General features: G+C 41.7%; 3 protein-coding genes across 6 annotated transcripts; 2 read left to right on the top strand and 1 right to left on the bottom strand.

Moving 5' to 3' along the window:
* Positions 1-541: 541 nt before the first annotated feature.
* Positions 542-30,213, top strand: NFRKB (nuclear factor related to kappaB binding protein). Of its 2 annotated transcripts, none has more exons than XM_063311548.1 (27): positions 542-718; positions 2,213-2,307; positions 3,179-3,334; positions 4,370-4,571; positions 5,545-5,672; positions 5,854-6,028; positions 6,832-6,933; positions 7,972-8,045; positions 8,689-8,773; positions 9,607-9,808; positions 10,462-10,570; positions 11,153-11,279; positions 12,117-12,182; positions 12,846-12,925; positions 13,010-13,053; positions 16,368-16,425; positions 17,289-17,463; positions 18,484-18,590; positions 19,089-19,212; positions 19,879-19,958; positions 20,892-21,112; positions 21,604-21,883; positions 26,114-26,377; positions 26,858-27,646; positions 28,065-28,171; positions 28,957-29,092; positions 29,337-30,213. In XM_063311548.1, the coding sequence occupies exons 3-27, from the start codon at positions 3,200-3,202 to the stop codon at positions 29,460-29,462; spliced, it is 3,996 nt and encodes a 1,331-aa protein (XP_063167618.1). In that variant the 5' UTR covers positions 542-718; positions 2,213-2,307; positions 3,179-3,199; the 3' UTR covers positions 29,463-30,213. The 2 variants fall into 2 exon arrangements, with proteins under 2 accessions (XP_063167618.1, XP_063167617.1); XM_063311547.1 differs by having other exon boundaries at positions 16,365-16,425.
* A 4,974-nt stretch (positions 30,214-35,187) lies between these two features.
* ST14 (ST14 transmembrane serine protease matriptase) lies at positions 35,188-72,597 on the top strand. Its single transcript, XM_063311601.1, has 19 exons — positions 35,188-35,297; positions 49,318-49,477; positions 51,679-51,806; positions 53,040-53,110; positions 53,677-53,837; positions 55,905-55,940; positions 57,993-58,230; positions 58,470-58,609; positions 59,332-59,429; positions 61,026-61,135; positions 61,637-61,767; positions 62,832-62,936; positions 63,078-63,185; positions 63,805-63,918; positions 65,148-65,270; positions 65,915-66,101; positions 67,129-67,403; positions 68,766-68,902; positions 69,305-72,597. Exons 1-19 carry the CDS (start codon positions 35,220-35,222, stop codon positions 69,464-69,466), a joined length of 2,562 nt encoding a protein of 853 aa, XP_063167671.1. The 5' UTR covers positions 35,188-35,219; the 3' UTR covers positions 69,467-72,597.
* Positions 72,598-101,578: 28,981 nt separating this feature from the next.
* On the bottom strand, positions 101,579-126,985 carry ZBTB44 (zinc finger and BTB domain containing 44). Of its 3 annotated transcripts, none has more exons than XM_063311441.1 (5): positions 126,629-126,985; positions 110,668-110,752; positions 109,270-109,433; positions 107,802-108,102; positions 101,579-106,711 (listed from the first exon to the last, which is right to left on the bottom strand). In XM_063311441.1, the coding sequence occupies exons 3-5, from the start codon at positions 109,283-109,285 to the stop codon at positions 106,429-106,431; spliced, it is 600 nt and encodes a 199-aa protein (XP_063167511.1). In that variant the 5' UTR covers positions 109,286-109,433; positions 110,668-110,752; positions 126,629-126,985; the 3' UTR covers positions 101,579-106,428. The 3 variants fall into 3 exon arrangements, with proteins under 3 accessions (XP_063167511.1, XP_063167508.1, XP_063167509.1); XM_063311438.1 differs by lacking the exon at positions 126,629-126,985 and adding an exon at positions 116,493-117,806; XM_063311439.1 differs by lacking the exon at positions 126,629-126,985 and adding an exon at positions 116,493-117,642 and having other exon boundaries at positions 106,595-106,711; positions 108,019-108,102.
* Between the last annotated feature and the right edge of the window lie 17,194 nt (positions 126,986-144,179).

Below are 144,179 nucleotides of genomic sequence, written 5' to 3'. Positions count from 1 at the left end.
CTACTGAACCAGAGGGATTCTCGCAGCGGTGCAGTAATAAGCATTTCACCCCAAATGACCAGATAGCTCTGGTCGTTTAGTAAGGTCAGGTCAAGACCCAAGAGACGCATTCGCACAACCTGCAGGGCTTGGATAGTGTTGCCCTTAGTTATGCCAGCCCGTTTCATTCATTTTTCAGCTCCGGGCATGTCCTGCGAGTAGCCAGAAAATGGATTAATTCAGGAAGCCCGTTAAGAGGCAGTTAGGAAGACTCCTGCACGGGACTCCCACTGCAGCGCGCGACCGTCGCTTTCTGCCGCACGGCTCCGCCCGCGCCCGCGCAGAGGGACACAGGCACCCGCGGGAGCGAGGCGGAGCCGGCGCACGAGGAAGCCGCCGCCGAGCATTCGGCATGCCGCGCGTGCGCGGACTCCTCTGCGGCCCTCGCGAGGAGAGGGAGAAGGAGAAGGAGGCGTTCCCGGACCAGGGCGCGTCCCCGACTTGAAGGCCCCCGAGGCGGGAGCGCGCGTGGAGGGAGGGCGGCCTAGTGGCACGCATGCGCGTTCCGCTCCCTGTCCACGCCGCCCCCAATCCGCGCGAGGCCGCCGGTGCCGCAGCCGTCGCCGCGTGTGCCGCGGCGACCTGGAAGCGGAATGCCGGAGGCGGGCGCGGGGGGCAGGCGGAGCCGGCGGGGAGGGCGAGCGGAGGAAGGCCGCGCAGCCGCCGGCAGGCTGCTGAGGTAACCCCGGGCGCAGGAGGGGTGGGATTTGGGGAGGGGGAGATCCGGGCGCGGGGAGTTGTGGGGAAGGGGGGCTGAGCGGGGCGAGGGACTCCTCCCCCGATCCCCGCCCCTCCCTCTCCTCTCCCGCTTGCAGAAGGTCCCCCGATGGCCAGCTGGGACCTCTGTTCGTACCATTACCTTTGCCATTGCTGTTCCTGTTCCTGTTCCTGAAGTGTCTTCGTTTAACCTCGCCAGTGGATGAAGGGTACTGTAGTTAGTCGTTGCTTGGACGCCTGGCTTCCTGCACGAAGGCCCATCCTCGTCCTGAGTTTTGGTGGGTTGACCCAGTGGGCCCAAGAGGATGTTGATGATGATGATGATGATGATGATAGAAAGAAGAAGATAGGAGGAGGAGGAGGAGGAGAAAGCAAAAAACAAGAGGAAGTGGAAGAAGCAGATGAGGAGGAGGAGGGGTCTGCTGGGACTCTGCCCTTGCAGGAGAGCAAGGCGGGATGGACAGCGAAGAAGGACCCCCTGCCCCATTCTGCTTCTTCCAGCCAGGGCCCTCATCTGGCTTGGACAGCCCCCCTCTGTTGCTGCTCTACTGATTACTCTCCCAAAGGCTGGCTGGATGGTTGGCTGTTCTCTAGATCAGCCCTTCTCAACTTCTTCATCCTGGAGGAACCCTTGAAATGATACTCACCTGTCGGGGAACCCATGCATCGAAATTAAAAACATGACAACTTCACAGTACAACTCACATCTAACCTACATCAATCACGTTAATTTAAATCAGTTGTTTACAACAACTGCAAAGCGGCTGTTCCCACCTCTGGGTGCACTAGCATTGCACGGTGCGCAGAGTTCGAAAAACAAATTATTTTTCAGTTGGGGTCTCTTGTGGAAGCTAAGTTGAGAAAGGCCGATCTAGATTAATAAGCAACAGAAGATAAGAGAGCTGCAGCAAATGGGCAGATTGGTAACATTGGGGTGTCCTGAGGTAGTGCAAGGATAGGTGCTTCCCACTTGTCCATTGTGAAGCCCTAATGTGCAGAATTGGGCCTCTTTTTTTAAGAAGACACATCCTCTCTTTTAACTAATGTTAGCTTAGAAGAGAGATGTTCTTGCATACAAGAGGAATGCCTCTTCTGTGGTAACATTTGTTGCATGCTTCTTAAAAAGTATTTGTACTAAAAAAAAAGAGCAGTCAAAGAATAATCTTTCTTTGAGACTAGTGGGATTTTTCTCATGCAAGGTGGCTTATCATAAAACTCACTGAACTATGGTCATTGATGGAACACTTACTTTTACAATAATTTCTTCTAGGAGTCAAGTTGTAGAGAGCTCATTCTTAAGTGCCTGATTTTGTTTTTCAGAATCAAGTGAATTCTTGTTTTGGCCAATGAATATTTTTGCAAGAAGTACTTAAAATTATATTGACACGATTCAATCAATAAAATAAAAAGCTTTAGAGGAGAATGTTGCTATTGAACAATAATTTTATTTTCCCAGGATCAACATATTTTGCCAAGGCAGCTATGAGCCTGTTTTGTCTCTCTTTAACTGATGTTTATGGGTTCTAGTTTACATCAAATAAAAGTTCCAAGGTAAGAGATCTGTTTTCAGTAATTATTTGTGTATTTCTGTTTCAAATAAGCACTGCAGATCTGATACTAAATTTATTAAGCATGCACAAAATTAACTTTTGAATATATATTCTATTCTAAATAGTTATGTTCATTTACTTAATCTCAGATCAGTCTTGTAAAAATGTCACAACTGTGGGTATTTTGTATTTTACTGTTTTCTCTTTTTTCTTCCTCCCCAATGGGGAAGAGAACAGAGATACTGGAAAACCCACAGAGACATGTTTGCTGTTTGCTTTTCCATTCTTATTTAACACATTTTTATCCTGCTTTGGGGAAAAGTCTTAGCTCTTACGGAAGTTCAAATCATCATCTCATCTAAAAAGATGAGATATGCAAGGGTTGGGGAGTATCAAGAAAAGGCAAGGGAGAAGATCAGTTCTTTAAGTCCAGAAAGAAAGGGTAAACAGTATGTAGTTCAGGCTAATTTGATTTTCCCTGCCTTGGCTAGCAACTCTGGGTTCTTGTTTGTTAGACAGACGGAGCAAGAATTGTCACAGTCCTTGAGATGTTCAGTCCCAGGGTAGCTGAGAACTGAAATTTTAATCTGGCAGGGAAGATAGAAGAAAACAATTACTCATTCTCTGGCTCATATAAGGATCCAGATTAGCTTTTTCTGTGGCATGATCTTCTTCCTAGGGGCATGGAATAAAGGCTCATAAGGAAAAGTAGGTATTAATGCCACACAAAACTTGGCAAAAAGAGGTGGGCAAAGAACTGAATGTATGTAATGCACTGCAGCAAGGAATGTGCAGTGTATTTTCCCCCCTGTTCTGATAAATTGGATTGCAAAAATAGCTTTTGAATTATAATACGTTTCTTTTTGTTCAAGTGGTTCATTGGTGTATGAACAATGGACTCTCTGGATCATATGCTCACTGATCCACTGGAACTGGGGCCAACCGGGGAAGGAAATGGCACCCAAATTATGGAGGACTGCATGCTGGGATCCATACGCATTAGCCTTCCTGAAGATCTTTTGGAAGATGTGAGTAGACATCCAAGTAACAAAACAAAAATATGAACTGAACAATTATAATAGTTAACTTCAGAAAGATTAAATCAGAAATGGTAGTCATGAAATATCCCGTAATTTAATCAGGAACTATTCAGACATTTTTGTGAATCAATAACTGGATCAGGATCATTTATTGAATCAGAATCACTTTCTCTCCCGTCTCTAAATTGTGTTGTGTTCTTCTTAGAATCACGTGCAAATTCAGGGAAATGGACCAGACATTAGAATAACTGCTTGGGTAAAAACAGACCAAGTGCCTATTTCTTTAGTATATTTGTAATATATGACTGTTACTGGTGGCTCTTCTGGTACCTCTAAAAAAACTCAAGCAGGATACAAATGGAAAGCTGTCCTTTGTCATCTGTGCACAGCACCCAGAATGCAAGTATACTGCTGAATATGGATGGTGATATAAAGTCTTTTGCACTTCATTAGAATAGAATTGATCATTCAAAAAAGTAATGGCTTTTTGATAGCTTTTTCTTTTATTTGTTCAAAAATGAATAACTGTGCTTCTAAAACTTCTTTAGAAAGTCCTCTGAGTTTTACAAGAGGACTTAACTGAGCATTTGGCTTGTATCTGGACTTTGTATAGTACCTTTCCCTCTGCCAGAATTAGAGGACCAAGCTAATGACCAGATCTCCTCCTGTACAGCTCATCCTACATTCTGAAGGAGCCAGTGGGACACATCTTTTGTGTCCTGCCACAGATACGTTGGACATCAAGGATCAATTCTGCTTTCTCCATTATGGGGCTTATATTATGGAAAAAAATGCACCGAAGCAAGCCTCTCCTAACTACTGCTTAGGAATGAGCTCAAAACAGATTTATTCACTCATATTTCTACCAGTCCTGTTTTAGTTTATCTTTGTCGTGTTTTCATGGATATTTTAATTGCATCTTTGCAAGCTGCTCAGAGCTGCTAAGGGAATAGGCAGCATATAATTTTTTAAAATGAGAAAAAAATCCTTTTCTGATATTTTATTCTGTTATATTTTCTGTAGCCTGAGATCTTCTTTGAAGTTGTCAGTCTTTCAACCTGGCAGGAAGTGTTGATGGATTCACAACGAGAACATTTGAAAAAATTTTTGCCCCGCTTCCCAGAAAACAACCCTGAATACCAGAATAATCTTATCTTGTCCCTGTTTAATGGAGAGAACTTCCGGTTTGGAAACCCACTTCATATTGCCCAGAAACTCTTCCGGGGTCAGTGACAGTTTATCACATATTTTTAGAACTCAACTTCATGTTTAGCATTAAAGGCTTGCCTTGTTTTATATTGTACTTTAAAATGACACTTGCTTATGAACAATAAATAAATCTAGTTTTGAAACCATTACAGATGTAAGATGATGAGTTGCTCTTAACTCAAATGGAAAAATACAACTTTTCTATAATAAGATTTGTATGAACTGCTGCATAAGGTTGACATAGTGCTTAATGTTTAAAGTGTTCCCCTGTGCTCTAAGTGCAGATGATAAATGCTGTTTGTTACTACCTTCATTTATATCCCACCTTTATTCTGAGAGCTCAAGATGGCTTACATGAGAGCTCTCGCTTAATTTTATTCCCACAACAAACACTTGTGACACATAAAAAACAGCTGGAGCATCAATCACATTGTCACTGTCACTTTTTGGACACCCCTGTCTGTGAGGGAGGTGTCTGAAGACACCTTGGCTGAAGAAGTGTGTGGACTTAAACTTGGAGCTTTCCAATCCCACACATTCACTCTTACACTGACAGTGAGCAGTCATGTGTGTCCCTAAAGTCATCTTGCAAAAATGTGATGATAAAATGTCCAAATTTCAGCAGCAGAATGTTTGACACATTCCTTGGAATTTGGGATGACATTTAGGATGGGAATGGGAGCCCTTTGCTCTTACGTCCCTCCTTAAAACCCAATGAAACAAGGCAGTGCCCCAGATGGCCAAGTCCCTTCCAGTAACATCAGTGCTGCTGATTCTGCCTCTCCTAAAGGATGGGAGATCTGACTTGGAGAAACATCAAGTCATTTCTGTCCTTATTTGTATGCAGAAATCACGCAATATGTTTGGGATCCTTAAAAATGCCTGTTTTCTTTGTAACACAGTCCTTCCTTCACCTGTTGCTAGGATTAAGCCAAACCAAAAAAATGAAACAAAAAACCCCAGTAACAACATTAGTGTTCTTGTTATAGATGGACATTTCAATCCTGAAGTGGTGAAATACAGACAGCTGTGCTTCAAGTCCCAGTATAAGCGCTACCTCAGTTCCCAGCAGCAGTACTTTTATCGACTGCTGAAACAGATTCTTGCCTCCCGGAATGTAAGTATTAGAAGACGCAATTATAGGGTATGGAATGTAGATCTTAAACCCTGTATTTGTAGTTAGGATTGGTCACCTGTTACCTCATAGAATTCTAGATCTCGAGAACAGTGAAACCAGATCTGCAGACTTAATGGGGCTGTCACATCTGAAGTTGCCTTTTTCAATGTGTCTATTTCAGCATCTGTTAGAACTGGCTAGGAAAGGAGGCCCAGATTTGGCTGTGAAGAGAAAATACTCAGCAGCTGCTTATGCTGCTGAAGAACGAGATAGACGAACACATCGGCGATACCTTAAAATCCTGAGGGAGGTTAAAGAAGAGTGTGGAGACACCACCCTATCCTCTGATGAAGAAGGTACTAGTGTGGATTCTTGGGATTAATTGAAACCTTCAGATAGAGAATAATTTAGGAACTTCTTGCTATGAGAGTATCCACTGAAAATATAGACTGATAAAAGAACATGGAAGTGGAAATTTGTAATATATGCTATTACATTATTAATCAGCAGGGGTATTTGGACTTCAAATCCCATAATTTCAGCCAGCAGAGTTAAAGATTGGAAACTGCGTCCCAGCATATCTGGAAGGTACCAAGTTGAGATAAGGATTACTGTGTGCCATCTTAAACTTGCTGTTCTAGCAAGATTTTAAGATTGGATTGTCAGCAGCATTTGATATATTCAGCGCTAAGATAAGTAATTCTAAGTGTCTTTGCTGAAGTTGTCTTCACATGGTGTTTTTTGATCAGGGTTCTTCACATGTTTGTGCCCTGCAGTACTGCCTGCTTAAATTCTGTTCTGCTTAGGAAATGTGCCCGGATCTTACTGTAGGCTTTTTCTCTCAACATGTCTTTCAACCAAAGCTATGGTTATAGAACATTACTTATTTTGAAGAATGTTGTTATTTTCAGTGTTGCAATCAACTTACTAAAATGACACAGTTTCCTTAGAATTACAGTTAGAAATAGATTTAACTTAACAGTTCTTGTTTCCTTGTGGTTTTTTAAAGGTACCTATATTGTTCTAACCTTCCTGATTAAAATTAAAGTGAAATTGCTGAGTTACTTAGATAGATGATTTTGTCTGCTGTCTGGAAAAACAATTGGGCACTCAGGTTTGTTCAGTATCTCTCTAGAAACCTGACTGTTCTGTGTTTCAGATTTGAGTTCCTGGATTCCAACTTCTCCAGCCCACTGTTCAAGTCCTGCTGTTCCTCTCAGAGTGATACCCACGTTATCAACCCAAGACATGAAAACAGCAGGTTTCGTATTCTAAGCCATCTGGAAAATTTTCTGCACAGTAAAATTGCACAAGATACTTACTTTCATTGTAATTGTGAAAACTAGTTTTTTATTTTAGTTTTGCTTTTTTAAAAAAAAAGCTGTTTCTTTTGCAAAAGCATTTTTTTCCTTATTCTGTGAGGGACAATGGACAATTTTAATAGAAATATGAAGGTTAATGTTATTTCTACCAATCAGGCTGTTGTGTGCCTGCCAAAAAAATAAACATAATTTTACATTTTTTTACACACAACAGTGTAATATTCTACGCCTCTCTGAGATGGATTTTTGCTTAGAAAAGTGAAATGTCAGTACTTATGTGGTAAAGTCTTGTTCCACATGAACTTGGCTCCTAGTGACTTCATGTCCATTTCATTTCCCTGGCAGCAGTATGGCAGTAGTTTGTCCGTGCCTTCTTCTAGGAGATAGGTTTGGACTTCTCAGTCCAGCCTCCTGCTGTGGTATTTCTTGCTGCTTTCCCATCCAAGGTCTAATCATGCCTGACTCTGCATAGCCTTCCAGAGTTAACGAGTTGCTGCTGCCTAGCATGGCCAGAACTATTTATGTATGTGAAGTCTCTGGGTTGACTTTGACTTCTGGTGATTCTAGGCAACAGTACTGAAGTGTTTCTCCAGGATATTTTTCCGTTTCTCAGTCTAGGCTACAGCCTTGGTGGTCTTCCATCCAAGTACTAGCCAGGTCTGACCCTCTTTAGCTTTTCTGGATCAGCCAAGGTTGGCTAGGTGCTGTCAATAAATTAATCCATCTGGCAAGGCTATTTTATCTTGGTAGGTTGTATAACCCACTAGATTTTTGTTGTCAGAAGGCAATAATTATGAGCAATGCCTTTTGAAGAACAGTTGAAGAAGGTAGAGGTGTAATATAACAATATAAATAATTACTATTATACATTTAATGTAATATGTATATTATATGTATATTATAATATGTATTGTAATATAATTTTATGTAAATATTCACAGCATCATTTTAATAATATTGGGCTTGTTTGCTACCAGATAAATTGGATTTCGGTGAGAATAGCTTGAAGATGATGCTGAAGAAGCACCATGAAAAACGCAAGCGCCAACCTGTAAGTTAATCACACCGAGGCTGCTGTTCTTTAATATTTAGTTATTAGCCCCATTTAAAATAGCAAAGGAGGACACTGATAGGCCTGCCTTCCTTTCTCTCTCACTAATACGTATTCAAACATCTTACTGTGTTGAATGAGGCTTCTTTTTTTTTTAATCCATTCAGTCATGTCCAATTCTTGGAGACTGCCTGGACTAGTTCCTGCAGGTTTCTTGGCAAGGTTTTTCGGACGTGGGTTGCCATTGCCTTCTTCCTAGGGCCAAGAGAGAGTGACTAGCCTAAGGTCACCCATCTGGCTTTGTGCCTAAGGCAGGCCTAGAATTCACCGTCTCCCAGTTTCTAGCCTGGTGCCTTAACCACTACACCAAACTGGCTCTCAAATGAGGCTTACTCCCACATAAACATATATAGGGTTCCAGCCTAAATTTGGTGTGAGGAGCAAAACTCAGCCTGTACCCTTTTCTGTGGAGTATAGACCTAAGATCCCAGGTCTTTGTGTGGCCCGTGCAAGGGTTGGACATTTGTTTCATCTCATCCAAGGTTGCTAGCAAAATAGAACAAAAATAGGGTGTTTCTTCTTGCTGGTTTCTTTTTTGCTGTAAACCTGATTTTTGTTTGCTCTCTCCCTTTCTTCTGCATAGAATCACCCTGATCTCATGACAGGGGACCTGACTCTGAATGACATCATGACACGTGTGAATGCTGGCAGGAAGGGATCTTTGGCAGGTCAGTGAATCAGATGCAGCAAACTTGTGCCTTATTAGTAATTGACATGGAGACTTTTTACATTTCTCCAAAAAGATCCATGAGAATTAAAGGCTATATCTCTTCATGCAAAAACCAGAAGGCTGCCTTGAGTGTATGTAATCTCTTTAGTTTATTATCCCAATTTCTTGGAACTTTCAACTATAAGGTCTGTGAGGTAGCATTAGCAGCACTAAAAACATTTGTCTTTAAACTCTTAGATCTGCCTGGTATAGTCTTTGATGCAAGCACTGCCTTGCAGCAGGATATGCACATTGTTTCAAGTTATGTCATGAAGAGAGAAGATGACGACAAGAAGCTTGTCTGAATGGAGCAGCAGTATTTGTTACACTTTTGGCATTTCCAGTTTTGTAGAGGATAGATTGTGATGCAGAGAAGACATTTCCATGTGCCCGGTTGACCTTTCAGTTTGTGTTGTGATATGAACAACTAATTTTCTGAACTCTTGCTGGTTTTAAACGATGGGTCATTTGTTACGTGGTTGTTTAACAATTTCTAAAATTGCAATATGTTTGCAACCATGTAAATTTGTACAATCACAGCTGTTATGTACAGTTACAGCTGCAGCTATTTTCATGTTTATTTGGGGATAAGTGCCACTGAACTTGGACTCTGCTCCCAAATAAGCATGCATAGTGTAAAGGTACATGATTAATGTAAAGGGTTTTTTAATTCTTGATGGAGAAAAGAATGTAGTAATAATGTTTCTATATAATTTTATCATTAAAGACTGTTTTTAAAAACTGCTGTGTAGCTAAGTAAATCTTTTTTCTTTCTTGTTGTTTTTTAAAAAGCCTTGTTTGACCTTGCTGTCCTCAAAAAGAAGGTGAAGGAAAAGGAGGAGAAAAAGAAAAAGAAGTTAAAAGTGATTAAATCTGAAGCTGAAGATTTCTCTGAATCTCTTGGCAACCCTGATGGGATCCCTCCTGTTTCTCAAGATCCCTCCCCCATTCCTCCCTTGTGGGATCCCCCATCCCTCCCATCTGTTAAAGAAGAGTAAGTTGTTTCCAAAGGGAATGGCATTGTATATGTAACTCCCCAAAACGTAAGATAAATTATAGTTATAACGAAGCCAGTTCTAGACGCATTGAGATTAATCAGAACAACAGGCTTTTTGCTTGCACTAGCAAAGTTTCAAACTCAATATGCCATGCATCAATTAACTTGCTGTAAGTTGCGACATCGTCAAATAAAAATTATGACTTACAGTGTAAGGCACAGATATAAGGTTAAGTCAGCCTACAATACATATTGTGACATCAGGTCCAATAACAGAGGAGAGAATTATTTGTAAGTACATCTGTACATTGACTTCAGATGAGGAAGCATAACACAGATTTCTCTTGTTTTAAAGCTGCAGATCGTAGCTGAAAAAGCACCTAAGCATGCTGGTGAAAAGTTTGGGTCAGTAAGGGAAGCAGGAGGGGAAGAATATTCAGCTACCTTATTGGCTCAGTCACTGATTTGCTAGGTAACCTCTTAGGTTTAACAGCTCCCCTAAACTGCAATATTGAGACACCTCATACTTGGATATCTGAAATAATGCATGTGGAAGTGCTTTGAACACAGAATGATCTATCTAAGTATTATGCTTGTCATGGTAGCTGAATAGTTTAATTACATTAAAATAAATCTGTCCTCTTCCCAAGGCCTCTTGAAGACATCAAGCCATGTCTTGGAGTCAATGAAATCTCCTCCAGCTTCTTTTCTCTGCTTCTCGAGATCCTGCTGTTAGAGGGGCCTGCTAGTCTCTCAGTGGTAAGCGTCTGCGTTTTCACATCTCCTCAGGATGCCTTTCTAGAACTGGAATGATTCAGGGTAGAATTCTATAAGGCCAGCCTTCCATCTTTATTAATTTATTAGTAGACTCATTTTGTGTTGGTTGCCTTTCCTCTTCTCTTCCCTTCCCCCAATGAACAGTTTTCAACCTTGTAGCTTCCGCTTAGCCAATTGGAGTCAGGCAGCTTAAAAAAAGCTAAATTAATAAATAATAAACATCCCTACCTGTGGGTATAAGAGTCTCTTACTTTATTTGCTCTGTGGTGATTTGAATGAACTATATTTACTTTAGATATTTAAAGTACTTAAATAGTCGGTACTGCTAATATGGCTTGGATGATTTATTTATTTTTCATGATTATTGCTGCACACTTGCACGCTCCTGCAATGTACTAGTCAACTAGTACTTCGGGAGGGAACAAAGTGTGTAACTATTTGAGAGGCAGTCGTAGCTTGGCAGTTAAGTTAGCCACGTGTGACTCTCCGCTTCACATTGAATGTCAGGCCATTGACAGTTTTTGCAAGCCATATAAATTCCAACTGTCGCCCCCTTTTGTTCAGCTTGAAGATAAAGTCATGGACTGGCAGTCTTCTCCTGCCAGCACATTAAACAGCTGGTTCTCCTTTGCCCCCAACTGGTCAGAACTGGTTTTACCTGCCTTGCAGTATCTCACTGGAGTCAGCAGAGGTGAGACACTTTTTTTTTTCTGGATACCATGCAAAACAAATGATTCCGTTAAAGCTAAAAGGTGTGCAGTTGCCAGCATTTAGAAGTTTGCTTTCTTGACATTCACCAAGAATTTAAGGAAGTAGGCTTTTATTGTGGCTTACAAAGATGTGTTGCTTATGCAATTGGGTCGGCAGCTGCTTATATCTAATCTGTCCTTGTTATTTGACTTTTTGATACAAGCCATTTAATGTCAAAGGGTAGCTGTTCTCAGAGTATATACCTTGCCGATATTGTACTGTTCTCTCTCTCAGATTCATTCAGTTAAAACAGCTTTTTGTTCCTGGAGAACTTTCTTCAAAAACTTTAATCCACGTGATAAAAAATAGTCAACAATATTTTTTTAATCTGTGTGTTTTATGTTGTCAAATCTGTTGGCCTTAGATACTGTTGTTTGGATCTAAAGGAAATCTTTCAGAAATAAAACATTTTCTATGCACGTAACAGTTGTGCTACACATGTTTCCAATTTCGTGTTGTACTAAAATTCATAGTTTTTCATTTTCATGCCAGACTTTAAATAGACATTTTTCTTGTGGATTGCTTTGCAATGGAAAATACAGACTTCCCAAGTACAGTCAGGCATCTGGCTATAGTTCATACCAGGATAGAGATCCCTAGATTCAATTACCAAGACTTTGGCTAGGGCGTGCATGACAATTTATAGAAGAATGGTAGCGAGCATTGATTGGACCTCACATTTTCCATAGGTTGAGCTTTAATCCAGTGCTACAGTCTGAATTATAGAAAAAATGTATTACGGCCATATCTAAACATCGTAAAAATGCTTTTGTTACAGATGCTTCTTCCAGCTTTTCTCCTTTTGTTGAATTCAAGGAAAAAACTCAGCAGTGGAAACTGATAGGTAAAGTAGCTAAGCTGCCTTCTCCACCCTCCTTATTAAACCTTGTCATCTAGACTAATGAGCCATTTAGATTCCAGTTAGAGAAGGTATAGCTGTTCCACTGTTCTTACAGCTGTATGTTCCTGCCCCAACGTGTCTAGAAGAAAAGATGTGTTTCTTGTGCGCATATGTTATCCTGAGATAGATATCGCAGGATCAGCATCTTGTACTGGCAGACTTAGTCCAGGAAGCTTCTTCTCCAGTTCAGTCCTGCTTTATTTGTTGCAGGTGGGGTGTGTTGTTGTTTTTGCACAGGGCAGAACCACTTTTCTCTGCACCTTTTGAGGGGGTTTTTTTGCACCAGTATCCCCTCTGAGAATCCTTGGTTAATCTTTTGATTTTCCCATCTCATTAGCTCCCCCCTCTAAAAAAATCACCATTGTTTGACTCCTTCCTTTCCTTTTTGTTTATCCCCAGTACCCAGCATGTGTTTTGCATACATTTACTTCGTTATCCTTCCTAGCTTCTGTTGTGATGGAAATAAACGCTAATTTCACTTTTCCATTCTCTATAGTAGAAGAATCAGGTGATGGAGGGCGGGGTACCCTGGCATCACAGTGCTGTTGTTAATCGTGCAGGTATTCGTGGTGGATGGTCATCTGTATGGCTCTTTTTCTTCTCTAGGCTCTTCCCAAGACCACGAGAAGGAGCTGGCAGCGCTCTTCCAACTTTGGCTGGAGACGAAGGACCAGGCTTTTTTCAAGGTGCGATTAAGTATTCCTTTCAACCTGGCGCAAGGCCAGCTGGCTTACCCGCTGTGTTTCACAGTCTTTCTTTCTCTTTGTCAGGACAATGAAGACAGTTCAGATGCTACCACGCCAATTCCCCGAGTGTGAGTATAGACTTCCATAGATTTCAGGAATCACTTCAAAAATCAAACTTGCCTAAGCTTTAAAATCCATCTTAATGTGCTAAATACAGTCCAAGAATGTTCATACTTCTACTGTTACTAATTATTAATTCTTAGATACATTTTGTGTGTGAAGGTAAAAATATTTTTTTTAAAAAAGAGCTAGAAGAATATTATTAGTGGTTATCTTTTCTGTTTGTTGATTAACGATTTTCTAAAATGATGTTAATTCACAAACCCAGCACACATAGAACATAGATGTCCAGTAATTTATTTAAGAATAATTTAGAATTACATACTTTGTATTCATTAATTATCATGTATCCAAATGAACGTTTCCCTCTTATCAGAGGTGCTTAAAAGTATGATAGGCACTCCTGTGTTCATAACGCTCAAAATGGTTTCTAGCTTTCCTAAAATTGGTTTGCATATATTTCAAGTTATTTTCTCTGACTGGCACTAACTTTTTTGATTGGTAATAGTTTTAATGAGCCAGCCAGCATGGCAGCAAAAAAAAAAAAAAGAAAAGAAAGAAAAGAAAAGAGAGAGCTGTCCATTATCATTAATGTTAATTTATTTCTTACTGTAAAATGTTGGCTAACAATTATATTAAAGACAGAAGGAATTTGGCCAGATTTCCAATAATAACTTACGTTGTCATGGTAGGATACTGGATGTCTTTCATTTTCAAAACCTCAGTTGCTATTTAAAGTAGTTGCTTCTGATTAAAAAGCTTCTTGGCTTGATACATGCAAGTAAGGAATATAACGTCATCCTGTTTACAGAGAATATGCTGGTGTGGTCCACTCTCCCTTGATTTACTTTCTCTTGATTGGTTGGAAGCTACTACTCTTGATTAAAATGCTGTATGGAAAAAATCTCAGTACAGGTTAGATTATTCGGGCTGCTACATCTGTTAACTGAAATCTGTATTCAAAAATGGGTGAAGCAGAGTTGTTTTCTGGTTGCTTTACTATTTAACATTTATCTGAAAGCTTTATGACTGAATTTGACTAAAGTGCAATTTCACTCCCTGAAGCCAAGTGAGACCTACAGCAGTGCTCTTAATTCCAGTGATGTGGTTATTCTCTCTGCAACATACTGTGGTTTGTGAAGTCTTCATGCCCTAACAATACTGCAGTAAGGGAAAGCTAAATAAAAATTACTCAAAAATCAAGATCATTTTTTCCAAAAAAAGCCAGTATGCCATAAACATTGATGACAGATAAATGGAAAGGTCATAGAGTTGGTTAGACCTTTAAAGGTCTTTTTAAAGTTCATATTTCAGCTTTTAGGAGTTTGGAAGGAACAGACTGGATCATTGGGATATAAGGTATAGCCAAGTGATGGAGCCATTCTAGGTTTTTTCAAGTAAAGGAGATAAAGATTTGACCCTCTTAAGATCTTTAAAACAAAGAGAATTAGCCAGATGTAGCCAAATGTGTTTGTATAAAAACTCACCTGCTGGAGTTTTTTCTGTCCATACTCCAGGTTTTAAAATGCATTTCAGTGAATCCTTGTATTTTGTAAAAGGGAAGACCTCTTTAGATATACAGCTTCAGATACAGAAATTCACTCTATGGTTTAGGCTCTTTCTCACTGCTGACCATTTACCTGTTTTGACTTTCCAAGGTAATTACATTGTAGCCTGGGGGAAATCCAGAAAGCACTTCAACACTGTGGTTTTTCATCCATTTTTGTCAGATTGACAAGGCAGGAACAGAAATCAAATAGTGAGAATGTGTTCTCAAAATGGGAAAACCTCAGATTTTATACAGTGGGGATTAGCAGGAAGCTCTTCCCTCATGCACGCTGCTTGTGGGATCTTACTTATTTGCTCCCCTGAAGAGTTTTGTCTTTGGTTTTGTTCAGTTGCCATGCCCGTAACATTTTTGGTTGGGAAACGTGACAGTGGCTCCAAATTGGAATGGATCTGTCTTTGCAGAGTCAGAGAAACTGAGTCAGCAAAACAGGTGCTCTTGTGTTCCAGTCCTTGGACTGACCTCATAATTCTTCTCCTAAAAAGATGCCTAGGTGAACAGGGAGGAATTATATCTTCCTTCTGCTCTCAGACTAGGGCTCCAAGATCATAAAGAAGGTTGCATTTTTTTTCCTTTTCCTCATCACTATCATTGCTATGTCTCAAATTACTGGAAATGCCAGTTGAGCAACAGCAAATTAGTGTGTTTCTGGGGAGTGCTGTGTCCTAGGACTTGCTGATACCGTTCCCTATAGAAAGGGAACAATAGGAAAAAATAAGTGCAAAAATGAGAGGGTGATTTGTTTGTTAAGGGTGTCTAGAAAGGTGTTTGGCAGAATCCTCACTGAAAGGTTACGAGAGGTGGCAGTGAGCAGAATTCGGGAAGAACAGTGCAGCTTAATGGCGTGTGTGTGCGCAGACGAGATTTTTGCTCTTCTCCATATTGAGAAATATATCAATGTGAGAAAGAAAGTTTACTGTATGTTTATTGATTTTGAAAAAGCATATGATGAACTGAATAGGAGTGAATTATGGAATGTCCTGTGCGGAATATAGATTTGAAGATTAGTTGCTTAATGTGATAAGACAGCACGGGATGGAAATAAAGCATGGGGGCAGATAAATGGAATGTTCAGTGAGTGTTAAGATTGAAAGGGAGTAAGAAGAGGCAAGTATGTGTTGCCCCCTTGCTTGTTTAATGTGTATATGCATTTATTAGTTTATATATTTAATTTCCCATTTTTCCCACTTGCGTGGCCTTTTTGTTTGAAAGATTGCTAAGGTAATCCTGAGGAAGATTAACGTATTTCTCTCAAAATATTGCAAACATGAGAAAGAGTTTGGTGTATCGGTGAAGGGACTGGGCTAAAAACTGGGAGACCGTGAGTTCTAGTCCCACCTTAGGCACAAAGCCAGCTCAGTGACCTTGGGCCAGTCACTTTCTCTCAGCCCTAGGAAGGAGGCAATGACAAACCACTTCTGAAAAACCCTGCCAAGAAAACTGCAGGGACTTGTCCAGGCAGTCTTGGAGAATTGGACACAATTGAACGGATTAAAAAAAAAATAAAAAAATAACAAACATACAGTAGCAGAACTTGTGAGATAACCTTGGTTTCTAGATATTCTCTCTCTCTCTCTCTTTGTTAGGGAGGAACATGGGCAGCAATTTGAAGACCCAACCATTAAATGTGTGAAGGTTTAATATAAGTTTTCCACCCACATTTGTTACCTATCAGAATATTCCAGGAGCTTGTTCTGAGCTTCTCTGCAGTCATATTACGTTCACTGAGTCTCACGCTGTTGTCTGTTTCAGAAGGACTGACTACGTAGTCCGGCCTAGCACTGGAGAAGAGAAACGTGTTTTCCAGGAACAGGTAAGGAAAGTGAGGATTCAGCCTCAGATACATCTGAAAAAAGCTTCAGTCAGCAGGGGCCATTGCAGTGGTTCTTAAATGGTTTGGCCCAATTACCCCTTTTCCCAGTCTCAAATAATGTCATTACCCCCACAAAAGAACCCAACTCTGTTGTTTTACACGAGCATCTTGGTAGCAACAGTCCCAAACTTGTCCTTGAGTCACAAACAAGCAATTATAAATTGCTCCATTACCCCCAGGATATGCCCAAATTACCCTCTTGGGGGCAATTACCCCCAGTTTAAGAACCACTGCACCATTGCTCTGCCTCAGTTCAATTTTCCTCTGATTAATGGCATCAACATTTTGAGCATTCCTTGTTCATCAGCTACATTGCGTGTACCGCCTATGGAAATGTTAAAAGCACGTGATTAAATCCTGCTGATCCCTGTAAGCAAAGTCCTGGAATTTCAAATGAAAACAGGATATTTTCGCCTGAGCACTTCAGGTAAAATAGTTAAGATTGTATAATTTTTTTGGTCAACTATGAGATAATGCTAGGAGTTCAGAAGCAAAATGTCATACTGCCAAGTACTTATTGCTCTCTTATACAGTACTTGAATTTTCCCTTTACTCTTTATCCATGATTCATTACGTTTATCAAGCAACATTAAACCTGGAAGTGCTCCAAATCCAGCTGCATATGCCTCCATTTGTATTATTTAAATATGACCAATTATCCTTCTTGATCTCTGTCTTCATCTGAGCATTGTCTTGACTAAAGCCAAAGACAAGAGTTAACCATGGACGTTTACCCATCTTGCTCTGCTGTCCTCTTGCGTGAATCTCTCACTTGTGTGTCCTTCATTCTTTTATGTCTGCAGGAGCGTTATCGATACAGCCAACCTCACAAAGCTTTTACCTTCTGCATGCATGGCTTTGAGTCAGTGGTGGGCCCCGTGAAAGGAGTGTTTGATAAGGAAACCTCTTTAAACAAACCCCGGGAACATTCTCTGTTGCGGTCAGACAGACCTGCATATGTCACCATATTGTCTCTTGGTAGGTTGTCATCTGCACTGTGTGTGTGTGTGAGAGAGAGAGAGAGAGAGAGAGAGACAGACAGACAGGGAATTTCCATATGTGCCCATTCATGGGAGGAAATTGGCAGTATTGTATCAGGGTAGAATTTAATTCATTTCTAGTTTTAAACTATGCTGTAAAACCATCTTGAAAATTGTCTGTTGAAAGGTGGGATAAAAAGGTCCTCAATTCATTATGATTCCAGGTTTAATTTTTGAAATCAAATAGAAGAACTTGGCTACCCAGTAACCACATGCTGAGAGGAGATAGTGAGATGAACGTGTAGTTTGACAATGCAGAGTAGCCTGATAGCTTTAAGAAGGTTCCAGGGGAAAGCCAGATGCGTAATGCTGCTTCATAGAGAGAGAGACAGACTATTTGTACATACGGCTTAGCATTATCTGCTCTGTCTGTTTGTAGCTCTTCTGTACTTAGACAAAGGTCTTTCCCAACACGGCCTTTTGGAACTGGAAATACCAGGAATGAAGCCTTGCTCTCTGCTGTAGAAAGCGTAATCCAGAAATCATTTTGTCTGCCAGGATTCACCAGTCCTGAGTAACAGGTAGCAAAAGGAGGACATGAAGAGACTCATCGTCTTATGGCACATTAGTATAGCCTTAGAAGGCTTGAAAGCAGGAAATCACTTCTTGGCCCCCAAATAGGCAGGAAGATTTCAGCCTTTTCACAGGAAACAGAACCGGTCATATATTTGCATTTGAAGGAATGGAGAAGTATATTTTGTCATGTAGAGAAGGACGCTATAGAAGTTGAGATCATAATCGAAGATGAAAGGGAAGCAATTATAGATGAATTCAGGGTTATTCTTGGAATCTGGATTGTCTGCATAACGGGATAGCTGCCTGGAAAATTTCTTTAGGGGGGAGGAGAAAAGCTAAATCCCAAGCTGAATAAATGGGATATGAATAGTTCAAGAATTACTACTTCAGTGCTGAATTCAGCAGGGACCTTGACTGTGCTTGATCTTCCTTGCTGTCTCAGTTCGGGATGCTGCAGCCCGCCTTCCAAATGGAGAGGGAACTCGTGCTGAAATCTGTGAGCTTCTGAAGGACTCCCAGTTTCTTGCTCCTGACGTCACCAGTGCTCAGGTAAGCTGGATATGTTCAAACCACATTACTGGTGTCTCAGAATTCCTCTAAATATACACATTTGTTCCACCTGAATTTAGCAATGCATTGTGATATTCTTTAAAAGATACAGTTTAGTAGAATGTGAGCAGAGCTGCAGATTAGCTAATGGAGTTGTAAAATGCGCTTTCATGGATTTTGAATATTGTACCAGGTAACATGCAGGGATAGGATATGCTACTGCAGCTGGGGTTATCTTAGAACTGAAGCATTCATAAAAGGCGTAGAGCTTAACAAGGGAAGTTTTCTGTAGATCTGAATATCCAGAGAGCTTCATGTGTCTTTTTTGTCCATCTTGCCTCTCGGTTTGAAATGGTTTAGGTACCCAGTTGCTTCTCGTGGGGCGTATTTCTCACGCCACGCACACATTCTTTCCCGCCCTTCTACAAGTTGCTGATAGGTTGCTTCTAAATTAAAAGTCTTTTGCACCCCTTATTTCATGGTGAATCCTTTTCTCAGGTTAACACTGTGGTGAGTGGTGCTTTAGATCGATTGCACTATGAGAAAGATCCCTGTGTAAAATACGATACTGGTCGCAAACTGTGGATATATCTCCACCGAGACAGGAGTGAAGAGGAGTTTGGTAGGTATTGCCTGGAGGGCCCTAACAACATTCAATTCACTGTAACGTCGTGAATTTGTCGTAAACATGAAGAAGAGTCAGCGCTGCATGACTGTCCTGTTATGTAAAACGCATCGCATTATAGAAATGAAGGGGGGGGAAAACCCTGGCTGCTGCACTTTACCATAGAGAAAGTCTCTGACTCCCCAGATGGAACTATTTGGATGTAAATATAGAGTCAATTCATGTTGTAGGGTGCCCCACCTATAAACAGTGTATTAAAACTAGATTCCTTCCTTCCTTCCATCCATCCATCCATTTTTAACCAAAACCTAGACTACTAGTAACAACATGTTGTGCCCTGTTTACTATAAATTCTGCCATTACTGAGAGGGAACATATAATTTTCCTCTTGTTCTCCTGAATAGCTGTTGCTTTCTCATATTCATAATTTAAAGACATAAAAGCTGCCTGTAGGAACAGGCTTCCAAAGGAGCTCATAAAAGTGCCTTTAGAACATTAATCATTTTCATGTATGACGTGCCTGTCCCAGGCTGGCAGATTATCTCCCTCGGCAGAGTGGGAATTCTTGGGATCACATGTGTGTTTTTAAGGAAAGGGCTGTGTAGGTGTGCATGTCTTTTTGTTCGTGTCTGTCTGAGAACAGCTGCTGATTCTCCCTTCCAGAGCGGATTCATCAGGCCCAGGCAGCTGCAGCGAAGGCCAAGAAGGCTCTTCAGCAGAAACCGAAGCCTCCTGCAAAGGCAGTAAGTTGTCTGGTGTAGTATTTGGGGCAAAGATTTTCAGATGAATCATTTACTGTCCTGCCCTGAAGGCTTGGACAGGAGTTGGTGTTTTTTCTGCCATATTCTGTTCTAAACCTGACTGCAGATAGGCAATTTGTATTCTTAAAATGAAATATGTTGGGCCAATTCTAAGTTTGGGAAGGTGAGTCTCCAAGAGAAGAGAATTCCGAGGAGACTCGTATATCTGCATTCTCTCACAGACTTGATTTGACATGTAGATGATGTCATAGAAAAACATTCCCATCGTTATCAGTTTCAACCTCAGTTCCTGGTCCAAGACGCTACACTTAAATAAAAGTAAAAGCCAGCCTTTCTGAGTTACTCCTGAGCTACATAGGATATGGGGTGGGCAATAAAAATGGAAGCTACAGATTGTTCACTCAAGGGTACAGATGGGTAGGACACAAGTAAGGATTAATGCATCTTTCTTCTCTCCTGAATGTTGTGGTGAGTTGCAGCTTAATATTATGTGCCAATACAGCCAGTGAAAAAACATTCTGCATACGATAAACAATAGGCTAAGGACAGAAAGTTGTGGTTGCTTTCAGGAATTGTTGCCTTTTCACTACATAGAGAGTAGCTATTTGTTTTTTATTCTCCCTCTTAAATCTGTCCAGTGAGTGCACAGGCAGCTCACAGAGACAGCTTAGTGATCCATTTAGTGGAGTTCTACCTGCAACGATTAGCAGCAGTTTTCTTGGTCTTCCCAATCCTATCTGAAATTGTCAGGAGTTGCATGATGGGCGTTTTAAATGCAAAGTGTTTGCTGCATTACTGAAATGCAGCCTATTTTTAGAAGTTATGGTTTTCTTCACTCTCGTGAACTTGTCCAGATTGTCAGAGGTGAATGCAGGGTGTGTTCCATGGAAATAAGCTCCTTATTTGACGTTGTAGAAATCCAGCATCAAGGAGGGTTCGGTGAAAGTAGTGACCACTGGCACCTCTGAGCCTGGCCAGCTGAGCGTCAGTGATTCCAGCATGCCACCGACCCCTGTAACGCCAGTGACACCTGCCGCACTTCCTTTGCCAACAATGCCTATTTCGCCCCCTCCTGTCTCTGTGGTTAGCAAGAGTTTGTCTTGTGTTGCAACAGAGCAAGCAAAATCCAACCAAAGGTAACTCTCTTGTTCATCTTAATAAAAAGTAGGAATGGGTTAGAAATATCCACGGGTAGGATAAGCAGGGGCAGGCGATTAATAGGCTGCTAAACAATGTATACTACAAAACAGGGGGAAAAGCATAGCCAACTGTGCCAGATTTCTAAGTTATAATCTTCCACAGGGGATTCCTCCCTAGCTTAGCAGGTGGCAACAGAATAGGGACTGTTTGGAAAACATTGTTGGCTCAGGTGGTCTGCTTTGTTTGAGGATTACAGAAATATTGGCAGGCTTTCCAAGTAATTTGGGGAAATGTCTTTAAGTCTTTCAGATGATAAAGTATTTGTTCATTGAATCATTGTTTTTCTGAGAAAATAATGACCTGTGTTATGTCACCCTGCTTTAAACACTTCATCCAGTTGAAACTCTTGATTGAAAGAGTGTTGTAGCAGAAAGGTTCTATATTTTTGTACATTCATCAGGATTTTTTTGTTTCATTTGTTGCATAGCATCCTTTTGGTATCTTCTCCCACCATGCCACAGCTTGGGACGTTGCTCTCTACCCCACAGAGCACGCAGGCACAGCCTGGATCTCAGCTACCCACCTCGCGGACAGCTACCCACACCACTTCCTCGGGCCTCCCACAAGTCCGAGTGGTTACAGCTCCATCTAGCCTCCCCCCTCCGGCTCAGCCAGCCCCAGCGGTAGCACAACAGCAGCCCTCTCTGGCATCTGTACCTCAGATTCGGGTTCCTTCCACTTCTGCGCCCAGCAAAGTGTTCCCTCAGGTGAGTAGCAGGTGTGAATGAGGGTGGGTGTTAGTAATCTTCCTCCCCAGTGATCTCTCCACCAATAAGGAACAGAGAATCACCTCTGTATTTTACATCCTTGAGTAACAATTGTCCACAGCATAATTCAGTGCATTGAAACTAAGGTATCTGCATAAATTACTCACCCCTTTACTTGTGCCAGCAGAAAAGGGGAACAAGCGTAGGTGCTTCCCATGTAAATACCTAGCTCCCTAAATCACTGCTTAACACAGAGTATTCTGTTGTCATGAAATCTTTTGCGGATCTTCTTGCTTTTTGTTGTTGTTTATTCGTTTAGTCGCTTCCGACTCTTCGTGACTTCATGGACCAGCCCACGCCAGAGCTTCCTGTCGGTCGTCAACACCCCCAGCTCCCCCAGGGACAAGTCCGTCACCTCTAGAATATCATCCATCCATCTTGCCCTTGGTTGGCCCCTCTTCCTTTTGCCCTCTACTCTCCCTAGCATCAGCATCTTCTCCAGGGTGTCCTGTCTTCTCATTATGTGGCCAAAGTATTTCAGTTTTGCCTTTAATATCATTCCCTCAAGTGAGCAGTCTGGCTTTATTTCCTGGAGGATGGACTGGTTTGATCTTCTTGCAGTCCAAGGCACTCTCAGAATTTTCCTCCAACACCACAGTTCAAAAGCATCGATCTTCCTTCTCTCAGCCTTCCTTATGGTCCAGCTCTCGCAGCCATATGTTACTACGGGGAACACCATTGCTTTAACTATGCGGGCCTTTGTTGTCAGTGTGATGTCTCTGCTCTTAACTATTTTATCAAGAATTGTCATTGCTCTTCTCCCAAGGATTAAGCGTCTTCTGATTTCCTGACTGCAGTCAGCATCCGCAGTAATCTTCGCACCTAGAAATACAAAGTCTTTCACTGCTTCTACATTTTCTCCCTCTATTTGCCAGTTATCAATCAAGCTGGTTGCCATAATCTTGGTTTTTTTGAGGTTTAGCTGCAAACCAGCTTTTGCACTTTCTTCTTTCACCTTCATCATAAGGCTCCTCAGTTCCTCTCCGCTTTCAGCCATCAAAGTGGTATCATCTGCATATCTGAGATTGTTAATGTTTCTTCCAGTGATTTTAACTCCAGCCTTGGATTCCTCAAGCCCAGCATGTCGCATGATGTGTTCTGTGTACAAGTTGAATAGGTAGGGTGAGAGTATACAGCCCTGCCGTACTCCTTTCCCAATCTTAAACCAGTCCGTTGTTCCGTGGTCTGTTCTTACTGTTGCTACTTGGTCGTTATACAGATTCTTCAGGAGGCAGACAAGATGACTTGGTATCCCCATACCACTAAGAACTTGCCACAATTTGTTATGGTCCACACAGTCAAAGGCTTTAGAATAGTCAATAAAACAGAAATAGGTGTTTTTCTGAAACTCCCTGGCTTTTTCCATTATCCAGCGGATATTGGCAATTTGGTCCCTAGTTCCTCTGCCTTTTCTAAACCCAGCTTGTACATCTGGCAATTCTCGCTCCATGAATTGCTGAAGTCTACCTTGCAGGATCTTGAGCATTACCTTACTGGCAGGTGAAATGAGTGCCACTGTTCGATAGTTTGAACATTCTTTAGTGTCTCCCTTTTTTGGTATGGGGATATAAGTTGATTTTTTCCAATCTGATGGCCATTCTTGTGTTTTCCAAATTTGCTGGCATATAGCATGCATTACCTTGACAGCATCATCTTGCAAGATTTTGAACAGTTCAGCTGGGATGCCGTCGCCTCCTGCTGCCTTGTTATTAGCAATGCTTCTTAAGGCCCACTCAACCTCACTCTTCAGGATGTCTGGCTCTAGCTCACTGACCACACTGTCAAAGCTATCCCTGATATTGTTATCCTTCCTATACAGGTCTTCTGTACATTCTTGCCACCTTTTCTTGATCTCTTCTTCTTCTGTTAGGTCCTTGCCATCTTTGTTCTTGATCATACCCATTTTGGCCTGGAATTTACCTCCAATGTTTCTAATTTTCTGGAAGAGGTCTCTTGTCCTTCCTATTCTATTGTCTTCTTCCACTTCTGTGCATTGCTTGTTTAAAAATAATTCCTTATCTCTTCTGGCTAACCTCTGGAATTTTGCATTTAATTGGGCATAACTCCCCCTATCACTGTTGCCTTTTGCTTTCCTTCTTTCTTGGGCTACTTCTAGTGTCTCAGCAGACAGCCATTTTGCCTTCTTGGTTTTCTCTTTCTTTGGGATGTATTTTGTTGCCGCCTCCTGCACAATGTTCCGAACTTCTGTCCAGAGTTCTTCCAGGACCCTATCTACTAAGTCCAGTCCCTTAAATCTATTCTTCACCTCCGCTGCATATTCCTTAGGAATATTAGTGAGCTCATATCTAGCTGATCTGTGGGTCTTCCCTAATCTCTTTAGTCTGATCCTAAATTGTGCAAGAAGAAGTTCGTGATCTGAACTACAGTCAGCTCCAGGTCTTGTTTTTACCGACTGTATAGATGTCCGCCACATTTGGCTGCAAAGGATGTAGTCAATCTGATTTCGGTGTTGTCCATCTGGGGAAGTCCATGTATAAAGCCGTCTCTTAGGTTGTTGGAAGAGAGTGTTTGTTATGCAGAGTGAGTTGTCTTGGCAAAATTCTATCAGCCTATGCCCTGCTTTGTTTTGTTCTCCCAGGCCATGCTTACCTGTAATTCCAGGTGTCATTTGACTGCCCACCTTAGCATTCCAGTCTCCTGTGATGAAAATAACGTCTCTTTTAGGCGTATTGTCCAGTAGGTGCTGCAGATCCTCATAGAACTGCTCTACTTCAGCTTCTTCAGCATCTGTGGTTGGGGCGTATATTTGGATCACTGTGATGTTAGATGGTTTGCCCTGAATTCGAATTGAGATCATTCTGTCGTTTTTTGGATTGTATCCAAGCACTGGTTTAGCCCCTTCACTATTAATTATGAAGGCTACTCCATTTCTTCTGTGGTCCTCTTGTCCACAGTAGTAGATCTGGTGGTCATTTGATGTGAAGTGGCCCATTCCAGTCCATTTCAGTTCATTGACGCCCAAAATGTCTATCTTTAATCTTGACATCTCACCAATAACCACATCCAATTTGCCCTGGCTCATAGATCTTACATTCCAGGTTCCAATGGTGTGTTGATCCTTAGAACATCGGATTCGCCATTCACCACCAGCACCATCGGCCGTTAGCCGTCCTTTCGGCTTTGAGCTAGCTGCGTCGTCACGTCTGGGGCTAGTTGAGCTCATCCTCTGTTCCTCCCCAGTAGCATTTTGACCATCTTCCGACCTGGGGGTCTCATCTTCCGATGGTATACCGACATATCTCTGGTTGTACTGATCTATTTAGTTTTCACGGCAAGAATACTGGGGTGGGTTGCCATTACCTTCCCCAGGGATCGCATTTAGTCTGACCTCTCTGTCATGACCTTCCCGTCTTGGGTGGCCCTTCACGGTTTAGCTCATGGCATCACTGAGGTGCTCAAGCTCCAGCACCACGACAAGGTAACGATCCTTTGCTGAAGATGTTCTTGCTTAGAAAAGCAAAATACCCTGGGACTAGCAAGTTCTTTGGAGACAGGATTTGGAGGGTTCTTAACTTCTGTTGGAAGGAATCCTGTCTCATTTTTAGCCCTTTTTTTTTTTTAACCTACGTTCTTCATGGATAGTTTTCTCTTTCCATTCCCTTTGTTTTTTGAATGTCTAGATCATCCATGGGGGAGTTCTAGAGAGAGGGAGAGCTTCGGCCTCTGAACCAGCTATGTTTGACTGTTGTTACCAGCAAATAGATTCCCAAAAGCAGAGCTCTGCTGTTAGGAACAACTTCCTCTGTAGAATGTGAGCAGTTTGTGTTTTCTGTGCTGCATCATCTGCAGTGCTAAAAAAGAATACTGAGTTTGTGTAGGTGTATCTGTCTGAATTCAGCTGAATTAGCTGAATTGGAGGGGAAAAAATGATGGAAGTGAGCCACAGACTCTAGGCATCTCTTAGATGTGCTACTTGTTTCTTCAAGTTCGTAAATCACGAAACAGAATTGTTCCATGTGCCCACGATGTATCATTGGACTAGAAAGGAGCCCTGGCAAGAATGCCTAGACACGTATTCCCAAGAGTGATTCTGGAGAGTGAGTGATGGCTGCCTTGAAATTTTTGGTCATGTGAGGCAGCCTAAAACAGAATGGAGTGGCGCTTAGATACTATGCAGACATTATGATGGTGACTTTTTCCCCCTATCAGGCTGTCATGACTGTGCCAGTAAAAGCTCAGACCAGCCCAGTCCAAGTGCAGAGGACAACCATTGCTGTAACTGGCGCAGCTGGTGTCACTGGGACAGGCATTCCTGCAGCGCCCACTCCCGCCCCCAGGCCAGCCAGTAGTTCGCCGAGCAGTGCAGCACCCAATCCTTCCACTGCTGCTTTGTCCTCCTCCTCCTCTTCATCATCTTCCTCTTCATCCACCGCTGTCCTCCAGAATGTTGCTGGCCAAAATATCATCAAACAGGTGAGGATCTGCACGCTGCTAAGAAAGTACTGCAGGTAGATTACTGCTAACCATGGGCCCCTGGGAAACTCACCATGCCTGATTTATTAAGTTCTTAAATTCATTCTGATGCTAAGCAAATAAAATACAACTCCACGTCCTTCTTATAGACGCAACTTGAAAGGGAGGAGATGGTAGAATGGAAGTGGAAATTCAGGCTTCTGACAGCCGCATTACAAACTGTAGGAAATAGACATCAGACAAACGAAAGGAGGCTACAGAGGCTGGTTGTGATGGGCCTGTTGCCCATTAATTTGTCTGTTTTTTAAGACCTCTCAGCAAAGGCTCTAATCGCTGAAAGACACTTTTCTTATGAACTCTTATGACCAGTTTGACCTTCCTATCTGCTTTGCTTAGCTGGGGTGGCTAGACACTATATGAACAGCATTAGTTGGTATTTCTTAAAGAGAGGTTCAGAACAATGCCTGTTTTGCTTTGCAGGTGGCTATTACTGGACAGCTAGGCATGAAAAGCCAGGCTGGGAGCAGCCTCCCGCTTACAACGTCCAACTTCCGTATTCAAGGCAAGGATGTTCTGCGTTTGCCTCCGTCGTCCATCACCACAGATGCCAAGGGGCAGACGGTTCTTCGCATCACCCCAGACATGATGGCTACCCTGGCCAAATCTCAAGTCACCACTGTGAAACTGACCCAAGACCTCTTCAGCACTGCTACTGCCGCTGGAAGCACTACTGCAGGGAAGGGCATCTGCGCCACCTTGCGTGTCACGTCAAGCCCCATCCAGTCCTCGGACTCTCCCGCCAAGACCAGTACGCCTACCTCTGCTTCACCCAGTTCTGCTGGACCCACAGTGGTCAAAGTGACACCGGACTTGAAAACAGTGGAGTCTGCCAGTTCAGCCTTCAGACTGATGCCTGCTCTAGGCATGTCCGTGGCAGACCAGAAGGGCAAAGCCATGACCACCATGGCCTCCTCGGAAGCCAAGCCAGCGGCCACCATAAGGATTGTGCAGGGGATGGGGGTGATGCCTCCCAAACCTGGCCAGACAATTACAGTTGCCACTCATGCCAAACAGATGCCCTCTTCTTCAGTGAGCATGCCTGGCACTGTCCATACCTCAGCCGTTTCTCTGCCCACCATGACAGCTTCGGTCTCCAAGGCGGTCGCTGTAGTGTCAGGCGCGGCAGGAACGCCCATAAGTATAGGAACAGGAACCTCCACCGTGCGACAGGTCCCTGTGAGCACCACTGTGGTATCCACCTCCCAGCCGGTAGGTAACGTAGGTTCTCCAGAGCAGGGTTTCTCAACCTTGGCAGCTTGAAGGTGGGTGGATTTCAACTCCCAGAATTCCCCAGCCAGCATCCTGGGTGAGTTGAAGTCCACCCATCTTCAAGCTGCCAAGGCCTGCCACTACTCCAGAGACTACATGAGATGGGAAGGCGTCAGCATTAAAGATAATGTGTTGTTTTGTTATTCTTCTGTTTTCCTTCTGCCACTAGGAATTGCTGTAAGTGCTGTGTGCAGGGGTTAAATGTATTGCGATGGTCTGTTTCTGCAGAAAGAGAAATGGGGGGGGGGTTTGCAAGGGGAGGGGGTATCATTTCCCTTTGGGTATTCATAGGGCAGATGGAATGGTACAAATAATTTCTGCATATTGATTTCTGCGTATTATTTATTTATTTGCCTAGGGGAAGCTGCCTGCCCGAATCACCGTGCCCCTCTCGGTCATAAGCCAGCCTGTGAAAGGCAAGAACGTTGTGACTGCTCCCATCATCAAGGGCAACCTTGGGGCCAAGTGAGTAATGCAGGGGGAATTGGGAGTCTTCAGAAATGAATTTCTATGGGCTGTAATTAGGCCACTGGAAATCCAGTAAAAGGAGGATTGAAAGTACTGAAATATGCTAATTCCTTCAGCCTCTGAAAACTTCATAGAGCAAAATCTCTGTCTGTAGAATGTTTTAAGTAGTGTTCAGTTTGATTTTTTTTTAAAAGCCCCCTGGGTGATAGTGAATGATCCATAATGTCCTGGCATCCTTATTTTATTTGGCTATCCCCCCGTTTTCCCTTTAAACTTGTCAACTTCCCACCTGCTCCTTAGCTGTTGAACCGTAATCCTTAGTTAGTCAGAACATACAAGTTTCAGAGTGAACAATTAACTAGTGATTATTTTTTCACAGGTCTGGCTGCTTTTTAAAGGACGGGGGGATTATCTGCCCATCCCCTTGGCCGTGTGGCACTGTGTTTCCCCATAAACTTTGTAGTGAAATGTGCAGAGTTCAGCTGTCTGAGATCCTGAACGCACAGGGTTTTATGTGGAGGCTCTCCTAGGGTGGAAATGATGTTTCTTCCTGAAGCAGATGAGCAGTGGCTTCTTCCCTTAAAAATGCTACTAATTCGGCAAAATGAAGTAAAACTTGGGAGCTATCAGTGTTAAATGGAAAGCTTCCTGGCATTCTTGTAAAGTACTGAGAACCTGAAGGCCGCAGTAACCAATGTGAAAAGGCCAGCTTAATGCAAAAAGAGCCCACCTCCCCCTGCCTGCAATATCCCCCTGACTTCTGGATGACTTTCTTTCCACAGCATTAGCGGGTTGGGGCGAAATATCATCCTCACCACAATGCCAGCCGGAACAAAACTGATTGCTGGGAACAAGCCAGTGAGCTTCCTGACTGCCCAGCAATTGCAACAGCTGCAGCAACAAGGCCAAGCTGCCCAGGTAAGGGCCCCCCTTCACTCACTTTTGTCATCACTAGCTTGGCTTTGAAATGCCGCAATCACCTGATAATTGCAATTACTTTTTTGCGTCCTTTATTTACTTGTGCATTTAGACAGTGCTTCAGTCAGACAGTTGAGGATTTGAGGGGGAAGAGGGAGAGGCAAGCTTTCGGTAAGAAATTTTGTTTAATGACAGAGGTTTTCTGTGGTGGTGGGGATTTCGAATCTCGTTCTGCTTTGTACAGGTGCGGATTCAGACAGTCCCAGCCTCCCATCTCCAGCAGGGAACAGTGTCTGGCTCTACAAAAGCAGTATCCACTGTAGTGGTGACAGCGGCCCCATCTCCAAAGCGGCCCCAGGATCAGCCGTGAAAGTCTCAGCAGAATTATATTTTTTTCAAGAATTGCTCTAGTTCTCTCGTACTGTTTCCACCTGAGGGATGTCTTGTTTGTCTTGGACTTGGCACTGTGCAAGTTGGTTCGCAATAAACTAGAAGCAGCTCTGGTGGTCCCTTGGGTTCTGAGCAGGCACAGCCATCCATACAAGCACAGCTAGTGTAGCATTTTAATGACATCTGCATTGAGTTGAACGATCAGGAGTCCCTTTCAGTTCTTGGCTCGTGCTGGAGGGAATGTATGTTTCTACAAGGGATTCTGAGTAAGACAAAAAAGAAGAAAGGGAGTGCCGGAAGTAGTGGATACTGGATTAGGCTGGACTTCAATTTTATTCTTTTTGCAATCTGGATTTTTAATATTTGTTCCCCGTGCTTTTGTCTGTTCTGTGTATTTTTATCTGTTTTTTTAGAACTGGGACCGTTTCTGGCTGATGGACTTTCTTCATCTGTGCAGATGCTTCTCTAGCCTGCACCAAATTGCACGAGAGCATCTCATCATACATAGATGAGCTAGCTGTGAATAAAGCCAAGAGTCAAATTCCTCTTTAGCTCCCTCTACCCAGTTTTGAAAATGTTGGTGGCCTTAATAGGACAGGAAAATCACTTCTTGAAATGACAGGTGACGCCAGCCTCAATCACTACTTGCCTGCTCATTTTAGTGGAGATTGAGCCTAACTATTGACTTTTATTGCTTTTTTGAATAAAGATTACCAAACTTTATGAACAAACTTCTGACAGCTCAGCTATATTATCTGAAAAATTTTATTATATGTTTAGCTAGATTTTTTAAAAACGATATTAAGTGCAGAAATGGAGATTACTGTATCTATTTCATCTGTATTTATGGTAAGAGAAAAATGTCACATCTGTGAACTGTGATAGTTACTGCATAACATGCTCATAGTTTTGCACTGTCTTGTCTTTAAAGTGAGATAGCTGCTGGCAGACAATGTTAAGCAGCTTTATTGTATTTTATTGCTAGAAATTAGGAAACAAGCTAGCTTCACTTTGGGGTGCAACTGATCTGGCATCAGAAGAGTAAAACATAGTAAATAATATACTGGGGTTTGAAAATGGCACAGTATTTGATAACTAGTAATGAGAATCATTGGATTTTGCACACATCTGCCATTTTAAGCACATTTATTCAAACAATATAGCAGAACGCACGTAATTCAGAACGAGTATTCTGGATCTCACGGGAATGCAGAACAGTCTGGCGGGCCTGCTTGTCTTTGATCCTGCTTCTGCAAGACCCAGGAAAAAAAAGATGCCACTGTTTTCCTGAATTGAATCATTAACATACTTTGCTTGAGGCAGCTCTTAAAGCATCCTTTGCCCAGAAGCGTGAAAACGTACGTGTGCATTGTTTCACGAGCAGCAGAGTGGTGCTGTGCTCATGCAAGGCCCAAAGCACCCCTTTGAAAAAAATTTCAAAGCATGAGAGCCCTAATAAACATTAGAAAAATGCAGAACCAGTGAAATAAAGGGATGAGCAGACATTTGTTGCCCTTTAACTGACCATCTCACTTCACCATGTGCATGCACCCCATATGGTGCACACATCAGGGTATCTTAAGGTCCGTGAAAGGTAAACCAGTTTGCAGCCGTTGGGATCTCACTTGCTTGATGCACAGAGAAGGGCTCCAGAGCACTTCCTGGGAGTTCTGCTCTGATGGCCACGATGGTCAACTTCTCTTCATAGTCTCCCCTGTGCAAAGTTTTTTAGGCCACTAACTGTTTTGTCTGGTTGACTGGCGTGCTTTTCTACTCATCGATTAGCATTTCCTTCCTTTCTCTTGGCTGGACATTTTTCTGACTTTGATTTTAAACCCTCCAGGCAGCAACATACACTTGTGTAATGAATGCTTGGGATGATCTGAAGACAGCGTAAGAGATCCTGATGGACTCACTAGACAGTTCGCAGTAAATAGACATGGGCATTGACTCTGTAACTTTGCCAGGAAACGCAATCCTCTGCTGTGACTGACTTTCCATTAATTACGCCTCTTGATGCTGAAGTTCCTCCTTGTATATTCATTTGATTGATATATCTTGCTTTTCATTCAGGAACTCAAGGCAATGCATGTTGTGCACACACTCCTATTTTTCCCCACAGTCTGTGAGGTAGATTGGCCTGAGAGAGTATGTGGCCCAAATCCAATTAAGTCACAAAAGCTTCTAAAATATCAGATCAGCTTGTTGAATTTCCAAGACAGTTGGGAAAATGTTTAAAATCCATACGACAAAAAAAGAAGGGGTACCTTTAAAAACTAAATCTGCAGTGAATTTCAGCAATATGAATTGATATTTTAATTTCCTTTTCCTAAAGAAACACAACAATATATATCTTAGATTGTTTGCTGAGTATGCTAGTTATTTTCTTTCCAGAAATATGGTTAAGTATTTGGCAGAAGTTGGTCAACTTTGCCTGTCTGAATATTTTGCATTACTGGCTATTTTACATTTGAGCTCTGGCCTTGTGTCTGTTTTCTGCTGGACACTGCTAAATAAGCCTTTGTTTTCTGGTGGAGAGCAAAGTCTATCCCATAAATCAGGTGAAAGGTCCCCTGTGCAAGCACCAAGTCATGTCTGACCTTCTGGGGGGACGCCGCTTTCGTGATGTTTTGGCAGACTACAGAGCGGGGTGGTTTGCCATTGCCTTCCCCAGCAAGCCGGGTACTCATTTTACCAACCTCGGAAGGAAGGATGGGAGGCTGAGTCGACCTGAGCCAGCTGCCTGAGAATCCAGCTTCTGCTGGGATCGAACTCGGGTTGTGGGGAGAGTTTTGGTGGCAATACTGCCGCCTACCCCTCTGCGCCACTTGAGGCTACAGATTTGATATCTATACAAATACAAAACGGACAATACCCAAACCTTGGTTTGTTCAACCAAATGTATTAAACTACAGTTGTTAAGGTAGCTAAGAACTGAATGTCTTTTGCAGGTTGCCCTCTTATATAAAAGGCTTTAAAGGTGGGGGGGGGGGGTAGATAAAGTCACCCAAGTCTATTGGGGCTAAGTCTAAGCATTACCTCCAGCTTGGCTCCAACTTCCAGTGTCAGGGGAATAATAGCAGAGATAGCTGGGAGCTCCCCAGAGGCATCTGGTTGGCCATTAAGAAAAACCGAATGCTGGATTAAAATAGGCCTTGGGTTTGTTCCTCCTTGTATCAATGCTGTTTGTTGGGAGGGGCTCAAATCTTCAAGTAAAGTTTGGGGTTTGCCCAGATTGAAAGGAAGCAGTAGCATCTTCCAAATTGTGGGACCACAACTCCTAAGCTCCTCCTCTGGCTATGCTGGCTTGGGGAATCACAGATCTGCAACATCTGGATTGGTGTTTCTCAACCTTGGCAGCTTTAAGACCTGTGGACTTCAACTCCCAGAATTCCCCAGCTAGCATATCACTCAGTGACTGCCTTGGTTTTTGACCCTCTTTTTGTTACCCACACACCTTTGTGACTTACTCTCCCTGATGGGGTTTTCACAGATCCTGCTCCTCCCAGTGAATCACCTTTGTTTGTTCAATTTGAATAAATAATTTTAACAGTAGAAAACTTGTTCAAAGGGGCACTGCAGAGTTGTCTGTCCCTCCCCAAAATGCTGGGATTACAACAACGCAAATTCTCCACCCCACCCCCCACCCCCAGACTGAATTGATACATACATTTGTTCTCCTGTTTTATTCTAGAAGCCAGTCATTTTGGAAAGAGCACCCATTTCCTGCCCATCCAAGGTGTTGTCTGAATCACAGTTCAAGGCTGCAACCTTTTGCCATACTAAGGCCAGCGCTTTAAACCACCTGTGCTTTTTCTGCCCATCTATTTCCCTATCATTTCCCACTGGAAGCTCACCACTTTGGCCTATTCCAATGGTCACAGGGACTTAATTTGCATAACTTCGTTTCACCACAGTTTACCAAATAAACAATAGTTGGCTAGAGTCACACATGCCAAGGCACAGGCCATATTACTGGTCAGTTTTAGGGTTCATCCAACAGACCAAGCCACAACCCAATCCCATTATAGTTTACTTTGATGTGTGAATCCATCTGAGGAAGTTCACTTCCAAAAGGACACACACAGGCATGTGCTTTAGATGGGCTGCTCCTTGCAAACCACTGCCACCTCAAAGAAATAAATATCTATACTAGTAATGTGTGATTCCTCCCAAGACAACTATCATGGTTTGTACACCATGACGTATCATTCCATTAGCTTATTTCTAAAATGACCTACAGGTAGTCCTTGCTTAACAACTGTTTAGTGACAGTTCGGACTTACAATGGTGCTGAAAAAAACGACTTATGATCGGTCCTCATGCTTATGACTGTTGTAGCATCCCCCTTGGTCACACAATCATGATTTGGGTGCTTGGCATTTACAACCATTGAACCGTTGCAGCATCCTGCAGTCACGTGATTGCCATTTTGGACCTTCCTGTGCGACTTCTGGCAAGCAAAATCAATGGGGAACAGGCTGATTTGCTTAATAATCACATGGTTCACTTAATAACCGCAGAGATTTGCTTAATGACCACAAAAAGGTCGTAAAATTGGGTCAGATTTGCTTAATGACTGCTTCACTTAGCAACCAAAATTCCAGTCCCAATTGTGGTTGTTAAGTGAGGACTATCTTTTCCAAATGCTATGCTTTAATTCACCTTGTGACTCTGAATTCCACCCTTTGTGGTTTATTCAAACCACCATCAAATCATGTGACCCCAGCTCCCCCAGTAGCTTATGCCTTGGGGCAAACCCCAGAGGGAAAAACTTGCTTCTTGGGTTGTACACGGAAGAACTGAAAAGCCAAGGAAGACACACACAACCTGGGGTTGAGGCCAAGCTACAGAGCCCGCGGTCCCCTCGCCCGAACCTGCCACGGCCAGGGCTCCTCCGCTCCGGGCCCAGCGGGGCTCCTCGGTCTAGGGCTCGCCTCCCCGGAGCACCTCTCCTTGGCAGCCCAGCAAGCCCATCCTGCAAGAGGGCGCCCGGGGCCGGCGTCCCGGTCCTGCGAGCCCCGCGCCTGGTCCCGCAGCGCCCCATCAGGCACGGGCGCAGGCTGCGTGGCGAGGAGCCCCCCCCCACCCTCCGGGTCCGCCTTCCTCTCCCCCCCTCGGGGGTCTCGCCTTCAGCTACCCCGCCGCCCGGGCCAGGGGAAAGGGCCGCTGCCTGCCACTCGCGAGCGCCCGCCCCCTCCGGCTCCCCGCCCCTCACCTGCCGGCGGGAGGGCGCCGCGGGCCCAGGTAGCTCCCGCGAGCGGGCGGCGAGGCTCTGGCCCCGCCCCGCCCCGCCGCGAGTCACCTGTGGGCGCAAAGGGCGACCCAGGAAGCCGCGGAGGGCCGGGCGAGCGCGCGCGCCCCGCTTCAGGAAGGCGGGCGGGGAGCGGGGCGGGGGACGCATTCATTCTCGGAGTCGCCGCGCGAGGACCGGATGTGTGTGGATCAATCCCCGTCTGGGTTTTCTCCCCTTCCTCTTTAGAGCGAAAGTTGCGCCTGGAAGCGAGCGGGAGCGACCGCGGCTTCTGCTGGAAACGCCGCCTCGCTCGCCCCGGCGACCCCCCGCTCCTCCTCCGAGCAAGAAAAAGTTGGGGGAACTTGAAGCCCGTCGCGGGCTCGGTTCTTCTTTTTTTTTGGCTTGCTGGCTCTCCCCTCCCGCATCGCACCCCCCCCCCCCCATCGCCATCCCTGGAGAGAACAATTAATCGATACATGAAGGCTCCCTAACCAGAGGAAGATGAACATTTATCGCCCACCTTCGGGGGCCAAAGCGAAGGTCTCTCATTCGGGCCTGAAATACAGCAGCAAGACAGAGGTGAGTACTTGAGTACTTCCTGGTTGTTGGGTGGGGGCGGAGGGATGTTGAAAACGAACTTTTTAACGCGCGAGGGGTCCCCTTAGAGTTAGGAGGCGAATGCGGCGATTCCGGAGGGATTAAATCGCGATGAATCCCACCCACCGTTGATCAGCCAGTTTTCCTTCCGGCTCTTTGTTGGGCAGGAGAGACCTTGGGCTGAGCGGGGTCTCCAAAGGAGAATCCGAGAATGGAACGAATCTCGGTGAATCACAGCCCCGTGCAGGCTTGGCCTCGTCCTCCGTTGCTGATCTTGAGCCCCTGCAGTTTGGAGGGACTTGATTCCAGAGAAACTAAGCGAGTTGTTTTAGGTGTTGGAGCCTTTGGGTGGAAGAGAAGGAGGAAAAGGAAATGCAGTCAAGGAAGCTGTCCTGCTAAGGTGTTCAGCTGGCCTGCTATGGCAGAAAGGTGTGCAAAGGTGAAATGCATCATATGATTCTTTGAGAAGACTGGTAGGAAAATTGACAGCAGTATCTGGATATAGGTTGCTGGAGACACGGTTGTGGCCTGCATCTGCTGAGGCTGGATTTGGGGGTGGGGAGCTGCTGCTTGTGGATTTTTCAAGGTATTCGGTCTAGAATCAAGCGAAAGTGGTCATAGTGACCTAAAATACCTTGAAATTGAGCAATGGTGGTGGTAAGGACAGTTGCTGGTGGTTGAAGTCTCAGGTACAGGTAGTCCTCGCACAATTGGGACTGGAATTTTGGTTGCTAAGCAAAGTGGTCATTAAGTGAATCCAACCCAATTTTACAACCTTTTTGCAGAGGTTGTTAAGTGAATCAGCTGGTTCCCCATTGATTTTGCTTGCCAAAAGCCGGCTGGGAAGGTCAAAAGTGGCCTTCGGGACGCTGCCATGGTAAAAAATGTGACGCAGTTGCCAAGTGCCCAAATCATGATCACGTGTCTGTGGGGATGCTGCAACAGCCGTAAGAGTGGGGACCATTCATAGGTCATTTTTCCCAGCACTGTCGTAAGTCTGAACTGTCACTAAATGAATGGTTGTTAAGTGAGGACACCTGTACAACTACAGCACAGGGTAAAAAGGCATCCTGAAATGGTAAAGAAGTCTGAGCTCTGGAATTTGTTTTGGAAATTAGGGCTATATTACAGTATGGTTGGTATGAAGGATGCCTACTTTTGGGATATTTTCAGGGTTGTTTCATTTAGGGGTGGGGTTGTTCTGTCATTAAAGAGTGGGGAACCGTTGGAGATTGGCTACAGATTATTTAGATTTCCTGTCAGGGGATGCAGAGTTCTCATGCTGACAATGCAATATTTCTAATAGGCCACCTTCTTACTCCTGTTTTAACCCATCAGTGGAGAAAGATTTTAGGACTGTTGTATGTGTTCCAAAACAGAGACGATCATGTGTACTAGGGTTTTGTTTGTCGGTTGGTTGAAGTGGGTAAACCTCAACTTTGGAGTTTCCTTTTTCTAGAGGTTTGCCAAAAGGCAAGCCTACGTGTCTTCTGCTGGAAGTGATGTAAAACACTTTTCTTAAAAAAAAAAAAAAAACTCCAAAACCTGGGTTTTACTTACCAGAGTTAGAATAAATTAATATATGGTTTGCCTTGAGTCCTCAGGATGGGGCAGACTACATGTCCACTTATATAAATAAAGCTGATGACGTTACAAAGGATTTGGGATGCAATTCATGATCTCAGATCTTTCTCCAGCATCATTTGTGATGTTGCTGTCCATTCTTTTCTGATCTGTTGACTGAAGAGTATAGGATTTGAGGTCTTACCTATCTGGCAGAAAGGTTGTTATAAATAGTTCTAAGGGCCTGTTTTGATTGGATCAGATTAGCACTTGGATGGGAAACCATGAGCAGATCTCAAGATTCTGGGTTGGACTGGGAAGTTAAAATACCATGCTCTTATACTGTGGTTTCACTTAGCTACACAATCAACATTCACTAATCTATCCTAGCAGGAAGATAAGATGAAACTAAATGCTTAGGAAATAAAGCAAGAGTTTTATTCAAACATTAGGGGTTGCCTTTGGTTGAAGTCCAAAAATCAGAAGTACTCTGAAAGCATCTTTTCAGACTAATACGTTGACTTAAAAAGAGTAAGCTTTCATGATCTACAGCTCATGAGGTGTGGTTCCACTGATGTAGGATTTAAATTGGGATAAGGGAATGAGTTATACAGATTCAGTTTACATGTGAGACAGATTATTAGTAGCTTATCAATTTACAATTGTAATCTGTTATTGAAGGTTTTTCAAAAATGAACTTAAAACATTCAGAGTTTGAGGGAAGCCCATACCTACAGCTGGTTGGGAGGACACGGCCAATTGTGGGTTTTATGGCAAGACTGGATTTAATGTTATGGTAGTGAGCTCTTCTTACCAATGCAAAAGTGTTGCCTTGTGCTCCCATGCTCAAGACTAGGATTACATTGGATGGCCACCAAATGTTTATCTTCTTTTTCCCTATCCTGAAAAAAAAGCCCTCCTAAAATTCTTAGTAAGTGGCAGCGCTTGTCTGGGCTCAGAAACTTAGCAGGATACAGTTGGGTTCGTGTCTGGATGGGAAGTTACTCTGAGGTTACCCAAGGCTGTAGGCTAAACTGAGAAGTTGAAAGAACATCCTAGAAGAAAACGACAAACCATTTCCTTGTTACAAGGAAACAACATGGATGCACCGTGAAGATACCAGGAGCTAAGTTCAAGGTGACACAGACTTGATCGGAGAAGTGTGCTGACTGTAGATCCCAAGATGTGGATTTTCTCTTTGGTGGTGTTCTGCAGTTGCTCAAAAAAAAGAATTGATTGCTTTTTGTTAAGGTCAGTGGGTTGGTTGTTTCATGGTAAGCAGATTTTCCAGCTGGAGTAGTAAAGTGGAAGCTGAATATTTGCTTCTTGGTGGGTAAGGCTAGCCAAGGTCTCCTTGGAAGAAAACTGTAGGTTTTCCTTAATTAACACTAATCTAGTTTCAAAATTTGAATGGTTAATTAAAAAGAAAACTATGTTGGTACTGGTAATGTTTTTCAATGTGCATAGAGAAAATCTTTCAGAATTTCAGAAATGAAATAAAAAGAAGGAAAGTGCTGGGACTAGTTGCAAATGTTCATGTTGACCTACATTTTCTTCAGTACCTTCTTAATTTCTTCTGTTGGGAGAAAACTGTCTCCTTCAGGTGAACAATGGAGTTTGCTTGGCAGCATAGATAAGTGGCTTACCATTGCTTTCTTCTGGGACATAGGGGGCTGAGACTTCCTAATGTTCCCTCATGCAAGAACTAACTGGTTGAATCCGGTTTAGTTTTCGAGCCCAGGTGAAGTTGGCCAGGTACTGTCACCTGCTGAGATGCACAAAGCCCATCTCTTAACTCCTAGATTAGATCAGCCTTTTCTATCTGATCTTGTGGATTCCTGATGAATTAGCCATTGTCTATGTAGGCTGGAAATCCTGCGGAAGGTGACCCCAACTCCTCTAATTTCTGCCTGTGTCTCCACATAGCTGCTGTGAAATAATGGCAGATAAAAAAAATGCCATGATAACTCTATTATCTGATTATAGAAGCAAGAGAGTGAGCTTTTTTCCTAAAATGTTTTTTTTTTTGCATAATAGGCAGATATCCATAGTTTCTGTACCTGTTCCCTTTTCTGGTGATGTCATGTTCACTGTTTCAATGTGCACTGTACATCGTAACCTTTCACATGCCATGGTGCTGATGCGCGTTTCTGTTTGGGAGGGAGCTGCTGGGAAACCTTGTGCCAAGCTCTGTATGTTTTAGAATAGGCAATCATTACAGGTGATGGCAAGAGTCCAGGCAGTGGCAAGGGATGGACAGTTTTGTGCAAGTGTTATTTTACTTTTTAGCTTCCTTCCTTCCTTCCTTCCTTCCTTCCTTCCTTCCTTCCTTCCTTCCTTCCTTCCTTCCTTCCTTCCTTCCTTCCTTCCCTTATTTTCTACCTTTTTTTTTACCAATACAGGAAAGACATTTCCCTCTAATAAATATGGAATTGCTACCAATAGTCTATACAATAGCTTTTGTTTGCTGTCCAAATAAACATCAGTGAATCCTGTCCCTAAAGGAAGTTTGCACCAGTGGATTTAAATGAACTGATTTGCACCTAATCCTAGGCATGTTCTTTCAGATGTCAGTCCCACTATGTTGTATGTGGCTCAGTCCTAAGAAAAATGCATAGAACTAGTCTTCTCTCTCTTCTTAGAAGGCCATTAAATCTTCCTCTTTAAACAGATCCCTTCCTTTGTTTCTGTCTCATTCCTGACCAGTTTTGTCATCTGTTTAGTCTTCTCTGGCAGTGCAACAAGGGGATGGGATTAGCTTGTAGATCTGTACAGCCTGATTTATAGGATGCATGTTTATATGAATATATTTGACTGAAATGGTGCTAAAGCCAGAAAACCATTAATTGATTTACCCTGGTTAGAATGCTTTTAAATGCACTATTTTGGGGGAAGGGTTTACAGTTCACTTTATCTGAGGGGGTCTGCCTTATGCTGAAGAACTAAAGCAAATCAGGAAGCTCCTTGCTATGATGAGCAGCGATGAAAAGACTCTTGCAAAATTTATCTTCTGTTATGAAAGATGAAAGAGAATGAACTCTTAGCAGTATCCAAATAAGAAGTAATTTTGACTTTGTGAGTGATGCCTTAGGCATTTGATTTTTTAGCAAATTTCTCTTCAGAATTACTTAAATCAGAGCTTTCTGACCAAAACTGTCAAGCTATCCATTAAACTATAAAAATATATGTATATTGTGGGAAGGACTTTAATCTGCAATTCAGTGGAGGAACAAGATTAAGGGTCTCTGTGGCTTTCAGAAATCAACAAAAAGCACAATAAAATATCAGTAAATAAGCATCACGTTAGAAAATATCTGCTTGTACTTTGTCACTGGAGCTCCACCACTGGCAAATTGCAACGGTACTTTTCTTTTAAATTTTAATGATATCTTCCCAAGAACACTTCTCCAAATTCGTTGATAGCAGGAGGACTTTGTGAGGCCTCAAAAGCAAGATCATCTATGGCTGGAATCCAGTGTTCCATCTCTTGACAGATGATTCTTAGATGTTTATGAAAAAGGGCTCTTACTGATGAAAGACTCCCAACTTATAAGGAGGGAGGGTTGAGCAGAGACTTGTACAGTAGTTGTATGTACAAAGAACTTCTTACAACATCCTGCTGACCAGGAAGAGACGAGAGGGAACACTATTTGGGCAGGGAGAAGGACTAACCAATATGGCATTTACTGAACATCTTGCATTGGGGTTTTCTATCCTCCTGTTTCATGGGGACCTGTAGTCCTTCAGAGGTTGCTGAACAACAATTCTCAGGAGCTCCAGACATCATGGCCAGGAGTGAGAGGTCATCGGAGGGGATGGTTCAATGATCACTGGTTCCCCATTCCAATTCTGCATCAGTCCTCTGGAAGAGGTTAGATTGAAAGAGCCATGGGACCATAGTTGCCAAGGGTGGAACAGTTTTTAATCCAGGTCTCCTAGGTCCAGTTCCAAAATTCTCATCCATAATGGTGCTGAGCTACCTATCCACAATCATTTTTTAGCCTTGCCTCCAGCCAGGAATAATGTATCGTACCACATTTTGAGAGCTGCAGGTAGGGGAAAGCTGACCTAAATTTTCTTTGCTCAGCCTCATCCAGACAGCCAAGAGAGATTGTAGCTCAAACTGAATTGCTCCCTATCAAATGGACACCCAGAATGTAAACAAAGACCTGATGTAACTGGTGTGTTTTCCAGTTCTCACTAAGCGTGAAATTGTTTAGATTGTATGTCTAACTTTGCGTATTGTGGCTGTGGAGAAAAATTGGCCTTCGCAAGTTTATTTGCAAAAGGAAGCAACCTGTTACTGTTAGTGAAAGATCTGAAGCCCTTACTCAGTTAGACACTGGGTAATGCAAGGAAGATCACTCTTCGTTTAGTCTTCCTTGCAAGATTGTATGTTTGAATTGGGGAACCATCTATGGAAGAAAGGTGTGCTCTTTCTTAAGCAAGCTTTGCAAGTAAAATCTATCTGTTTCAGATTCTTAGGAGTTAGAGCTCTGGAATAAATCATATTATTTTAAATGAAGCTATGAGCTTTGAAATAAAAGTGGTTCAGACTTGTGAAATGACATATTAGCAAATCCTTTTTATCTTTCTTGAATCAGGCAATATAGAGAGAACATAATGTTTTATTTTAACATGCCCTGTCATTTCCCACATTTTTTTTATTCTGCTGGTTTTAGGGTAGTATTGTTAGATTTTTTTTAAAAAAAGAACATGCAGTTAAATTTCCTTATTAGCTTGGAAATAAAATGCCACTGAAAAGCCATGGGATTTCTCTCTTAAGTAAATTGGTTTAAGACAAGGGGATTTGATGTGGGCTCCATCTATTGGTTCCAATACAGACCTGGAAATTAGAACCTTCTAGCTCCTTCTGCTGGATCCGGATCTACTGTAAATAAATGAGACATAAGATTTTTGAGGGGGACGCGGTGGCGCTGTGGGCTAAACCGCTAAGCTGCTGAGCTTGCCGATCGGAAGGTTGGCGGTTCGAATCTGCATGACGGGGTGAGCTCCCGTTGCTAGTCCCAGCTCCTGCCAACCTAGCAGTTCGAAAACATGCCAATGTGAGTAGATTAATAGGTACCGCTTCGGCGGGCAGGTAACGGCGTTCTGTGTAGTCATGCCAGCCACATGACCACGGAAGTGTCTACGGACAAACGCCAGCTCTTCGGCTTTGAAACGGAGATGAGCACCGCCCCCTAGAGTCGGACACGACTGGACTTAATGTCAAGGGAAACCTTTACCTTTTCCCTAAGATTTTTGAACAGCACCCTGAATGAAGTGAATGTGACAAAGATAGCTATTAATGGATACACTCACTGGGAAGCAAAAATTTAGTTTTGATTCTTTATTAAGTGACTCTCAGTGATAAATTAAGACTGTTGCTATGTGTTGTGTGAGCTGGCCCTGATCTACCTGCCAGGTTGCTGTAGATGTTTATATCTCTTGACATCCCTCCAGGTCAGTAGGATAGGTCAGTAGGTCATCTGCATTGGTACATACAAAAGAGAAGAAAGTAATTGGCAGAACTTAGTATTGGTCTTACCAAATTATTTTGGAAAACAGTTATAAATAACTGATGTTCTGTAAAGTGAGGAAAAATTAAAACAAAGATTTGGGGTACTGTTCCATCTGTCCAATGCTTATTCTGAACTAAACCCCCACCATGCTAGACAAGGCTTATTGCAGTTGCAACTAAAACTTAGCAAGGAAATTCCTGACAGAAATTAGATTTCCTGGTTTGGATCTTTCTCTCTTTCTCATATTCTCCCAGTCTTCATGTAAAGATTAACCAGAATCATCTGCTAACAACCACTTTTATGGCAGATAATTACTTTTCTGGATTTACAGGAAGGAGAAGGCTGAGAGCAGAGAGCAGATGACAAAGACCGTTGATGTGACTTTGTGAGATTTTAACAGTGGGTTGGACAATTGGGCGCTTGTGCCTTTTTTCTGTGGGACTCTCCCCTATTTTTGGTGCAAACACTGTAGACTTTGGAAATGTACCCCATGATCAGTTGGTTAGTCTTTAAAGTGCCTTTCTGCTACATGCTTAAAAAGCTTCCCCTTTTCTCTTCCTGGAAGGCTGGACGCTAACTTTAATTGATGTTGTATCCTCCTTTTCTATAAATTGCTCTGAGGATTTCTATTGGAGGGTGGCACGATACGTTTTTGCAATGAGTCCATGCCATTGGAATGAGCTCACAGGAATGCAAACGCTTGGATGGCCCCAGTGGTTGATGACGTACATCAAGCATCACTCCTTTGTGATGAATGGGAAGTGGCTAGATCTGAAACTGGCTTTCTCCTGGGGGTGGTTTCCCTTTTGCCCTGGTTGATCTTCTTCCTAATTTTCTTCTATGGCTGTTGTAGGAGTAACAAGTCAAGCTAGGACTTGCTCTTCTGCTGACTACCTTCTCACCTGGAGTTCACACTGAAATCTCCTGCATGCTTTTGTTTCTTTCTCCTTCCTCCCCTCTCTAACTGTACAATAAAGGTAGGTTTTCCACCAGCACCTGCATCACCGAACAAGAAGACACAGGACTGTGTTTTGCGAGTGTGGTGTAGTATTGTATTCTACAGCTAGCTGCTGGTGCAGTAGGTGGTGGGTGGATTTGTTAAGATTGCCCAGACTAGGACATCCCTCTCACCCCTCAAAGGGATCTTCTCACTGGATGAAGTTGCCATTGTTACCAATTTTTTAAAAGAAATTGGTTTGCCTGCTCAGCTTTTTATCTTAGTCTTACAGTGACTCTTGTCCCTGCCTTGTGGATGTGACTTTCCTTTTATTTAACTTACTCTCCATTTCAAGATTAGCAGTTGGATGAGCATCTGGAAGTTCAGGAAGCAAACTCCCCTGAAAAGCTTTGTGCAAGGTAGATGTGGAGTGAGGTGGACCATTCCAACTATGGTGGTTTTATCTTTGTTGGAGAGCTGAGTGGTGCATGCTCTTGATATTGCAAACTATATTTTGATGACATTTCCAGGTGAGAGGGGGAAATTGCATCACTTAAAAATAAATGCTTAATTTCTGAATTTTTGCCCAGCCTGTAATTGGTGTTCTGTTCCTCCTCCAGAATCTGTCCTCTGGTAAAACCGCAAATATGATCTAACTCTCCATGACTGCCAGCGAAGGCGTAGTTTCTAGTGAGAATCTGTTCTGAAATATTTTGATACATGTGCACGCACACACCCTTTTGTTCAACTTTCTTTAGCTGTGCTTTCTCTCTGGCTGGACAGCTGCATAAAGTTAAGGACATGGATGTCCACAGCAAAGGTGACAGGGAGGCAAGTGTTGAATTCATATCTATTTTATCTTTATTTATTGGTTGTTATATTGTAATTTATCTGCTTTTAATTTTTGATTTTATTGTAAACCACCCAGAGTCCCCGCTCTGGGAGAGATGGGCAGTAATAGAAATTTGGAAAATAAATAAATAAATAAATAAATGAAACGTGCATTGCAACATTGTCACTTTGACACAACAATGTCATTTTGGTATCATTGTGGCCAAAATCCTCTGGTTTAGGGATGATTGTGCATTCCATCCATAGTTTGTAAAGATGTGTTGAAAGAAAATTATTTTCTTTCACCAGTATCTTCTAGACATTGATCTGACTTCTCATATCTTTCTAAACTAGGAACCATGATTTATCTACTGTTACATTAGAGCTCAAACCACATTGGCTTCAATTATGGTTTAGTTGGTTTTGTGTTTCTGGCTAGATTTAGGTGGATGGTTGTAGCTATGTATCTTTAAACTTGTGTGGTTGTCTGAAATGGCTCTGAATGCTTGGGATTTGGGATCTCTGAGTGCTCCCAGCTGTCCTTGACTCCCACATGGAGGTAAGTATGGAGGAAGAAAAAAAGCAACTTTGCTGTTACTGACCAACTGATCCATATATGGTCTAACTTGCACATGTTTTCACTATGCTTAGAGCAAGTTGTGAGTCATTAAATGAAGATAGTCACCAAGTGGATCAAATGAAACCAGACTGCAGGTTGCACAACAACAATGTGGCAAGACTTGAAGAAGGAAGTCAGCCCGAGTAAATGATTAAAGGCAGTTGGCTTGCATCGGAGGAACGAAGCTTCCTGAATAGCTTCGTAAAACTGTTCTCTCTTAGCTGAAAACAATTTTACTGGTCTTTTTGAAGGTCAGGAAACAGGCTGAGTTTTTTTCATTAGATATTTTGTACAAAGTATCTTGGGTGCCTAGCCAATGAATGGAGAGCCAGTTTGGTCTAGTGGTTAAGGCAACGGGCTAGAAACCAGGAGACCGAGAGTTCTAGTCCCGCCTTAGGCACGAAAGCTGGCTGGGTGACCTTGGGCCAGTCCCTCTCTCTCAGCCCAACCCACCTCACAGGGTTGTTGTTGTGAGGAAAATAGGAGGAGGAAGGAGTATTAGGTATGTTCACCACCTTGAGTTATTTATAAAAATAAGAAAGGCAGGATAGAAAATAAATAAATAATGAAGATTTGGGGGAAAAAATAAATATGTGTAGAGGAGGGGTTCATTAGTTCTAATACTTTATAGTTTGTAGGAATTCATAAAATGCATTTAGAAATTTTACAATAGAGGTACAGGGCAAAATGTGTCCTGATACTAATTTAGTGCTGTAGTTAGATTAGCTACAGTCTTCTGGCTGGGTTCCATGCATCCATGGAAAATCTAGGAAAATCTATGGCCCTTCAGGTTGCTAGAGAACAACATATTTTTAGATTCTTTTTAATGAATGCAAAAGCTAATTAAACAACTTACTCTATAAAATGTCCAGCTAGGTGGCAGCATATAACTTGGATGGGACACTTTCAGAAATACAAGAAAGTTTTAAAAATGGAAGAAAGGAGTAGAAAACCGTTTCAATGTTATTGTCAAGAAGACCACATGGACATGTTTATGAAGTCCCTAAAGGCTGAACTGGACTTGAAGGACTATCTATAAGATAGTCCACGAATTTGGTTGCAACATGATAGATTTATGATAGGCTTTTTCCTTTTCACCCCAGAAAAGCTTTACTATTGTTTTAGTAGCTCCCAGTGATGGAGCTACAAGGACTTTTCTAACTTCGTGATAACAGGACAGTTGTGTATCTTTGGTTCTGGATTTAGGCAAGGAAGTAGAGTTATTCCCTGAGTTTCCCAAATCCTGGCTGTCTGGATTATTGCCTAGTAATGGTTACAATATTCAATTCCGTCCTCAGCGATGGAGACTCACTGGGCAATCTTGGGCCAGTCACTGTCCCTCGGCTTCACCAATTTTAAAGGGTGGTTGTTTTGGTGTTGTTCACTCCCTAGAAGGAATCCTGTGGAAGAAAAGTGGGATGTCATTCTAACTAATATGATGATGGTGATGATGAAAATCTGCTTTGTTATAAAATACTACTTTCTGCTTGAACAATTAGTTTCGTAAGCTGTAGCCAGAAATGAAACTCTGGAGAAGCATCTGGCTACAGATGATTCAGCACCATCTTTCTATAGAGCAGCCTTAGATTGAAGGTTTGCCACCCCAGAGCTCCCCCATCCCTTTAAAGTGTCAAAAAACAAACAGTAGCCAAGTTCTGGCTCTCCCAGAGGTTAATGTTTGGAACAGAGAGAGGAGAAGAGGAGCATTGTAGGTGTCAGACGTGAGGTAGGATGGCAGGGGCTGAAGGTTCCCGGGCTATGAGAACCATTACATCAACAAAGTGGGAGGGAGAAGTCTAGAATGAAAGCCCCAGTGATGCATACACACACACAGACATACGCATACGTCTGCATATACGTACACATATACACGTAACTTCTATTTTCTGCAAAAAAAAAGTGTCAGAACCAGCTGGATTAGGTCTAGGAATCTTCTGCAAGTAAGTCTATTCCAGAGTCAAGGGTCTGGAAAGCCAAGATTTATAACTGTATATGGTTATAAATCTTGGCTAGCAAAGAATGAAACTTGAACAAATGAAATTTTACAACTTTTGGCTTGATTGCAGTTTGGAGCTGAGTTTAATGGGATAAAAAACCAGGCAGTCTTAAGGGAAAATGTGTGTTTGGAGGAAGATTTCAGGGAAGACAAACTGGGGGCCAGAATCCCCTGTGAGAAAATTCATTACATGGAGAAATGGAGCGATCTGGCTGTGCAGTAGGAAATTTGCTCCCTTCCTCCACTGCTAGATTATTTCTCTGACAGGCAGGGTTACAAAGAGTCGTTTCCACCCAGTTTTATCAGGTCAAAGAGAAACAACACTGGCTGAATATGGCTGGTGAGACAGATATTTTCCGTCCCAGGTATGTTCGCCAGTAGCACCCATTTCCTAACATCAGGGCACTGCCTGCGGTGGAAAGTAGGAAGCTATTTCCTGAGATCCATCATGCCCTTCTCTCACTGTCATTTTTTTCTTCTTTTGGAAACTAGTTTTCTCCGCTTACAATTACATTACTGAAAGGTAACAGGAAGAAGCAGGCTGTTAGCCCAGTCTGGGCTGGTGCGCACGGCAAAAGGAAGTAGAAACCTCCCCTCTTCCTTCCTGAGACTGTAGGAAGGTGACAACTTTATACACGGGACTCTGTCACCTAGGAGTTCTTGATGCCGAGTGTGACATAGGTGTGGCCCAGTTGAGACAACCTGTTCTGGCCTGATCTACTCTCAGGTGCTAGAATGGTGTTGGGTTGGGCCAGTGAGAGAATAGTGTTCCTGAAACTCCTTAGTGAGTGTGCGAGCGATACTCAGACATCCCTGCAGTTTCTGGGAATGAGTGTACATGTTCTTCTGATGCTGTTTATTCAGAATTTCTGTGTACTAGAGCAGCATTTCCCAACACACATGATGGTAGTTGTAGTCCAACATGTACAGGGGTTATGAGGTTGGAAAAGGTTGGCAAAAGGGGTTTAAGGAATTTCTCCCTTTCTGATTTCTGGTTAGCAGTTGGGCTGCAGCCTTTTCAGATTGATGGTGATTGGGGAAGAAACCGTCCTGATCAGGGAGTCTCCAATTTGAATCCTGATGCTCTACCTGAATCTAACATGGCTAGCTGTTGTTCTCACCCTGTGCTTTTCATCTTCCCCCAGATACAGGACTACAGAGCTGTGCCTTTTTTTAGAGGAGTTTGGGTTTAGACCTGAAACCTGTAATATTTTCCTGCATGTGTGTGTCAACTGTTGTTCCAGAATCTCTTTTCAACTCTTCCAGTAATCCATAGGGCTTTATTTAGTCTTGCGACTTTTAGAACACGTCTCCCTTGGGGGGAGATGGGTGGTGATAAATTTGATTAATAAATAAATTTGATTAATAAACAAGAAGAAGCTGTTGCTTCAGTAGCGATCATGTTTCCCTATATTCTGCATTGGAATCAGATACCGAGATAGCCTTTGCATCTGTACTGTTGCAGAGAGAATGGTTGATAGTTATTATAGTTCAGATGGCTGCTGGCAAGTGGTTATTTCAGCCAGGAGTCCTGAATTAGGAGAAAGTTCTTTGTGGGTAGTTCCGAGATGGGGCAGGTGGGTGGGCTCAGGAATAGCAGTTGTCTCTTGATCAGGCATTATTGGGGTGATCCTTCTTCCCTTGAGCGTTTAAGTGAATGTGTGAAAGGGTCACATATCCCTCTGTGGGGAAGAGAGAGAAAAAATGGTGTTGTGTCTGTCCATTTGTCTGGCCTTTTGCAGCACCATGAATGTGACTGCAAGCTGGTTTGCAGCATGACGCAGGGCAATCTAAACACAAGTCAATTAAGCACAAGAGCTTAAAGGAAAAAAAAAATTCAGCCGGCAAAATCCAGCAGAGCAAAAGCCAATTAGAAGAGAGACTGGGAATAAGGAGGGAGCGTAAGAGAGAATAATTCAAGCATTGAACTCATTGAATCATGCTTGGATTTTTGTCTTGCTTTGTGAGCCTCAACAATCAGGAGACCCAGATGTTGGGCTAGATCGGTCTTCTCCAGCATGGTGTCTTTCTAGGCCATCATTCACACCTGATGCCTGTACTTGCTGTGAGTGATGGAACTTGTAGTATCCTCTGGATACTTTGGATTGCCTTAGGGATGGCAAGGCTAAGTCTTCACTCACTTGAGTGGGGATGGGAAGGATTGCCTTGTTAGTGTGATCTAGCAAAGCTTTGTAGGCAGGACCAGTCCTAACCCAAGGCAGAATGAAGGAATTGTCTCGGGCAACAGATTCTGAGAAATGGACTCAAAGGCTGGAGAAAAGAGCTGAATAAGATGAAGTTCCTTTGCATTGAGGTCTTGTTCTGTTACCAGTCTGAAGAAATATCCAGCTATCATTTTGAACTGATGACCTTTCAAGCAGAAAAATATCTTGCAATATATGTCAGGGGAGAAGATTCTGATGTTGACCCTGCTGAATACATTTGGATGTGAAAACGTGTATGTGATGTTTATGGGTATGGTTTTTGGATGTGGTTAAAATGCAGTCTGATTACCTATGTCTGTCTTACTCTAGAACATGAATGGCCTTGAGGAAGGGGTGGAGTTCCTTCCCACCATGAACACCAAGAAGCTTGAGAAGCGTGGTCCAAAACGTTGGGTGGTGGTGGTCACCATTGTATCCATCTTCCTGTTCCTTTCTCTATTGGTTGGGCTGCTGGTTTGGCACTTCGAATGTAAGTTATGAACGTCTGAGCTTTTCCAAACTAAAAATAAGAGGGTATGAATTATAATATTGTAAAGTAGGACAACTAATGTATTAGTTAATAGCCCATGACTGATTTAACCAGCTTTACATCTAAATAAATCTGCATCCTCTGAGATCCCTGAATTTAGTCATGTATAAAATAGAACTGCTGAGCTTCTAGTTCTAGTGAATATATTTAATTTACCCAGTAAAGGGCCAGACTTTAGAATTGTCTTCCAGATGGATTTCAGTTACAATACCCAAAAAGCCACACGGCTGGAAACTCTGGAAATTATAGTCTCAACTCATCAGGCGATACCAGCCTTGGAGAAGCTGCTTCATAGGCTTAAGTCTGATGGCAAGTGGCATTGCAGTTTTACTGAAGTCTAAAATCAATGTAATTGAACACCTATCCCATTTTTATTAACATCAGGGTGGTTTTATTTTAAGCATTGAAGGGGACCTTAAATAAAGACACAGTCTCCTTTTATTTAAGTAAACGTTCTGAGCCTCTTGAATCTGGTTTGTATTATGGTTTGCATGGAGTCTGTAAGGTAGCTATATTGTTAGGGAAGCTGACTGCCCTCCTGCAAATTCTGTTTTATGGTTTTAATGGTTTTACTGCTTTTAATGTTTTTCATGCTTTTTGTTGCTTTTTTATTATTATTATTTGTTGTACTGTTCTTTTTTAAACTTTGTTCACCGACCAGAGTCACATATGTGAGATGGGCGGCTATATAAATTTACTAAATAAATAAATATTATTAACAGATTTCTAGAAAATTGAAGATGTATAACACAGAGCAGGAAAAAAAAAACATAGAGCAAAAAACACTATCGGAAACTTCCCAGTGATGTTTTTCTCCCCTTCTCCTCCACCTGTTTCCCCAGCCCAAACTTTCACACTGAACATTGAGGGCCACTGCCAGCATCTGATTAAGTCGTTTCTTCTGCTTCTTCTGATTGGCCCCACGACTCTCTCTGCAACCCCAGAAACCACATTCCAAGTGTCTGAATTTCCCTTGCTGTGTGATGGGTGGTATATAAGGGAGCCGTTCCTGCTTAAATTTGGGGAAATCTCCATCATGGACACGCACTGTCAGTTTTGCCATTGGTACTCTCCAGTCCCAATCTCCCAGTTCTGCATCATCAGCAAAGGTTTTCCCTTCCTGTGCTGTACCTTGAATCTGGTTTCTTGATGAATTAATGCCTGGGATTTAGGTGTAATGAGGGAGCACCCAAGAATGATGCACAATTTATTATCCCTCCTGGTTTATAATGCTTAAAAAAAAAAAAAAAAAGACCCATGCGGCTTTCTTGAGAAGCTAGTCCTGGAAGTTGCCTTTTGCAGCAGATGCTTAAACCCAGAGGTATTAAGTGGGAATTGTAGTCTTTTTTTTTTTTTTAAAGAAACTCTTCTGTATTGCTTTTAAAAATCTAGTGTTTGAACATTTAAGCTCAGGGTGTGCAGTCTTCTTTGGAAAAGAAAGTTTTGACTGGTATATTAGAGTTCATCTACTGAAATTTATGTATATTTATGTATATATATACACACACACACATATACATACATACATACTGTAAATGGAGAGGCGAGAACAACGAAAAAGCAAGGTGGAATTTATTTTTAAATTCAATTTAAATTAATTATGTGAAATTCATACATATTTCCCCCCTTCTCCCATGTTGAAAATTGTAATATGGCAGCAATTTTTGAATGGACTGTAGGGCTATTCCTGGGGCTTGTAGGGATGCAGCCTTTTGGCTGCAAGTTATATGTCCAAATTTGGCCATGGGAGGTGGACTACTTCTGCCGCTGGGAAGATGGTTGTTGGAGTATGAGTTGCTGGGTGGAGTAACTCAACTGTTTCAGTTGAGACTACCTGAAAACCTTCATCATCCTATCATGAATATGTTTTATCACATCTTAAAATCTGACTGTTGACCTTCCTGGACAAGAAAGAGTATTTGTTTACTTGATAAGCAGAGCATGGTTGTGTTGTGTTCATGGTTTTCAGGAAATAAAGCATTTCTGGATTCCAGAAAAATTAATCTCATTGTAGGAGAAGATTTTCCCGACTAAATTAATGGGTATCAGTTTGTTCCAGGCATTTCTGGGCTGATGGTAGAAGGTATTCTGTCCAACATTTTTACTTATTCAGAACTCTGTCCTCCGCTGGCTTCTTTTAGACAGGAGTGCCCTTGTGCAGAAGCCATACGATGGCAGCGTGAGACTGATAGGTGCTCGCTTCATTGATGCCTACGAGAATTCCAGCTCTCCTGAATTTGCTTGGCTGGCTAAAAATACAAAGCAAATGGTAAGAACCTGAAAGGTACATAACTGACGGCAGCAACAGGTTCTGTGTGTTGGATATCATGGGGTAGATTAAAGCAGCTTCTCAGCCCCTGTTGACTCCACATGTATTGCAGTTACAACTCCCAGAATCCCTAGCTGCATAGTCTTTGGAATTCTGGGAGTTATAGGCCCAGCATATTTATGGAAGGCCGAACTCAGCCGTCCTCCTGTATGGATGGGTCTTTTGCTGATGTCTAACAGGTAGTCCTTGCTTACCGATGGTAATTGGGACCAGGAACTCTGTCACTAAGCGATGCGGTTGTATGGCACAACAACACATGACTGCGCCGACTTATGACAGCAGTTCCAGCAGTCCCGGTTGTCGTCATTAAGCAAATCCTGCACAATTGCAGTGTCCTGTGGTCACGTGATTGCCATGTGAGACCTCCTGCCAGCTGCCATTGATTTTGGTTGTCAGAAGCTGGCAGCAAAGGTCACAAATGGCGATCACGTGACCACGGGATGCTGTGATGTTGTAATTGTGAGCTGGTTGTCGAGCACCCTAATTGCAATCACGTGACCATGGGGATGCTGCGACAGCTGCAACTGCGAGGGCCTGTTGTAAGTACCCCTCCCCTTGTTCAGCACCAAAACGGTCACTGAATAAGAGGTTGTTCAACAAGGACTACCTGTATTGCAATCATTCCCCAGGGTCTTGAGCAGTGAGAGGCTTTGTTAGCGATCATCCTTGTCAGGCGTAGAATCCAAAACTGCCTAACCTCAGCCCCTTTGTGTTCAAATGATGGTTTACTTCCACCTTGATCCAGCAGTTTAAAGCTTGGTCTTCCTTCAGCTTTAGGTATTTGCGCTGCCACAGATGATGAGCCACTCTGTTACCTGATCAGGTTCATACATGACACTAATCCATAATGTGGTTTATTGGATTTTGGTTCAGCATGTTGCACGAATCCAGCCATTCCAATTTATAAACCCTTTTAGCATTCTGGATGAATATAGTCCAATCCCATAGTTGGTTCCATAAATCATAGTTAAAACAAAGACTGTTAACAAAGGGGTTGAGGATCTTGTAACAAAGAAGGAAAGCTAGAACCCCAACAGCTGAATAAGTAACACATCAGCAAAAAATAGTACAAGGTGTGAGAAAAATGAGCACTGCTGGAATAGTTAGGCTGAATTTGATAGAAATGTATCTGTTCTTATGCTTGTTCTGAATGCAGCCATTTTTTATCTTTAGCTCTTGGGGATCTATGCAAACAATGCGGATGTTGGTCCCTTCCACAAAGAGACGGAGATAATGGCCTTCAGGTGTGTGACATATGAAACATCTTTCAGAAGGTCTGGGATGGTGGTAGAACGACTTTTCTGAGAATCCTTATAGTTTGGATTGGCCTGACCCTCATTCACTTGAGACAATGCAGTGGCAACACCGTCTGCCCAGCCTGTAAAACAGTACAAACTTACTTGGTGGAATTATGGGGAAAACATATTTTCTAAAGCCGTGAGATCATACACTGATTTGTGCCGCTCTGAATCAGTTTAAACTCCAATACAGGTTGATCAGTGTAGAGCTGAAAAGTGTAAGAATACTTTAAAGAAGATTGCCTACTACAAACTTTGCAAAATGCCTTTGGCTACCTGTCTAGCATGTTTTCAAACTTGGCAACTTTGAGATGTGTGGACTTCAACTCCCAGAATTCCCTAATCAGCACGCGGGCTGGGGAATTCTGGGAGTTGAAGTCCACACATCTCAAAGATGCCAAGTTTGAAAAACATTGTTTTAGACACTCAGACCAGAAGCCATTTATTGTACTAGAATGTTTTACTATGGGCATAAGGTTCTAACCCATCTGTCTTTTTTTCCCTTTACACAGCGAGGGCAGTATTATTGCTTACTTCTTGTCAAAGTTTAGTGTTCCTAAATACAAGGTGGATGCTTTTGATAAAGCCATGGCAAATCTCAAAATTTTAAAACAAATGGAAATACCAAGACACCGGAATCCATGGTTTCGAGTTGAGTCTCTTGTTGCTTTTCGTAAGTCTCTTTTTTTTTTTGCTCCCCCCCTTTCCCCCCATCTATCTAGCTTGTGTGGAGTATATGCACTAGACACCAGGGAAGGTTGAACTTTGGGGTGTGCCAAATAAAAGAAAATGTTTAAGAAAGTAACATTAGTAGAAAGTAGCAGAATAAATCTCACGCTGCTACTTCTAATGTCTCAGAACTCTGGGGGACTGAAACTCAACCAGCTGTTTTGTTTTGTTTTGTTTTGCATAAGTATAGCTGGGTCTGAGTGGATGGGAAATGCTCAGAAAACTCACTGTACAGGTAGTCCTCACTTAACGGCCACAATTGGGACCAGAATTTTGGTTGCTAAGCAAAGCGGTCATTAAGCGAATCTGACCCAATTTTACAACCTTTTTTGCGGTGGTTGTTAAGTGAATCATCACAGGTGTCAAGCAAACCACATGGTTGTTCAATGAATCACACAGTTCCCCACTGATTTTGCTTGGGAGATTGAAAATGGCGATCACGTGACCACGGGATGCTGCGATGGTCATAAATGTGAGCCGGTTGCCAAGCACCCAAATTGTGATCACGTGACCGTGGGGACGCTGCAATGGTTGTAGGTGTGAGAACCTGTCATAAGTCGTTTTTTTTTCAGCACCATCATAAATCTGAACCATCACTAAACGAATGATGGTTAAGCAAGGACTACCTGTAAAGGAGAGATTTCTAATGATCAGTCTTGAGGGCCAGCCCTATCATGAGAAAGGAAGAGGCAGCTGCCTCGGGTTATGAAATAATGGTTAGGAGTAGTACAAGATGCTAAAGAACAGAGCTACGTGTACAACATGACCTGCTAGATGTCCCCCTGTGTAATCTGGGACTTCTAGTTCATCAGAGGAGGTCTTATTGCAAACTTTTTGAAGTAAGATGTACAGAACCGATTATTCCTTCTACAACAACCCCAGAACAACCAGCCTGGAGTGGTCCAAAAAAACTCCACAAACAAACCTGGAACATTCTTGCATTCCCCAGAAAGTTCCATCCCATAATAGTGAATTTTGCACACAACTAACATATAAATTTGTTTCAGGTTTCAAAATGTTTTAGGCTAGCTTATTCACTCTTAGTGGCTTTTACCTGTCAGGCCTTTAACATTTCATTATTTTTTTAATTCAACATTTTAAAAAAGAGTATAATTCATGAAAGATGAAAGACATATATAAAGATCAAAAGAGTCAAATACAGTTAGTAAAATACAGATCAGTAAACATGGTTCTCAAATGTCATGGAGATCTCAATTTTTCAATAAATCCTTAGTTACTTACAGAATTATGAAGTGTGTTACATCAGTTTTTAAAGAAAAAACTAACTGTCGCTATTAGGCTTTAAACTAAGAATACCTGGTTAACACTGTAAATCGCTAACTGGCGTTATAGGCCGTAATAAATTGGATCAACGCTAGGAATCTAATATCTCAAAGTTGAAACATAGGCTCTAAACGTAAAGTGTTATCTTTCCAAAGAGGCACCATAGCTTGCTTTCTTTAAATTTTATATGATAGCAGCATTGAGTAGAGAAAGGGGCAGAACTAATGTACAGACCATTAGAAGAAATTTGAATTCTTTCTTCTACTTATGGCTCCCTTCCTGTTTATATTGTAATAACCATCTCCTTAGAGGTAGTGCCAGCTAATCAGGAGAGGGAATTCAGAGGATTGGAGAAAAATGGGTGTCTTGAGGTTATATGTAACTTGCGTGGATTTCTGTCCATCCATTCTACACAAAGCCTTTAGCAAATTGTGAAGGTGCAATAAGAATATGGCCAGATTGTTCTTTCCAATGTCTATTACAGACATTAATGTCTGTTAATGGAAAGCAACCTTGGATGATTTTTAGGAAAGTCTACGATCATGACATTGATTGCATCTAGCCCAATATTGGTGATTCATTTCTACAAAAGACTTTGGTTGGATTTCTCACAAAACAATTTGGTTGTAGTTTTCCTTCTCTGAATTCAGGCTGTCTGAGATTGCCCTACACTGAAGATGCAAAACTGAATTCCTCATTATAAACGTTTTGTGTTTTTAACTTGTAGCTTCTGATCTGGATATGATTAAAGCTTTAGAAGACAGTAAGTAAAATTTTATTTTTGTTTTGCTGTTTTTAATTGCAGTAATAATGAATTATGGGGTCTTTGAATAATTGGCTCTTGTTGTTCATTTGGGGGCTGATTGGAATATTGATGTCTGGAGAGAAAAACAGCACAGAAGCTGCAATCCTTCACCACTGATGTGGGAGAAAGGCTCTTGAACTCAGTTGGACACACTCCTGAGTAGACAAACATTCAAAAAGTTATTTATTTTATTTTATTGTATTTATCTGTCAAATTTCTCTGCCGCCCATCTTGTACACAACAAGTCTGGGCAGCTATTACAAAATGTGAAGAAAAGCATCATGACTAGAACTAAAATGGATGTGGTTGTAAGAGGAAGAAGATGGAATAGTTACTTAAAAGATTTTCTTGAAACTCGACACATACTGGAAGAAAGATAATGTTGATTAAAACTGCCCACCCCCATGGCTAATGAGGGACTTTCAGGCAGGTTTCAAACTCCCATGTATGATTTTTCTCTTTTCTTCTGCTTCTGAAACGGTGTTTTCCAACTTTTTTACATTAATTTGTCTCCCTATCCTTAACATTAAGAAAAGGTCAAATTGCTGACCTTGCAGTGTGTTGTGCAGGTTGTGTTTTGCTCCTTTCAAATGCTGTGCCCAGCCAGATGGTAGGGTATAGTTGGCAGGCTGACATTGAAAAAGCAAATAAGGATCAGACCCAGTTAGTTAACCTGGATGGGAGACCATTAGGAAATTAGGAAGCTGTAGGCTAGTTTAGGAAGTTCAAAAACATCCTGGAAGAATACAGTAGCAGACCTCTTCTGCATCATGACTAAGCAAACTGCAACCAGTTGAAAGACCCATTGTCTTTCTCTTAAAAGCTGATGTTCCTTCCATGTGGTCTGAACCAAAACAGCATTCTTCAACTCTAATGGTGGCCTTTGGTATGATTTGGCACTTCATTTGGAGGGGCACAGAAATGTGATATGATACTAAATTTTGTAATGCACTATAATATACTATATAGAGACCTTTGGAGAACCTAAGGAGGAGGGGGGATTGCAGAGAGAGAGGGGGGTTTTTTTGGACCCCTTCAGATGAAGAGCTAACACCCTGGTGTTGCAAATGAAATCTTCCTTTGCTTAGATCCCTAGCTGAGAATCTGTTGTCCTATCAGAATGTTGACTCCTCCAGACAAAATTGTAAAGAGCTTCTCAACAGAATTGAATTGGGGGGTGGGGACAAGGAGATATCAAGAGGAAGCAAAGGAAGGGGGCAAAGTCAACAGTGTCATTTTGACTTTTTGATCAGGACATAGACATCTCTGCTACCTGTCGTTCAACAGAGAGTGCAATGTTAATATCCCAGGTAGTTTTTTTTTCTTTCTTCTTTTCATTTTCTGGCCTGGTTCTTAACAAACAAGACAAATGCCTCTATGCTCTCAACAGGTTAGGAGAATATGTACGCCCTTCCCTTTGTGAGGTCTTTGTTCCTAAAACTGTTGTCAAGATTTGACACGGTAAACACAACATTATAATCTCGCACAGAAATACTGTATACAGCTCCTCACCAAACAAGCAAAGGGAGACAAAGTTTTGTCTAGGTCGGCCTTAAAAATCGCTTAGAGCACACATAGCTTTGTTTGTATATTTGTTATAACTCAGTAATGGCAGCTCCTGGGATGGTGTACAAGTTCATTAAAAGTCGTCGTTGAAAAACGATTTGAACATACAAAAAATCCAAAATAGAAAATGACCCAACTGACGAGATGAAATTAGTGCAACGGTAAGGCGATAAGTAGGAAATGGTAACAAAGAGAACAATAAAAGAAAGTTTCAAGTTCTAAAGCCATTTGATGCTATTTAAAAAAATGAGTGGTAAAATAAAACAGTCTTAACCTGCAGCCACAATTTATTCAAAACGTGTTGGAGTGATTGTCCATCTCCTACATGTTTTGGATCCTTCCAGTTTTAATAGCCCATTGGAAATCCTTTACTGAATCAGAGATGCCTTGCCATTCTCCTGAGACCTTTCTCTTTTTCTGGTGGTGTTTCTCTCACCTGGCTAGACAGCTGCAGGTATGCCTTGCATGCAAAAGAAGGGGTAGTGACCAGCTTTACCACACCAGGATTTCCAAACAACCCTTACCCATCCAATGTGCGCTGCCTCTGGACACTGAGAGCTGATGCCAACTCTGTCATCAGTTTGACCTTCACCACATTTGACGTGGAGCCATGCAAGGAAAAGCGGGACTTTGTTGAGGTGTATAACTCATTGAGCCCTGTGGAAGCACACTCCTTGGTGAAGTAAGTACATTGGCCAGAATATGGCATGCTCTCAGGGGAAGAAACACGGGTGGGCTGCTGGGGGCATAATTGGCATGAGCCTGAGATAGGCCTGATTTCACTATTCATGGCCTCTTCTGGGTTGTACTATTACTGATATCCTGCACTGGTGGGGAAAGGGATTGTCAAATATGCGTTGCTTAGTCACTAATTGATCCTCCCTCCCTCCCTCCCATCCTATTCATCATTCTTCTTCCCAGGCTGTGTGGGAGCTTTGACTTTTCATACAACCTAACTTTCATCTCCTCTCAAAATGTTCTGCTGGTGATGTTAGCTACAGATGCTATTGGAAGGTATCCTGGGTTCAAGGCAGAATTCTTCCAGATGCCAAAGATGACATGTAAGAAGAACTTCAGCATTCTTTCTGTTTTGGGGTGATGGAAGGAGATCACAGGTAGGCAAGATGTGGCCTGACAATGAATTCAAAGCTATCGCTCCTTTTCCTGATAGCTTTCTACTTAAGAGAAAGGGAAGAAGACATGAGAAAGATATAGGCCAGAGATGCAGAAAAAGAGGATGATCTTAGCCACTTGGACTCTGGCTACACTTTCTCCTCACTTCAGTTCCTTCTAACAATAGCAGACATTCCCCATCATTTTACTCATTATTAAGCCATTTATGAAGAAAAAAAATCGTCGTCCACTCCTAATTACATAAAGGATTAAGTCTAGTAGAAGAGAAAGATGAGTGAAAAATGAATAGGCTAGAGAGGGAGAAAGTCTTAAGGATAATAAGGCACCATGGGCAGAAGTTCTTTCTCACTCGGGGGATTTGGAGATAAATAGCACCCCACCCCCCCTGCTTCCGGATACTCTAATAATACTTCCTAATGAGAGGTGGGCTGGAATTACCTTGGGCTGAGCTGATGGACAGATGGGTACAGGTAACCATAATTGGTCTCCTGGGTTATATCCATGCTTTTGAATCAGGCTAGTAACGATTGGTAACGATCGACATAATCTTATTAATGGCTGTTCTGCACAAATGCCTCTCTTCTGGCCAAAGATAAGGTTCACAAGGTTTTGTTTTCTCCCCCCTGCCCCCCTTTTGTTCCTACTGTAGCTTGTGGTGGATTTTTGAAGGGCATATCAGGGAACTTTACCACTCCTTATTACCCAGCCCACTATCCTCCAAATTTGGACTGTGTATGGAATATAGAGGTAAGAAATCCAGAATACCAGCTCTGTTTTTCATTTTGGGGCCTACAACATAGACCAGCTGGGGTGGGGGAGAGAATTTCTAGCCTGCAGATCATCTGGCTAATTGTCAAGGAGTTAAGAGTTGAAAGGGCTTCTCTATGATGTATACTTAAAGTCTGAAAACAGAAAATCGTGTGAGAGTCAACAATGGATGGTGTGGTGGAGAACCAAGCTTTCTTTTTTTATCATTACTATTTTAATAGGTGCATTTCTATTCCTTGGGTTGACCTTACATTGCTTTCTTAAAGTATCCATGATAACGAGGTGAGGGAGCCATTGGCAGGGTTCACTCATGTTGCAGTAAACCATAATGTGGTTGTTTGGTTTGGGTTTAATATAATGTGTGAATTGATCCAAACTGGCTTATTCAACAAACATGGCTAAAACAAACCATGATTCAATGCAGCATGTGATCCCAACTAAGTTCTGTATGTGTCATGAGTACTGATGGCGAGCAGGAGGGGGCCTCTATCCAGGGGGGAAAACGCATGCGTAGTACTGAGGAATTAAGCAGCCATTCAAAGAGACACCGATCAGACCCGCCTTAACTTTTGGGGTTTATCTGTCTGGGTTTTTCCCACGCTTCTTCAGTTTGTTAGGATTTTCTGTCTTATGTAGCAGTAATAAACACTAGGGACCTATTCCTCGTCTCAGTGTGATTCCTGACTGTTAGGACAGTATGTGTGCATTCACATTCAACATTCTTATTTATTTACTGCATTTCTACCCCACCATTCCTTTTGAAGCTTAATAGAGCTCGTATGATGGTATCTCCTAATATCCCTATAACAACTGTCCCTTGAAGCAATATTGGTTACAGCAGCCTTTCTCAACCTTCTGACCTTGGAGGAACCCTTGAAATATTTTTCAGGCCTCGCGGAACCCCTGCACACTCAAATATGGTCCAGAAGTTACGGAATTATTAAATTTTAATTATTATTAATTAATTAATTATTAAAAATGATTGTTTCATGGGTAGGCCTGTATAGATGCATTAACAGTGTTTTTAAACTAAAACTAAAGAATGAAATTTACGTCTTTAATGTGAAGTTGCCTGAATTTGAAACCATTTTTTAAATGCATTGTGATCTCCCAGGGAACCCCTAGTGACCTCTTGTGGAACCCAAGGATGCCACGGAACCCTGGTTGAGAAACCCTGGTTTAGAGTGACCAACTCAAAGTCATCCAATGAGCTCTTAGTTGACCCCCCCCCATCTAGTCCAACCTCTTAACCACGGTCCTATATTGACTCTGTAGTGCAGCATAATGGTTGCATGAATTAAACTTAGTATGCCCCTTTTCACACAGAAACATTATTGTGCTCAAGTTCTGTTGACAGATTTCATAGAGGTACTTGGTTGTCCATTATGAAAATGCAGGGGTGGCCTAGACTAGTGGAGCTCTTTGTATGTAAAGTTAGGGAACAGGATTATTTAAAATATTCCTAGTTGCCAAAGTACTTTAAGAAAATCTTGGAAAAGACAACTAGTGTGGGAGTGATATCAGTGTTTATTTCCTCTTTTCTCTCCTCCCCACACCTCCAAATCTCATTCTCAGGTGCCGAACGGCAAAAATGTAAAGGTGCGCTTCAATGCATTCTACCTCGAGGAACCTGGTGTCCCACCCAACTCCTGCCCCAAAGATTATGTGGAGATCAACGGTGTCAAGTACGAGCCGCGTATTTGCAAACCTGTATTACCAGTTCTTCTGTATCTTTTGTGACTGAGCAAGAGACAACTCTCAGTCACTTACGGCCTTTAAGACATTTCCTTGCCATCTTTTGGAATAGAAATGTCATAAGCAAAAGGTCCCCACTGATACAAAAAAAAAATAAGTTTCCTTCTCCACTACTGTCAGATGATCTGACTAGTTTTGTATGTTGCGTAGCTGAAAGGGAAGAATGAGAATGAGAAGACCTTGTCATTTTACTCTGTGTGTGTGTGTGTGTGTCTATTTATATGTTCTCTCTCTCTCTATCTCCATCCATCCATCCATCTAAAATCTATCCCTCCCTCCCTCCCTCCCTCCCTCCCTCCCTCCCTCCCTCCCTCCTTCCTTCCTTCCTTCCTTCCTTCCTTCCTTCCTTCCTTCCTTCCTTCCTTCCTTCCTTCCTTCCTTCCCTCCTGAAAAGCCTCCTGTTGATTTTGATCTTACTGTGGTCCCTTTAGGTATTGTCAGCCAGGCAAGGTATTTGTGGTAATGAGTAATACCAACAAAATTACAGTTCGTTTCCATTCGGATGAATCGCATGTGGACAGTGGCTTTTCGGCTGAGTATTTGTCCTATGACTCCAGTGACCGTAAGTGGAGATGCAAAATGTGAGATTTATCAGGGAGGTAGGTGGTGGGTTGAGGCACCTTCTCTGTCAGGGAAGATTGAAGCGTTTAGGCCTTCAGGTAGAGAACAAAAAGTCATCTTAGGGAGAGATGAAAGCTCTTGCTTGATTTGAAGTATCTTATGGCGAACGTAGGCCAACTGTGTTAGAAGAATATTGAAGCATCCAGTGATATCAATATAGTACATTGAAATTTGGAATGACAGTCAGTAAACGGAATTTTAGAATTTAGTCACCTGTCTTCTTCCTCCACTCGTACTTAGGCACTGCCCAAGGACTGATCCAAAGTTGAACAGCGAGGCCCATTCTTTGCATAAGACCTCAGTTTCATCCCCAAGTACAACTTCTGTCCCTGAGACCCTAGGGAAGTTTTTGCCATTTTTAATAGATAGATGAAGTAGACAAATAACCCAATCATTTACAAGATGGCTTTCATCATATCAATATGATTTGTAGCTCCAGGTTCTAGACCAGGTAAACATGTGATTTATTTCATAATAAATGAAACAGGATCTAGAATCTCTCTAAGAAGGATCTGGAATCTCTCTGAGAAGAAGGAGAGGTAGAAAGCTGTAAAGTTTGGCAGTTTGGCATGGATTGACAAGAAGAATGTTAAATTTCTACACTAAAAATCCCTAAACTTGTACTGAAATGACCTATACAGCCAGATAATATATTGATATGTTTTGTAATTATTCCATTTGGGTACCTAAGATGCCCTCTAAAGGCACAGATTAGATTATGTCCATGTCTGTCCTAACATCAGGGCTTTTCGTTACATTCTGTGTCCACATAGAATCATTTCTGGAGCTAGCTTTCAGAGACCTTCTCCAAGGGTAGCCTTGGGAGTTTCAGGGCTAAATGCCATGTCAAATTGAGACTTTCTGCAGAGCAAAATTGCAACTGTACCATTCAGAAAGGCAGTGGGATCACTGTGACGCTCTCACCTATTTAGAACACTAATGTATTTCTCTCTTTTCTCTCCCCCTCTCTGTTCCCTGTCTCCCCTCCTCTTTGTTGACTTGTAGCTTGCCCAGGGAGATTCACCTGTAAAAGCGGCCGCTGTGTTGACAGAAACAGGCGCTGCGATGGGTGGTTGGACTGCCCGGATGCCAGTGATGAGAAAAACTGCAGTGAGTTCTCCTCTTTAGCTCTGTCCAGTGGTGTGGATGATGAGTGCAAGACATGTTTGCTTTTTCAGTGGGCTGCATTGCCCACAATGTTCAAGCTGTTGGTGGCATTTCCATAACCGCACTGCTGGTCTTCTTCCTCAGGTTGCACTGAGGATCAATTCAGATGCCGGAATGGTTGGTGCAAGCCGAAGTACTGGCTCTGTGACACTGTGAACGATTGTGGAGACAACAGCGATGAGCTGCAGTGCCGTGAGTAATGTTTGCGAGATGGAGAAGTCCAGTGCATGAACAACTGAGTCCACACCTTGCAAGACCTCTTAGTTTGTCTAGCCCGGGTTTCTTAACCAAACCACAGTTTGGTGTTTTGTGCAGTATGTTAAATCATGAAGTGGGTTTACGCAGTTTCGGAAGCCCAAAGCACACAAGTGTAGAGGGAATGGCCTTGAGGAACGGGAGGAATTGCTGCTACCATGGCAATGGTCAGATAAAAGGAATTTGAGTCTGGGGCAGAACGGTAATTTGAGGAAGCGTCTCAGACATGATCCTCCCTAGTCCTCACAAAGATAACAACGGGAGAGAGCAGGGAAGTGCATTCAGACTTGCCAGATTCTGTTACTATAGCTTTACAATAAAAATAGTACTGACCTACATTACCTTGGATTCCTAGTCTGATCTAACTTGAAGGGCTGACAACAAACTCTGCTTTGTCTTAGGACAATGATTGAGCCCTGATTCTGTGTGTGATGGGCCTTTGCTGGGGCATTGCAGAACAGCTCCAGTTTTGAAGCAAACCTACTGTGTTAGTGGCCGGTGGGAATGACTTTTTTTCTAGATGTGGTAACTTGCAGTTTCTCCTTCCACCTCCCAGAATGCTCTGCCAATAGCTTCAAGTGCAATTCCGGCAAATGCATCCCAGAGCAGCAGAAATGTGACAGAAAAGCCGACTGCGAAGACGGCAGCGACGAGGGGGACTGTGGCTCGGGTAAAGACCCTACAGTAGTTATAAACCCTGGCAAGGGGAGGGGTAAGCTCTTGGGCCTGCTGCAAAAATTGTGGCTTGTGAGCAGTGAAGGCAGAGGCTGTCTTGTCCACCACGGTCAGGCTGTGGGGAGCAATGGAGATGGGGGCAACTGCTGCCCACTAGCTGTGTTCACACCACTGCTTTCCCTGGATGAAGAGGGGGTGAGCAGTTAAACCCATTCAGAGCTGGGTTCAGAAGGCGTTTGAACCCCTAACAGACCTGCTCAGCCATTTTCCATCCAACCTTCTTTTCTTGCTGATGAAGATGAAGTCCTAGCATGTCCAACCCCTAGTAATGGGGTTTCTCTAGGAACTCTGTTTCTCCCTAATTTCCCCACCACCCAGGAGAGGGACATCAGCAGAGGGAACAGAGGTGAATAAGCCTCCTTCCACTCCATGAAGGCATCAGCCCTGATCTTTGGGTCGTCCCTTTTCTTTCAACATGTTAAAAAAAAAAGGAAGTGACAATCTCCAAACAACTTCTGCAGGGCTCAGAGCTCTCCAAAACTGGCCGTTCTCAGTTGGACCAGGACATTGTAATTGAGTATTTTTCCTAGGCTGGCGTATCATAGGTCACCTATGTCACATCACCTATTCTTTTTCTCTGAAGCTTCTCAACACCGTTGCTATTTTGATCGTTGTTTCCGAGCCAAGCAAATATATTTTTATTCTTTCAGACCTTTTCATATGAACTCTGTTATGCCACAATAGAGCCCTTAATTAACCTCATTTCTGTAGCTTTAGTTTCAACTCCCTACTGGGTAAAAAAAAAATTTTTTAATGACTTTTAATAATAGGATTCTGGCATAGTTTGTATTTGAAGCTGCTGTTTTTCTTTGGAATTTTCAAAGGCAATTTATGAGATGCTTGTAAGCTGTCTGACAAAAACGTATGTTCTGGAGGGCAGCATATAATTTCTCTTAAAAAATTACTCTTACAGCAGCAGACGCCCTTTCCCACAAGAGAGATGGCATTCAGAAAAATGGTGTGTTCTACTTCCTACAGAGGGAGTAGCCAGCTTCTCTGTGGAGTCACAGTGCTATGGAAAAGATTCAAACCCTTCCACACTCCAGTTTGCCTCCTAGCCTGGGTGTCACTTCCCACCCTCCCTTCCGAAACACAAATGTCCCTGCACTAGCTGGTGTCATTCTCTTCTGATGCTAAGTTTCTTTCTCTCTGCATTACTTAAAGCTGTCGCCATTTCCTGTAAAGAATATACATACAAATGCCGCAACGATCTGTGTGTGAGCAAGAGGAATCCAGAATGTGATGGAGAGGTGGACTGTAGCGACAATTCAGACGAAGAGAATTGCAGTGAGTTCTGGTTATACCAAGTTGGGAAGCTGATAACCTGAGAAATGAACAAATTCATGAATGCAGCTATCTTAGAAAATTGAGCTAGTATGCAGTGAAATGCCTGGAAACGTAGAAGCCATCTGCTACATTGATTAGAAAAAAAATGTTTGTAATTGGTGATTTTGGATTGAGTAGGTAGGGCATCCTACTTTGGCCTGGGTGGCCACGTTTGTTCTTTCTGTCCTACCTGGATAGCAGAGAGAATGTGAGTGGGAAAGTTATAGCATTTCTCTTAATCTGTTTTGGGGATGTTGGGAGCAGTGTTGATGGGCAGGATGGGCATCATTAGTCAGAGGGACTTATTTTGGCATTATATGGAAAATTGGCTCATTTTTGGAGAGGTGGGGGGGGTTTACTTCCATCCCAACATCTTCCAGATATTTTTCACAGCCCTTAATGCAGAAAAAAATGGATGGAAATGGAGCTAAGCTCTTGCCATGCTGTTAAAAAGGTGACAGAATATTGGAAAATATTTTTCCCCACAAGGGATTGTGGGAAAGCCTTGTTTAATTTGTTGACTGATGGCAAGGCATCTCTCAGAACTGAGAAGACAAATTTACTCAAGCTGTTTTGGGTGTGTGTGTGAAACTTGTTCCTTTTAGACTGTGGCATCCGTGCCTATAGAAAGCAGTCCCGGATTGTTGGTGGACAGGCCTCTGATGTGGGCGAATGGCCCTGGCAGATTAGCTTGCACGTCAAGAATGAAGGTCATGTCTGTGGGGCTTCCTTGATATCGGACAAGTGGCTGGTCACAGCTGCCCACTGCTTTCTTGAAAAGAACTTCATCAGGTTGGTAGAGGTTTTCATTGAGCCTCAGAAGTAAAAAAAAAAAGTTTAGATGACTTTATTACTATTTTTGCATGATCCTTTTGGAAAGAGTTGGAGGGTCCTTAAAGGTAACATATATTAAAAATAATCAATAATAATCTCTAGCTTCCTATAGACCAATCTTTGTGCTTGCCTCTTCCTGGATGTTTCTCTTTTGACTTTGAATTCAAGTAAGTGGCCATGCTGAAGAGTGAATAAGGAAGATCCTGGTTCCAGGTTCTCCTCTGCCACAGACTTAGGAGCTTTTCCTAAGAAAAATCAGCTGAACCCTAAGCCATAATCCTTGGTGGAATGGAGGATTATAAATGCCTACCTATCTCTTATAAGACTCTTGTACAAATTACTGAAAGACACTCATTCATTTCAGGTGTACAAGAAATCAGTGACTGTATAGTCTTGTTTTCAAGATTATGGAGATGAACACACTTCCCTTGTTCCGCCTGTGGATATCTACATGTGAATAAGGACAAGGCCTTGCATCACATAGAAATACTCCATGAATAAAAGAAGTGCTCCATTCCTGACAGTTACCCTTTCTATGTGAAGGACACTGTAGGAAGGGTGAGGATCTAGTGTATGTCACTGATTTCCTGAATGCCTGGAGAGTGCTTGTTTTTGGTGAAGATCTTCTGAGGAACAATTAAAAGAGATGAGCATAGGAAAGATATTGTTAAATTAGCATTTTAGATTGGATTGGTATTTTGAACCAGCTGCTCTCCTGCTTTGATTCTTTCCACTGGGAAAGGCTTCATGAACAGAGCGCTGTCGTGCTGCAGCATTTCTGTATGAGGAAGCAGAAAACAATATTGGCCTTCTCACCTGAGTCAGACACTGAACTAGATAAGCAGTAATTGTCCAACCCGTGCTGAATTTCTCAGGATCTCAAGATCCATGTACTATCCAAGCCTCATGCTTTCAAACATTCTATTAAAAAGTGTTCTTAACTGGTTTCACCCTTGCGAAACAAGATGCATTGCTCTGCCTGCAGATATAAAGATCCCACACTGTGGACTGCCTTCATGGGTCTTCATGATCAGGAGGACAGATCAAATAGCTATGTTCAGAAACAGACTATCAAGCAGATCATCTCCCACCCATCCTTCAATGACTTTACTTATGACTATGACATTGCTGTGATGGAGCTGTCAAGCCCAGTCTCTTTCTCCAAACAAGTCACGCCCATCTGCTTGCCTGATGCCTCCCATGAATTCCCTGCTGGAAAAGCCATCTGGGTGACCGGATGGGGAGCTACTCGGGAAAATGGTGAGTCAAGGAATGGAGAGAGTAGGGGTCTCCTTGGGGAAAAATAAGAGGACCAGCAGCAATCTGCAGCTAGTTTTGGACCAAGGCAAATGGATAGGTACGCAAATGACTCCATCTGAAATTTTTGGTAGGTGGCAAAATGCCAGAAGATAATCAGTGCTGTGCCATTGGTTCAGGTAGCAAAATATTGCCTGCCCCTATCCTGATTCATGAAATGCAATGCAATCCACTCATAAAGAGCAAAGGCCGAAGCTGTATTGGTGGAACCTACGCAAATAAGTAATTCTAAAACTCCTTGAACCCCCCCCTTTTTTTTTTTTTTAGATATAATATTGTTTCCCCAAAGGCCTAGAGTCCTTGGTAGTGTCTCAAAAGTTTAGATCACTTCTGAGATCTGTGGGAAGGAGTTTAAGGATATTCCTTGGCAGCTTTGAGTTACTGTTAGAACAGATTTTTGGGATTATTGTTTCTGGGGTAGAAAGATGGTGGACTTTTTGATTTTTCCGATCTTGGGCTTTCAGAAGGAATGCTGGGCATCAGACATCTTGACAAAGGAATTGGCATTCTGATTCTGAGGTGGTGAGCTGTAAAATTGCTTAAATGTTAAGCCCTGTTAGATGCCACCTTCTGGTTTATGAAAGCCAGTTCCCTCAATATATTTTGCCCTCACAGAAGCAATTCTGTTGTCTCTGTTTCCATATTCTCATGGAAATCTAGGCAGCCACAGTTAGGTATAGGATTAGAATTGCTAGAAAAATTGACCAGGATTTCTCTTGGAGGCTTTTATATATGATAGACATACCTCTCAAAGTTTAGCTGCTCAGATTTTAAAGCCAAGCCAGGACCATCTCTCAGGTTATGCTTGGGGCTGAAGGGCTTCCGTCAAGCAAAACATGGTCTATTAAAGACCCTCTTGGCTAAGGCAACATGGTGCAATGGTAAAAGTGTTGGACTAGGCCAATCATTCTTTCAACCCAGCTACCTCAGGCTGTTCTTGTGGAGTTAAAGTAAAGAGAGATCCCAATGTAGGTCACCTTGAGCTCCTGAAAGAAAGGCAGAGACACAGAACATCCTCCCAGAGAAAACACCAAAATATCATGTTATTTTTGAAGGATTGTTTTGGGGAAAGGGTGTTTGGATCGGTTTATAGGTACCCAAATTGTTTGTTTAATTCCTTGCAAGGCAGGGATTTCTGCTGAGACTTTGGTGGAAATGTATATATTTCTCATTTATATTCCCTTTTTAAGTGTTGCAAATCTAACCAGTCTGCTCTTAAGGGCTCCTCCCCACTCCCCTGCCCCAAGAAGATGCTATGATTAGGCTTCCCTAAGTCTCACACAAACCTTTGTGATTTTTTGGCAGGTGCTGGTGCCAGAATTTTGCAGAAGGCAGAAATCCGGGTGATCAATCAGACCATGTGTGATTCACTGCTGGCAAATCAAATGACTCCACGCATGATGTGTGTAGGAATCCTGACTGGAGGAACTGATGCTTGCCAGGTGGGAAGCTTTGCAATCTTTGCCTGAGAGGTGAGAAACTTCAAGCCCTTTAGATGTTGCTCAGTGGCAATTAACAAGCAGTTCCAGCCAGTTTAACTAATGATGGCAGAAACAGAGAGTTGTTTAGCAACATCTAGAGGGCTATCAGCTTCTCCACCGCCATTGTAGGTACTTGTCAACAAAGCAGCCACTGAGCATAGCGTATAGGCGGTACTTGGCCTATTCCTGCATCACTCTGCTCCTCTTCTGTTATTGTTTATCTTCCTCTAAGAAGGTCTATCCTGTAGAAAGATGGATCCAAATCCTGGCAGCTCCTTAGAAGAGAAAAGCTCCTTAAAACATGAAACAAAGGGAGGACCAGAGACCCTTTTCTTCATTAACTGCTGCCCCATTTCCTTTTAGGGAGATTCTGGAGGACCGCTTGTCAGTGTGGAAGTTAACAATAGGATGTTCTTGGCTGGTGTAGTCAGCTGGGGAGATGGTTGCGCTCGCCGGAACAAGCCAGGAGTCTACACCCGAGTCACCAAGCTACGAGATTGGATCAGAGAAAAAACAGGGGTGTAGGTGGTTTCAGCAACTAGGATTGTTCACACATCTGCCCCCTCGCCCAGGTCTGCCAACTGGCCATTGAAGAAGACTTTCCCACATGATGTGAAGGGAACCCTGTGTAATATGTTCATTCCTTTTCTCGTTTTGTTCTTGTTTTCCTGGGGCTGCATGGGGAAGGTTGGCTGGATAGCAAATGACCTCCTGAAAGAAAGGCAGAGACATAGAACATCCTCCCAAAGAAGACACCAAAGTATGGATTAATTGTACATGGAGAATTGCCACGTTGAGGGCCCTCCAACTACTTCTTTCCATGCTTCTGTCTCCTGAGACTACCGCAGCGTCTTCATTTGAACATGAACCCATTCTTGACTGGCCTGGAGCTCCACAGCATATCTGGCCTCTGCACCCAGGTGTGCCAGGGAAGGTTGGAACAAGTCTGAGACAGGGTTGCACTGGCTCCTCTCTTCCCAAGTGCCAAACAGATGGCAGTGGGAGGAAGGAAGAGTAAGCTGCCTGTTTAAAAAACAGATTGCAGGTGTCTGGGCTTGGTGCCCCGTTCTTTTTCTTGTTGTGTCCGACACAATCCCATCTGTGATTTTCCTGGTACCTATAACTTCCCCCCCAAAATTCCTTGTTAAGTGTAAAATTATGTTTGCTATCCCAGTGTGCAAATCTGTGGACCTCTTTCAGGGAAGTGGATTATTATAACAATTTCCAATATTGCTGTGTGAATTGGTTTAGGGCTACAATATTGGGGCTGCAAAAGTGGGATGACCACTAGAGGGGAGCAAAGGGAGCAAAAAACGCTGTCTTTTTGCTCATAGCCTGTGGTCATCTGGATGTTTGTGGCACAGATATGGCAGCTGGTTATTTGATCACATGGCTCCTTTTTCTTCCATCCCCCTGAGTGAATGTATTTGTGCAGAATTGTCCATAAAATGCAGCCTTGTTGCTTTGACAAGGTAAGCACTGAAGGTCCTACTTGGTCTGCAATGGAAGAAGCGTTGAACCAGACCTTGCTGTTTCTTAGGGAAATATTTCCCATCTCTCACTTCACTTCCTTTTTATCATATACTCATCAGAGATACAAAGACTGGGGAAGAAAAACAGAAGTGGGGCAGCCAGGAAATTTTTCCCTCTCTGAATTTTTCATCCACCGCCCCCCCCTTTACATCTCGCATTTTAGCATCACTTAGATTTGCATCCCTCCTTTTCTATCCGTATGAGTCACTGGGATAAAAATTCTGACTGCAGCTTTCCTTGTAGGCAGAAGAAAGTCCCTACAACAGCTCTGTTGATTATTAGGTTGACTTTAAACCTCCAAGATGCCTTTGGGGATGAAACCTACAATCAGGAAATGATTGCTTTTGCTCTTCTGTGCCTGACTGTAAAAGTCCAGCTGAAATATTCGGAACTTGTGGCCTTCTTGCCTCTTCCCAAAATCCCTTTCATAAAGAACAGTTGATCATGGACTTTTCCAACAAATAAAAGCACAATCCTTTCCATGGTTGATGGAGTGGGAATGAGGGGAGAAAGTCGAAGTAGGTGTGTTGGATCTCACATACTTGCTTGCTTGGCTTTTGAAGAGCCAGCGCCTTCTATCTAAGTGGGAACTTTAACCTCCTGAGCCATCCCTTCAACAAAACGTAATCTCCCGAAAGCACCTCTTGGCTCTTGTAAAATGCTGCATGTTCCAGATATCCTTCAGGCTTGTTCTCCAGAGCCTCTTGGAAGACATTCTGGGATTTGCAGACCCTTGGTATTGTTGCTCCAAGGTTACAAGTGCATTCACCAAATCCAGTTTTATCCAGAAGATTTTAGTAGCTTTGTCCCTACTTAGTGGCCCCCAGATATGTTGGGCACCAAAATAGGCTGACTGGGAATTGCAATGCCCAGTCACCTGGAGGGTGCTAGAAAGTCCAGCTTAGGACAGACATTGATATGCAACAGATATATCTGAGACACTGCACTTTTAATTCAGTCCCTCTGCACCTTTTTACCTCATTAGAATGGGATAGATGTAGAGAGATCTATAGAAAATAGTGTGTGTGTGTGTGTGTGCGTGTGCGTGTGCGTGTCCGTGCGTGTTGGTGTTTGTATGGGTGAATTATTTCTTTTTCTGCCTCATTTTGGGGCAGATTGGCATTACCACAATGTGCCTTAATGTACAGCCTTGTTTAATCTATAGTACTCTACGGCATTTCTTTCTCCTTAGGTTCCCCTAGGATTCTTTATTGGTTAATGGCTGGAAGTTATGCTGGAAGACAGCCTTCTCCAGTCTGGGGTCCTCTGAAAGCCTTGGGTTAGCATTCCCATTCCTCCTAGCTATTGGCCAAGCTGGTTAGGTGCTCTGGAAGTTGTAGTCCACTCCTTCTAGAGAGTGCCAAGTGGGTTGATATTTTAGCATGTGGTGTCAAATGCTGTTTTGCTTTGGTGTTGCTGGCTGCATCAACAGAACTGGAGTCCTTTGAATGAAATAAGTGCCTCTGTCTACTTAGCCTTAGAATGAAAATAAAAATGACAGTGACATTATTTAGGGAATAAACACTACTTCTCCAGGCCAATGGACAAGACTGTTGTATTTCACTGTGTGATTTGTCTTATTTTTACAACTGTTGCTTCTCCAGGACAATTAATGATCCTTTACTGCAAAACCTAGTGTTGCTTTGCACCTGCACCTGCATTTGCTTCAGTGGTGGTCCAAAGTATAGATTGGGGAAAACTAAATCAGTTCCTGAAGGGGTTGTTCCTCAAACAGAGGGCAAAAATGGGAAAAGGTCCTTTTTTCCATGTAAAAAAGGTATTTAACGATCTAGGAAAGTCTTCACTGTGCCCCATTCTTTAAAAGCACAAAGCTACAGAAAGGGATCAATGCAGGACTAATAATTTAACTTTTATTTTATGTTAAAAGAAAGCTTTGCAAAATTGTTTGAAATGAGTTGACTCAATTTTACTTCTGACTGTGTATGTATGTAAGAGTTGTATCTTTTTTTAAAAAATGCTGTAAATAATCTAAATGAGAGAAAACTATACCAAACCTAGTTCCTACCAATACTTCTGCCCTTTTTATTTTTATTTGAAATCTAAATGAAATTGAGATGTCTGATGATTCTTCATCTGTTATTAAACCTGTTTTTTTAAATGGATGTTTCATTTTGATTTGTCATGCTTTGTGGGACTGAAACATAATTTTCTAAGTAATGTTTTTAAATGAAAAGATGACCTGGGTAAGATCTGAACTGATTCTCCTATAAGCAATGAGAACTTCAGAATTCAGGCTGTAGATTAGGATAAGGTACTTGAACGTATGGTCTGCCATGTTTTCAAGTGAAACACTGTTACTTATTTAATCATGCTTACAGCAAACGACTAGGTTCAGAGAACATTGTTGGTTGAATAATGGAGAAGACAGCATGTTGGGGAAACCTACTCAATAGTGGGGCAGCAGGGGGGCAGTTTTAACCCAAAATGGCATTGGGGCAATTTTCAGACCCTGGTCAGCCATATTATACAAACCTGAAACTCAATACACAATGGCAAAGTACCACCTCCAAGGAAAAGAGATGGAGTTGTAACTCCATTACAAAACTCACTGCTACAGGACACATTGTTTAAGTGGGTGCAGTAAGCTGTCATGCTTACTACTGGGCCAATAGGACTCCCTGCTAATACTTTTCTGGTGTAAGGATTTTAGGATATAGACAACCCTTTATCTGGTTAATATTGGGTATGCCAAAAATAAAGAGCTACGACTCGGGTAGTGGGTCTGGATTAAACGTGTTGCATGAATCCAGGCAATTTGCTGCTTCCTGGATCAGTGCCACCTTGAAGCAAGGAGATCTTAACCTTGAATTTTGAAAGAAGGCAACATTGGAACTATGGTAAAGTGTTTAACAAAGAGGGTGCCCTTGGTGCATCTAAACTGTTAATGAGATGTGGTATGATACATGTCATTATTGAAGAACCCGGCATTTGGGTTTGTAGGGAGGAGAAGTATCTCAGGATATTTGAAACCCAATCAGAATGAAAGTGGCCTTTTAAGGACAACTGAACCATATAAACACAATGACTTGTAGCACTCGTGTCCAAAAAAGCGAAGAAATGGATCACGCAGACAAGATGATGTGGGTTTTCATAATACATTTGCAGGTTGATTTATAGGTACAGATACAAATAGAGAAATAATTTAGCAAGAGACAAGAATATGGCTGCAGATTAACTCTCCTTTCATTATCCTGGTGCTCAAGAGTTTATTGGCAGCTGAGTATCCTGCTGTTGTGTTTTACAGAGATGCTTAATCTTTAAATTGGACATGTTTTGGATGGGCCCTTAAACCAAGGGTGCAAAACGACTATCAGCCTGTCCTGGCTATTGCTTTCTATTTTTTTCTTCCTACTTGATTTTTTTTTTTTAAGATTGTGTTTTTCAACAACTTCAGAAAGTCCAAATCCAGAACATTGATTTGGTGATTTGGAGATTTCTAACAAGAAATTTCCCTTCTAGTCATATGCCATCCAAGGAATTTCACTTATATAAAAGTGGTGCTTTGGGGCTGTACTTTTGTATTTTATTGTGGAAAGATCTGTTGGTTAAAATGATGCTAGTGTTTCTTATTCTGTATATCATGTTGATGGCTTAAGGCATTAAAAAGCAAGAATATACTCAGCTGTATAAGCAGAAGGAGCTTTAATAACCCACAAAATGTAGCTGGTTAAACAGATATGATTTTTAAGTGTGAGTTGTCATGGTGTCCACCTTGAAGAGAAGAACTCTTGACAAAACTTGCTGTCATACTGGCACTATGATCCTTTGCTTGGAATAGTGTTTTTTTTTTTTAAGTGACAAATAGTAACAGATGCTCCGGCTGTATGTGGGCCCAACCATTCTTATGCCAGTACATTTCCTCAATAACCATTTCAAATAATGGGTTATGTATCTTTCCCATGTATTTCGCATCTTCCAGCTCCACTTTCAGGCTTACAAGAACATGCCTGAACACTTCCATGGTCTGACATGTCCTGGAAGGCATAAATATAGATAAAGTAAATTTATGGAATGGTACCTCCATGGACAGACAACTTGTTTAATCTTTGTTCAATTCAGTAGATGGATTGTTTAGATCAGAATGCATATTGGAAGCTCAGGTACCATGTGTGCATGTGTGTGCATTTGTATGTATGGAGATAGATAATAGAGAGAGAGACAGAGACAGAGAGATAGATAATAGATAGATGTAGATATTCTGTCCCATTTTTGAACAGATCGGCATGACCACAATATGCCCAGGGATGTCTGCAAGCTGTGGTCAAAAAAATCAAGATATACTTCCCCCTTTGCTTACAATGCACCCTGCTATGTTGTTGCACTTGGAGCATTGGGAAAATTAACATGAGTGCTTCAGTTTTGCCCAAGACCTTAGAAGCTTCAGAGGATTGAAGTTAGGGCTGTATATATTTATGGTTGTTTGTTTTTTAATGAGCATTTCCACACTAATAATGTATAATGTCTTCCAGCTTTCACTGTGCAAATATATCACTAATGAAGGCAAGCTTTGTAGTGCCACAGAGTTGGCTGGGCAATGCTATAAATTGCTAGTGCAGAAATGTTCAATGTGTTCATTTTACACTCTGCTTCCTCTCCTCCTGCTGAGCAGCAGAATAAGGGAGCTGCTGGGCCAAGGAAGGAACCATGCAGAGACCTTGCACTGATTGAAAAATCACAGATGCTCATTCTCTTGGTTAAAGTTATATGAGAAAAAGAACTGTCCAGTAACAGACTGTTCAAGTGTAAAATAGGCCACAGTTGATGTGTTTGAAAAGGAAAGAAAAGAGTTCCAGGCTGTGAGATGAATTCTCCTGCAAAAATATTCACAGATGAATTGCCCTTGCCTTCTTTCAAGATGCTTTCTGACTTCCTGGTCTGGCCTACAGCTCTTGGGTTTCTGCTGTTTATCCCATCCAAATAGAAATCCAATCCTGCTTAGCTTTTGATCCCAGGCTAGGTGTTGCTACCTGCTCAGTATATGAGCCAAAAACACGAATCCATGAAAGGAAGCGGGTGAGGCTACAATGACTAAAGCAGACAATGCTCAGACCAAAAGAACAATACGTTCAATGGACTTCAAATGAGGACAGGAGACATCCATTTCACACTAGACCCTTCAATGCCTTGAATGAAAACTCACTGCCTTTGTATTTTGTATTAGCACTGGATCAAATTTTAAATGGCAAATCCAGTTCCAAACTTTGAGAAACAGAAGAAGGGATGCACAGAAATTGGAGTAACTGGTAGGTCAATGCTCTGAACAAATACCAAATTCATTTGGGAGGTTTCCCAGAATCCTCTGCACCATCCTGCAAGTCCATGGGAAACATATGGCCTATGCGCAGACAACTAAGCTGTGCGATAAGCCTGAAGGCATAAACCTTGGGTGGGTAGGAGGGGGGAATACACTGCTTTGGATCAAGACAATGAACCAAATTCAGGTTCTCCAGTGACAAAGCTGAAAATCCCGATCTGGGAGTTGCTTATGCTACAGATCAAATTCCTCACCCTGCAGCTTCATCTCGAACATTGATGGGCCTGCTGGCATCGGTGCAAACTTGTTGGGGAAGGGAGAGGGGTCTGCAGGGCCAAGAGCGGGATTAAAGTATTAAATCTAAAGATTAGTTCTGCCTCTGGAGAGCCAGGAGATTATAGGTAGAGCTCTGGGCTGGGGTGTTGGTCAAACAAGCCGGGTCTGTGAATTGTCATCAGATGCTCTGGTGCTGCAAATCATTCTGTTAGAAGTATCGTTCCCCACCCCTCTTTTAGAGAGGAAGCCAGGAAGGGGTGATCATAAACCACAGTCTTTATCCATAAGTGCCTGATATCCATCTGCCAACCTGTTTTATTTTTATTTTTTGCTTTTCCCATTTCCCTCTCCTGTGTTAGTACTCAGCTGGGCTTTGGGCTGCTTTTTTTTTTTCTTGGACAGGCCAATTCCCTCTAGACAGCTAGCCTGGTTCACCCATTGCAAACTCAGCTTATAACTGGTTTTATTCCTGTTAGTTCCCCAAGGAATTATTGACTGCTGATTACAGCTAAGATCTATAATGAAGCAACCAAAACAAGCAACAACTGAAGATGGATTTTGGGGACTAAGAACATAAAAGAGATTTTTTCACAGAGCTTGTTTGGTTTTGCCTTAGCATGTTATGCAAATCCAGGCAATGGTGGTATATTCAATAAATCATAGTTATGTAACCCACAATTTCATATGGGGTGTGAACCAAGATGTTGTGGGGTCAGGTTAGATGTGACTCAGCATCCTTTTATGGATTGATGTGCTATCTATGGCCTTTCCTCCTTTAAACATACTGCCGTAACAGTAATGCCCTCTCTCTTGGTTTAGAGAAACAAAGATGAAGAAAGACTCTAGATAAATAAGCAATTCTTCTGAGCAAGTTCAGAGTACATCTCTCCTCTCTGTTGAGCCACGGCAGTGTGTTGCAATAAAAGTTAGGAGCTGGGAATCCATGCAAGCCTGCAGTGTATTACCAAATTTTGTTTTGTATATAAATGTTATCACTGCCCAAACTAAATCTTCTCCCCACTGCCGATCACTCTGTTGAATGTCCTCAGTTACAGCAATTCCGTCATTAAACCCTCACATCTGCATGTGGTTTTTTCGTCCATGCCTCAACAGAATCTAGTGGCACCCTCTTACCACCCGCTAGATGTCACTCTTTGAAAGGTTATCACAGGAGTTTTGGCCTTCTGCCTGCCAGCTGCTAAACATCTGGAGCTCAAGAGTTGGCTCAGCTTTGGTGCCCTCAAATCACGTTGGACTCCAACTCCCATCAGTTCCAAGCAGCATGGACAAGCCATTCTCCTTCATCTTTATGCTCCCACAAGCACCCCTTCATGAAGAAGAAATTCAAGACAGATTTTAGGGATTTAACATTTTCTAAATGTTAAAGGAAGTCTCGATCTCTGAGGAGCACACAGCATTTCTGATACAAATGAATAGATAGTGGCCAAGTGCCATAAGGTAGGAGGGTTCATTGGCTATAACAGGCCATCTTCACTCCACATAGTTGTCATTTAAACATTATCTTTAGATGGCATTCAAGACGAAGAAAGAACAGTTGTGCAAAAGGTGCTAGCTTGGATGGATTTAATTGATTGACATTCTGATGCTGCATGGTAGCCCTGAGCAATAAGGATCTGACTGGGGAATATTCTTATTTCTTTAGAAATGGAACTGGAACAATAGGTGTCCCTAGGCATCAGCCAAGGGAAGGACAAATCTAGAGCAGTCTTCAAAGCCACTCTGTATTCCCAGGACTCAATATTAAGAATTGTTTCATCTTATCAATTGTCCTCATCAGCCTTTTCAGATCCAGTTGTCTGGAAAGATTGTGATTAGAGGACCCTTCACTGCTATCAAATCGGTTGGAATCAGAGGAAGAGGCAGTGCTGAGACCATCTTTAGTACCTCATGTTAGATTGGTGAGAACTCCTGAGACCCTGGAAGCGCTCCTGAGTTATATGATGTATCCAAAGGCAAATGCTTGTGTTCAGTGGAAAATACCACAAGAATAAAAAGGTTTACATAGGGGTTAACTCCTTATCCTGAAGGGCCTTTAACCTGTTGGGTCTTAGCTAGACTATGGATGATCTAAGGTGGAGTTTCAGGCTGAAGTATAAAAGCACTCAGTAGAACATAGGAAGATGCTGAGGTAGACATAACAGTTTTATTAATTCATGAGGCATTTTGTTTTTCTTGAGCTTAATTTTGGATTGTTTGATTATTGGACTTCTTCTACAGTAATGATCTTTGGCTCAACTAACACTTCTGCTCCATGCTCTGGATTTGTTCTGACTGAATTTTCTCAAAGCCTAATCTTAGCCTGTTGATTGGATGGATACTGGAAACATCAAGGGCTGAATTTGGGTCTTCAGTATATACAAAGCATCTTCTGGATGAGGGACCCTGGGATGGATGGATGGATGGATGGATGAATGGACAGAAGACAGATAGACATTTTAGGAAACATAAACATAGAAGAAAAGGGGGAAATAGAACAAAAAAGAGTAGAAGAATAAGATTCAAGTGGAAAAAGGGATATGCAAGTATCATAGGAATTATAAATGTTTCAGTATATAATTCATTGATTATAAACAACTGAATATATTATGTCTTCTTAAGAACCTGAAAATCACTGTTGAACGGTGAAGAGTTGAATTATAAAATGAGATAGTAAACTACAATAAATTCTACCTGTACTACTAAAAGACTTCTAATTTAAGAAATCTTAAGACTTCATGTAATCTAAATTTTGGATGTGGTATGAATCCATGTCATAAATTGTAATCTAAAAATGGTTTGTTCACCCCTTGAATTAAGTTCTGTGTGAGATTTCCCTCTAAGATACATCATTCTAGACACTGAAGCATATTCCCACAACTTGGTTAGGCATTATTCCACGGAAGAAATTGAGCATTTTTTCTAATGACGTATTATCAAGCTGATATGGAATTAACCTACTTCCTAGGCCCTCAAGGCTTAGTACATGTTAAACATAGTTAGAAAGGATGGGACCGGGCAGTGAAAAACTGTAACCTTTTGTTCCTGGTTTGTGGTCTAGGAGACAAAAAAAACCCCCAAGAGATGCTGAAGAAATTAAGGTGTTTTCCAGAGCCAAAGTTATTGCAGCATTTATTATTTGTACCTTTGTTGTTGGGGATTGTGAATTAGTACACAATCAGTGATTAGTACACCTATTGTGGTGGCAAGGTTCATGGGCATGGCCAGCCTGTTTCTTCAAAAGTGCATTTCTGCATTTTCCAAGGCAGTGGGTGGAATTCTAGGCAAGTGGATTCCAAGTTCATCTAGGAAAAAGAAAATCCACAATTCCAAGTTCCTGTCTATTTTAGCTTAGCGCCAAGTCCACCTCTGAATTCTGTGAAAATTGTTTCCAAATGTTCAGATATAAGTATGATACTTTATTTCTGGTTAGTTTACTGCATGTTAGAGCTGCAGAAATCTTTCCCTCTCTCACTGCGCGTGTGTGTGAGATGATTTTTTTTTTTTGGTAATCCATTTAAGGTTGAAGGGTTGACTCCTGGTGACTGCCTAGACAGGTCCCTGCAGTTTCCTTGGCAAGATTTCAGAAGTGGTTTGCCCTTGCCTTCTTCTTCTTCCTAAGGCTAAGAGAGAGGGACTGGCCCAAGGTCACCCAGCTGGCTTTGTGCCTCATGCAGGCCTAGAACTCACGGTCTCCTGGTTTCTAGCCTGGTGCCTTAACAACTACACCAAACTGCCTCTATTTGTTAGATTACTACCCTTTAAGCCCAGAAGTTCAGGGTAGTGTGCATTGCCCTCCTTCCCTTCCTGACAACCATCATCTTGTGAGGTAGGCTGGGCTGAGAGAGGATGACTACCCACCCCCACCAGTGGGCTTCCGTGGCTCAGGGTAGACTTGAAATGTTGTCTCCCCCACAACTTTAGTGGTGGGGGGAGAGGAGGGAATCAAGTTAAAGGCTAGCTGCTAAACCCTAGAGGAATAATAAACATGTGCAGCTAACGGCCTGGAAATAGACTGATCTGTCTATGCTAAGTTAAAAATACACTCGCATACAATTGTCTTATAATATATCAACTGTCCAAAATAAATCTCAGCAGCTGCAGCGTGCAAAAGGCATCTTTTATTATGGATTGGGTTTCTACCTTGCTAAGGTAGGATTCACCAAACCAAAGACAAAACATTCATATCATAAAAAAATGGAAAAGATTACCAGGAAGCCATCCTTAAATATCATCAACAATAAAACCACTGGACAAATTCTAAAAATCCAAGCTAAAAAAATGGGTTTTACCCCCTCCCTAAAAATCAAAACTATGGTGGGTGGGTGCAATTCTGCAGAGAATGTTTTAGAGGTTAAGAATAACACAAGAGAAAGTTCAGTCCTGAATTCTCAGCAAGTATTATTTGGTATCTAGGCACCTTTTTTGACATGATGGAGCCAGTGTGATTTGGTGGTTGTGTATTGGACTGGGACTTTGGTGCACATTAACTGTGTTTTTGGAGAATGGAAGACAGATCAGAGGATGTGATGGACAAGTAGAAGGGACTTGTCTTAAGTTTCTTTTTTCACAGAACCCCTTCCACAGCCACAAGTTCTGAAGATCTCTCAGATGTCTTATTTTCTGTTGAGGCTCTACCAGTGGGATGCTTTTATAGCAAAGTTGGAGAATCTTTACTGGCTCCTTATAGCACAGTAATTATCCATGTTCCAGCTTTTTCTCAGTTGATCTGTACGTGCTTTTAATGCAAGTGGCCTTGATTGAATTCATCTCCAGCTGAAAGGATCAGGGATGAATACAACTCTCTACTAGTGAAACAGTATGTGTGATCTGACCTTGGCTCTGCCAAGGTAGATCTAACTTTGTCTGGACTGTTAGGGATTTTGTTCAAAGACATTGCTGCCAAAAGTCAGACACTATCAACTAGACCAATTTGCTGGATTGTATAAATACAACTAATCCCCAACAACAAAGGTACAAATGGAAACAAAATGGGTGAAGATGCAGCCTTGGGGGTGAAGTGCTCACCTGGTTGAAGGAACTGCCTCCTATAGTTTCCTTGAGCAGAAGAAAGGATTATGCCAGAAGAAGTTCCAGATACATTGTTTAACTCAATCTTGCAAACAAAAAGTAGGATTTTAATTTAATAACTACCTAACTAAATAAACAAAAATTCCCTAAGTCGGTGTGTGTGTATATATGTGTGCGTGTACAGACACACACACACTTGCAATACATGGTTATTGTCCATGCTGACAAGAAGTTGTGGAGTTGGCCCAATAGATCTGGAGGGCATCAGATTGGGAAAGACCATTGTAACTTGTCTGATGACCAGGAAAGGAAAAGTTTGACTTTACTATTCTAAATCTTCTCTCTCTCTGTTTGACCTTGACTAGATAGTTCCTGGTAAATCTTGCTTTTAAGTAACCAGCTCTCTCCAGAAGTGTTGGACATGCAGCATAGCCAACGTTTCAACTGAGAATTTCCAGAAAAAGTTGTAATATTTTTACAGGCTTCTTCTCGGGAATGAATGAATAATTTATGCTAGACCAAAGTAGGCCACAGTGTTATTGTTAAAGCTAAAGATGGGGGAAAAACACAAAGAAGCTAAAGTATTTGCCATTAGTATGGAAGAGGATGCTTCATCATCAGTGTGGAGTTTTTCCCTCTGGAGGAGGAAAACTATCAGGCACATCAAGACGTACTCAAAAGACGTCCGCTTGTAAAGAACTGGCAGATGACCCAGTCCCCAAACGCAAGCAGCTTCTGCCAAATTTGTGATCGCAGCTGGGAGAATTATGCTATCAAACGTTCCTGAAGGAAAGTTTGAGAGCTTTACTCACTTGGTTTTGTACAAATGGAGACTCTTTTTTTGAGGAAGAGTTGATTCATATGCATTGGGTTTGGCTTTCTATGGGAGGGTGAACCAATAAAGCCAGAAGGAGAAGTTTTATTCTCTTGCCCTACTCCTGATAACTGGTGGACGGGGAGGCTTTGTTCCTGTTCACTGGCTACTCCAGAATATTTAAAAAATCCCAGATGATTTGCCCTTATACTCTTTACTGGCATAGACCAATGATGGCAGGAAAAGTTCAACAGCCTAGATCAGTGTTTCTCAACCTTGGCAATTTGAAGATGTGTGAACTTCAACTCCCAGAATTCCCCAGCCAGCATGGACCCAACTTGGACCTTCCCAGTTTTTCATCTCTGTTTTTGGCCTGTGTTAAACACTTATTCACCTGAAGATAACTAGGCTTCACTGTTCAGTGTAGTTCCTATTTATTCCAGCTTGTGTAGTTAATGAGTAGGGACACTGGTGAGTATACATGATCAGGAATGATAGGTTTTCTTCAACTATACTCACATCTTAACAGTAACAGCAATTTTGAATGGAACAGAGTTACACTGAGTGGTTGTGAGGTTTCCTTTGCTGGAGGTGTTCAAGTAGGACACAATCATCTGTTAGGAATATTTTGTTTGGGGATCCTCTTCCAACACAAGGGTACTAGGACCCAGGGTTTAGGCTGTGAAAGAGAGTTATGAAGCTTAATTCTGAAGAACCAGCTATTTGCTTATCTGAACATATTAAGATGGCAGCATGAGATTTGGTGAAGCTTGACTGCTTTTTTTTTTTTGGCTGCAGTTAAGTTGCTATATTGTTTTGCTGGATCACTTTAAAAAAAATGGGAGGCACAAGACATAATTGTACCCCACAATTGTACCTTCATACTATAGGGATACTTTAAAAATGGAACATTCTAGGACTATTTAGGAGCTATGAGTTGGCTATCCCAGTGGGAAATTCTGATGGTGTGTGGAATTGCCTTTTGAAGGAAAAGGTAAAAACTTGGGGTGTAATTAAGTTAAAATTGGACAAAGTGCAGGAAAATCCAAAATAAAGGAACAAATCTGTGGTGTGGGAGGAGGGTGCACTTTTTAACAACACAACCTTGGCTTTTTCCGTCTCCATAGTCTTTTCCAACTTTAATTTCCATGACATTAGGACTTGCTTTGTACAAGCCAGAAGATCAATAACGGGACTAAGTATGAATGATAAACAGCAGATGCTCTGGATGGGCAAGAGACATCTACAAATTTCACAAATTTAATGCAGCTTCATAGTCCTGATCAATAAAGCAGGATGAGGATTGAACCCACCTGCTGAGCAAGGTTGATTCAGGGGTGAGACGAAAAAGAGCTCCAAACCTCATTGGCTCTGAAATGTAGGGAGGGACCCAACTGATGGATTCACACATCCTGTAAAGTCCAAAAAGCAGAACTGAGTTAGCTCTTGAGTTGCATATGCCTCCTTCCCCCCAGGATTACTGCAAAATTTTGGTAGCAAAATGATGACTGCAGGGAGCACATTTATTCTCTTTCTTTTGATATGTTAAATCACTGGAGGGCTAACTGCACACCCTTGCTGAGGCCTTTTTTTTTTAATGCAAACTCCTACAAATAAAGAACCATTATAAAATTCCAGTCCCACCTTCTCCTGTGAATCACTGCTATCCCTAGATGGTCCCTGAAGGCCCCCAGCCCCCCTGCAAAAAAAGGTTAGCTTCACAGCTACAAAGACTACCAGAAAAAGAATTTTTGCTTCATTTGATGAAATTTATTTCCCTTACTAAGTGAGAACTGCAAGCTTCAAGATGTAAGTGTCTCTGGGTGATAATTTGGCAGTCTTGAGCTTCCTCCCAGACCCTCAAAAGAGGTGCTAAGATATTGGACGTTTTAATAAATTATAAGGAGTGCCTTGAGGTGTAAAAAATTCAGCTGGTCTCCATGCTTCTTGTTTGCTTTTTGACATGGAATGGGAGGCTTCACTGCAAATCTCAGCATAGCCTAGATTGTGGGAATGTGTGTTGGGGGTGCTGGTATTATTAGCTACTAGATCAAAGACTGAGATAAAAGAATTAGGCAGAGATGAGGAATCTATGCCCTCTGGTACCCAGCAGTCGCAGTGAACCTGACTAACAATCAGATTCATTGAAAAGGTCGTCAAACAACAAGCCTGAATGAATGAACCAGCCTTGAGAATGGTTTAATTGAAGCAGTTGCTGGAATTGGCATTGGAGAGTTGCAACCTTCCACATGTTAAATTCTCTTCCAGACCATCAGTGCCATAATATAATAAACAAACAGGTGGTATTATGAAATTATTCCATCTTTGCTGGTTTCTACAACTCCCTCAGACACATCTTATTGAGCCTCCGATGAATATTTAATTAATACTTGAATACTTTAATGTTTATTTCTACATGATGTGCCTGTTTTTCGGAATAGATATTTGCCCTTAATCATTATGTAGATATGTATCTGATTTACTGTAGCAATAAAATAGGGGAAGCAAGTAGATGAAAGAGGGGCCTTTTGTTGGCTTAAAACCTCAACCAAACATTTGCAGTTCTCCCTGGGAGACTATCCTGTTGTAAAGTGGATGAATGCTTGTGAAATAGCATCACTCTTGGCCTTGAGCAAGAGTTCTTAGCCAAAGCTTGTTAAATTCTTTGCGTGCTTTCTCCTTTCCCCCACCATCTTTCATTAATAAACAATAAGTGATTTCTTAAGGGCCACCTAGCATGGCTGCAGTCAACAAAAGCCTGAAAGTTCTCCTTTGTGGGGTATAACCAGATGTGAGGGCAATCTGGCTGTGACATCTGTCACTGCCTGGGTTGATTCGGCTGATGTGGCTGGCTAGGTGGATCTCGCCTTCCTCCCGCACCATTCCATGTGCATCCTTCTGAAAGCTTTGTGCTTGGAAGAAGAGGACAACCATCCCAATAAAAGGTGCGTACTGTTCTTCAGTCAAGGGTACACAATAGCGGCGTATTCCTGCTAAAACAAGCTCAAGGTCCAAAAGTCACTCTTCTTGAGAAGAAATCATGTTTCTTATTTTCTTTCCCAAAGTTTTCTAATATTTAAATCCTGATTCTCTCTGTTTCCATGCATCCTATAGCTACTGTTTATCTTTTGTTAGAGTCAAGGGTGTCTGCATGTCTGCATCTCTTGTTGAGCGATGCTGGATAATTATGGCAAGGTATCTTCCATAGAACTTCCCTTCCCTTAGCCCACTGATTTCCTTTCACTGATTAATGCTTTCAAGTCAGGTCAGGCCTAGTTTAGACCTTGATTGTCTAGCTTGCATTCTGTTTGTCTTCATGGGTACTTGCTTTTCACCTATAACTGTCTTCTGATAGAGACCTTAGTTTTCACCTTTACCAGTGAATGAATCTGACTTGGACAACCTCTTTTTAAGCAATTCCACAAAGTTTAAGGCTAACCCTTGGGCTTAGCTCCCTCCCTGTGTTGCTTCCTAATCACTGAAATATGCTTTGGCTTCCTCCAGACTAGTGTCCCATATCCTGCTTTTTTTCCCCCCTTCATAATCTTGGAAGTAGCTTGAGACTACTGAGGACTTCTGAGTTTTTGTTCTCTATTGGCAACACCTTCTTAAGTCATGGTCCATAACTTCTGACCCAATGTCTGGGAAGCAAACACAGCTGGTTTTCCCTATTGTTTGGCTGTTCTAAGCAGCTGCTATTATCCCTGAACTTTTGGATGAACATTGCAGAGCTTTTAATGATGTAACTGAAGAATTTGCTGCAAATATGTGGATGTCAAAATTCACATTGTACTAGATAATCTCCGAGAACTTGTGTCAACTCTGTCTCTGGTACTGATCCCATGATTCATTTTTTAGATGCCTCCAATTAGGGTTTTTCAAAGAAGGAAATGTAAAAAAATATATTTTCTGTTACTATTTATCATGAGAGAGCTAGTTTCGTGTAGTGATTAAGGCATCAGGCTAGAAACCGGGAGACTGGGAGTTCTAGTCCCACCTGAAGCACAAAGCCAGCTGGTGACCTTGGGCCAGTCACTCTCTCTCAGCCCTAGGAAGGAGGCAATGGCAAACCATTTCCGAAATCTTGCCAAGAAAGCTGCAGGGACTTGTCTAGGCAGTCTCTGGGAATTGGACACAATTGAACAGATTAAAAAAAAAAGACTAAATTTACATGTTTCCCACATGCATGTTTTTTTTTCTTCTGAGGACAGGGTGCTTCTTTTTATGATGAAATATTTCATTATGAGTTTTTTCCCATATGCTATTTGAATTGGTTGGAGGACTTTCTACCACACCTTCTCCAATTCACTGTCCCCCTAATTATGTTGGGCAGGTGTCCATCTTCCCCAATCAGTATTATAGCTCTGAGATCATGATATAGTCCAGGAAATCTGGCTGAAGGAAGGTTTGATGGCTGTACTAACATCTTATCTGCTGAAGGGAAGATGATACTTTCCCAGTTACTATTTGAAATGTGGATCTTATTTTATTATTTTATTTATTTAATTTGTACACTGCCCAACTCCCAATGACTCTGGGCATTTCACAAGGAAACAAATTACTGACATGAATTGCGTTTGGGAACAAAAAAACAACCACCCAACCAAGGCAGCTATGGCTATGTATTGAGGCTTTTAAAACATTAAGGAAAATAGCATTATCCATAATAGAATGAGGTAGAAGATAAACATTGTGAAGGAGAAGTTCAGTGTGGATCAAAAAAGCCACCAAAAATACACTACCATTAATGGGACAAAGGATACAACTTTGGCACAATCTCCCGAAGGAAGTGAGGTAAAACTCACTGCTTGGGAATTAATATTTGGAAGGCAATGAAGATATCTAAACAATGCTTCAAAGGAAGAGGAATGTGTGAAGTAATGCTATTTGTTGCATGCAATCAATCACCATGGAAGTCACTCCTGGAGGCAGTGCTTTTTAGCCAGAATAATTCTTGCTGTCTTATTGAAACCTTGAGCCAATGTGAAAGTTCCTTGCAAGGATCCCGAGTAATTAACATTTTATTGATTCAACCACTTGTATTGTACTCTGGGCTGGAAAACCCCAAACAAGTTTTTTCCCTCCCAGCATTTTGTAAAAATTTTCAACCAAAGTTATTCCACTGTGCTTTCAACCAGGACTAAATGTTTCTGGTGGCCAACTGGAACATTTCTATTAATTGTATGCCTTTATTTTTGTTGTTTTTCTGTATTTTTATTCCATTGTATGTTGCCAGAGTCTGGGGAGTGGGTTACAAAAACTGAAACAAGAAATAAATACCCAGATTTCTGCCCATTTTACCTCAGGTATACCTAATCCAAACCATACCTCCTTATGGATTTGGTAGTACCCCTGTTTTCTGATGCTAGTTGATTGTTCCTTTGGTATTATGAAATATGGTTTTGCCTTTGTCAATGATCCCATGAAGATTATTTTATTGATTACTGAACATCAGTGGAATGACATATTGATGAAAAGGAAGATTTGTTGGGTATTTTTCAAATGGTAAAGGCTTTCAATCTGTGTTGTTTTTCCTATTAATCACCTACAATTCTATTCTTCCATATTAATGAAGAAACAGGTGTGTAAAATGATGGAACAAAGCCATGCTATGTCTTTTTCCCACAGATCTTTAACTGGTGTGACTTGCAGTTCAAATATTTGTCATTTGTCATTAAGAATGGCTCTTTGGAGTGCAGGGTTGCATGCAAAGCCAAGATACAGCTAAAAGCAGCATTTACATATCAAATTTTATTCTAACCTATTAGCCCTGAACCATGCCACATTTTGTTCTGGGTGGTGACATCATCACACTGTGCTTTTCTGTGCAGAAGTAAGGCAGGATGTTTATGTAAAATGATATTGTTAAATTATTACTTTCCCACAATGGGCAGAGAGGGAGAGGACTTAAATCAAGGGGCCAATTTCAGTGGCATCTTTGGGTTACTTAAAACTTGTAATCTTGCTTCTGGACTTGAACCAGGATATTCTTTCAACCTGGTTGACACTGGACCCAATGATGAGGGAGGTTTAGGGATGATGGAAATTTGACTTTGCACATGGAATGTTGTTAATTTTAGTGGCAAATTGGTGAATATTCTCTCCTGCTTTCTATTGATCAAGGTTGGGAAGAATTGTTAAGCAAATACAGTGCAAGTATAATCCATGGGGTAGATCCTATATTCTAACACAAAAGCTAAAGCCTCAGTGTAACTCACCCACCCTGATGACATTCTGGAAGTCCTTAAAAAACTAGCTGTTCTCCATGCCTTGGGGTAGGGTGTTTGTGGAACGCTGATAGGTTGTTTGATGTGTGGTCTGTTCAGATGCATAGGTTCTTCTTTTTATTGTTTTTTGATGATGATGATGATGATGATGATGATTAAACATGAGCTGCCCAAAGTTGTTCTGGACATGGGTGACCTCCAAATCAATCAATCCATCAATCTGTAGATTGCGCTGGGAATGGAGCAAGCCCATCTTTTTGATTAAATCTTACTTTCTTTGGAAAGTTTAGTCCCCCTTATAGGACATCTGGCATAAAGTACTGATAGCAGCATGTTTTGACTCAGAACAAGCTTGGCTCCTGCAGAGCTGTAACAAGATTTTATGAATTGAACACCCTTCTTCTATTTTTATTTTTCAGGGTAATACTTTAAAGCCTCCACATATGCATTTAATAGCTTCACTTAATACACTTATTATACATTGAGTATCAACTGATGAAATGCAACCCAGTTACTGAGAATTAACCAACATATAATTCCAGCTGTGAAGCCTCAATAAAACTGTAATGTTGTAATCATGATCTTTGTTTTTAAGGTAATAATTGCCTTACTTGTAATAATAAGTGACTAAAATCTGGTTCACACAAGTGAGCTATGCCTATGTTATACCTTTGAATACCCTCAGATTCAAGAGTTCTATGAAATGCAAGACCATGTCTTAAGGTTTGCCTATTGAATCAGTGGTTGTTTTACACTTTGCCAGTTTCCTATGGGAGTGGATTTGGGCATTCTCTTCCTATTAGACTTTGCAGTAGCACAAGTTGTTCTAGAATTTTCCTGGAAGGTAATAACTAAAGGTCTGGCAGGAGAGGCATGTTCTGGATCCTGCGTATCAGTGACTATCATCTGGAAGGAACCAGGAAGAGAGATTTTTCTGTTGTGGCACTTATCTTTTGGAACATCATCCCACCGGAGATTAGATTAGCCCCAACTTTAAAGGCCTTCCATATGGCCTTAAAGACATGGTTGTGCCACTAAGTTTGGGGATCCAGATGTGTGGCAAAGCCTGTATAATAGTTGTGTTGATTTGCTTGCTGCCTGAGGGAATGATATTAAAGGCAAAACTGAAATACTTTGGCCACATAATGAGAAGACAGGACACCCTGGAGAAGATGCTGATGCTAGGGAGAGTGGAGGGCAAAGGAAGAGGGGCCGACCAAGGACAAGATGGATAGATGATATTCTAGAGGTGACGGACTCATCCCTGGGGGAGCTGGGGGTGTTGACGGCCGACAGGAAGCTCTGGCGTGGGCTGGTCCATGAAGTCACGAAGAGTCGGAAGCAACTGAACGAATAAACAACAAAACTGATTAAGTATGTATTATTTTTATGATATGTGTTGTTGTATGGCACTTCAAACTGCTGTTAGCTGCCCAGAGTCATGAATTTGAGATGGACAGCTATATTAATTGAAATAAATAAATAATAAAGACTCTCAACATCTTGAGTGTATTACCATTCTGGTACATGAGGAAACTACTAAAACATTATCTAAACAGCAATAGCCTTTTGCATTTTCTAAAGGTGAACATCTCCTTAGTGATTACAATAAAAAAAGCAGGCACAGCAGTGTGTGGACAGGCATCAAAATGAAAGGGCTTGTAGTTCTGGAAGGTCCTAAGTTGTTCCAGTTCTATGCCATCCCCCAGAAGCAAAAGTTTAGTTTTCAGGAGTTGTAAGCATGATGAGGTACAGGTTCTAATTCCCAGAAGGTTTGAGGATTGGCTATGTTGGCTAGGGCAAAATCATCTATAGATTGCCAAGTTACCTTCCCCAACCTAGAATCCAAAATTGCATAAGTACATCACTGAATGTATCCCTTAAAATCTCACATGTGAAGTTGTGGAACTGGCAAGCAGACGTACATGTACTACAGGCATCTCCTTGAACAGCAAGGCTTGATGTCTTTTCATTGTGGAGGTATCAAGTGGGTTGTGAGATGAATTTTTAATCTCCGACTCAGACAAGGCTTCTTTTGGTGGATCCTGAATTGAACTTACTTACCGTGATAATTTAAAATAGCTTCTGAGGGTTTTAAGTAATATTTTAACAGTCTGGAAGAACTCCGAATTTTTGTCCTGGTAGGTGCATCACTTCATACGATTCTAATTTTGCACAGCCTACTTCTGCTTTATTTTGTCTTCTTCACTTAATTGCTTCTGGTAGAATTACTTGCTTTTGTATTTGAGCTTTCCTGTATGTCCTCATGCGAATGGATATTCCACACTTTTATACCATAAATAAAGGAGCATGAAAGATCTTGGGTTGTGTATAAATGAATTAGCCAACTGGTTTTGTTTGGAAGGAAAATAAAAAGCCTTCTATTTTCTGTAATTATCAATGGTGTCTGATAAAACATAGCTAATAGGACCAGCCAAACTCAAACAGCAGTACATATGGCTTAAAGTGACAGAATTCCTGGGGAGCAAATTTAATTGGAGAAAATATGGGAAGGTTCCTTCTCAGTCTATTTGCCTAATTTATCTGGGTCTTCCATGCTGTGATTGACACCAGTTCTTCAGGATTTCAGAAGAGGTCTTTCCTGTTCATCAGATATCTGATCCTTTTATCAGGAAATGTAATAAATTTGAATCAGAGATCACTGAGCAACGTGGCATCTCTAAGGGAGTTTCAAAATACTGTCAATATCAATTTAATTTATATTTATTGTATGTCTATACAGCTTTTCCTTCCAGAATAGCTGAGAGTGATTTACAAGGAAGGAAAAAAAAGGGAGACATTCTCCTCTCTCCAAACTGTTTGATTAAAAAGGCCTTCATTTCCCAAGATACAACCCCATTTCTTTTCATTTCAGCAGGTAAATGCCTGAGGTTTATTTATGTCTGTGAATATTATTTGTTTTTGAGTGTTCATTTATATCATTTGGTTCAGTTAGGTAAATTTAGACAGTAAAGTTAATAGCTTTTCAGAAGGTGAATTTAGTAGTGCTGGTGAATTTAGACCAATCTTTCCCACCTGTGTTGGAATTTAACTTCCTTTCTGGCTGGGAATTCTAGAAATTAATATCTAATACATTGGGGTAGGCATCAAGTTGGAGGAAGCTGCATTAGATACTTTACAGTAGATGTTTGCCAGAATGGCACTATTGCTTGTACTAAAAGAGAAAAAGGGATGTTTTCTTTTATTTTTCAAGATTGCACATTTTCAAGGGTCCTTATGATATACGAAGGGGTGGCATACACGTTGCAAGTTATATGTCAGATGTTCTGTTGGCTTTGAGCATGGAGACACCATCTTGCCAAGAGAAATAAAGGCAAGAAGTATGTCCAGTTGCAAGCAAATAATTTTCACTGAAATGGATCTAGAAAAACAAGGATTAAATTGCTTTGAGTATCACATTGAATAGAAGGGATTGAAAGATGTTATTTGAGACATTGGCGAATGTGATTGTTTGAAAGATGGCCATCTAACCCCTGGAGTTCTAAAGTGCTAAGATGCACCTTTCTCAATTGCTATTGATTTTTGGTTTTGCGCTGCTGCATTCTCTTATTTTTTGGACTGAACTCCAAGGTTGATTTCCTGTATGTTTGAATCCCACTAGCTTGACCCAGCCTGCACTGAAGATGAAATCACCAAGTTGGCATGTACTCTGCCAGAAAAAGAAAGAAAGAAAGAAAGAGAGAGAGAGAGAGAGAGAGAGAGAAAGAAAGAGAAGAGTTCTGGGGTCTTTTATATAGTATGCAGAGGACATTAATTCTCAAACCTATGTGGGCTCTGCCAAGTTCTTATGGCTTTGTGCCTAAAGAAGCTGGTGGTGGGCTGTTTCATTTTGCACAGTTTTAATCAATTTTAGCTTGCTAGGATTTTTTAAGACTTAAAAAATGACGGGGGTGGGATGGGAGAAGAAAAACAGCCCTTCCCTTTTGTGAACTTGAAACTGGAAGCATGTGATCAGTTGCTCAGAATGAGTTAGGGAAAGGTCAAACATGCAGGAACATAAAGGTGGAAGGTATGTGGTGTTCTGGGAGTGTGTAGGCAGCAGTTGATGGGGAAAAGTGCTGAAAGGATGGCTTGCCTTGGAGAAAGCGGCCGTCCAGAATTGTTGGACTGAAACTTCCCCATCATCCCCAGCCAGAATGGCCTAAAACCATAGTGTCTGGAAAGCATCTGGGTTGGGCTAGTGTGTTGGTTAAGGGATACATAAGGCATAGCAGAAAGAGATGAAAACGCAATTAAAAAAACAAAAACAAAAAGCAACCAGGGAGATGATGGGTTCTTAATGGGACAAACACTGTGAAAAAAGAAGCTTTATTTTACTGTCTTGACTTTTTCACCAATAAAAACCCATCTTTGTTCAGATTTCAGCCAGCTCTTGATATTTGCCAATTTCAGGCTTCTCCTTCTCTGCCTTCAGGTAGTCCAGAACTGTGTTTCTGACATCAGACCTCTCACCCAAAACTCATCCAGCAGAAATCACAAGGACCGCATCTGCATCCTGCAAAGGATACAATCTGTGTCAACCATGACTGACACAAGTTACACAGTTCACTTCATTGGCACAATGATGTCGTGATGCATGCTTCATCCCTTGCCCCATTTTGCCCCCCACAGAACCCTCCCTTCATGGTTGCTGGTCCCCTTTGCCCCACTTCTTACATTTAAAGAAGGCACTTTTAATTTTCTTTTTTTTAAATGGGAGGCTTCAAAGGTGGGTCCTTCAGAACCATCTTATTCAAGGAATGCTTTGGGGCACTAAACGGGCCCCTTGAACCTTTCTTAGATATTAAAAATGGCAGGAAGCTGCAGTTTGTTTGGAACTGGGCCCACAGTTCCTAACAAGGGAGAAAGTAAACTCGGATAGAAGGGAAGATTCTGCAGAAAAGACTGTGGCAGGAAGCATTTTGGTAATCAATGCCAGAATACACAATATTAGCTATATTTCGTTTTACAGAATAAAATAGCTTGTATGTAATCTAGAACCTAAAACATAGTTAAAAAGGACACAAACCATTATCCCAATTGCCTCCCTTCCCTTTGGCAGCCATTTGCTGAACGGGGACCCCAGTTCAGCATCCATTTTGCAGCAGGTTCTCAAGATTCCTGATGTGCCCACAGGTCAGAAAAGGTCAGGAGGACCTGCTTAGCAACTAGCTGTTGATGCTGAAATGAAGTTTCCCAGATCCTCTCCCTGCGGTACTCTAAGCTTGAAACTAAAATCTACTGTTGTGTGATGTAATGGTAGAAATGTGGGAAGCAGACTGAATTGATGAATTACAGTGTGAGAGAGATTTGCATTACAATGTTCTTTCTCTTTGGTTAAGAAGAAAAGAAAAGGGAGAAGTAATATTTCAACCCCCTTAGCTTGTTGAGACTCAACAATATGGTGGTTGAACTTAGTGAGGGGGCATTTTCTGGGCATGTGAACTTATACACAGCTGCAGTTAGCTTCAGACCATGGACTTCCTTGCTTGGCATGATTTGTTGCAGATCCCTTGCAAATCTTTGTTGCTGCTGTTGTGTTGTTGTTGTTTCCCCCTCTTAGAAAAGGAAGCTTCCATATGGTTGTATGGGGGAAGCATATAGCTAAGATTCCAGGTCACATTTTCTTCTGGACCACACTCTATCTGCCTGTTGTTTATTGTGAGGCAAGGCCTGCAAAACAGAATCACTAGCTCTGTAACAGAACATGGCATTTAAATGCTTACACTGAAAATGCCTCAGCCTTTTCTCAATCTAGCTTAATTTGATGGCTTTGGCAGAGAGACGCTGTTACAGAGCTGGGAGTGTGGAAAAGGGGAGAAGGGGGGAATCTGGCTCTTCCCGGAAAAGTTCCTTTTGTGCTACTTGTGGCCCTCCACCTCGTGACCAGCCCTACTGTTGGGCAGCTGGCTTCCAGCAGGGATAAACCACTAAATGGCAGCCAATGGTCAGATGCTGTCCCTGGACACATGTTCACAGGAATGCTGGAAATCTGAACCCAACTGTGTAAAGCCTAAATGATCCTCATAATCACATTCTGAAGGATGGTGGGACAGGCTGCTGTGCTGGAATTGCTGCTGGATGCTTGAGGCAGTGGACAGCTTGGCGGTATCCTCCCGCCTTCCCCACCCTGGTGCCCTTTAGATGTCTGGGACATTGTCTCACATGATCCCTAGCCAGCAAGGCCAAAAGGGAACCAGTTTGTGAGCATGATCAGTCTAAGAGGGGCTGTGCAAAAGCAAACAGACAAATTAACTTCATTCCTTTCCTTTCTCTTGATAAGTATCCTCCCCTGCCACCAAAAAACCCCCCAACAGGTAGCATGCTGTGTCCAGTAGCATGTTCTTTTAGCCAAAGCTTTCTAGTCTGGGTGATTTGGGGGAGTAAATGTGGAGACACTTGAGTACAATCCCATCTCTGTTAAAAGATTGAATTCTTAACTATAGGCAGATATTACTTCTGCTCCTGCAGATATTTAGATATGCCTTCTGAGTTGGACCAAGAAGTGACTTTTCTAGGTAGCATTATATTTTCTACTGTCTTCCATCCATTGGGTTGTCAAGTTTTCCATTCTCACTCAATGTTCTGTGTTTTTTTGAGGTACTACAGAGGTAGTAATTTCTGTTTGTTTGTCTATCCCCCTCCCTCTCCCCAGATTATTTAGGACTGCATACATGCTAAGGCCTTTCTTTTCTGCAGGAGTTATCCCATGACAATGGGTAGCCTGGAATTATTATTAGAAGGTAAGACACATTTTTATTTAGCAATTTCAGTGGACATGACTTACAGCATATAAGAAGACAAATCTATGCTCCAAGGAGCACTTCCTGGACTTGGATCCTTAGAATGGATAAGTATGCCTATGAGCAATATTGCAATTATATTTCCATGATCTACTACAGGGATTCTTAACCTTTTTGTGTCATAGACTCCTTGGAGAGTCTGGTGAAACCTACAGACCCCTTTACAAAAAGATGTATTTAAATGCATAAAATAAAACATATAAATATAGGTAGTATTACAAAGAAAATGGTTTATGTTCAGATGCAGTTATTAAAACATTTAAAAATAACCAATATGTAATATAATAATATGTATTTATTGATCCATTAAAATTTCTGGAATTGTAAGATTTAACAGCTTGCATGGGTATTTAGGTACAAAAGGGCCTTTGAAATGCAAATGGTGTTGATCATTACCAATTACATGTTTTGGAGAAAAAGGTACTTCACACAACCAAATATATTCTGGTTTTACTGTTTTAGGGTATAATAATGTTAGACAGTGGGATTTATCGAAGTTAAACATTTTTGGAGTCTAGAGGTTGTAAATTACTTTGTTGTGTACCTTCATTAGTGAATGTAAAGCTAAATTGCTCTGATTGTTTTGTATTTATAATTATTGGTTTTGTATATTTATTGTTTTCCTTAATTGTTGTATGCCACCCAGAGTCACTTCTTGTCCGATGGGCGGCTATATAAACTTGATTGATTGATAAATAAATAAATAAATAAATAAATAAAATTTCAGTTAGAGGTTAGGGAAAATGTAATTGTATTTTTTTCCCATCCAAATTCATGGACTCCCTGAAACCCACCTATGGACCCATACCATGGACCTTAGATTAATTATCCTGATCTAATGGTTGCTTTAGGTTCTTCTAGTGAGCATCCAGTGGCTTGCTGATGAGTCCTTCTGCACCTCAGCTGTTCAGTGTTGTATTCAAGCCAAGAGATTCAGGAAAACTGGTGGGAAACTGCTGGGCTTCTGCCAAAATACTTGTTAGAAACAAAGCTGCAGAGGGAAATAGGAAGGGAGATCTTTGTTTCACTTGAATACCATGGAACTGATAAGCAAAGGTGCTCCCCAGTTTTCTCCAGCCATTTGAACCCTGTCTCCTCTTTTTTCATTGCTGAGTTGTCAATCAGAACTGTTCTTCCTCTATTTCTCTTTCTCTTAGGCAGCCACCCAAATCAGCATGTGTCCAACCCATCCAGAATAGAGACTGCTTTCTGGAGTTTTTAACAAACAGTGAGAGGACTGAACATCTGGAATGAGCAGATGGTTTTAATAGCCACAGGGAGGATGTTTTGGCACATGCCCGCCAGTGAGCATCTGCTGACAAGGAAGCAGAACCAGAAAATCCCAGACAAAATCAGCCCACCCTGTTATTTGAGAGAAGGGGGTGGGTGGGTGAAAACCAGGGAGCGAATATAATAACAAGGGGGCATCCAGACCAAAGCTCTATGTGTGTTTGGTCAAGGTAACAAGCCTAGTAACAAGCATTTCTCTGTAAGTGCTTCAGCCCCCTTGCATTGAGAATTCTCTTTCTATGCTTCCCCTGCCCCCCAACCCACCCACCCCCACAAAATGTACAAAGGTTCTGTCGCTAAGCTTATTTCAGAAGTACAGCCAACCCTTTTTTGTTTAAGGTACACATAGGTGGGGAGAGTAAATAGGAAAAGCCTCAAAATACAAGGCATCTTAATGAACCAAATGTCAGACCTAGATCAGACACGTACAATTTGTTGGTTTTAGTTAGGAACAGTCTTCCCCAAATCAGGTATTTTGCGATTACCATTACCATGGCAAGGACCAGACTTTGCCAAATTGAAATCTCAGAATTTCTAGCCAGGATTTGGCCAATACCCACTTGGAACAGAAGAAGGAGACTTCTCCTGATTCTTTGGCAGAGTCTTCGAAAGGAAGAAGTGCTATGCAATGAAGGGATTATTGGCTCAGTGGGGGTACATGGCCTAAAGACCTTTGCCATAGAATAAGATATATTACTGCATGAACTATACATTTTATGTCTTATTTTTAAATATATTTTGTTTGTGGGATTTAACTTTGGATGAATAGAGGGCCTTCCACTGACATGAAGTCCAGAGGGGTCCTTTGATATGGAAGTTGCCAAATGAGACAACCCAGAAGAGAAGTCTTCTCCTGATGCTTCCCCATCACAGAGCATCTGCTGCCTGAGGGCGATGCCCGAATTCTACCTAATGGCAGAACAGGTGAATGAGCAGAATGCTGTCTGATGCAGTAACATGGAACTGGGGATTTAAGTAGCACCATAATTTAGTTGCTAAACAAAATAAAAATGCAATCAGACCTTGGCTGACATGGCCACAGCTCTGGGGTCAGTGTGTATGTTTGTGACATGTCAACACTTCTGGAACGGAGTGTATCTTTTTTTTAACCCAGAACAGGCTGGAGGGCTGAACACTCTGCTCAGCATCTCTTGCACTGATACTTATCATGTTTATCATGGCCAAGCACAGATCTTCTTGCTCTGGCTCAGAGATTTGGGACCATCATGTTCAGACGAGTTTTCCCCCCTTCCTGGTTGCAGCCAGAAAATGTCTTCCAGCTTTTCTCTTTAAATCTTCTGCTGTATATGAGTAACCCAGACCAGCTGTTTTTCCACTTGGACAGCAATAATAAATTGAGAAGCTTGTGTGAAAGACCATGTCTGAGAATGTGTGCAAGTCTGAAAGCTGTGCGTGCGCATGCCTGTGTGGGGATGTTCAGCCATGAGCCTATCTTTGCAACTGCTCGCAATTCTCCACTCGTTTTGGCATCAACCATTAGCATGATTGCTGCCTTATAAACAATCACAGTTATTCATCCAGTTCAAACCCTTGGCATAAGGTGAAATAGCCTTCCAAAGAAGAGATGAATTCTCCATTTGGCACCTGATCAGAAATGTAGTATCCCTGCAATTTTCAGTGATCCTTCAGTGAGCAAACAGTCTTCAAATTAGCTCCTCGTGTGTGGTGCAAATTACCCAGATGGGGTAAATAGCTTATCTCAGCCCTTTTCCTGGTGTGTTTCTCCACTGGTGTGTGGTCTTTCTAAGGAGGGTTGGAGGTGATCAGGAGCAATACCAGCTTTCTGTAGTGTTCAGTTCAATGACCAGAACTGTTGATGTTAGGGTCTCAATGACTGAAGCAGAATGCAAGCTTTCATAATAAAAGTAAATTTCCCAATATCTGGTCTCCAAAAAAAAAAAAAAAAGACCACATTGGCCAACTCCTGCCATAAGCTATGGGGGAAGTGAGTGGAAAGAGAAGGCCAGGCAAACCTGTTTTAGCAGAAGACTTGCTTCTTGACAAATGCTTTGTGGATCCTTGATTTGTTCCCATAGACTTTCAGGAAGACTTCTAGCTTAACTAACTAGTCTTTTAAGTCTTACCTAAGGCAAAGGCCTGTAAAATATTTATAAATACACATGTGGCAGCATTTAACATCCTGAATTTGCCAAGTAGGTTTCTCTTTCCAAGTCTAATCATGAACCAGGAACGTGTGTGTCTCTGTGTGCTGCATCAGCTGTTCTTACAAATGCGTGTGAGCTCCAGTTAAGGAGACAGCATGTTTTCCAGGTCGAATTTTCCCAAATGCAAATAGCTGAGATAAGGAGGAGGAATCAGTTGGATGGCAATCAGTTTCTGCATTTTGGGATAGGAGGGGAAGGAGAGGAGAGAGAGAAACGAAGAGCTCCTCCAAGACTATAAAAGGCAAAAGTTTAGATGAAGGTGATGCTGCGGAAGGTTTGCCAAGTTATTGGAAGGTGTGTGTATGTGAGGAATTAAGAGCACTCTGTGGCCAGGGCTTGGCATGTGTGCTTTTGCGCTTGTTGAAATCAGCTGCTTAAGTTTGATGATTGTTCTTGTTGACAAGCTTTCAAGCATCTTGGCTCAATGTAGAGGACATGTGCTTTTGATGCACTCACAGAATACTGGACTGTTATTAAATGTTGGGGTGGTGGGAGAGAGAGAGAGGCACAGGGGGAGAAAGAGTATCCCCAGGATGATTTATGTGTGGCTCTGGAATCTCAGAACAGAAAAAGCTCATCTCTGCCCAGAGCAGTTCATGAAAGAAGCATCAGCAAAAGGGCCTAGCTGGGGATCAACCTAAATTCTAAATTGTTTCTGGCTGTTTAAAATCTGGACCAATTAAATAAACCACGGGTCACATGTTGGAGGTAACACATAAGCCAGCACTTAAAAGCAGGCCCTCAGAACTGGTCGGAAGTCCCCATTTTGACAGTAATGCCATGCTTGTGATAGGATAAGCTTACTTAGAAAGATTAAATATCTATTTCTTGCTCTCAACTGATAGAAAAAAAACTTGATTTCAGATTTAGTGTAAATTCTGAGACATGTTTACTCTACAATGCCTCCCTAGGCATGGTTGCTTGCTGTAAGCCATGGTTTGTTTAACTGGAGTTTAATAATCTGGCTGGGTTTATATAACAAACAATGACAAATAAATTTATCCCCTAGCATGTTGGGTGAACTTAGTTACAGTTTCTGGGGGGTATGAGCAAACAAATGGTATTGGACTCATATCCAACTCACACGCTCAGGCATCTGGTTGGCCACTGTAGAAAACAGAATGCTGACCTAAATAGAACAAAAATGTATCTAGGTTGATTTAAAGTTCTTAGATATACTATTGCATCCAATAGGATTTGCTTCTAGGATACCCTGCACAAAATTGCTGCCTGCATAGTGCAATTCTATGCATGTTTACTCAGAAGGAAGTCCCATTCTTAGCTAGATGTTCATAATGCTGTTGCAGTCAGAAGCTCAGAATGGATCTGACTACAGAAACATTGCAGCTGTAAAGAGTCAATGCCCAGATTTTGTAGGCATCTGCTCTCCACTTGGCTAAGGTCTAGAGAGTCATAAGAAATTCGTAGAACCTGATGCATGGCATCTCTGTCCATTTGTGCTAAGAAAAAAACAGCCTAAAACACTTAACCAGCTACCTGTACAAATGCTGGTACTGGTGCTGCTTTTCTTTTCTCTGTATTAATTTTAAGTCAATCAAGTGATAGTTACATAACTATTGGCTGCAACTTCTGTCACATCAACCCAAAACAAATCTGTAGACTGTCAGGGCTATATAAAGATAATTTCTCTTAATGAAGAAAGCAAAGGAATCTATGCTTGGAATATGTTCTTTTAAAACACTGCTTTCAATGGTACTATCTTTCCTCAACTCCCCTTACCCCACTTTCTTAGGCAAGACGTTGGTCAGTTTATGCTACTATACCAATAATTTTAATAGGACCTCCCAAAACAAAAATTGAGCAAAAGCAACACCAACATCCAACTGCATGAAGCCAGGGTATATAGTTTATTATTAGGGAGAAAACATTAAGTTTCCTTTGAGGTGAACTCAACTTCTGATGACTTCATAAACACATCTATATAGTTTTTTGGGTAAGTTTGCCATTGATGTCTTTTTAAAAAACTTCACTAGTGTAGCCTACAACCCTGGGATCCATCTCTATGGCAAATATATACTATTATAGAATACAACTTTCTAAAAGTAGTCTAGTTTCTAATCTATGTATCATGGGTTAACCAGACTGATGAAAACTACCCCACATTTGGTTTTGTGGTTGTAGAGAAAAGGAGAATTAAACTTTCAGAGAACTTCAAGCCGAAATTAAACAAACGTTTGAGTTGAATCTGCACAGTTTTTTGAACGATTCTCTCCAGTAGCTCAAGAAGTTTGCAAACTTGTGTTTGCTCTAGTTAACCTTCTGCCCCCAAAACCTGGTGCTCTCTACTTTCAAATAATCTATAGCTGGGGTAAAAAAACGAGAAAAGGATAAGGCTGTTGGAAAAGGTGAAAAGAAAACGATGAGTGAGAGACAAAGAACTGATTTTCTTTAAAAAGGAAAGCAAATTAAATGAAAAGTAAGTTTTGAAAAACTCATCTTCACAGACTTTGGGCATGGTCTTTTCTTAAGATGACCATTTCTGGGTTGTAAAAATCTGAGCCATTAGATAGCATAGCTTTTTGAATCTCTTTGCTGCCATCTAGCAGCTGTTTGGATTTTTGTAGACTTTTTTTGTGTGTGTGTGCCTTCAAGTCCGTGTTGACTCCTGGCGACTGCCTGGACTAGTCCCTGCAGTTTTTTTGGCAAGGTTTTTTGGAAGTGGTTTGCCATTGCCTCCTTCCTAGGGCTGAGAGTGACTGGCCCAAGGTCACCCAGCTGGCTTTGTGCCTAAGGTGGGACTAGAACCCACAGTCTCCCAGTTTCTAGCCTGATCTCTTAACCACTACACCAAACTGGCTCTCTGTGACTAAAGGCCACAGGTATAGGGGACCAAGCGCCCCAAGGAGCTGCTATCTGGATAATTTGGCAATCCAAACAGAGCCATTAACTCCAAGAACTCTCTATGGAAGGATTTAAAACCATCTGTAGAGGAAGCAGAAAACATCTTTTTTACATCCACCTTAGCGATATAATTTCACTTCCTATTCACCCTGAGAACTTGCACAGCCAGGATAATCCACATTCCACACTGTCTCCTCATTAGAGTCCTTAGTCTGTGGGTTGCCAGGCTGGCCTTAATCCCATAAACTTCCTTGCAAGTACAAGAATGATCCCCTGTACCCCTTTTTGTTCCTGAAAAGCAACTGTGAAATGACGAAGAAATAATGCCACAGAAGAGAAATACTTACTCCATAAAACATTAATGTTTTAATGAAAAATCTTAGCATTGTGTTTCTATCCAAAGACACTCAAAACTAGTTTTTCTTCCTGCTCAATTTTGTCTTATAATGGGATCAATCACTTTTTTAAAAGTTTTGAAGGCTTTTTTTTTAAAGTTTAAACAACCAGGCTAGCAAAAAAAGGTACCCAATACATATTCATTTTATATCAAACAAGCTAATATTTCAGTACAAGGTAACTATACATAATATATACATTACACAGAGAATCACAAAAGCAAACACTACAGGCTCAGAACAAATCTTGAAAAAAACATATTCACATTGATTACAAGAACTCTAAAAATGATTGTAACAGTGAAACGGCACTTTAGTTTACAAAAAGTCACAAAAATATATATATATATATATATATATAGCCACCAAGAACTATGGGTTCCTTAAAAATACTAATAGCCAGATATAGTATATAAAATGTAAAGTGTATTTCAACATTAAAAAAAAAACCCAAAAACATTTGTCTTCCCATTAAGTCAATCAACATGCCAAAAAGCTTAGCTGTGGTCAGCAGACGGGGAAAAAAAAAAAGTCTGAATGAGATGTGGCTGGTGACCAAGGACTGGCACAGTTAAAGGGACAGGCTAATAAAGTTCATGCTGGAATGGCCCTTGAGGAATTCATTCACTCTTCTAACTCCAGCTTTACCCCCTCCTCTTTAAGGTTTCTACAACGGGCCCGAGACAAGACAGTACTGCAAAGTGGGGCCAGGAAACACACTCACGAGGGTTGTCATCAGAGAAACCAGCAGCATGCAGCATCATAGATAAAATCAAAAAACAGTGCCACCCATTTCAGAGGTCTCCAAACTCTCCAGAAAGCAGCTGAAGTACTTTGATACGGTACAGAGAATTGAAAGAAAAACAACCAACTTTAAAACAATGTATTTTGCATTTAAAAATATAATTGCATTTTTTAAAATACCAGCTGTATTCTACTGATCAGGTATGGTGTTACCCTACCTCCCAGCCATTGATGACTTGCAAAGTATAGTAGTACCTAAACAGGAACTTTTTTCTTTAAAACGTAATCTGAGATCAGTAACTAAACAATGTTTCATTCTGCCTTTATTAGGATCAGAAAAGTAAGCCTTCTCTTCTACAGAAAAAAAAATAGCTTGTTTGCATTGAATGCCGTCCAAGCACTCCTGGTTGCCATGTGCTGTAGACTTTAAGATGCAAGGATTCAGATTTAGCCCTCTGCCATCTTCAGGCTGGTGAGAAAAAAAATAGTAACCCTCTCCCCACAAAACAAAAAGCAAACAAACAGGCCAAAGCCATTATTCAAAATTTTGCAAATTCATTATTAAAAAAATACAATTTTAATCTCTTTTGGGACCTGGGGCCTAGGGACTATAGTTTTATAAAATATAATATATATATTTATATATTTTGCTACACCGGCACTGTTTACTTTTTTAAAAAAAGATTCGCATTTACACTTTCCAGACTAATGGTAAGTGCCAAAACTAGAACTATTTTTAAAGACACTGTTATCTATTGTACTTGTATTAGAACTGGGAGCATAAAATTGTCTGTGGAAAGAGATCAACTGATTTTAAAAAAATAGTTATAAGAAGCTGGTGATAGAATATTTGCAATCCAAAAATGGACATTTTATGATAACAGCTTGGAGAAAATATGGAATTATCTGCCATGAGCACGCGCTTTACTATCCTCAGTGTAATAATAACCCTTTCCAAACTGATTTGGGAATAGATGTTTTTCGATGGGGATATAAGCCCTTCTCCCAATTCATTGGAACAAAAAGCTGAATTGCATACCTTGACTTTTGGGGCACCACACCATAGATGGAGATCCTTTTACACATGGATAACCTGAATAGTCAAGCATATATCCTAGCAACTTTAAGGGACTGTGTTACCTAAATGAACCCAACATCACTAACATGCACTGTCCACAAATGAAAAAAATTCTAATATCTTGAAAAAAAAACTTAAATCAAGACAAGTTCTATTCCATGAAAATAGCTTAAGTTCACTACTAAGCTATTTGGAAGTTGTTATATGACAGTTCTCTACAAGGAAGACAGTAGCAACATCTAGATGGGATGCAAAGATTCCCCTTGAAAACTTAAGTTGGAATGGAATGGCGAAGGCCAGCCATAATGAATTGATCAAGAGTGTGTTGTTGCAGGGAAGAACATAATTTGCTGCTGGCGCTGGCCAGAATTCAAATGTTCAGGGTCTCAACAAGATTACCATGGGGGCTAGATGTACTCCATGAGTTGGACATTTTGCCACACCACTTACTTAAAATAGATTGTGCATAGAGTAGGCTTTATATTTTCAGGTTAAATGTGTGCATTGCAAAGACTTGACCCGCCTCTGCTTCTAGACTCTGAATACTTTCCCTTGCTGCCTGCTTCACTTTGACCGCTGCTATCTGAAGTATGTCTGACAGCCTTGCCACCTACACATCTTTCATCAAAGGACAGATATTACTTTTTCCATTGATAGGTCGCTCTACAGATAGGAAATGCTTACATAAGGAGACGTTTCTCTTTGAGGGTGAGAGAAAAGTGAACTAATCCCCTGCTGGGTTGAGATTTTATAAAATCCTGAAAATATATCAAGACGTAGATTTTTTGTGCTGTAATACAACATGGTAGAATAGGATTTACACAAATGTTTACATTTCAGGAAGCAAATAAAAATTGGATCTCAAAGATATTTCTTAAAAAAACTCTTGCTTTAGTGTTACTTTCAGAAAGCAGTCAATCTTTAAAATGTATTTTAAATGTACATTGTGCGCAAGTGTACGTATCAAATGTACAATCTGCACTAGCAAGTTGCTCCTCATTACAGACCTTCTAGGAGATAAAATGCTCGGTGCAGGCAGAAAAAAGTCCCTGTGGATCAAGGCTAGATAACTACACAATACTTGCTAGATTATTTGTAAAGTCTATTGCTGATTTGCTTCCTATTTCCTTTAGATCTGAGAAGCCCAGTTTGCAATCCTCAGAGCCCCTTTCAGCAGTGCTTCTTAATATTTATTTTAGACCCTTCTACTTTGTTTGGAGCCCAGTTAATATGCCAAAGTGTGACTCCCACCCAAAGCTGTGTATTTTAATTTAGATGTTAAGACAACTCTCTCAATGAAATGTGTGACTAAACAGGCTTTATACTGTATATATGAAAGAAAATAAATGGTTTAGTTTCTAGAGGAATTACTAGAATAGTAAAATTTCTGTATGTATAGTATAGCCAATGTCCTTTCCCGATACGAGTTTTATTTTACTTAATAAATATTTTGAAATATTCCAACCTGAAAATATCCCTTACTAAAAACATTTTCTTTACCAACCTGGAAGAGTGTTTTAATTTTTTATTAAAATTAATTGGAAGAAAAACCTATGCCTATCTCATAAAATACTTTAAATTTAATCTTTGTTAATAATTCTATCAAGCCCTTTAAGAAGTTGCAGAGAAGTGCAAGGAATAGTCTCCTTGGATTTGGTGGATTTGCTATTAACAAAACATATTTCTTTGAAACTCTTACTTCCAAAGTTTTCCACAAGCTTCAATCACCACTGCTTTTACAGTTATTTAAACATTTCCCCCATTTATTATGTTCTATTTTATCCTTAGCCTGATAACATGACATTCAAATCAGTTATGTCCTCTCATACTTAAAAAAAATAAAGATGGTTTAAACAAATCCAAATGAAGGGGAATAAAATATTTATATATTTTTAGACTTACCAATAAGACGCTGGCGACAAAACCAAAACTGCTGGCCTGAAAATGCCCTTTCTTGTTTAGAATCGTTTTAGGGGAAAATAATATGGCAAGTCTTCCTGGTGATTGTTTGTTGGGACCTGTGCTTGCAGTCAGAGTAATGGCTTTTATGAAACCAGCTTGGCAAGGGTATAAAAATGATTTAGAATAGGAACATTTTATCATTGCAAACAGGTCTTTTGTAAACAACTCTCACTGATTTGAAACTCGGCCTCTAAAGGAAAATAAATGGCTTGTTTTACTTAAAAACAGGCAAATAAAATTGCAGTAAATAGCACACATTCAGGCATAACTTGAAAAGAGCACATCAATGCGCAAAGGCATTTTTGACTTTTGTAAACTCACTTCTCATCATACTTTTCTAGCATCCCAACATGCTAAATGTTGATTAGGATTTCTTGACACCTCTACTTCAGAAAACGAAGTCTGGATAAGGCCATTTGCATGAGAAGATTCTAAAAAGGCATGGCCCAGCACAGGTGAGCGTCACTGCACAGACCCCCCTCATTTTGCCAAAGCCAATGAATCATCCAGTTTAAAAATTACAAGTTACAATGCGCATGCTAACAAAGTGAAAGACTGAAAGTGATTCTTTCTTACTTAAAAAAAAAATAAAATCAAACGCCTACCACTCTAGTTAACTGCTTGAACCGGATACTGTACTCAAAACAAGTCTTCAACCGCCATCAATACCTTTTTCTTTACGAGAGGTACTGCAAAATCAGGGTGGCAAAACAGTGCTAAAAGTTATTAGGCCTAATTTTAGATTTTGTGTATGATTGGCTGTTCTTCAGATTTAACCATCTTACTCTGACCAAATCTTCCTCTGCATTTCAGCCTTACAATGTTTCCACACAAGTGACCATTTAGGTGTGAAGAAGAGTGTAACATCTGTTGCAGTTTATAGCTTTAACAGCATAGCTTATAAAATGAAAAGGGGTACATTCACTCCACCCCTCCTGAAAATTAAATTAAAATGTACAAGACCAAACACAGGCACTTTCCAAAAAGACGAAAAAGGAAACCAAACTTTTTGACTTATTCGATAGTAATAGACGAGAGCCCGGGCTTCGGGGGCTCCTCCCGGCTTGCCTCGGCGCTCGCGGTGGTCTTCGGCTGCTCGGGCAGGTCTTCCTCCTTTTCTAACAACCCACCCAGAGGCCCCAGTGGGAAAGTGCTTTCGCAGTTCTGTGTTGAAGAGACCTGCGAAATAACCGGCATTTGGACAGAAGAGCTGCTTTCAAATCCATGCTCTCCTAGCTCATACTGGCCAAGAGTCTCTTCATGTTCTTGGTTTAAGTAGTCCGGTACTAAGAAGTCACTGGAAAGGAGGTCAAAGGTTGGGGTTACTTGTCAGCAAGACACAGGCTGGTGCTAACTGCAGTGTTACAGCTAAGCGTTACTCCGCCAAGAAACGAGAAACGTCTGATTTTAAACAAAAACACATATTCGCCACTGATTCTGAATCAAGGATGCCCGTTAAATCTACATGGTATATACTAAAACAACTTTAAAGCTTCTGAACCAACTAAGCAAAAGCCTCCTCCAGAAAAGGGTAAAAATTGAGGTTGGGTGGCAATTTAATACAGAATTGGTAAATTAAAAATAGACAAGGAAAAGTGCCCCCCGCCCCCCCCCCCCAGCAAACTTTTCTATGACTGGCAAGTTTTCAGTTCTACTGAGTATAATCCAGGAAAAAATAAAGCAATTTTAAGCTAGTGTTCCGCTTTCAAAGGACTAAACATCTACAAAGGTCAACATTGGTTGTGCTCTTTCTTTCTAAAACTGGTATGACTACCTATTTCAAGTTAGCTGCATTTCATTTTCCTTCGTAAAGGTAGGATTTAAGCAATACTAGGCTTTTCAAACCATACTTGCCATATAAAGGCTGCTTTATTGCTTTTGGATGCAATTATTATAGAACAATTGTGAAAAGAAAAACAAGAAAGGAACAAAATAGCCAGCACTGCTATTTTTTCACATGGACAGGAAAATAAGGTATTAATACAAAGCAATCTAAAAGCAGCTTATTCTTTTGATTACCTGCAATCTGTTATCTATACCGACAGACAAATGTTATATATTCCAAAACACTGACAGAAGGCAGGGCCACTGCATCCCTGCTGCAACACGGTGTTCTCCACATGTGTTGGACTACAATTCCTTTAGTTTCCAATCAACATCACCTTTAGCCAAATGGGCTGTGAATTACACAAAATGTAATCCAACACATCTTGAGGGCACCATGCTGGAGAAGACTTGAGTACTGCATGGGACTGCAATAAACCTGGCAACCTGATGGAAAAGGATACTACAGGCTGCCGTGAAAGTAGTAAAAGATGGTTTAGGAAAAAAAGTACGTTTCCCTAATAGTTTTTTTTTCTTTTTCTTTTTCTTTTTGTGCACCTCACCTGCTCTGGAAGTAGTTTGCTAGCTCTGACGCTTCATGGTTCAGACTCCTCAGATGAACGATTAAATTTCCAGAGTTGGTGAACATGGCGCCACATGTTTTGCACTCGTAAATCCGAGGCTTGCGGATAATGTGCCGGGAAACCCGCATGTGGTGTTTATATTCCCCGAAGGAAGTGAAAGTGGCACTACATATCTGGCACCGGAAACAGCGTTTACCTTCGTGCTTCAGGCGATGCATCTTTAGCGAATAAGCCCGGGTGAACTTTTTCCCACAGCGGTCACACTGAAATGGTTTAATGCCTATGGGAAGAATAAGCAGAAAATCTTCATAACTGAAAAGCATCACGAATAAAATTCCAGCCCCTCCTAATGGCAACAAGTCTGTCAATTTACACAAAGGCTGTTATCTGAAACTTCTGAAGACAGGAGGCTAATTCTCTCAAAACTTTCAAGCACTAGATGTAATTTCCCCAAAGCTAAGAATAGAAATCTTTGAACTGTGTATCAAGCAAAGTAAAGGATACCCAGACCACCATCCCCTTATTATATTTCTGAAGAGCTGTGAAAACACATCTCTTCTGCACAAGGAATGAAAACCACATTACCCCCAGTGGTGGCACATCATGTTGGTGTTGGTTGTACTTTCTTGTTTAATGGATTTTGTTAATTTTATTCCAACTTGTGTCAGTGGGTGGTAAGCCACTCAGAGTCTTCATAAATGGAGTGATGTATAAACCAAAGTAAATAAATATATTAAAAGTTTGTTAATGATCAAATATAAAAGAATGAAGTGTAAATCTGAGGAACATACAGGGGCCTACTGGGGGAGACAAGTGGACATCATGGCACATTTATCTGGAAGTAACCGTATTAACCCTTCTGAGTTAAATACCTATCTCCTGTTATTTTTTTTAAAGAAGAGAAAATACTATATTTATGCAAAACACCCCTCTCATCTTACATGAAGATAGGATTCAGCGGCATCAGAGAAACACAAAAAGACTAAAATCAGGTCCGGTATATTTGCTACCATGTTTTTAGTTCTAGAAAAAACTCATGTGAAGCATTCTGGTTTCCAGTCTAAATCCTCAGGCCTCCAAAAATCAAAGCTGATTTATTTTTCAGTTTTATTGCATTCTTGCAGGAGGCAGCAACACACAGCCATACATTGCTTCAAGACATACAGGGAGTCCTCGTTTAGTGACCACAATTGGGCCCAGTAACTCATTTGTTAAGTGAAGTGATTGCTAAATGAAACTATGACTATGCTTACAATCTTACTTCAGCTTTCCTTTGCTTTCTAGACCTGCGAAGGTCGTAAATGTGAGGATTGGTCGTAAAGTTACTTTTTCATCACCGTTGTAACTGCAAATGGTCATTAAACGAGGCAGCTGCTAAACGAAGACTACCTGTATAGGCTTGTGTTCAAACTATGCCTTTGGGAAGTACACCAATGAATATCCTTACCTGAGTGGATAAGCATGTGCTGTTTTAAGTTCTGAATACGAGTGAATCGAACACCACAAGTTGGACATTGAAAAGGTCTGTCAGGACCATTTGGGCTAGGTCTCTCTGTGCTACTGGTTGTAGGAGCAATATAGAGCTGGTAAGGGTATTGGACATTCTCCAGTCTAAAGAAGCAAATAACTCTTTTAGTAGCAGACCAAGAGGAAAAAGATCAAGTAGACAAAATACAGCACAAATACATCTCAAAATGATGATGATGATGATGATAACAAAACAACTAAAGCTAACTCTACTAAATTATATTAAATGACTGAATTCTTTAAAGAGTAATTTTAAACACAGTGGAAGTTTCGTGGAAAGGGAAGGGCCAGTGTATGAAAATAAAAATTTGCAATTAAAATACCATCACAGTGAACCCGACATAAAATACTGGTTATAAGAATAATTTCAACAGCTGATACTTGCATGATATTAAATTGGTGTACATATGGAAAGGTCAGAAACGTTTTGTGGGCACATTATGTGATACAGTCATGTCTATTCCAGGAAATGCTTGGAGGAGGATCGTGCTCTTTAAACAACCCAGGTGCTGCTGTAAGTGTGCTAGGCCTTTATATATATATATATTTTACAGTCACTTATTGGCCACATCAATGCTTTTAACATGTTAAGCCTCTTCTACCTCTGAATCTTTTTGGCAGATGTTCATTCCCATTTTCAAAAAGTGGGAATCTGCTTGACTAAAATGTATCCCCAGTGTGGACTGCAAAAGCGTAGTTCTGCTCTGCTAATCCTCACTCAAACCTCTCTGTAACTATATATTTATTGCATTGTCAGCCAATTTATCCCCCAAGGGGTATGTGTAAAAACTGAACATGTATATCAAAAGGAAGTGAGGTTGTCAGAAACAGTGACTGACTCAAGGTGAGCTAGGAAACTGTGTCTGCATAGTACCAGAGCATGAAAATTCCATGCAGTTGTGCTTAGGAATGTAAAATGTAACAAATTCCATCGACAGGAAGTGGATGACTGTTGGAGCTTCTGTTCATGGACCTCATTTCTTCTCTGACTGGCTACTGGCTCTCAATTCCCCTTGTTCAGAAAGCCATGCATTTCTCAAGGGATGCTCTGTTTGAATTTGAAGGAGGTCTGTCAGCTTCTGCATAACAAGTTTGTCGACATCTTAGGTGACTCAATCCAGCAAACTATCTACAAGGATCTAGCTCAGGTACCTATAAATCAATTTCTTCCAGCCTGGCACTGTCCATATGTCATGGGACTGCAACTCTTAGTAGCATGGCCAATCACTCTACTGGCTGGAAATTCTGGGAACCATAATAGAGACAGAATGAAGAAGGCTGTCCTGCAGAATGCTTTGTGCACTGTACTTATACATACCGATCATCATCTTCCACATGAATATTCCCACCAGAAGTACTCTGGAGTGTTGGTAATCCTTCAGTGACACCTTCATCTATTGAACCTAGGGGCAGTTAAATACACCATACACATTAAGTTACAGTTTAATGGAACCCTAGCAATGTTTTTTTTCATATCCTCACAATTCTTTCACTAACAACAGGACCACAATATACCTTGCTGGCATATTTAAAAATTCTGCTATCACCTAACAGGATAGCGATGTCAAGAGTTCTGCATAATTTATAAAGTATAAAGAAAACGCTAATAAGTTTGGCCTATTTGGATTCAGGGAATTCTTCAATTGGAACAAGGCTTAGATACATATTAAGTGGAGGCAGGACTGTGATTGCAAACCCAGTTTGTTTAAACAATGTCTAGGGAAGGAGATAAAACAGGCTGTATCGTGCAATGCAGAGAGGCAGAAACAAAAAATACCCAAACAAGCAAAGCTCACATTCCTCCTCATAATCTTTTCCCAATATTGGTGACAGATTAGCACTGTGTTCCTTATGGCACAGTATACCCCAAACAGTGCATCCCCTCTAAAGCAGTGTCTCTAAAGCAAAATTAATAGAAAGCAATAGGATTTGCTGTCAAACATGTAGCATTCATTAGTACTGTGTTTCCATTCACCTGTACTGAAGCCCCCTCATAACATGATTGTAGGATCATTAGAAACAGTCAAAACAGAGAAAGGGCGCAGGAGGAGGATTTGTTAAATGTCATTAGATTATCAGAGAAACTGCAAGCACTGTGAGACTCACTTAATAAAGTGCAGCACAGGAGCTGGTGAGGCAACATGCCCTTTACTGCAAACCATTTCCTGAAGAATGGCAAGTGTGGCTTGGGAAATGTCATGTTTGGATTCTGATTACGTGAGCTCTTAAACCATGTACATCCAGTTTTCTAGGAGGGACAACCCTGTCGCTATTTTTAAGGCATTAGGACTTGGCTGATTTGTTATTAACTCATGGCTACAAACCAAACCATACTTATCTAGAAGTCCCACTTAATCTACTGGGATTTCTTTCTGAGTCAACATGTTCAAGGTCGTATTAGGCTATTTAAATTGTTTGGAATTGCTAAAATAACTTGTATTTAAATGTGTTTAAAAATTGAAAGCTGTTATGACCTGAACATTTACAGAATTCTGTGGGTGTTAAGATCCAGTGTGATACTGAAAAATCACTGGGGCTGGTAGGATTGTTTTTAGCATTTAACATCTAAGAAAAAGAAACTAGCATCAATTTAAGGCACTTATTTTTTTATTGTACTGCTGTTGTTCTCCATCAATACCTTACTACTTAAGGAAATGAGGGAAAGGAAGGCCCATTGTTCAGTAATGAGACAAATGTCCTCTAAACACAGTGGCAGGTTCCAGTTTCAGGTGTCTTCATTTAAAGAATTCTCAGTAGCAGAATTGGAAGGATCCTTTTGTGAGACCCTGGGAAGCTACTGCTGGTTACAGCAGACTTTATTAGGTTAAAAAAAGAAAAGGCTTCCTTGAGTCAAGCTTGAATTCTGATCACTAAATAGCCAAGACAATGTAATTGATGTTAGCAACAATATTCTCCTCCAGGATTTTTTTAAACCTCTCAGTCTAACCTAACACCTCAAATTTTCTGGTGGTCTCCAATCCATTGACAATCAGGTTTGTCTTTGTTTAGTTTTTCTGAAGTTCACCTAGATGTTGCTGTATGAATCAAAAGCCTTAAAATGTAAGGCAGCTTCATATATTTGCATTTTTTAAAATTTTAAATATTAAGGGTATTGTCAAAGCTAAATTAAAATGACTAGACAGCACAGGTATAATTCCAGTTGCATTCATAACAATATTTATAAAGTCTTAGCAGAGATTATCATATGACCTTTACTGAGCTTTAATTGTGTGTAAATGAGATGCCAGCACAATTATGTTGCAAGAGAATGTGGATGGAAATATACTTTCAAATCATAAAAACTGAGTTGGAAGGGACCATTTAGGCCAACTGGTCCAACCCTCTGCTAAATGCTGGAAGACAAATTAAAGCATCCCAACAAATGACAATCTAGAAGTTCTACTGGAAAAGACATCCCATTTGATGTAATATAATGAAGATAAAGTGCACCCCAGTAATGCCTAAAATTCCCAATGTACTGAGTGACAAGCCAATGAATGATTTTTCTGTTCATGCTTCTATATAGTAGAGCAAAGCAAGTCACAATCACTTTTTTTGTCTCTAATAAACCTAACACTATTCAAATATATTGTAGTATTTGAAACATTTTTATGCATCATACAAAAAAAGGCTCAAATGTGCTACAAATATTTGAAATAAACCAATCCCCACCCATGGTATAGCATCCCTAAAAGATATAGTAGGAAAACAAGGATTAGGAGAGAAGTTGGAAAAAGCAAACTTGGGATGCTAGATTCTAGCTACTCTTCAGACTTGAATATAAAACACTGCTGACAAAGGAGCCCTTTTCATCAGTGAACTTTTTTGATGCAACCAGCAACTTGTCTAAAACTAGCTGATATCCCAGGAAACTGCCAACACTGGAACTCACACCACTTTTAAGTTCCTGCATCTTCAGACACAATAATACAAAGAGTTATTATGAACAAAGGAGCATAAAAAAATCAAACATTTTGTTTGTCCCAGCTCCGAACTGATAGCTTTGCAGCTGGGACACCATTGCTCCCTTTGAGTGAGAAAATTCAGTGATGGCAACTAGACCTATACCCACAGACTATTTTTCTGCAGGCATATCTTCTGGCCAGCCAAACATCTGATTTTAACTGCAGGGGCATCCTTCTGTATGGCCAAAGCCCACGTAATCTTTTTGCACACATTCAGCCAAATTGATCAGGAAATACGGACAGTAATATTTTGTTCACCTCCCTACATAAAAAAATTATAAAATAAAAATGCCAAGTGTCTTGGATTTTTAATCAACACCAGAGTTCCACTCACTATACTGAGGAGTTTTACAATAGTAACAAACATAGCAGCCCGAGATGTTCACTGAGATGTACTGCTTAGGTAAAGGAAGATATTCGGGCAAATTCATCTGAAATACATGTATGCTTTCCTTTTAACCTTTTGAGACACCATATTGGTTTTACCATACGGAAGTGTTTGTAAACAATATATTCAACAGTATCAATGTATTAGACAATCCTTTGATCATACATACAAACGTGTAGCTGTTGATCGAAAGTATTTTGGAAGGTTTTTGTCTACTGTGAGAACATAACTCCAAGATTTTGCTTAACAAATTACCTTCTTTTAAAAAGCTATGATGAAACATTGAGCCCCCTAGCTAGGTTTCTTCAGCCATTTCGTTTGTATAGTTTTGATTAATGCACCAAAGTTTAAGAGAAAAAAACTTCAAGAAGCAGGCCATTATGTTTTTTAATCACCCAACAAGAAATTCTACTAATATGCCAATTTTATTTTTTTTTAAGATGATGGCAATTGCTGATTTAGAAGGATTACTTTCAACACTTTAATGGTTTAATAAATCAGAAATGTATTATTTATAGATTTACTATGTATAAATAAAACAAAATAGAAATCATAAAAAAATTGTTTTAGTTTTGTAAACGTGCTGCATTAAAATATTTTACAATGTATTCTATAGGAATTATTTTAACTATTTGGCAAATGCTTTCTGCATTTATTCCTGTAAATCACAAAGCAGTGATGGAAATCAGTGTTTTAATCAGAAAAAAGAAATGTGCTCTTTAATGTCTATCTGCATCTTCTCATGTTTCGTACTCTAGAAATGATTATCACACTTTAAAAAATTATTTATAATATACCTTTGAATGAGGATGCAGTGAAATAAGTAATCATTATACAAGACATGGACAATGGTCCCCAACATTTCTGGCCTGGTAGGCTCATTTGATATTTTGAGAAATGCTGTGGATGCTCTTGCAATAGGGCTACCCAATCAAAGAATGGCCAAAATGGCTGCCATGGGAGACATACCAAGCCGATTTACTAGGATACTACCTTCATCCCTACTAGTCTCACCTCGCCCCATGGTACGCCATATTACTCTTTATATTTGTTCTCTTTCTAGGCAGGCACACACAAAAAATTGGGCAGCAGATGCCTATCATTTTGTTTTCTAAAATAGCTTAAAAGTCCATTTCAGGCCCACAGACATCCTTAGAAATTAAGAATGAAGCTGAGACTGGCCCTTTGGTTGGAAATTTTTTAATTAAAATTTTTTTTTAATGCAAAAAGTCAGGCAGGACAGGGAGATGTCCATGGGCATAATTAGTGCCCCAGGGAAGTATACTGGGAAACTCTCCCAGGCAGTGCAATTTAAAGGATCTAGAATTGTACCGCCAAAGACTCCAAAATAGAGCTGCTGATGACACGTGTAGTTCCTAAGAAAACCAGCAAGAAACTTAATGAGCAGGAAAAAAAAAGCAGCAAAGGGCTGAATATTGAACTGTGGTCTAGATCACTGGGGTTTCCTTGGAACATTCATAGGACAACCTGAATCAGAACTGGAAGGTATTTTCCTCATATGATAAAATTCAACTCCTTCTCACTCAGCTATAATGGTAAGGAAAATACAGCAACAAAGGAAGAAAAGCCATTAAAAAGAAGCACAATTAAAACACATGCACATAAACAATTCTTGCAGGGTGGAGTGGGGAATATGTGCAGGGCATATAGAATTTTCATTGCCACAAGATGTCCATATCCTGTGTAGGTGTGTCTAGAGCACTTGCATAGCTTCTAGGAGGTTCTGTAGGTAGAGGCTTTCTTAAAGACCATACCTTCCCTCTTGACAATTGATTTTAGCTATTTGTTTCTTTGACAAGTCATTAAAAAGACTTCCTTTGTTTTTCCTTATTTCATACAATTACGTCTCTGTTACTCTGCTCAAATAATGAATCTGTATGACTAATCATACATCACTGGCAATTTCTTTCCTGGACTCCCACTTCCATGTGCTGAACAGTATGGATTGGATTACATCAGTCTGATAAACCAGCTTTCTTCTAAGGACTGCAGGAAAATAAATTCTGCCTCTCTTATTAATTTACAAACCACAGTTTAACATTTCTGGCAGTTTAGGTATGAGGTATCTAACAAGATAATACCCTTAAAAAACAAGTTCACATTTTTTCTTCTATTCAAAAATTCACAACCGCTCACTCAAAAAAATACGTGAAACCATTTAGTTTGAACTGAAATGCGGCCAATATCCATTGTTAACATAAGAGCTACTCAAAATATAATGCATGAAATAGCAATATAACTATACTGAGGCATTGCTACTAGAACCTTTGCCTGCTTCCTCAAAGCAGCAGTGCAACTGAACTTCTATGATTTAGGTGCTTCCTTCTTGGGAGTTTCAAAACAGGTAATAACTCTTCTCCTCTTGCCCTGCTGTGCAAAGTGCTATACTTGCTAGGAAATAAGGCCCACTGACTCAATAGGACTTCTAGTTCAGATGAGTCTGGTTTTATTACTTTTACCTGGTTTTTCTACAGAAAGTATCTAAAATGGCTTATGAAAAATGTTTAATATATCACAAATCAAAGCAATTATTTCTGTGCACTGCAAATGAAGTTTTAAATTGCAAGAAAGGAGATTCGACACTTGTGGACTACATGAAAGTGACAAATCATTTTGTCTGAAATACAGTGAAAATGGTCATCTTCATACAACTTTTACATGATATGGTACCGGTATTTCTTGTGAACCACTTGTAAACTCAGAATGAACATAAAATAAACTCAAGCTCTAATGAAACAATGAAACACACATAGATTTAAGTGATTCTACCTATAGAAGATGACTGTGGACTGATCAAAAGGTCCTCCTGAACTTGTTCACTTCCAGGGACTGTCTGCTGATCACTCAAAGAACTTTGGGATGCACTAACAGGCTGAGATACTTCCTCGTGTACTTCTTCATCACTCAACCTTTCCACTTTTACACGCACATCTTCTTCAATCACCAGAGGTGAGCTGGTTTTTGTGCTCTCACATGTCATATAATCTGAAATTCTTCTAGATGCTTCAGATGGACCAGGCACTTCTAGAGTCCGAGAACTTTCTACTTGCTTCACCTTTTCTGATTGGAGTCTTCGGTCAATTCCAAAAGGGAAAGTCCAAGGAAAAGCTAAGGAAGAGTCCACAGGATGACTTCTAGTCTCTGCATAGGAAGCTGAAGTATTCAAAACCTGTGGGGAGTTTGTCTGGGTGTTACATTTAAGTGGACTTTCTGGTGACATTACAATGTAGCTTTTACGCTTCCTCCGTGATTCTCTGCAGACAGGAATGGTTCTTTCTACCACACTGCATTCCGAGGAAACTGGTGAAAGACTGCCATCCCGAGATGTAAAATTGCAGTTTGCGCTGTTTTCCTGGCCTGTATCTAGCACCTTTTCTTGCTGACTACTGGGGGTATTCCATAAAATACTTGACTTCATAAACTCAGAACAGGTGCTAGCAACACTGAACATCTGCATATAGCTAGCTGCAGCCAAGACGTCAATAATATTTTCAGTGTTAATAGACAATGTTGCCGTGTATGCATATTCCAGAAGAGGCAAGAAGCCAGTCACTGTCACATGATGCAAGTCAAGTACACTCTGGCTGTCATCTTCTGCTTGGCCAACCAATTTGGAACGGAAGAAGTCACTGCATGCGGCCAGGACTACCTTGTGTGCTCTGAAGATTTTATCTTGGACACGAATGGTGATGTCACAGAAATGTCCATCATTACGTAGCATGTTAAGCTTTCCAAGCATCTCCTGGCTGTGAGCTGGGGAACTGTGGGTAAATGTTTTGACGCCCATTTTACTTTTATACTTGCTAAAACAAATATTCAAAATGGACCTAGAAAGAGGGGAAAAAAGTTCATTGTGAAAAAAGTTTTTTCAGTAACATAATTATGCAATTATGTAAAAAAGCTAAATACTTGGGAATTTATGATAAAACATGCCATTAATGTCTCAAGAGAAAACCAGTTAAACAATATTTCTATGTTGTTAGCTTAGTGAAAATATATTGTTTGTTAATCATCTCAAACAAGATATAAAAGACTGAAATGTTATATTCACGTCGAAGTAAAATAAAGGCTGTATTAATTATCCTTACTGTGGGAACAAAAAGCTGCTTGACTACAGGTGTGCGTGCTCCTTCCCCATCTTCTGTTGATGCTGTCATCAGTCAGAACTATAGCTTAATGTACTCTCTGAACTAGGCCAAACTGGAATGAGATTAAACAACGGTAAAACTTATCCAAGGAAACTTTCAAGAGGTTGCAACTAGTGCAAAACTAGTGCAGCATTGCTAAGCTAAAAATATGGTTTGCCTCTTCTATGAATTTTACAGGACCATGAACTAAATTTTTGCATTTGTTACAGTCAAATTATACTTGGTAAATTACTTGTTATTCCACTGCTATAGGAATTTTGAGCTAATTATGATCCAATTATCATTAATTGTATACAACTATGCTTTTGCAGGGAACTTTAGAAAAATCATAATATTTGAAACTGAGTTGTAACAGTTAAATACTGATATGTAATGTTTTGGAAAGTTATAGTAAACAAACTTTTATGCTAAATCTTGGATTTTCCTGTATCACAGATTGTAAGAAGCTCAGACCTTTAAGTCCACAACTTCAGATCCTTAATTAACCATATATATTAGAATTCAACCTAACATAGACTCAAAAACAATTAATCCTGTCAGAATTCACTTGCTTATTAACTAATTGGTCAAACTTGAACGCAGTACAGAAAAAAAAACAACCCATTACTCTTCAGAAGTTTCAGAACATTAAGACATTATGTCAAAAAATACTTGCAGTAATATTTTTTGACATAATAAAATCACATGAGGTGAGTCAATAACATTTTCAAGTGTTGTAAGAATTTAATTGCTCCATCTGATACTGCTGCTGCTTTCAGTAATACTCATGGATTTCTAAATATAGCAGAACTTTCTCCTTATACTGAAGTGGGCATTTAAGGTCACTTTCTTAAGATGGTCTTATCTGAAAGATAACGTGTAGGTATGAATGGTCATGTTTTTAAAGTTATACAAAGCTAGATAAATCTTAGTGGGGGGGGGGTTGGCTGCTTATATATGTTACATGTCTGCATCGTATACTGCCTACTGAAATCAGATGGATTCACATATACACACACACACACACACACAAATACATACAGTTCTTCAAACAATTTTTAATATGTAAGATATGGTTGGGACACTCAAATAAAACAGCTAGCTCTTCTACAGTGTAAGAGGCAGGCTACACTCATATATGCAACATGCAAACAGTGATCCCCTTCGAGCTCAGCAAGTCTAGCAGGCAAATCCTAGGCATATTCATTCACATAATCCTGCCTTTCATTTAGGAACTCAAGATGACACTACTATATAACACTACTGCACCTCCTGTTTTTCCCAACATCCCTGTGAGATGGACTGCAGTGAGAATGAGCGACTGGCCCAAGTCACCCAGTGAGATTACTTGAATGAAGAGTTATAGTAACAGGAGACAGATTTTTGTTTGTTAGGGTTATACTCTGCCTTTTCGTTCAGGAGCTTAAGGCGGTACACACTGCACTGTCTTCTTATCTTTCCCACAAATAGCCCTCTGAGAGAACGACTGCCCAAAGCCAGCTGTGACCTTCCGCAGATGAGGATGAACTAGAACCTGAGTCTTCTCAGTGCCAGTCCAACAGCTTAACCATTACACTACGCCGGCTCTTGTAGATTAAATACAGATCCGAAATGGCTATCCGTACCCATTCTAAAGCATGTATTTTTATTAAAGGCACCATTTCTTAATCAAAATCTATGTCAAAATAAGTTATTGATGCTGAGTTTTCTATAGTCAGGGTTGACTTTAATGATAAATGTTATAGAAGAATGCTAAAGTCTATGTGTGTGCGTGTGTTTTAAAGGATTAGATAGAGTAGAATAAAAATGCTATGCTAAGTCACATTGTGTGGATTCACACATTATAAGACATGGTTAGTGTTTCAGTGCAAATGACAACATATTAAACCATAATCAAACTTACATTTTAGTTTAAGATTATGTTTGCCTATCATTTAATGTAAAGTTATAGGAGCCCTGTGTTTGCTTTCCAGTAACATTTACTGTATTTTCATTTAAAATAGTCTATACTACAATAAATACAATAAGCACGTTTCACAAATATTGTATATCTACCCTCAAACACGCATTTCAAACAATGAAAGATTCTGCCCTTATTTGTCCATATTCTGAATCATCAGGAAAAACACACATCAAATGGGCTACTTCATTAGCAATCACATGAAGCAACTTTCTAACCATTAATGTTGCTCCCTTTAAATTTTTGACCCAAACAGTACTTCTCCCATACCAATTCCCCGCCCCACCCCACCCCACCCCCCAGCAAGGGTGAACATAATTGTTTGTTATCATGTTGTTCTGCTGAAACTTTCAAGGTGTGCATGCTTTTGCTAATCCATCAACTTCTACTTACATAAGCTACTTTTGCAAGAGGAATTAACTTCCAGGAATCTCGCTCAAGTTTAAACAAGACAAGCATTTGGTACTGCTCTCACCCTTTCTACACTGATTTAACTTTACAATGAGTTAATTGTCTGAATAGAATCATATACTGTTAAATATTTTTACATAGTTTACCTCAAACAAAATATTTTGCTTCTGGTTCAGGATTAGCACTGTTTTGAAAATACTACAAGTTCAAAATAAATGTGTAATTCTGCTGCTGGGGAGGGGGAAGAGATAAAGATCAATACATTAAGATAATGATTAAATAAACAGGTTTATCTAGGTTCTGAGTTCATATGTTCCCTCTAGCAGTAGCCTATCTTTCTTCCTTGCCCTAAACTATAGAAAAGACAGGGAGTGAATGCTAATCAACAGTTTCTATTTACTGAAGCTACTTGGAAAGTGTTTTTATAGGGAACTTATCTCAAAGCTATGCCAAACAACTTACACACTATTTCTGAATTTACAAAGTTAGTTCATTATTGCTCAGAGATCATCCTATATTACTTCACATAGATCCAGAAACAGGCACTAAAAACTCTGACTGCCCTAGAATCTAACGAATTCCAGTTCAAATTAACAGAGTATGGTAAAATAACAATTCTAACCTGTGGAGCTACTAAGAACTTTCCATATATAGATATTGTATTGTTTGTTTAGTTTTGTGTTACCTTATGTTTGAGCCAATCTATTATTGCCTGTCCAAGAAATTATGATCAAGAAACTGATTCAAAAACTCTGGTTTACCATTAAGCATGAATACATTCTATAACTATCTCTTTTGCTGGTCTATGACCGTGATAAAGATTTGATTTGATATAGCTACCTCTCTGAAGAGAAATCAAATTACAACTGCCCATAATTTTTATGAGTTTTCTAGTCAAGTCTGTAAACACAAAACAGTATGGATTCAGAAATCTTGGTATTTTATCCCAGTGAAACTAAAGTGGACTACATGAGCATAAAGGTCTAAATATGGGACTACCAATTTCCCATTTTAGACCTATTCGTGAACAGGCAAGCTTCTGAATACTGCTTATGTGTCATTGGTGTGAGGATAAAACAAACCTGGTAGCTATTTCATGCCAACTTTGTTAGATGTTGCTCATAATGGCCAGAGTGCCTAGAAACATGGTACTTTATAAAAGGCAGGAAATCTATAATTCCCCGATTGCTGCTGCTGTGTAACCAGATTAAAAAAAAAAACTATCTAAAGTATGTGGCCTCTAGGGAGAGGAAGAAATTGGCAGGAAAAAAAAATAGGTACAACTGATAGCTACCAGAAATTAAACTTTAAATGTGACATATTCAAGGTGTTTCAAAGGCCAGTTGGGCTTACTTTTATTTGAAAGTAACAGTTAGGTAATCTAAATAGAAACAAGTCATCTGAACTGAAATTTGGCACACATTATCAAGAAAGCCTGCATATTTGTATCAATATTGGCAATAAGCAAATTGACTTCACTCCGAAGTGCTGAGCAAGCTGCCTAACTTTGCTACAACTTCAGTACATTAAACCATAATTATAAGTAAAGATGTTCTGGAAAAGTTCACTGCTTCTTGCTGAGATCAGTAGATGCACTTTTAAATAACTATTTGCTGTAGTAATTGCTTGGCATAGGCAAGAAGCTTATGAAACTACAGTAAGATAAGTAGAGGTAATTCTTCATTTTGGTTTGGTTCAGTTGCCTTTCTACCTTCTGCACCAGTCATATATGGATGAAACTTTTCTGTAGAAAAGGATAGGAATGTGTTCTTGTGTCACCTATTCTATCTCTCTGAAAATAAACACAATCTTTATTGTCACTTATCCAAAACACTGGAGCATTAAGTACCTGCCAATGAAATCAATTTTTAGTTACTAGGCAGTAAGCCAATTAAATCAAGTAGTTAATGCAGTTCTAACTATCCAGATATTTAATTAAATCCATCATGAACAAAAAGCATAATTAATCTCTTTTGCATTCTTCCTAGGGACATTAGAATTAGAACAAGACAGATCTTCAGAACAGCCCAACTACTTAACTGCTATTCAAACTGCATTTGTACTATGATAAAAGAGCTTTTAAATAATATTTCTGTACTGTGCTTTCAAGTGTTCAAATAACTTCATATGCATGATCTAGTTGCATATCTTCTAACAATCCTTTAAAGTTAACGTGGACAGCTGGTCCAAAAGGCTGTATGCCATGCTAACTGGTGTTAGGGTTGTCCATATGCACCCTAAGGTTTGTATAAATCACATGTAAAAGATTGTGTGGGTGTTTGAGTGAAGGCAAGTGAGTGGAGAGACAGAAGCTTAACCATTTCTCCCAGGCTACTCTTACCTCATTACTGCTGTTGATGTTAAAATGCTAAAAAGATGTTCCAAACCTAAAGTTTCCATGCTAAACCCATCAAAAAATTTCTGTTAACAGTACACTCTGTTTTAGCAGCCATTCTCAGAGGAATCTACGATCTGCCATTGAGCACGTTCATAGCAGCTGCCAGAAAATCTGCTCACACTTCTCAAGGAGGCCCTGTTAACAACTGCGTTTTAATGCCTAGGGTGGGTTAGTCATGCACACAAATGGCAGACCCCCAAAACAGGCCTTTAAGGCTAAGGTTGCTCTAAAGGCAGTCAATATAGTCCCTCTATTATAGAAAGGAGTTTTGAGGCTGATTGTGTGGCTTGCTTAAGGCTACCTGGGGAGAATATAGGAAAAGTGAGATTTAAAATAAGGATTTTCTGGTTTATAGCTTTCTCTCCTTAGCCAATATGTTGTCCAGCACACTATTTCTTTGCTTACCCTTCCCTCCTTGCACTTAATATATTTTTAAACCAGTAGGAACTCAGCTTGAAGACAAATACTATTCAAACCCTTAAAACAATTATGATTATTAGACAAAATTTTGTCTAGTAACTGTATTTTAGTCAAATCTACTTTAGTCAGATTTTAGTGAGGCCAGCACTTTTCTTTCTTGGAATACAAGTAGCATTATTCTCTTGTAAAGAAGAAAAGTATCTAGGTTGCTGAATAAACCAAACATGGATCAAGACCCAAATCACATTTTTGTCATAAGATGCATTACCATACAGAAATTATTGATAAAAAGAAAACTATTCCAACATTCAAAAGTATTTCATGTTATATTTACTCATTATATCACATTATTCTTATCTACAGAGTGGTAAGAGACTAAATACTGTCAATTTTGACACAGTTAATACTTTCATCAAATCCAATATTATGTACATTTTACAAGCTGGAAAGAAAAGTTGAAAACCACAGAAGAAGAAGAAAGCAATCATATCTTGAACTCTGAATCTACTGAGTCAATTAAAACTTTCACTTGCATAACACTATTCCACCTTCAAAACCATATAGCTCTTGGGCTTTCAACTAGAAGTTAGAATCAATCATCTACTGATTTCTTATTTTATTATTTGAAAATGTGTCTTTACTGATAAAGGGCTGTACTTTTGAAAAGAAAAAGTTTTCCTTCCCTTTTAGCCAAATCATATGATACTCAGTGAGCTTTAATTGTCTTTTGCTTCAAGAAAATGATATATATTTTAGCCCACCTATGATGCATCCTTGGAAGAAGACAAAGTAAATAAAGAATAGTTTTAATGTGGGTATACTTTTTGACAATAATATTTTGTTAAGCAGCAAGTAATCCAGGAGTAACACAAATAGGGACCAATATGCTGTGACTAACAAATCCAAGACTCCCTATCAGCATAAACAAAGAGTTAATTCAATGTAATTTTTTATGTTCTTTTTATTGTGAATATTGTAAGCCACTGTGAGTCCAACAGACTCAGCAGAATACACATCAAATAAATAATCCTCAATCAACAATAATGTAAAACACTCTATTTCTGATTGTGAATACTGAACCAGTGCCTACAAAACAAAACACCAGCAGTACAACAGACAGGTTTTTTTCTTGCTTTGTTCAGTTGGCATGCAAATAAGTGTATTCATTTATATCCTATCTATTAGAACAGACCTACTGGACAAACCCCTTGGCTACAATGAAGTACACTGGTAACCCGTTGCCTCTTGGTAGGAACAACTCATTATTTATTTATTTATTTATCAATCAAATTTGTCACCGCCCATCTCCTCCAACCAGAAGGACACTGGGAGGGTTACAACACAGAATAAATATACAATAAAAACTCAAATAAAAACACAATAAAATTCCAATAAAATCCCATTAAAAACCAAAACAATTTCTTGACTACCCCAGCTCATTATTCCAAGTCCATAATAAAAATCAGTATTTCTAGTCTTATCTGGAGGCAAGAGTGATGTGCTCTGATGATGGGTATGAGCCTGATTTTTACACACTAAGTTGTGACATAACTTGTTTGCTTTAGCTTAACACGTGGGCAAATAACATTTTTGGCTGGCGGGTATACTGAGACAGTTGTGAGTACCCTCACAAATTAACTTTCATGAGAGGGCTAAAGAGACAGCCAAGCTTGATTCTACATGGACATACCCATATGGTTTCCTTGGGAACAAAAAAGAACTGGTTCCCTTCTTCAGCAATGTTTTCTCAACTTCCCAATCTAGCTGAAGATGCTTGAACTTGGTAGTCTCTCACTGAACTACTAATCAGGTCTGACCCCGCTTAGCTTTTTGAGATTAGCCAAGGTGGGCTAGGTGCTTTCCTATTGACAAAAGGCCTGTCAGGGTGAGTTCTGGACATGGTGAATTTCATCAGAATGGAAACTAGCAAGGTCATGTATTTTAACTCTCTGTCCTGATGCTTTACCACTCCAGCTTATCTTGATTTTTTATTGAGCTGGTTAGTGCATCTTCAAACACAGCACTAGACTGTACACACCGTTTTATTTTCCAATAATCATACACAGACTATGCTATACCCCAAAGGATTCTTGGAAATAGAGAAGATGGCAGCTCTTTGCTTTGAAGTAAAAGAATCTAAGAGCCCCCCAAATTTAAGCAGGGTAAGGATCCACCATCGCTGAAAATGATCGAGACCTGCATTCTGGACCAGTAAGAGTGACGCATGTCAGCATAACAAAAAGCGACTGAGGGAACCATAACAACCTGATGTATAAAATGCAGAGTCCTGGCTTTCTGTCAGGATGGGGACAGAAAGCCAGGAAAATCAAGGGACACCCCAGACCAGTAAATAGAAGACCAAAAATGAAAGGGTGAGCAAAACTTATTGAGGATAGACATAAACAACAGGTCTGGGGAAGGGAGAAATCAATGCCAGGTATTAAACCTGAACATGTAAGGACAAACTCTTTTTAGTGGAACCTGTTTATTCGTTTAGTCGCTTCCGACTCTTTGTGACTTCATGGACCAGCCCACATCAGAGTTTCCTGTCGGCCGTCAACACCCCCAGCTCCCCCAGGGACGAGTCCATCACCTCTAGAATATCATCCATCCACCTTGCCCTTGGTCGGCCCCTCTTCCTTTTGCCCTCCACCCTCCCTAGCATCACCATCTTCTCCAGGGTGCCCTGTCTTCTCATTATGTGGCCAAAGTATTTCAGTTTGGCCTTTAATATCATTCCCTCCAGTGAGCAGTCTGGCTTTATTTCCTGGAGGATGGACTGGTTTGATCTTCTTGCAGTCCAAGGCACTCTCGGAATTTTCCTCCAACACCACAGTTCAAAAGCATCTATCTTCCTTCTCTCAGCCTTCCTTATGGTCCAGCTCTCGCAGCCATATGTTACTACGGGGAACACCATTGCTTTAACTATGCGGACCTTTGTTGTCAGTGGCACCTACAGCATGCCGTATCGGTACAGTGACTCTATTTTCTTGGAAAAAAATAAAGGACAAACCTGAACAAGGGGCAAATCTGAAAGAGGTTCAAAAGGATTAAAAGATCATTATGTTTGTAACTTTGCTTTACAAAGGAAAATTCAAGTGCAAAGCCAAGAAAATAATTAAATTAAATTAAATAAATATGGAGGGCAGCTTTCAGAAATAAAGGGCTGTCCTTTATAATATAGGACATACGGTCACTGTACATATCTGCTTCTTGAAGGCGTAACTGGAAAACCCCCAGGCCAGGGGCACAGGCTCCATCGAGGCCTTCCCCAACAGGGGAACTTCCTACCCCACCTGCTTTGGGGGCTTCCTACTAGGAGGAGGACCTCTCCACAGACCCCCACCGCAAACCCTCATGCCCAAGATAATAATATTGCAAACCCCGCACCTGAGCAGCCACAGGGCGGGGGGGGGGGTGCTAAGAGGCGGCTCCCCCACCGCGCCCTGGAAGGATCTGGGGCAGCAGGCGCGAACGGAGCGCCACGGGGGAGGCCGAGACCGGGATGCTCCGGGAAGGGGCGGGGCCGAAGGGGCGGGGCCTATGGTCCCCTCTCCCTCCCTCCCTCCTTCCCCTCAGCGTCCATTACCTGCTCTTGATGAGGCCCTCCTTTCCCCGGGCCCGGCGGGCCGAGAGCGGGAGAGGGGAGAGGGAGGTCGGTCTGTAAACAAGCGCAAGGCCCAGCTTCTCCCTTCCCGGGCCCGTCCCGGCTCCTCAGCTCGGCCCCCGTTGGGCCATGGCGGCCGCCCCCGACGCGGCTTCTTCTGCTGGGGGGGGGGGAAAGGAGGGGAAAAAAAAAAGGAGGGGGCCGCGAAGGAGGAGGAGGAGAACGAGTCCCGCGCGCCCCGACGCAGGCGCTCTCGCGGCCTGGGAGGGGGCGGGGGAGAAGGACGGTAGCGGCGCGGGGCCGCTGACGCGCTGGAGGGCTGCGCGCGCGGGGCTTGGGCTCTCCTCCTCCTCCCCCGCCCTCTCCTTTTCACGCCGAGCCGCCGAGCCAAGCACTTTGTTTGTGTCCCATAATGCAACGCGGCGGCGGCGGCGGCTAAGGAGAAAGGGTGGGAATCGGCGCCAGAAAGGGGGAGGTGGGGCCGTCAGCCTTCGCCCGCGGGGGCGGAGCTCGCCCCCGAGGAGGAGGGGCGCGCACTCTCGGCTTCCCCGGGAAGCGGGGCCGCGCCTCAGGGGCGGGAGGAGGAGCTCGCGGGGGTTGATTTTTTTTTTTCCTCGAGGCGCTAAAAATCCCTGAAATGAAACAGGTGTGGGGGGGGAATAAAATAAAGGGGGAGGACAACACCGCCACCAACGCAAGCAGGGCAAGCGACTGTGTATAAACAGAGAGCGAACCCCCCTCCCTTTTCACACTGAAGGTGTTGCCTAGTCTGGCAATGAAACGTCTGCAAGAAAACAACAAGGCTCAGAGGGGGGGGGGGTTCCTTCCTTTTAAGGGTATATTGGAAGATATGAGTTATAGCAGGGGTCCTCAGCCTTGGCAACTCTAAGCTGTGTGGACTTCAACTCCCAGAACTCCCCAGCCAGCTGAAGTTCACACAGCTTAGAGTTGCCAAGGTTGAGGAACCCTGAGTTATAGGATAGAGCTTATATGGCATATTTATTTATTTATTTCCTCAAATTTCTTAGGGCTGCCCTCTCCAGCAGATTCTGCGGGGCTGACAAAATCCAAAACACGGTTACAAACAGTTAAGACATAAAAGGGGTGTGTGTGTGTCTGGACTGAAAAACAGCCCCCCACATTAATCCCAGGTGTGGGGACAGGAGGGTTTTCATGTACATATTTGTATCTGTGCATGTGTGCACACACACACAAACATATATTTATGTGTGTACATTTTCTAGTCTTGTTTGCTGCTCAGAGTCTGTTGGAGTTGGGCGGCTAATAAATTCAAATAACTAAATAATAAATACATTTATAAACACACACATGTATATTTCATATACATATTTTATGGAACCCCAGGAAGGTTTTCATGCACACAAACATACAACTCTATCTCTGAGAGCCAGTTTGGTGTAGTGGTGAAGGCACCAGGCTAGAACCCAGGAGACTGGGAGTTCTAGTCCCGCCTTAGGCACGACACCAGCTGGGTGACTCTGGGCCAGTCCCTCTCTCTCAGCCCCAGGAAGGAGGCAAGGGCAAGCCACTTCTGAAAAACCTTGCCAAGGAAACTGCAGGGACTTGTCGGGGCAGTTGGACATGGATTTATACACACACACAAATGCTTATAAATACACCTATGTATATTTCATATGCATATTTCACAGATCATAAAGCAGTGTTTTATGCTACGATTGTTTCTAGGTGTCCAAGGATGAGAGATGTCCCATCTTGAAGAGAGAGTGAGATCCAAAATCTATAGTTTGAGTTAGACGCTTGGTGAATCCAGTCCTCGGGAGGCTCTCCACTTTAATGCCTTCTGGAAATCCCCTTCAATTCACCTGGGCTCTCCTGGGACACCTCCTCCCTTGAAATTTGAAAATTGAAACTGAAGCCATGGTGAAATTGAACACAGCCAGATGGCCTGTTAATCCAGCAACAAGAATTCATTTTGAATAATAACCATGAGATGTGAGTTCTCAACTGGGGACCCCAACTATTGTGGCCCCCCTCATGAGATCTTGGGAGCCAGCATTTGAGCCATGGGAGACCCCTGAAATACAGTGAAATTGCTTTTTCTTTTTTTACCTCATTTAATCTACAGTGTTGCTGGTAGAATAACGGTGGTTAGATCTAGGCTGCAAAAACCTGGATGATGGCCATGTGCAACAAAGAGATGAAACCTACTCATTCTTTGCTACCATTAAGCTGCCACTGGGATTTCTGCAACCTGGGTCTGGTACTCTACCTCAATTTTGGTTATTTATTAATAGAGGTCATTCATTGATTTAAAGAGTACGCCCGTAGATTCAGTTTTGTACTACAGGTAGTCCTCACTTAATGACCATTTAGTGATGGTTCAGACTTATGATAGTGCTGAAAAAACTGACTTACAACTGCTGCTCACACTGACGACCGTCGCAGCATCCCTGTGGTCACATGATCACAATTTGGGTGCTTGGTAACTGGTTCACATTTATGACCATTGCAGCATCCTGTGGTCATGTGATCACCATTTTTGACCCTCCCAGCCGGTTTCTGGCAAGTGTAATCAATGGGGAACTGCATGATTCACTTAACAAACACATGGTTTGCTTAATGACCATGGCGATTTGCTTAATGACTGCTGCAAAAAAGGTCATAAAATTGGATCAGATTCGCTTAATGACTGCTTCACTTTGCAACCAAAATTCCGGTCTAAATTGTGGTTGTTAAGAGAGGGCTACCTGTAACACATACAAGGCAATTTTCAATTGAAAGAAAGTAAGAAAGCCATTTGAGTTCCTTTAAGATTGAAAGGAAGATTTTCCAAGCCTTTCCCTCTATTGATATTTCCTGTGGCATACAGACCTTTAAAAAGTAGTGTCTACTCACTTTATTTACAACCATACATTTACATACTGCATCTCATGCTCATCATACCAAGGTTTGCTTCTGCTGGAAGAATGAGCCCCAGCCTTTATCACTGCTCAATAGGAAGATTTCACTTCCCTGTTGAAAGAGTTCCATGATTTTGCTGTAGCTCAGTATCACCTAACCTGGTAGTTGTCATATTTTTGTTCTGGCAAAAAAATGTGAAGATGTTTGAAAATTGTACAATATTCTATATCCAGAAAGTTACCATGGAAAGATAATCACAATGACTTACCAAGATTTTGGTTTGGGAGTTTTTTTCCCCTCCGTCATTCAAGGTAGTTCCTGGTCTTTTAATGTCATCATTGTAATTCCTAATCCCTATACATTTATCTTGCCAGAGTTTCTAACGTACTAAGCCATTCAGAAAAGGCAGCTACTCTTTCAGTTACTGCCTTTTAAATCCCCCATCTGTCCTGCTTCTGACTAAATTCCTTCAGAATGCAGCCCCATTGTGACCAATAGTCTCAGGATTGTTGTACCCATTCATTCTGTCCTTAAAAGTAAAGTCTCCCTTGATTTGAGCTCATCTCATGATTTCATGGACACATCCCTGATGCCATTTTCTTGGCAATGTTGTTGAACTGTTTTGCTACTGGGTTCTAGGATTTTTTTTACTTCTCAGTGTAGCTTGCCATCCTGAGATTTTGTGGTGGTCTCTTATGCAAGCACTAACCAAATTTGGTTTTGTTTTGCTTTCGAATTTCAGTCATGATCGTCTTTTTCAACACCACTGCCTGAAACAAATTGTAGAATGATTATTTTAATTATTTGTCTTAAGCAGTCTTTTCTTCAACCATCATAACATGCAAGTCTAAAATTAAGCCCTGTGATCACTGCAGTTGCTAATATACTGATATGTCAATTTTTTCCAATACATTTAGACTACAAGTTAAATAATCAAAAGGCAAGTTAGCAATTCCAAAACCTATAACATATCCCTATAGCCGCTACGCCCTGCACTTGTTTTCAGGGTAAGAAGGATGGGTATTTGTCAACCTTCTGCTAGAATGCTATTTTATAGTGAGGGCAGGGAATATTTTGCCTTCTCGACATTGACCTACAGTTCTGATCATCGTTCATGATTTGCAAGGCGGTCTTCCTTGCAAGCTGCTGATTTCCTTCAGCAATATCTAAGGGAGGTCAATTTGCTTACCTCTGTTCTATAATCTCGGGACTGCAGCAGTAAAGGGTCTGCTGTTCACTGCAATTATTCTAGCTTCCTGTATCCCCCCTCCCAAAAATCCAAACAGGATAGCAGACCTTGAAGGAGATGCTCAAAATATGCAATTTTCAGGTCTCTAAAGCCTGGATTTTATGTCAGCACTAGTATTTTCTCATTTGCAACCAGGTACTTCTAGATGGATGTATTAATGTCAAAGAAGTTTCAAACATTCCACTAAAAACATTAACAAGCTGATTTTGTTTGCATATGCACATATGCATTAGACCTGCAGCTGGATTAACTCAGCCCATTGTGACAGCTTGAATGCTTCCAAGGCAGTTTCATTGGCTCATTTGATTCTGTGCAGTTGAGAAGGATCTGCCAGTTCTATGAGCTGCCCCACTCATCTCTGCTACGTTTCTGGACTTACATTCCTACTTCGGTCTTCTCATCCAATACTGTTTCATTTGCTCAGAGTTTGGCCCTTGCTTAAGGGTGAAGTCAATAAATGACTATGTGTGGATTCCATTTTATATAGATCCAGCAGAAAGATACAGTTGTAGCTGCAATGAATGTTCTGTGTAATTGTTTACATGCCCCATTTCCTCTTAGTCAGAGGTACTGAATGGTCTTTTAGTGGGAGCCAATTCAGAAGAATAGTGTCTGAGAACATGTTGCAGTCAAAACCTCACTGCTTTGTCTTAAAATAATTCATGGGTACAGTGGAAAACAGGGTAAACTGTCCAACCAGAATGTAAGGTATCCTTTCTCACAGTGGTTAAGACTTTAAGCAGTCATACTGGATTCTTCCTGCATGTGTCCCTTATAAGAAATGTGTGTCCAGTTTTATAGGTGCTGTTTCCATTGCAAGATGGGAATTCCAAGCTTGCCCTCTGATCATACCATTTAATGTTTGTTTCTTTCCCTCTGAGCATTCAGTCAGCTAACCCCAAGATCATTGCTGTCCACTAAGTCTAATAAGAACGTCTTGGTCTAACAGCTTACTCCTCAGTCTAAGGTCTCCTCTTCTTTGTCACCCTTGGTTATCTTGGTTCCCAGTATCTGTTTATTTTTTACCATATATTGTACCAGCAGCATTCTGGCCATTTGGGTTGATTGCCAGTTCTTGTACTTTTGGTATGTATGTATGTATGTATGTATGTATGTATTTATTTATTGTCCCACCTTTATTATTGTTATAAATAGCTCAAGGCGGCAAACATACCTAATACTCCTTCCTCCTCCTATTTTCCCCATAACAACAAGAGCCTGACTCCTAACCAAAGCCTGTTAGTTTCATTTTGGTAAATCAAACTCTTGGTTGGTTGTTAATCTTGTCCATCTCCTTATTTATCGAACTAGCAGACCATTATTTTTGAAGAGCAGAATAATATGTTTATTCATCCTTATGCCCATTTTAATTTTACCTTTTTTTTGTTTGTTTATTCGTTTAGTCGCTTCCGACTCTTCGTGACTTCATGGACCAGCCCACACCAGAGTTTCCTGCCGGTCGTCGACACCCCAAGCTCCCCCAGGGACGACTCTGTCACCTCTAGAATATCATCCATCCATCTTGCCCTTGGTCGGCCCCTCTTCCTTTTGCCTTCCACTCTTCCTAGCATCAGCATCTTCTCCAGGGTGTCCTGTCTTCTCATTATGTGGCCAAAGTATTTCAGTTTTGCCTTTAATGTCATTCCCTCCAGTGAGCAGTCTGGCTTGATTTCCTGGAGGATGGACTGGTTTGATCTTCCTGCAGTCCAAGGCACTCTCAGAATTCTCCTCCAACACCACAGTTCAAAAGCATCAATCTTCCTTCGCTCAGCCTTCCTTATGGTCCAGCTCTCGCAGCCATATGTTACTACGGGGAACACCATTGCTTTAACTATGCGGGCCTTTGTTGTCACTGTGATGTCTCTGCTCTTAACTATTTTATCGAGATTTGTCATTGCTCTTCTCCCAAGGATTAAGCGTCTTCTGATTTCCTGACTGCAGTCAGCATCTGCAGTAATCTTTGCACCTAGGAATACAAAGTCTTTCACTGCTTCTACATTTTCTCCCTCTATTTGCCAGTTATCAATCAAGCTGGTTGCCATAATCTTGGTTTTTTTGAGGTTTAGCTGCAAGCCAGCTTTTGCACTTTCTTCTTTCACCTTCATCATAAGGCTCCTCAGTTCCTCTTCACTTTCAGCCATCAAAGTGGTATCATCTGCATATCTCAGATTGTTAATGTTTCTTCCAGAGATTTTAACTCCAGCCTTGGATTCCTCAAGGCCAGCATGTCGCATGATGTGTTCTGCATACAAGTTGAATAGGTAGGGTGAGAGAATACAGCCCTGCCGTACTCCTTTCCCAATCTTAAACCAGTCCGTTGTTCCATGGTCTGTTCTTACTGTTGCTACTTGGTCGTTATACAGATTCTTCAGGAGGCATACAAGATGACTTGGTATCCCCATACCACTAAGAACTTGCCACAATTTGTTATGGTCCACACAGTCAAAGGCTTTAGAATAGTCAATAAAACAGAAATAGATGTTTTTCTGAAACTCCCTGGCTTTTTCCATTATCCAGTGGATATTGGCAATTTGGTCCCTAGTTCCTCTGCCTTTTCTAAACCCAGCTTGTACATCTGGCAATTCTCGCTCCATGAATTGCTGAAGTCTACCTTGCAGGATCTTGAGCATTACCTTACTGGCATGTGAAATGAGTGCCACTGTTCGATAGTTTGAACATTCTTTAGTGTTTCCCTTTTTTGGTATGGGGATATAAGTTGATTTTTTCCAATCTGATGGCCATTCTTGTGTTTTCCAAATTTGCTGGCATATAGCATGCATTACCTTGACAGCATCATCTTGTAAGATTTTGAACAGTTCAGCTGGGATGCCGTCGTCTCCTGCTGCCTTGTTATTAGCAATGCTTCTTAAGGCCCACTCAACCTCACTCTTCAGGATGTCTGGCTCTAGCTCACTGACCACACCGTCAAAGCTATCCCCGATATTGTTATCCTTCCTATACAGGTCTTCTGTATATTCTTGCCACCTTTTCTTGATCTCTTCTTCTTCTGTTAGGTCCTTGCCATCTTTGTTTTTGATCATACCCATTTTGGCCTGGAATTTACCTCCGATGGTTCTAATTTTCTGGAAGAGGTCTCTTGTCCTTCCTATTCTATTGTCTTCTTCCACTTCCACACATTGCTTGTTTAAAAATAATTCCTTATCTCTTCTGGCTAACCTCTGGAATTTTGCATTTAATTGGGCATATCTCCCCCTATCGCTGTTGCCTTTTGCTTTCCTTCTTTCTTGGGCTACTTCTAGTGTCTCAGCAGACAGCCATTTTGCCTTCTTGGTTTTCTCTTTCTTTGGGATGTATTTTGTTGTTGCCTCCTGAACAATGCTGCCAACTTCTGTCCAGAGTTCTTCCGGGACCCTATCTACTAAGTCCAGTCCCTTAAATCGATTCTTCACCTCCACTGCATATTCTTTAGGAATATTAGTGAGCTCATATCTAGCTGATCTGTGGGTCTTCCCTAATCTCTTTAGTCTGATCCTAAATTGTGCAAGAAGAAGTTCGTGATCTGAACTACAGTCAGCTCCAGGTCTTGTTTTTATCAACTGTATAGATGTCTGCCACCTTTGGCTGCAAAGGATGTAGTCAATCTGATTTCGGTGTTGTCCATCTGGTGAAGTCCATGTATAAAGCCGTCTCTTAGGTTGTTGGAAGAGAGTGTTTGTTATGCAGAGTGAATTGTCTTGGCAAAATTCTATCAGCCTATGTCCTGCTTCGTTTTGTTCTCCCAGGCCATGCTTACCTGTAATTCCAGGTGTCATTTGACTGCCCACCTTAGCATTCCAGTCTCCTGTGATGAAAATAACATCTCTTTTAGGTGTGTTGTCCAGTAGGTGCTGCAGATCCTCATAGAACTGCTCTACTTCAGCTTCTTCAGCATTTGTGGTTGGGGCGTATATTTGGATCACTGTGATGTTAGATGGCTTGCCCTGAATTCGAATTGAGATCATTCTGTCGTTTTTTGGATTGTATCCAAGCACTGCTTTAGCCACTTTACTATTAATTATGAAGGCTACTCCATTTCTTCTGTGGTCCTCTTGTCCACAGTAGTAGATCTGGTGGTCATTTGATGTGAAGTGGCCCATTCCAGTCCATTTCAGTTCACTGATGCCCAAAATGTCTATCTTGAATCTTGACATCTCACCAATAAGCACATCCAATTTGCCCTGGCTCATAGATCTTACATTCCAGGTTCCAATGGTGTGTTGATCCTTAGAACATCGGATTCGCCATTCACCACCAGCACCGTCGGCCGCTAGCCGTCCTTTCGGCTTTGAGCTAGCTGCGTCATCACGTCTGGGGCTAGTTGAACTCATCCTCTGTTCCTCCCCAGTAGCATTTTGACCATCTTCCGACCTGGGGGTCTCATCTTCTGATGGTATACCGACCTATCTCTGGTTGTACTGATCCATTTAGTTTTCATGGCAAGAATACTGGGGTGGGTTGCCATTACCTTCCCCAGGGATCACGTTTAGTCTGACCTCTCTGTCATGACCTTCCCGTCTTGGGTGTCCCTTCACGGTTTAGCTCATGGCATCATTGAGGTGCTCAAGCTCCAGCACCACGACAAGGTAACGATCCTTTGCTGAAGTAATTTTACCTACCTCTCCCCAATCATAAGTCATAAAAATATACTTATTGAAACTGTAATCACCCATATCTATATCTATCTATCTATCTATCTATCTATCTATCTATCTATCTATCTATCTATCTGACTGTATTGGTATGAAATGCCAGCATTTGCACTGTATCACCCACCCCTTCCCACAGTGGATAATTAAAGAGTCATATTTCCTGTGGTACTCCTTTCTCAGAGAGTTATATATCACCCTATAGTAGCTGAAACTAATAGTTGTGCAACCCTTGCCTATTCATTGCAAGTAAACACTGCAGCTGCATTACATATGTTTCAGCTAAGCTTGTCATCTTTGCATCCAAGAACTTTTAATTATGAGAGGCCCCTTGATGCAAGCTTCCCCTTATTTGTTCTTAAAAAACAGCAGATAGTCTTTTCCCCCACAGCAGCAGAAGGTGGCATCTCAAATTAACATTGCCTGAACTCTTCAAATGAAGATTTCCTAACAGCTGGCCTGAGCTGACATAACCATTGAGAGCACTGGAGCTGTGGCTGTCTGTGCCAGCTGGGCTTTTGATTTCTTGTTTCCTTAGATACCACACCATCTTTTTATCATTTCATCAAAGACCCATTTTATCAGCTATGGCAACTACCCAGCAGTGAAAGAGTGTCGCGTCACGCGACCAGTCCTTCGCCCTTCGGTCTATGGGATTCCCTGGGGGGGAATGAGCCAACGATTCCCTCGCAAGGGTGAGGTCGAAAAAACAACGGTAGGCACAGGATTCTTTTGTGGTGGTGAGTGACGCTACATCTCAGGAGGTTGCTGGTACTGCCTCCTGGTGCCACGCCCCCACCTCCTTTTATTCAGCAGTTCTATCAGGGCGGGGGAGTGAGTACAAAGAGAATAGGGAAATACAAGTCATGCCCTGAGGCTACGTGAGAGACATGCAATCTAGCTGTGCAGTAATGGAGTCAGATACGTCACAATTCCACCTTTTTTATTTAATTTTGTTCCTCCCCCAGAGGGTCTGAGTCGGGGAGCCAGGGACTCTTCAGTCCAAGGAGACCCATCCCAGCGTCCTCTCTCGGGGGGTAGTGTGACCGGGGGTCCTTGTCCATTTCCGATTCACTATCGGAGGACCATTCCAAGAGTGGTGTTTTCTCCATACCTACAGCAGTGACCAGGTGTTGAACAGCAAGCTTTGTCTCGGATACCTCTGAGTCCAATGTATGAAGTCTCTGCTTTAAGAAGCGGAGAACGCGACCCAGCACACAGGGGCCTATGGTGCATACGAGAATCAATAACAGGAGGGGCCCCAACAGAGCGGACAACAGTGTGGTTAGCCATGGAGAAATGCTAAACATATTTTGATACCATGACATGGATTGTTGGCGCTCCAATTCCCTTGTTTTTAAACGGGAATTGAGCTCTTTCATAGAGTCCAATACTACTCCTGAGTTGTCGGCATAAAAACAGCAGTCTTCCTTTAGAGCAACACACAGACCCCCTTGTTTGAGGAACAGAAGGTCGAGACCCCTACGATTTTGCAAAACCACTTCGGATAGAGAGGTAAGGGAATCTTGTAGCGCCACAATAGATTGTTCGATGGCGCGAAGGTCAGTGTCAATGATAACGCTAAGGTGACGCAGGTTCTGATCATTGACAACAAGGGCTGACACACCAGTGGCGGCTCCAGCCGCACCTAAGCCCAGTAGGACTGATAAAGTTACAGCAGTCACTACTTCGCGCTTAGCCTTGAGGGGATAATGAGGGGGCTCTAAAATGGAGAGAAGTTCGTCGGGGGAATAGATAGAAATCTTGGGGAGTAGGAGCACCTGAATACAAAAGGCGTTAGTTTGTAACAAGGTATCACCATATACACATGCGGTGAGGCCAGAAGAACATGCCCAAACAGAGTTGTTCCCAGGGATAAAGTATTGCCCTGTCAATCGGGCAGAGATATTACCAGAGGTAGTGTAGAGTACACCGTAGCCACCATGGCCGGTGTGACCGTTGATGTTCAAGCGATTTTTTGGAAGATAGAGGGCACAGTGATCATGAGAAGAATTAAGGCAATATTGAATATAGTTAGCAGGAACACGGCCAAGGCAGCAGCCCTGCCCTATTATAGAGGTGATAGTCAACGTGGTGTTTTGCCAGCGACAGGAGGAGGCTGAGGTAGAGTTTCGGATAGGGTCAGGAGAACCGACTGCTTCATAGAATGGTGGAGAGGAAGACAAACAAAGCCAACATCGAGATGTGTTAGAAGCGGTGTGAACAAGGGAAAAGGAGGAGTTAAGAAGAGAGACAAGGGGGTTTTTTTGTTTGGTGAGGGGTTTAAGAAAGGTGGAGTGAATGTCGTCGGCATTGGGCCCAACAGGTGGGGACTGAGGGAGAGTGACCTGTCGTTGAATGTAGAATATGTTGCCATAATGATATGCGGGCCATCCGGGATATATGCGACCTCCCCATTTTACACCTGAGTCCCAGGCATTCCCCTGAGCTTTTCCTGCAGCAGTGAATTGTACAATAACCGGATTACATCTATTCCAACCCCCCTGTCCTGCCGCATTCTTTTTGGTTGCGGTGCACCTAATGTCCTTTCTCAACCGAGTGAGGGTGATGTAATCAGTCTTATATGGAGGGGTCCAGTAGATGTAGCCAGTGGAAACGCAGGACCAAGATTTGCAAAAGTAATCTGCTATGCCTCCGCAGTCGTGCACGTGATCAGGGCTGGTGTCATGTCCTGGGCACACATACAGGGAATATCTTTTAACGGTGGAGTGGCTGGGCTCTGGGAAGCCGGCCAGCCTCCTGTAGGCTGTCACTCCTAAAAGCATTTCTGAAAAGTCAAAATACAGGTTAGGGAAACAAGATATAATTGGGCTATAACAAAAGGAGGTATTCAGGATCTGTCCCAAGGCATCGCGGATTGTCCAGGTGATATTGTAAGGGCGATGCGATCCCTGGGCGTCAAATGCCAGTAGGCGTCGTCCCTGCCAACGGGCGGGCTCAGGAAGGGAGAGTAAAAATAAGGTGAGCGTAAGGCGAGATGAGGTGGCGAACCCCTTAATTAATTTTGTTATTTCACAGTGATATTGTCCTAGATCGGTCAACTGTACGTTGGTGATAGCAAGGGTAGTTTGGCGAAAGTGATAAGTGATGGAGTAGGAATCGCCATCTTGGAGAAGGGTGTTGTTACGGAACCAGCGCCAGAAGGTGCCTTTTCTTTTGATGGGAGAGCGTTGAAGACATTCCATGGCGTTGGATGCTGAGCTGCGGCCAATGGTGGCAGGGTAGCGTAAACGATGGGTTCGAATGAGAGAGGTTGTGTTAGGGTTCGTTGTGAGGGGAGCAGAGATGGAAGAGAGATAACAGAGAAGGAGGGTCAAGAAGGTGCTTGTCAGGAGACTGCCCATGATATGGCCGGATGCAGCGAGCAGGAACCCAGAGCACTCGATCAGGAAGTTGCACAGCAGCGTAGCCTTTTCCCCAGGTGACGAGTTGCGCAGGGCCTTTCCACTCAGGGCTGGGCAGTTGCCTAAAATAAACAAGGGGACGGGAAGAGGGAACTACTGGCTTGGAAAAGTGTCGAGATGCAGCCGTAGCAGGGGGGGTACCGGTAAGATTAAGGAAATTCAAGGTAAACAAGGTGAGATTAAGGATATTTTGTAACATCGGGAGGCTTGGGGGGCCTAAGGCCTTTTTCCCCGTTTGCCGATCAAGGGCATTCTTTAGGGTCTGGTTAGCCCTTTCCACAATAGCCTGACCTTGGCTGTTGAATGGTATACCGAATCTGTGAGTAATGGACCACTTACGGCAAAACTCAGCAAAGGGAGTGCTGACGTAAGCGGGGCCATTGTCAGTTTTCAAAGTTTTGGGACATCCCGATGTGACGAAAGTGCGAATACAATGATTGATTACGTTTTTCGTGGCTTCTCCTCTTTGCAAAGTTGCCAGGATGAATCCCGAATAAGTATCCACAGATACATGGATATACTTCCAAGGTGCAAAAGAGGGATAATGAGTGACATCCATCTGCCATGTGTCACAAGCATGGACACCCCTGGGATTAACTCCCTCAGGGATGCACTTTGCCTGCAAACTGCAGGTTGGACATTGTTGAAGAATGGCGGTAGCTTCTTGATATGTAATGCCAAATTGGCGCACCAAGGCTTTTTTATTTTGATGGAAATAAGCATGGCTGTCCCCTGCTGAAAGCGGCGGAGGAAGAGGGGAAGAGGCCATAATTTTGCAAGCCTCATCTGCCATGTGGTTGCCTTCGGACAGGAAACCGGGTAGCTGTTGGTGGCTTCTAATATGCGCTACAAACAAAGGGGATGTTCTGTCCTTCAGGAGAGTTTGAAGCTGCAAAAAAAGCGTCATGAGAGAGGGGGGGGTAACAGGGGAAATATATGCATCAAACATGGCCACAGCCATTTGAGTGACATACATACTATCTAATATAACATTCAAAGGCTGTTCTGGGAAAAGAGACAAGGCTAGCAAAAAGGCGGCTAACTCAGCCTGTTGGGCAGATGCTTGTGGGCCTGTTAGGCGTTTATGCCATTTGCAATTATTTTGCCATGTACAAGCCCCTATGGTTTTGGAGCCGTCTGTAAAAACAGTGAGGGCTTCCTTGAGTGGCTGCTGAACGAACGGCGAGGTTAGTGTAAAGGGTACTGTTCGCAGCAGTTGCAATCGAGGATCAGGGGGAAGATGGCATGACACCTGGCCACACCAGTCCTCCAAGGCATCCTGCAGTGCAGTGGAGTTTTGTAGGAGGGGTTCCCATTGAGTAACCTTAAGGGGAATGTACAGGGTGGAAACATCCAGTCCCATTAGGGCTCTAATCCTCTTCCGGCCTTTCTCAACAAGAGAGGCCATTTGTGCTGCTCTGGTGATGATGGATGTCTTAGGTGTGTGTGGCAAGTGTAGCCATTCTAAAATATGTAGATGTTTGTTATCAGACGTTTGGACGATGATGGCAGTTAATAATTGATGTGTTGAAAGAATGGCAAGAGAGGGTGGTTTGTCAGTGAGCGCACGGTCCACCCATTGGGTCGTAAGGACGGCATTGACCTGTTGTAGGGCATGCAATTGTTGTTCTGTAAGGTATACCTTGTCAGCTGGGTTTGTCAAACCCACTAACGCTTGGAATAAAGGTGATAACATGGGTGTAGTTAAAGCAAGGTATGCGCGGGCCCAGTTAATGACCCCCAGACATTGTTGTAATTGGACCAAGGTGGTCGGCTGGGGAAGCGTGAGCATAGGTAGAAGTGGGGCAGCAGTGGAGGCTAAAACTTTGTGGCCTAGATATTGCATTGGATAACGAGACTGGACCTTTTCTGGTGCAACGTGCAACCCTGCCGTTGCTAGGGTGGCTAAAAGAATAGGAAAAGTTTTTTGAACTGTCCCTTTCGGGCCCTCAGCAGCGACTAAAATGTCATCCATATAATGATACACAAGAAAATGCGGAAATTGGGATCTATAGGGTTGCAATGCTTTATCGACAAAAAATTGGCACATTGTGGGTGAGTTCAACATGCCTTGTGGGAGGACCTTCCACTGGTACCGAGCAGTAGGCTTTGAATTGTTAAGTTCCGGTACCGTAAATGCGAAAATAATTCTGTCCTTTTGTGCCAAAGGTATGGAAAAAAAACAATCCTTGAGGTCTATTACAATAAGGTCGTGTCCTTCCGGAATCAAGTTGGGGTTGGGAAGTCCACACTGCAAAGGTCCCATGGGCTGAAGGATGGTGTTGATAGCCCTAAGATCCTGTAGGAGGCGCCATTTGCCAGACTTCTTTTTGATGACAAATACCGGAGTATTGTATGGGCTGGTGGAGGTTTCGATATGGCCTTCAATTAACTGCTGTTGGACCAAGATATGTAAGGCGTCCAGTTTCTCTTTGGTGAGTGGCCATTGATCAACCCATACCGGCACAGAGGTTTTGAGAGAGAGAGAGAGAGGCCTTAAAGGGTCCTGCGAAGCCATTAGGGAAGTTGAATAAAAGCGTGGAACTGTGAAAGCAAGTCACGGCCCCATAGGTTACAGTGCAAAGGCAAGATATAAGGCTTTAGATACGCTGTAATATGAGAATGAGCAGTCACAGCAGAAAGCCAATGAGAGCTGACCTTAGCGGCCTGTGCTCCGCCTACTCCTTGCACCGAGGAGGCTTCAGCGATAGGCCAGGAGGAGGGCCATTCAGCGGAACGAATGACAGAGACGTCGGCGCCGGTGTCAATCAAGCCTTCGAAAGAGCGACCATTTAGTGTGACAAGGAGGGTGGGTTTAGAGGTTTGGACTGGTTGCTGCAAGGCAAACAATGATGGCATATCAGGAGAAGGGAGAAGTATGAGCGTGGCGACAATTGTTCCTTTATTTAAGGAAAAGCACCTATCTCCCACTCCTGCCAGAGCAATTTGTGTCAAATCTGATGAATCATACAAATAGGGAGCAGCAACCATTCCCTCAAGCGTAAGCGAGGAGTTGGGAATAAGCAAAGCAGGGGTAAGAGGAGGGAGGGGTTTATGCAGCGTGACAACAAGAGGAAGGGAAAGGACAGCCCCCGGATCGTCATACAAAAGATCCTCTGCCAACTCCACAGGGAAGCTGGTGATGGGTAATTCAGCCTTTGGGGCGGGGTTAGCTGACAACCCCCGATCTAGTTTTCCGAAGGCTGGTGAGGGGAGGAGTTATTGCGACATTGCGAGGCCCAATGAAAGCCTTTGCGGCACCTGGGACAAGGAGTTTTAGGTTTGGAGGGGGGGGGCGGCCCCCTTTGAGTGGAAGGGGGAGCCCCACCTCCCCCGGGTGCACGGCATTGATTCTTAAAGTGGCCCGGCTTCCCACAATTGAAGCAATTTCCATGACGAGTGATTGCGAGGGCTTCCGGGGAATGGAGCTGAGGGGAGGGGTTAGTAGAAGGCAGCGAGGTGGTAATGGCGGCAGCGAGAGCGCTCACTTTGTGAGAGGTGGTACCAACGATTCTGCAGAGTTGCAGGAAGTCTGCAAGCTTTACACCCGGTTGATTGACTGCGGGTTGCAGAATGGTCTGGCAGTCATGATTAGCGTTAGAGAAAGCAAGTTTCATTAGCAGCTCATGTTTAGCCGTGGCATTATCAATTTGTCGGTCTAAAGCAATCTGAAGGCGACTTATGAAGGAAGCATATGGTTCATTTGGTTCTTGCATTATTTTCAAAAACGTTTGGGTGGATTGAGAGTCGGAATCATCCACTCTTTTGAGAGCATTCATGGCGCACATGTGAATAATAGCAAAACAACGACGGGGGGAGTTCTGTTGCTGGACTAAGGTTGCGAATTGTCCCTTTCCTAATAATTGATTTGCGGTCACCCCTGCGGGAAGACCTCTTCTAATTTCTACTTCCACCCCTTTGTCGTATTCAGATTGCCACACAACGTATTGCGCCGGGGTCATAAGCATAGAAAAAAGCATTTTCCAATCATACAATAACATAACAGTGTTAGCAGTAACTAAAGAGTCTAAAACTCCCCTAGTAAAAGGAGAGTGCAAGCCGTAGGTGGTTACAGCATCTTTGATTTGTTTCAAAACCTTAAGTTCAATATTGTTATACAAATTTCCTCCCGCCGCCCCTAGGCCGATGGTCATGGGAAAGGCAGAGGGACTCTCCATTTCCAATGAGAGGGGGGAGGAGAGGAGTTCAGTGATGGCGCCTCCTAGGGGGTGGTGTTGAGGGGATCCGGGGGTTGGAGCTGAAGGGGGAGGAGGAACGGCTGGGTATGGAGGGGGTGGTGTTGAGGCAGCATCGAGATGGGCGGCAAGAGGGGGTGGGGTTTTTGGGCCGGGAGGAGAAGGGCAAGTTTCCGGGGAAGACGGGGGAGGGTAAAGAGTGTTGATGGCCGCCATAACAGCCTTCCAGGCAGTCAGAATAGGCACGGGTGCTCGTGGGGTATCATGAAAATATTTTCCTATCCTTTCCCAAGTGGATGCTTTGAGCGACCCCTCTGAAGGATAGACAGGGCAGTGTCTGTCCATGTACAGTAGGAGTTGAGTCACCGATTTTTTTGAAATGGGAAAGATGGTCGTACCGTTAGCCTTTTGACAAGAGTTAGCCTTCTTCACTAAATCATAAAGTTCGTCCCTATGAACTGACGAAACTTTGGAGAGTGGGGAGCCCATTACTTACGATTGCAGAGCCTTTTCCAGGTGCGTAGTAACGAGAGTGAAGGCAGTGCACCTCTAGACAGAGATCACACCGTGAGACCGAAGGGATCCCGGACGAGCCCCCAGTTGTCGCGTCACGCGACCAGTCCTTCGCCCTTCGGTCTATGGGATTCCCTGGGGGGGAATGAGCCAACGATTCCCTCGCAAGGGTGAGGTCGAAAAAACAACGGTAGGCACAGGATTCTTTTGTGGTGGTGAGTGACGCTACATCTCAGGAGGTTGCTGGTACTGCCTCCTGGTGCCACGCCCCCACCTCCTTTTATTCAGCAGTTCTATCAGGGCGGGGGAGTGAGTACAAAGAGAATAGGGAAATACAAGTCATGCCCTGAGGCTACGTGAGAGACATGCAATCTAGCTGTGCAGTAATGGAGTCAGATACGTCACAAAAGAGGATTCTTGAACATTGTGCAGAGTTACAAAAATACCTCTCTTGATTATTTGTGCAGATAAAGGATAAAAGGTTAGTTATTGCAAAGATTTGTAAAGGTATATTTATAAGGATATTTACACCTGTTATGAAGGTGGGTGAGAGGCAGGCTGAACTTGTTTTCTGCCTTAATGATCCCAAAATTGAGGGGCTCAGGTTGTCCTCTCCTAAAT

The sequence above is a fragment of the Candoia aspera genome, chromosome 9 (genome assembly GCF_035149785.1).
Source record: "Candoia aspera isolate rCanAsp1 chromosome 9, rCanAsp1.hap2, whole genome shotgun sequence".
Taxonomy (NCBI): Eukaryota; Metazoa; Chordata; class Lepidosauria; order Squamata; family Boidae; genus Candoia; species Candoia aspera.
Note: the sequence above shows the minus strand (reverse complement) of the source record. Positions and strands in the feature narration are given on the sequence as shown.

Excerpts from the sequence above, each read along its gene's own strand:
- NFRKB (XM_063311547.1), top strand. The coding sequence starts at position 3,200 with ATGGACTCTCTGGATCATATGCTCACTGATCCACTGGAACTGGGGCCA. Across the intron at positions 13,054-16,364 it reads ACCACGCCAATTCCCCGAGT|AAGGACTGACTACGTAGTCC; the intron begins GTGAGTATAGAC and ends TGTCTGTTTCAG. Across the intron at positions 18,591-19,088 it reads CTGACGTCACCAGTGCTCAG|GTTAACACTGTGGTGAGTGG; the intron begins GTAAGCTGGATA and ends TCCTTTTCTCAG.
- ST14 (XM_063311601.1), top strand. The coding sequence starts at position 35,220 with ATGAACATTTATCGCCCACCTTCGGGGGCCAAAGCGAAGGTCTCTCAT. Across the intron at positions 51,807-53,039 it reads CTAAAAATACAAAGCAAATG|CTCTTGGGGATCTATGCAAA; the intron begins GTAAGAACCTGA and ends TTTTATCTTTAG. Across the intron at positions 55,941-57,992 it reads GATTAAAGCTTTAGAAGACA|ACAGCTGCAGGTATGCCTTG; the intron begins GTAAGTAAAATT and ends TCACCTGGCTAG.
- ZBTB44 (XM_063311438.1), bottom strand. The coding sequence starts at position 117,510 with ATGGGCGTCAAAACATTTACCCACAGTTCCCCAGCTCACAGCCAGGAG. Across the intron at positions 108,103-109,269 it reads GCACATGCTTATCCACTCAG|GCATTAAACCATTTCAGTGT; the intron begins GTAAGGATATTC and ends TTCTTCCCATAG. Across the intron at positions 106,712-107,801 it reads GCAAACTACTTCCAGAGCAG|TGACTTCTTAGTACCGGACT; the intron begins GTGAGGTGCACA and ends CCTCCTTTCCAG.